Genomic DNA, 144,179 nt, shown 5'->3' with positions numbered 1-144,179 from the left:
CATACTCAGGGCACCTGTAACCTTTCAGGGACCAAATACATACTCAGGCCACCTGTAACCTTTGTCTCAGGGCACCTGTAACCTTTCATAACCTTTCAGGGACAATCTTGTTGGCCTGTTTACAAAAAGTCCTCTAAAGATGATCAATATATGCTTCAGATCAACTTTCCACACAACACAGAGAAGCTGCTTTGTCATTAAAAAACATGAGAACACATGGACACAGGGAGGGGAGCACTACACACTCGGGTCAGTTGGGGGGAAATAGGGGAGGGACCGTGGGGGGTGGGGAGCTGGGGAGAGATAGCAAGGGGAGAGATGCCAGATGTAGGTGATGGGGAGGAAGGCAGCAAATCACACTGCCATGTGTGTACCTATGCAACAATCTTGCATGTTCTTCACATGTACCCCAAAACCTAAAATGCAATAAAATAAATGGGAAAAAAACAAAAACAAAAACAAACAAAAACAAAAACAAAAAACAACCAAAAAAATTCTTGTGATAAACCACAATCTCTAGCTTAAGTGGGCTTGGAAATCATGGAAGGAAATAAAAGCTATTAGTATTTTTGTCTGTCTGTATTTTTGTAAGTTAAGATAAAAGATAAATCTTCCTAGCTTAAATTAGGTCACATCAGAACGAATAAAGCAGATTTTATAGCAAACACTTGCTGCTGACACCTGGAATTTCTAAAAACATTAGGAATATTTTTTATTCAGAGGAAGCACAGCTACAAACAAATACATGACTTTTTGCAAAAGGCCATTTTGTGATAAAGTACATTCATATAGTGTTCATGGTTTCTTTGAAGTGCTAGATTGTCTCTGGCTTGAGAATCTTCTGTTGCTTTAAAAGGTCTTTCAATGCAACTCCAGCACTGTTGTCAGGTAACACTGGCAAAGGTATAAATGTGGGCCAAATATCTGAGATGAGTTTCAAAAGGTGATGTTGGGGCCCACCAGGTCCAAGTACCCAAGTCCAGCTGGGTTAATAAGAGGCACAGTTGCTGAGTGAAGGCCCAAAAACAGATCTACATCTGTTCTTCTACCAGACCTGGATTCTGCTGTATCTTTAAAACTTTATGGTGCATTTGTATCTAGTGTTCTCCTTTCCGGTGAATCTAGAGGTTTCATATCATGAACAGAAAGCTTTGGTGGTGGAAGGGATGAATGAGATTCTGTTTCTAGAAATTTAACAAAAAGTTCTGATAAAGAACTATGAAGTACAGATTGCTGATTTGATTTCAAAGTTGTATTGGGAACACTTTGTGATCCTCCTCCAAGCCACCCGGTTATCCACCTGGTAACACCAACCTGATGCTCATGAAACAACTGCTCCGTCTCCTCCCTTCTGACACCCAGGATGCTCCCCATCAACCATAACACTTGATGACGCTGATTTTTCAGCGTGTGGAAATGACCGATGAAGAGATTTCTCATTAGGACTTTGCCCACTTTTCCTTCTGAACTGTTTGCTGAGTTCATCGATTTCTTTTGTACATCATCCAGCATTTCTGGTTGGAACTCATTTTGTTTTTTAAGTTCTTCAATTTGTTCTTTAAGTCTTGATGCTGAATCCAGTGCAGCATTTGCTACATCCAAATGTTCCTGTAATGCTATCACTTTTCTTTCCAGATCAGCAGAATACATAGCTTTTTCCTCTTGTTGGAAATGCTGTAGTACCATCTGCAGGTTGCCCAGTGACAGAGCATACTGCTTTACTTGTTCCTGAGAGGCAGAAAGCTGCAGCCCAGTTTCATCCCTTTGCTTGGAGACTACATTCAATTGTTCTTGCATTGACTCTACCTGCACACTGGCTTGATGGCTTGCATTTTCCATTGCATTAGAGGGTGAAACTAGCTTTTCCTCCAATACTGTGACTTACTTTCTTAGTTGAGCCTCTCTATCTTCTGTGGCCAAAGCCTCACAAGTATAAGAATCTTCTGATTCTAGAAGATGATTACGCAATCTCTGTAGCTCCTGGTTTGACCGAAATTCATTGTCACATAAACGTTGGACCTCATTCTGTAGGGTAGTGTTTTCCATTTGTTTTTGTTTCAGGGCCAACATGACTTGGTGTCTCTCTTGTTGAAATACAAGTGTCTTCTACGTTGATTTAACTGTATTTACAAGCTGAATGAACTCCCCAGTCTTGTTCTGTTTTTTTTCTTTCAATAGCTCTTCAAAAGCGAAAGACTTCTTCATTGAATGGCACTCAAACTCTTTTTCTTGCAGCATCATAGAAAACTTCATGATAGTCTCTAGTAATGCTTGATAGTCTGTTTCCTTTTCCCTAGATGTTTCTACTATTTTTTTCATTTTCTTCTTTTAGTTTGCCAGTGTCCATCTCTGGGATTAATATTCTGTCCTTCAGGTTTTTTACCTCTTGCCTCAGAAGTTCTATTTCATTTACTTTGTTAGTGAAATTTTCATTGGAAGAACGTAATTGATCATTTTTGGCTTTGATTAAGAAGTCTTCTCCCTTAAGTAACTTTTGCAAAACATATTGTTTCTCCTTTAGCTGCTTAATTTCTGTATCGGTTTTTTCATGTTCTTTTCTTTCTAGCTCTGAGGTGGCAGCAAGTGAATCAGACAATCTGTGATTATTTTTCTGGAGAGTTCTAATCGTTGCATCTTTTTCCTGTAGTGACTTTCTGAGCTCTCCTAGCTCTTGCTGTGGTAATTCAGAAGATTCATTCAGTACATCAGACTCACTTGCTCTAAGAGACTCTGCTGACTGGGGAGTCAGCAATGATACTGAAGACAGCCGGGGTGAAATAATAGCAAGTTTTCCTAAAAGAAGATCGTTGGCATTGCAAAGCTGCCCAGTGCTGTGCTGAACTTGTGCTAATTCCTGCCCCAAATTTTTGAGTTTGGTTTTGTTCTGCTCATAACTTTGGATCAGGCCAGTATAGTCCACTTGTAATTTAGAATTATTATCACCGTCAACCAAAACTTGTACCTGAAGTAGGTGAAGTTCTTCCTGAAGCTGGGCGGACTCATGTTGCATGTTTTGTAATGTGGTCATCACCTGCTGTTTCCACTCCTCCATTCTCTTCACTTGCTATTTTAACTTGTCACGTTCCTGTAAGAGCTCCTCAAATTGATGACCGTTAACACCTCCAACCTCATTACCGGCGCTGGATGTGCGTAAAACTGCCAATAAAGTCTGACATTTCTGGCTTAGTGTATCTGATTCAATGTCTTTCTCTCGAATGACATGTGATAAATTCTGAAGAGTTTCTCTAAACATGTCTTGGTCATTGCTTTCGAATCTTGTGGACAATGTTTTATTTTCATCTTGCAGTTTGATGAGAGCTGCTTCTTTGGCAGCAACTGTGTCCATCATTTTGTGATATTCTGTTTTTAGATGGCTATTTTCCCTAGTCTTCTCATTCAAAACAGCGAATAGCTGTTCTCTCTCCATAGCATAGGCCTGAAGTTGCTGTTGAAGGTAAACAATATCTTGAGTATAGGAAGTTGATGACATTCTAGCATGAAGAACTTGTGTCTCCAAATCTCTGCTGAATAATCTGAGTTGGTTGACCAGCTTCATCTTTGGATAACTGATCAGTCGGTTTAGTTAAAGCTATATCCTTTTCATTTAGAAGTTTAATCTCCAGTTCTCGCTCTTTGATTCCTTTCACTAATCTTTCCGTTTCAGCTTGAGATCTATCGTGCTTTTCACTTCCATTTTCTATATTAAGGCTCCGAACTTTGGTTTCTTGAAAAACATCAGAGTTATCTGTTTGAGTCTCCTGCTTTTCTTCATGAGACTGAGTTTTGATTGGTTCGATTGTTTTTTGCAAACACTGAATTTCCTCATCGTTCTCTAAACAGAGCTGGGTGTGCGTGGCGTTCATTTGCTCATGCTGGTGTCTCAACTCATCCATGTCCTCCTTCTGCTCTTGTAAAGACTGAAATAGTTGCATCTTACTCTGGTTTTGATCCTCAGTTATCTTTGGATGGTGTTCAGTGTCCTCTTTAAGATGATCCTTGATCATGTTCAGTTGAGATACCTCAGATTCTATTCAGTACCATTATCAGGGGTTTTCGGGTCAGCCACAGGTGCAGTTTGACTCTGCTGTTCCCTGAGTCATTGCAGTTCTTCTTGCAGGTGATTATTTTCTTCTTTCATGGATCCAAGACTTCTGTCCTTTTTCTGTATGGTCTGTCTAGAAATTTCATGTTTTCTTAAGGCCTGAGAATATTTATCCAGTTCCTCCTATAGCTTTGAACTTCTTTCTTGAAGTTTTTCAATAAAAATTTCTTTCTCGGTTAAAAGTTGTGTCAATTGCTTCTGCTCTTCTAGACTAGATGACAAAATGTCCTTAGTTTGGTTATCATCAGCATCCATTTGTCCAATACTCGTTTTGAGTTATTAAATGCTCATGTTCTGTCTGCAAGGCAGAGGTATTCAAGGTACATGCATTTGACAGTTCTTCAGTGGTTTTCTCATGCTTGTTTGCTTCTTCCAACAGCCTCTTTTCAGCCTGATGCAATTCTGCCTCTATCTCCCCTTTTTCCACTTTTAGAGTCTCCACAATATCTCTCCAGTAGACAACTTCACACTCAAGTCTTGAAACTTCATTTGAGAGTCTGTTTATTTCTCGTTGGGATGAAATTGTATCATGAAAACCTGTGTCATTGTCATGGAAAGGTGAAGGATGATGACTAATCCCATCAACGAATGAAGATGCAGTGGTTGCTGGTATACTGCTAGCTCCTGAAGGTACTGACTGAGCACCTGACTGCAGTTTCAGCAACTCTTCCTGGAGCGCAGTCTGTCTGGCTTTACGATGGTGGATTTCCACCTCTTTTTGTTGAAGTTGATTTTGGTGACCTGTAGATTGCTGTTTCGTTTGAAGTTGTGATGCTTCATTTTTCTCTTGTAGATCAGTACAAAGTTTCTTAGGACTTTCGTTCTCTGACCTCAAGATTTTATGAATGACTTCAATTTCTTTGTCCTAAAATCAGGTAATTATCCTTCCACTTCCTCCATCAGCATAACCTTTGTAAAGTTTGAAATCTGTCCACCAAGGGAAGCCAGGCTGCCCCTGACTTGACCCAGAGACTGGCCCCATCTGGAGCCGAGGCCCCCAAACCAGGACGCCATCACAGCGAGTTTAGCAAATGACCTGGTCCACATGGGAAAAAAACTTTTAGCACCATCTGACGATCCAACCAAGTATCCTTGAAAGTCTGGCCTGGGACTTTACCAGGGGCTCTCCTCTAGTGAGGCAGTCATCCACGCAGGGCCTTTTGCTCATTCCCACGAATTCCCGCTGTCCAGATTGGGCCAGTTCTACCTCTGTTTTAGTGACTTTCCGCAGTTCCATGGACCCCTCCTACCAACTCACTGGCCACCATGACACCAACCATTTTTTTTTTTTTTTTAATTTAAGTTCTGGGATGCATGTGTAGAATGTGCAGATTTATTACATAGGTTTACATGTGCCATGGTGGTTTTGCTGCACCCATCAACCCGTTATCTAGGTTTTAAGTTCTGCATGCGTTATATATTTGTCCTAATGCTCTCTTTCCCCTTGCCTGCCCCCCAGTCCCCCTCCTCCGGCCCCCACAGGCCTGGGTGTGTGATGTTCTCCTCCCTGTGTCCATGTGTTTTCATTTACAGGTCCAACTTATGAGTGAGGATATGTGGTGTTTGGTTTCCTGTTTCTGTATTAGTTTGTTGAGAATGATGGTTTCCAGCTTCATCCATGTCCCTGCAAGGGACATAAACTCATTCTTTTCTATGGCTGCATAGTATTTCATGGTGTATATGTGCCACATTTTCTTTATCCAGTCTATTATTGATGAGCATTTGGGTTGGGTCCAAGTCTTTGCTATTGTAAATAGTGCTGCAATAAACATAGTTGTGGAATGATTTATAATCCTTTGGGTATATACCAAGTAATGGGATTGCTAGGCCAAATGGTATTTCTGGTTCTAGATCCTTGAGTAATTGCCACATTGTCTCCATGATGATTGAACTAACTGACACTTCCACCAACAGTGTAAAAGCATTCATATTTGTCCACATCCTCTCCAGCATCTGTTGTTTCCCATCTTTTTAATGATATTGCCATTCTAACTTGCGTAAGATGGTATCTCATTGTGATTTTGATCTGCATTTGTCTAGTGACCAGTGATGATGAGCTTTTTCTCATATGTTTGTTGGCCCTATAAATGCCTTATTGTGAGAAGTGTTTGTTCATATTCTTTGTCCAGTTTTTGATAGGGCTGCTTGTTCTTTTCTTGTAAATTTAAGTTCCTTGTAGATTCTGGATATTAGACCTTTGTTGGATGGATAGATTGCAAAAATGTTGTCCCGTTCTGTAGGTTGCCTATTCACTCTGACGATAGTGTCTTTTGCTGTGCAGAAGCTCTTTAGTTTGATTACATCCCATTTGTACAACAATGGGAATGGACTGAATGCCACTGAACTGTACACTAAAAAATGGTTAACATAGCAAATGTTATAAGATTTTACAACAAACAAGTAAAAGCAAATAAGACCAAGGAAGTTATCATAGCAATGTTATTAATAAAATTACTATTATCTTTCTGAAAATAGATCCTGTTTATTTTCTTAATACACTTTTCTTCCCTGAGCCTGGCACGGTGCCAGGGTCTCAATACACGAAAGCTTAAAACAAAATGAAATACACAAACTGAAGAAGCAAAGCCCTGTGGTAGTTATAAGGATCTTCTCCCCTTCCTCTTCTTTGTTGTCCTTCTCCATGCCCCACTTCTTCTAGCAGGCAGGTCCTGTGTCCTTTCACTGTTTTATTTTCAGGACCTAGCACTGTGCCAGTTCACTAAATTTTTCTTCAATAAATACCTTACAAAAGGCCATTTTTGAGGAAGGCTCGTCTCCTACTTACAACAGAGAAATGCACCTTGAGGCTATTGACTTGGGCTATGTAAATACAGCAGGGCATGAAGAAGCCAATAAAAAGGATGCTCCTCTTTCCTGGAGAGCTCAGAAGCTACTCTTAGTTTTTTGAGACAGAGCTCATTAGGTGGTAATGGAAAGCTTTGCCTAGGCAGAGGAGTAAGGACTTGGTGAGAGAACAGGAAGTTTCTCATCCCTTTCTAGAAATGCAGAGTCCTTAATCACTAACCAAAAAAAAAAAAAAAAAAAAATCCCACACATGTGTCCTTTTTAAGATCCATGTCACTTCTGAAGGAACTGGCTTCATTCCCTTTGAATACATAAGAGTCTTTCCTGGCACTTTATTTTGCCTCTTTTTCTTGAGGTGGAGTCTCTCTCTGTTGCCCAGGCTGGAGTGCTGTGGCGTGATCTTGGCACTGCAACCTCCTCCTCCCTAGTTGAAGCAATTCTCCTGCCTCAGCCTCCCAAGTAGCTGGGATTACAGGTGCCCACCACCACACCTGCCTAATTTTTGTGTTTTTAGTAGAGATTGCATTTCGCCATGTTGGCCGGTGTGGTCTTGAACTCCTGACCTCAGGTGATTCTCCTGCCTCGGCCTCCCAAAGTGCTGGGACTACAGGCATGAGCCACTGCATGCAACTGTCATTGAACATTCTCTTGAAAGATTCTAATTCTGAGATACCTGATAGTCACTTCCTGGTAGAGTAAGGTTTATCTTAGGGGTGGAGAGCTGGTGTGTTGAAACCCTTGGAGACTGGAACAAGGGGTCTGTTGCCCTGTCTGACTTATTTTCACCTGATATTTAGACCACCCCTGGTCCTTTCTCATTTTGCAGACCATGTCACTAGTCTTTGGAGTGCGAGCAAAAAGGAAGAGGCAGAACTGGGGTCTTTGGCTTAATTGACAAGGACCACATGTGAACTGGTTGCTGTCTCACTTCTTCATCTTCAAGAGAGTCTGTGTACAGTCACTGCAATTCTTACCACCATCCTTGGGATAACCCGGGTTGACATTGTATTAATTAGCTTTTGCTGGGTAACAAATAGCTCCACAACTTAGTAGGTTATAACAACAGCAATTTGTTTAAGAAACTGTGTTTTGACAGGTTGCTTCTCCCCTCTAGGCAGGGCGGGACTTATGTCTGCTGGGCCCATATGTCTGCATTTAATTGTCAGATGATCCAAGGCCAGGCTGGTCTAGGATGGCCTCAGCTGTGTTGGCTTATCTCTGCTTCACATGGCCTCCCATTCTCCAGTGGGCTGGTCTAGCCCAGGCTTATTCCTGTGGTAGTACCCAGGGCCTCAAGGGAGTGAGCAGAAGTGACAAGGCCCCTTGAGTCCAAGCTTGGAACTGGCTGGACATCACTTCCACTTCATTTTATTGGCCAAAGCAAATCATAAAACCAGCCTAGATTCAAGGAGTCAGGAACTTGATTCATGGGGGTGAATTATTGTGGGGTGTTTTTTTTGCAGTCTACTATTCTAACTTTACAGGTTTTCCATCATCTTGGACAGCATGTGGATTGAAGACTTAATGAAATAGCACTTAGCACAGTGCTTGCCATTAGTCATGCTCAGGTAATATTGAGTGACTAAAGAAAAGCATCTTCTTAGGTTGAGGAGATAAAGTAAGAATAAGATGTATTTCATGTCCTCAAGAATCTCCGAGGCAACTGGGCACGGTGTCTCATGCCTACAATCCCAGCAGTTTGAGAGGCTATGGCAGGAGGATCACTTGAAGTCAGGAGTTCGAGACCTGGGCAACAAAATGAGACTCCCATCTGTACAAAAAATGAAAAAAATTAGCTAGGCACAGTGCTGTGCCCCTTGTAGTCTCAGCTACTTGGGAGGATGAGGCAGAAGGATTGCTTGAGGCCAGGAGTTCCAGGCTATAGTGAGCTATAAGGACGCCCCTACCCTCCAGTGTGGGTGATAGAGCTAGCCCCTATCTCTTAAAAAAAATAAATAAATAAAAGAAAAAAAAGAAAAAGAATCTCAGAGCTAAGGTGAGAAGACAGACTCATAAACAGATTATTCTGTTATAGTGATCAGTGCTGTGATAGGAGTTTGTGTGGTGCGTTGCAGACATCAGTAAGAGAAGGACTCCGCTCATCCAGCCTGGGAGACAGTGTGCAAGGGAGCTAGAAGCAGTAAAGCATAGTGGTTCAGGGCTTGGTTTCCCACCATGTTGCCCAAGTCGGAATCTGGCTCTGATACTAGTTACGTGACTTGACCTCTCTGTGTCTCAGTTCCTTCATCTTTTAATTTGTGGTTGTTAAAAATAGTGCCTACTTTATAGCATTTACATGAGTTTTATTAATTACTATTATGATGATTGAAACAGGGTCTCACTCTGTTGTCCAGGCTGGAGTGCAGTGGCACAGTCATAGCTAACTGTAGCTCAAACTCCTGGGCTCAAGGTATCTTCCCTCCTCAGCCTCCTGAGTAGTGGGGCTATAGGCATGTGCCATTATGCCTGGCTCATTTTTTTTTAGAGGTCTTGCTGTATTGTCCAGGCTGGTCTTGAACTCCTGACTTCGAACAATTCTCCTGCCTCAGCCTCCCAAAGCACTGAGATTACACAGGGAAGTCATCATGCCCAGATTGCATGAGTTTTAAATTAACAAATATTTGAAAACAAAACTTAGTATCTAACACACAGTAAGGATCACATGAGTGTTGTTGTTGTTACTAATTAGTTTTATTACTACTGTTCAAGAACGAGTATATGTTAGCCAGATGGGGCCTGATGGAGGTTAGAACATTCTAAGTATTGGGGGATTGGTGAAACCTTAGTCAGTTCTCCTCCCCTTCATACTATAAACCAACTGAGGAATGGACACAGGAGTCAGGTAGGGGTGAGGGATCAGTTTTATGCTGGTAAAGGTGGATCTTAGCTTGACTCTGTCTGAAGTTGGTGTGGTCTTCCTGATCCTTTGCCCTATTAATAGACTGACTTGCCTTTTGTAGAGGGTTAAGTCCTGCCCTGGTGAACTTATCACAGGGTTCACCTGCGATAAGGAAAGGAAAAAAATAGGCAGGCAGGTTTCTAGGGAGAGACCTTTTGTGGGACAGTCCCCACTTGGATAGCGAGAGATTGTCAAGAGAGAAACAGTCTCTTAATACTGTTCTCTCCTGAATGGTGAACCCATGGAAACGGAAGTGCTGTAGATTGTATTATTGCATTTCAGATACTCGCTGTCCCTCCCACTTTGCAGTGAAAGGAGTACACACTCCTGCCTTATTGGTCTTTGGCTCCCTAATGTGACTTGCCCTGGGCAATGCAACGGAGCAGAGTGTTGACATATACCAGATCTGGTCAGAGGCTTGACATGTGATCTCGTGGTTGGCTTGGGCTCTTGAGCCTCTACCACCTTCATGAAATCAACATGCCCCAGAGAATGGCTTCTCTTCCAGCCTAGGTCCTGCAATTTGTAGACAAAAATCTCACATGTGAACCAGAGCCAAACCCAGCTACATCCAGCAGAGCCACAGAAGACTGGTGAACCCGCACTCGAGAAATAATTTCTTATCATAAACCCCTGACATTTTGGAGGTTGGTTGTTACCACAGGCAAAGATAACTTTTAATGGCAAAGATTATCTTTAGTGGCAAAAAGTGCATTACTTTTACAGCAACCTAATACTAAAGGTGAGTAATTGGCATGTTCCTTGACCGGTAAATGAAAAAAGGGCATGAGTGAAGTCAGAGAGACAAGGAGAGAAGCTGCAAGCTGTCAGGGCTGCTGGGGCATCACCGTGAACTCAAAGGTAGATGCAGAGTAGGCAGTGGACAGGCTAAGTAGGATGCGTCCCGTGGTCAAGGCCTGTGAACTTTTAACACCAAGGAAATGGAAGACATTGAAGGGTTTTAAGCATGGGGGTGACTTGAATAAGATGTGAACTTTAACTCATCCAGAAGTTGTTGTAGTACAAGGCATTACTCACATATTTGTGGTGATGCTGGTGTAAACAAAGCACTGTACTGCCAGTCATTTAGAAGTCCGGCATGTACAAGGGTACACAGTAGATAATGCTTAAGAATGACAATAAATGACCATGTTATGGTGCATGTATTTACTGTACTTTTTGTTGTTATTTTAGAGTATATTCCTTCCACTTAGAAAAAGTTAACTGTAAAACAGGCCCAGGGAGGTCCTTCGGGAGGTATTCCATAAGGACCTTTAATGTAGCATCGTTATCATAGGAGATGATGGCCCCATGTGTGTTATTACTCCTGAAGTCCTTCCAGTGGGGCAAGCTATGGAGGTGGAACATGGTAATATTGATGATCCCAACTGTGTAGGACTAGGCTAATGTGTGTGTTTATATGGTTTTTAGCAAAATAGTTAAAAATAAAGGCTGGGCGTGGTGACTCATGCCTGTAATCACAGCACTTGGGAGGCCGAGGTGGATGAATCGCCTGAGTTCAGAAGTTTGAGACCACCATGGCCAACATGGCGAATCCCCATCTCTATTAAAAATACAAAAATTAGCCAGGTGTAGTGGCGCATACCTCTAGTCCCAGCTACTCGGGAGGCTGAGGCAGGAGAATCGCTTGAACCTGGGAGGCGGAAGTTGCAGTGAGCGGAATTCACGCCATTGCACTCCAGCTTGGGTGACAGAGCCAGATTCTGTCTCAATGATAATAATAAATTATAAAATAGAAAAGATTATAGAACAAGGTTACAAAGAAAATATTTATGTACAGTTGCACAATATTTTTATTTTAAGCTAAGTGTTATTACATGAATCATAAAGTTGAAAAAATTAAAAAGCTTATATAGTAAGCTTTATTATCAAGTATTATTGATTAAAGAAAGAAAAACATTTTAAAAATAGGTAGCTGAAGTGTACCGTTTATAAAGTCTACAGTAGTGTCCAGTACTGTTCCATACCTTCATCATCACTCACCACTCCCCCACTGACTCACCCAAAACAACTTCCCATGCTGCTCACTCATGGGAAGTACCCTATACAGGCGTACCATTTTCTAATCTTATATGCTGTATTTTCCTATACCTTTCCTATGTTTAGATATATTTAGATACAAGAATACTTCCTATTGTGTTACAGTTGCCTACAGTATTCAGTACAGTTATGTGCTATACAGGTTTGTAATCTAGGAGCAACAGGCTTTACACAAGCTTGTCAACCCATGGCCCATGGGCTGCATGTGGGACGGCTTTGAATACTGCCCAACACAAATGTGTAAACTTTCTTAAAACATTATAACATTGTAAGTGTGAGTGTATCGTGTTTTATGTGTGGCCCAAGACAATTCTTCTTCCAGTGCTGCCCAGGGAAGCCGAAAGATTGAATACAACTGCTCTACCAGATAACCTTGGTTTGGAGCAGCCAACACCATCTAGGTTTATGTACGCATACTCTGATGTTCACGCAATGAGATTACCAAATGATGAATTTCTCGGAATGTACCTCTGTCATTAGTTGATGTACGACTGTAATTATAAAAGGTCTGGAGATACATTTGGGCTTTCTGAAAAGAAATGAGTTGGCAGAGACTCAACTCTTAAAAAGTACTAGTTGGAACTTGGGGGACCTAGGTAAGGTTGGAATTTAGAAGCTTGGTGTCCTGAATCCTGTCCCACCAGATGCGTCCATTGAAAAAGAAAAGAGAGAGGTGAGACTGGCTTTTTCAGTCAAGCTATGAAGTAGGTCTACTGAGGGAAGACTAGGGACACAGAATGACAGAAGCTGAGCCTGCATCTTGGTCCTGCCACTTGCTTGGCTTTACTGGGTCTCATGGTATTATTTGCAACTCTGCTTGCAAGTGTAACACCTATTTGAGCTAGGGAAGCTCAACATGGGAGATTTACTGTAAAAATATAGAGATGGTGTGCAGAATTTAAAGAAAGAGATGTACCTGAACCTTTGGCTAAGATTGGGATCAAGATTGTGAAAGCCGCTGCTCACCTGCTTCATTCTCTGTTTATAGACTGACATTTTCTGCTTCTTGGTCCACAGCTTTGGAGCTTACATCACCTCTACTCAAGTCATCAGCCCAGAACAAACTAGAATCACTTAATCCTCATTGCAAGTAGATCTAGAAAAAGGACTTTGACTCATTTTGTGTTAATATTTCACTCTTTTGGCCATCAGGTCAAGGTCAGGGAGCACACATTTTATTATGGGAGCTCCTATTTAGAGGTGAAGTGGGAGGGCACAGGCATTGCTATAGCCGGGGTAGTCACCCCAAATTTTATCTGTGGGTGTCTTAGAACACAGGTTCACTGGTTTAACAGAGACTTCAAATACAGTGGTTACATAGGAAGCATATGCCCCTTGTAACAGTCCAGTGGTAAGAAATGTAAGATTGAGGCCGGGCTCACACCTGTAATCCCAGCACTTTGGGAGGCCGAGGTGGGCAGATCACAAGGTCAGGAGATCAAGACCATCCTGGCTAATATGGTGAAACCTTGTCTCTAAAAATACGCACACACAAAACCAAACCAAAACAAACAAAAAAAACTAGCCAGGCGTAGTGGCACACACCTGTAATCCCAGCTACTCGGGAGGCTGAGGCAGGAGAATCGGATGAACCTGGAAGACAGAGGTTGCAGTGAGTCGAGATCCTGCCACTGCACTCCAGCTTAGGGGACAGGGCAAGACTCCATCTGAAAAAAAAAAAAAGGAACTGTAGGATTGAGAGATTAAAGCCACAATGCCAGTACACTGGGCTGTTCTGATGGTGGAGTCTTATTTTGATGTCCACCCTCCATAGGCTTTCACCCTCATCTCTGATGGTTCTCCATGAGATTCACCTTCCAGGTAGCAAGATTGGGGAAGGGGAAGAGAGAGGAAATGCTTCTCTTTAAGGGCATGACTCAGAAGTTGGCCAGATCTTTTTGTTTATAATAGAATTTAGTTACATGTATAAGAGAACTTAGTTACATATAAGGAAGGCTGGAAAATATAGTCTGTATTCTGGGTGGCCATACACTCAGTTAAAAATTGGGAGTTTTACTCTACTGAAGAAAGGGAGAAGCAGATTAAATGGTGTAGCTAAATGGTGTGGGCCAACTGAAAATCCTGCTGCAGTATAATATTTCCTACAAATTGTTCTGAGGATCAAATGACCTGGTTGGTGAAGGGGAAAATGGAAAGCATAACGTAACTTCACCTCAGCCTCCCTTGGTTATAAGAGCCATGAAGCCTTCTTATAAACAGTTTTCAGTCTATTTTGGTATTAAGAGCCTTCATAATAGAGTTGGTAGGGCTTTACCATTTATTATTTGTGTGCTCTGGGGTGAGTAATTTGACCTTGCTGCTCTCAGTTTCCTCAGAGATAAAATGGGGCTACCAATAGTGGCTACCTCAAGAGTGTTGGGAGGATTAAGACAATATATGCCAAGGACTGATTACAAATCTGGCATATAGTTAGCATTCACATGTTATGATTTATGGTCCCACCGTGAGGTTAGAGCTCAGATTCCAACTGACTTTTGGCTTTTATCAGAAATCAAATCTCCGAGTGCCCTTCTTGGTTGCCTCCCAGCAGCCATCCTCAATCTTCCTTCTCTCCCTGCCTTTGTCTTTGGAGCCTGAATGTGCCAGGTACTCAGCCTGCTTTGTAGCTAAGGGTAGCTAGGTGATGGGGTATTCATGGAGGTATTTACATCTGTCATAAAAGGAGAGAAAGACACACGAAGGGAGCTCCCCTTTTCCCCTGGCTGAGCCTCCACTTTATTCCTTCTTGCTTCCTTCGAAAATAATAATATGAAAGTGTGATAACTGGAACAAAGGCAGCCATCTGTGATCACTGGGTTGTTACCCAGTGGATTTTAGAAAGCCAAGAATGGTAGAGAAGAATAGAAAGAGCCTGGGTCTTTGATGACTTTATTGAACTGCTGAGCCAACCTTGGAACCATTTACCTCAGTCGTCTGTATGAGATAATAACATTTTCATTGTTTTTGTTTGTTTGTTTTGTTGTTGTTGTTATTTTTTGAGATGGAGTCTCGCTCTGTTATTTTTGAGATGGAGGCTCATGTGCAACGGTGCGATCTCAGCTCACTGCAACCTCTGCCTCCTGGGTTCAAGCGATTCTCCTGCCTTAACCTCCTGGGTAGCTGGGATTACAGGTGTATGCCACCATGTCCAGCTAAATTTTGTATTTTTAGTAGAGATAGGGTTTCACCATGTTGGTCAGGCTGGTCTTGAACTCCTGACCTCTGGTGATGAGCCTCGGCCTCCCAAAGTGCTGCGATTACAGGCATAAACCACCATGCCCGACCACATTTTCGTTGTTTAAGGCACTTTTACTTAGTTGTTTTGTTCCTTGTTGCTAAAAGCATTCTCATATAAATCCTTCCATTAGGAGAGGAAGATGCACTCTCACTAAAGCTGTTCGAAAGAATGTGCAACCCACTAAAAAGGCTGTTTCCTCAAAAGGCCACAGCAAGTGCACCCTCTCTTATGGTGACTCCCCTGAAATGGACATCATTCATTTTGTATGTACGCTTTCTGATATATTTACTTTTTATAAAACCAATCTCACTCCTTCATAGTTACGATTCTGGGCTCTGGCTCAGCTTAGTTCTGTATTATCACCAGCTGTATCAAGAACAGTGCCAATGACGCACAATTAAGAAGAGACCCAGATACTACCTTCAAAGAGCTTGTAGTCTAGTGGGGAGAGCAAACAGATAAACAGAGGATCGCAACACACAATGGAAATAGCAATGATGCCATGGAAGGACAAAGAAGAGGAATTCAGCCATAAAGCAGTGGGGAATGTGAGGAGCAAAGCAAACCAGGAAAAAGAATATTGATTGAACATCTACTATGGGGTGTGTAAAGTGTACGAGTATGTGATTTCTAACTAGAAGTCTCATTTCTGGCACCAATATCAGCACAGGAAGTCTGTCTGCTTCCCAGCAAGGACCATCCTCAGCATTTTAAGGCAGCCTGATGTACACATGCATACAAAATAGAAAGATAGGTGAGAAAAATAGTCAGCAGGCAGTAATTAACATATCTAGCATTAACATGTTTAGCCTTGTTTATTTGCATATAGCCAATTAGAGCAAGAGGGCGAACAGCAACACTCCAAAGAAACCAATCACAAAAAGGAGTTCCTCAGGACAAAGCCCAAGAACCCTGAGGGCAGATGGCTAGATGGCAGGGACTGTGCTGTACTTCCTCATTCTGTCCTCCCACTTTCCTCAGTAACTTGTGAAGGTCTTTGGCTGGAGGCTGTGGGTCATGCTCTGGTAAGAACCCTTCTGCTAGATCCAGCCTATGGTGATGGCTGAGACGAAGGCTGAGGTGACACAGCATCCATTCCTACAGGTGAGTGATCCCTACAGGTACATCCTTGGACATTATGGTAAGGCCTTTTGTCACAAAATTTATGTGTGTGTATTAATGGGAAGGTGGAGTTTAGATACTTTTATATTAGATTATTATTTTATAATACCTCAAATTGTGTGTGTGTGTGTGTGTGTGTGTGTGTGTGTAATCTAAAAAGGCTTCCTGTGATGAGTTTCTACCTATGACAGAGCCAGTGGAGTGCATGAAGCACAGTGCACTGTAACCTTAGCCCCCTGAAGCTTTGACAGGTGCACATCAATGGGAACTATGCCAGATGCTTCTGCTGAAGGGAAAAGAATGAATTGTGGAGTATGTCAGTGTCTTCTGCAGCTCTGTAGGTTTCGCTTAGGGGCCAGAGCCACAGTTGAGGCTGGACTCTACAAGTTCAGGATAACACCCTCATAGGACAAGGTCACTCCTGGCCACACCACCATATGGGACTTATTTGCAGTGTGATGGGAAGTTGCCGTTTTATCTGCATTCACACTTGTCAAGCTCATCTGACTATGCCTCAAATTCCATAATTAGAATTTCTTCCTTTTGGCTAAAGCCAAACAGGGAATCTATGTCTTATTAAAGGACATTTCTTCCTGGAGAGTGAGACTTTATGCTTAATAGGCACAAATGTGATGTTCTCACATCCCCTCCTCTCATTGGATGCCTTTGACAGCTCAGTAATATAGGCTTGCTTATTTTACCTGTTTACTTGATGAGCAAATAGAGGCCCAAACAGAAGCTTCTGTTGTAAATTGGACACAAGAATGTGATATCGTGGTTCTCCAGGCGTTATCCGGAAGCCAGAATAAAGCACACTGCTCTTTTGCTTGTTAGTTCATTTGTTTGTTTATTCATTCACATTTAGCAAGTGGTTCTTTGCAGGCCCATCTAAGGGACAAAGGGCTACCAGGATGCCTAAGCAATAATTGCTGCCGCAACTCCCCTTTAACTGAGCCCTTATTATTTTCCAGATACCAGGCATATTTTAATATAATCTTCCCCAAACTACATTTGTTAGGCATTTTTCCCATCTTGTAGATGCAGAAACTGAGACCCAGAGAAGTTAAGCAAGTTGCCTAAAGTCACGCAGCTGGAAATGGAGAGAGATGGAGTTTGACCCAGATCAGACTCCAAGAACTTTAATTCTTAATATTACACAGTTTCTCTCACATTGGAATTTCTCTGTGCTTTATTCCCTTCAACTTTGGCTGGACTTATTTTAGATGGATGTAGTTGGTTACTAAGGGGCTACGCTGGATAGTAAAGTCTGAGCCAGCAGGTAGGCCAATGACCCAACTGTTTTGGTGAGGGCTACTGAGACATTTAGGTAAAAGTGCTTATCTAAATTTTCTCTGGAAAATTGCTCTATCTGTATTGTGGCCAGGTGTGGACTGAGTGGGCTGCTCACTGGCTCCTGCTTCAGTAGTAGGTCTTTGCTTCTCTTCTAGAACTACCCTGGGGACCACTCATCCACTCTTTTTAAAAAAAAATTAAAAAAATTTTTTTTGATGGGAGTCTCGCTCTGTCTCTCAGGTTAGGCTGGAGTGCAGTGGCGCAATCTCCGCTCACTGCAACTTCCGCCTTCTGGGTTCAAGTGATTCTCATGCCTCAGCCTCCCAAATATGTGGTATTCAAGGCACAAGCCACCATACCCAGCTGATTTATTATATTTTTGGTAGAGACAGGGTTTCACTATATTGGCCAGGCTGGTCACAAACTCCTGACCTCAAGTGATCCACCAGCCTCGGCGTCCCAAAATTCTGGAATTACAGGAGTGAGCTACCATACCCAGTGTCTCATCTACTCTGTCAGTACAAAAATTGGTCCCTATGGCTAGAGTCCACTCATCTTCTGCCTGTCTCCTATGAGTGGCTGGTACCACCTCTGAAGAGATCACCAGCTGGTAACCTGAGAAGCCAGGGGTGAGAGCAGAGTGCAAGGCTGAAGGGGACTGCTGGGTGGCTATCCCCAAGGACACATTAATTTCCCTAAATGCCCTTCTAACGTAATGAAGGCACAGAGAATCCAATCAGCTGCCCTTTTAAAAGAACTGTGAGGCAGCTGCTCTTTTTAAAAAAGGAGGACTGCAAGCTTAAGCCAGGCTGGATTTCTTTATTCTATCCTTTCTCTGGCTAACAATCTACTACCTTGGAGGCAGAAAACTCATGGCATTCAGTTTCATTTTAAAAAGGAGATTGAGACCCTGAAACTAAATATCTGCAAATTACTTTAGAAGTGCCTTTCACAAACATGTTCTTTTTTTTTTTTTTTTATGATGTCCCTACATTGGAGGGTATCATTATCCCCATTTTCTAGATGGGGAAACTGAGGCCAGAAGAGACTGTGTGTTGTGAGCAGAAATGTTGGGAAATTGAGACTATAATTTGGCTCTATTCTGATAAATAACTATAGACACAACATGTAGAGCCCCTTGCAGCTGACAGAGTATTTGTGTCTTTTAAACTTTTTAAAACATTCATCCAGCAAACCCAGTAGGACATTTATTGTTATCCCTGGTCTTACAGATCAGTTAGTGACAGACCTGGCCTTCTAACTCCTTCCCATCCTTCTGTTTTCTTTCCATCATATCAATTCTCGGGTTCCTTGAGCTCTTTGAGCCTCTATTCTAGGAGCTGGTAATGTTTTCTGCAAAGAGCCATATAGTAAATATTTTAGGCTTTGATGGCCATATGGTCTCTGTTGAAACTACTCAGTTCTGCCCTTCTAGTTCAAAAGCAGCCATAGATGTACATAAATAAATGGATGTCACTATGTTCCAATTAATCTCTTATATGTGGCCCTGAAATAGAAATTTCATATAATTTTCAGGAATCATGAAATAGTCTCGTTTGATTTTTAAAAGAAACTCGAAGTGTAAAAACCATTCTTAGCTTGTATATGGCATAAAAACAGGCAGGGGACCATAGTGTGCTGGCCCTTGCCCTATCTTCATCTGTAAAATCGGGAAGCAGTAATACCTCCACCTTAGGCTCACATGCATTACATAAGATGATACCAGTAACATGTTTTGCACAGGATCCACCATTGCTCTTGTATCAGATTATGAGAACATGAACATCTCTGGGTTTCAGTTCTCCTATCTATTAGAAGTAAAGCATTGGCTATAACTTCTAGCTCTGAGTCTATACATTTTTGCCAAATTGCCTCTTGCTAAAGAACTTCAACTGCCTTCCTTCTCCCTGCCCTGAGGATATCTGTGCCTCCTGGGTCTCCCCAGAATTTCTCCACCCCACTTCCACTTGGCCAATGTCTTTTTCTCACCCCTAGTCGTCACATATTTGTACCTTGACTTGCGCTGAAGTTAACTAGGTTTCTTCTCCATTTCTTGGAGAAGTTTTTAGTGGGCAGAACCAGCCACTTGGTGGAGCTATGGAAGATTTTTTTTTTTTTTTTTTAAATAAAAGTATCTGATGTTTCCCCTGCAGAACTTCAGGTTTTAAGCTGGGGACACTTTTCCCCCTCTTCTGGGGACAGAGATGTTGTTCATACTTCTGTGCGTGTTCCCAGCATCTGTCCACATCCAGTTAATTTGGGCAGTCAGGGTTTCTGAGTTCAGATGTTTCGAGAGTCCTAAGTGGGGCATCGGTGTGGGAGAGGCCAGGGACAGATAGATCCTAGATCTGGCAAGGTTCTCCATCCAAATTCCTGGAAGTTTTCCAGTTGTCCTTGGTTCTGTCATGGAGGAAATCAGTCTCTCTCCTCACCACGTAAAACATGCAATTTCTTTTTGGAGCCACTAGAGGTACAATTGAATCACCTTTATCTTTCAAGGAGCTGACTTTTTGTGGCTTTTATATAACAACTGCTGGTGAGGTATGATTTCTTCTCTGTTTCTTGGAGAAGTTTTTGGTTGCTTAGATATTAGCTACTGTGTAGCCAAATTACCTGAGTTTGTAAGCTATGAGACCACAGGGTAGTCACTCCAGCTCTTAGCATATCCCATGAAAAATATGGTAAATAAAAATATTGAATCCCAAGTAAAGTATCATTTTGAGAATTAAAAAAGACCACTTCTGGGAAAGTGTTTTGTAAGCATGCTGATGGGAGATGTTAGAAACTTGTTGAGGGCAAAGGACCATCTTATATTACTCTTTATCTATTGAATAACTGCACCATCATAGATGCTCAACATCTGTTGAATGAATGAGTGAACAGGTGAATGAAGAGCATCATGAAGGGGTGGGCAGCTTGGAAATGTGTCTGTTTAAATTAAGGGTTTCAAGGGATGAGGCTGGGAGGAGCAGGAGAAGCAGGCCCTTGAGAGGAATCTAGGGTACACGGCTTGTCTGCCAGAAAGGCAGCTAACGCATTCTTTGCCAGCTAGCTGGCCGCCAGGCAGCCTGGCTCCACTGGGCCAGCTGCCAGGCTCCTGGCCATCTAAGGTTTGTGTGAGCGTCCCAGAGCAGGTGGGCCGGGAGCTTCTGCTGTCATGGATGGGCTGGTGACCTGCCTGGAATGCCTTCCCTCTCGTGCCTGCTTTTGGAGCCTTAGTCCTTGGTGACAGTAAACAGAATGGATGCAGGGCCTGACACTGAGCCACCCTGGGTCTTGGCAGGGTGGGTCTGAGAGACCTGTTTTTCAGAGTTAATACAAAAACACAGCACAGATAAATATAGCCAGTTATATAGGAAATCTAGGTCCCAGGGCTATTTTTTCCTAACCTAGTTTGTTTGTTTGTGACATAGTTACTTAAGAAATGATAATTGTTTTACATGCTTGCTATAGACCTGACAGAATAAATCTAATTATAATATTATTTAAACAATAATAATAGTGGCTATTTTGTCTGTGCTTAACACATGCCTAGGTAGTACTATGTTAAGCACTTCATAGACATTTTCTTAGTTCTACAAGGTAAGCATTAACTCTGTAGAATTGTATCCTGTTAATCCTATGATCTAAGTATTATTACTATACCTATTTTACATATGGAGGGATTGAGGTTCAGCCACTTCCCGGGGTCACAGAGCTGAATGGTGGAAGAGCTGCTGGAACTCAAACCATTCATCCACCCATTCATTCATTACATAATGATTGAGTACCTGCTCTATGGCAGGTACTAGGGATTCATGTGTGAATAATACCAATAAAACTCCTACCATGTGGGGACAAACACAACAAATAAATAAATTACATAATATATGGTGGTAAATGCAATGGTGAAGAATAAAGCATGCAGGGGAGAAAAGCAGCACCAGTAGCAGAATGGGTGGTGGAGAAGGGGGCCGCAGTTGCAGACAGGATGGTGAGGAAAGGTCCCATGGAGAGGGTGACATTTGAGCAGTGTTGGAGGTACTGGGTTGCTGAACTGTGTGGATCAGAAAGGAGGGCTTTGGTTTTTATGAACTTTGCCCAATGGGGCAAACAGGCAAATTGGAGTCCAAGGAAGATTTCTGTAAATTCACTTGGTTTTCTTAAGTTCATTCTCACTCTCTTTCCTAGGCTATGCATTTCCAGGAAAGGAAATTGGATGGTAAACCAGGGAGAAAGTAAAGGTACCAAATAAATTCATCCATCCATCCACACACCCATCCATACATCTGTTCAATGTTTCTAAGGCACCCACTACAAGCCAGACTCAGGCTTCTGTTAGAAGAATAAGATCTAGAGCTATGCTATTGGATATAGTAGCCACAGCCACATGTGGCTACTGAGCACTTGAAATGTGGCTACGCGACTGGAGAACTTAAAATTTTCATTCTCTATAATTAACTATATTTTATTAAAATAAAAATTTAATTTTATAGAATTAACTAAAATAAAATTTTATATAATTAAAATATAGAAAATTTTATATAATCAACTGTAAATATATTTTACACTGCTTCAGATTTTTTAAATTTAAATTTTCAAATGAAAATTTCATTAAATACAACTTTATTGTTTTGCTAGAGTTGCTTTTTAATCATTGAAAACTTAGCTCTGAATTAGAATTACTCTTAAGTGTGAAGTACATAATGCAATTTTCAGATTGAATACAGAAAAATGTAAAATATCTTATCAATGACTTGTTTATATTGATTACATATTGAAATGACACTATTCTGAATATTTTAGGCTAAGTAAAATACATTATTAATTTCTCTTGTTTCTGACTTGTTTTTAACACAGCTGCCAGAAAAGTTAAAATTATATATGTAGCTCACATTGTGTTTCTAATGGATACTGCTGTTCTAGACCTTGCCATTCTGGAGCTTCCAGGCAGCTGCAGGGAGCTGGGTACACAATTGAATAATTGTAATTATAGCACTTACCATGTGGTAAGTGCTATAATAGACCCAGGAACTGAGTGCTCTGGGGACAGAGAACTGAACCTTTAGTTCTGCCCAGCCCAGGATCAGAGGAGAGGTGATGTCCTCAGCTAGGTCTCTGAGATGGTAGAAGATTGTCATCTGGAGGCTGGAAACGAGGTATCTCAGGAATTGGATATAGCATGTGCAGAGGCCAAAAGACACGAAACCCTGAGAAGGGCCCCTGGAATGTCAGGTGCTTGGAAGGAGGAGGTGATGTGGATATGAATCAGGAGAGCTCTGTTAGGGTCAAACCATGAAGGGAGTCTGCATTATTCAGTAAGAGAGAGGACCATTGCTGAGCCAACCAACCTGTGTGCCAACCACCACGGTTGATACTTCTTCCTATTTTAGCTCATTTGCTGACTCCATGAATATTTGTTGAGTGCCTACTGTGTGTGAAGCATTGTTGGAGGCATTATTGCTATATTGACTGCACAGCAGAGGACAAGACAGACAAAGCCCCTGCCCTCACAGGTAACAATATCTAGGACAAGGAGGAAAGAGGACAAACGGAGGTCAGAGAAGTTGAGTGACTCGGGCAAAGTCACACTGCTTGTAAATGGTAAGCTGAATGATTTGGATCTAGGTCTTCCTGATGCCAACACAAATGATCTCACTGTCCTGCCACATTGCTCTCTGTGTTGCACTGAAGAGTCTGGACTTTGTCAACTGGATCTCCTTAGCATTTGTCACAGCTGCCTCCTCCCCACCATGACTCTCCTCCCTCCCTAAGTCTACTTTCAATACAGTGGCTAGAGGGATATTTCCCAACCCCGAGTCTCATTGTGTCACTGCTCTAATTGGAATTGGCCAATAGCTTTCTCCCTAGCTCAGAATAAAATCCAAAATTCTACCGTCATTCTGCAAAACCCTACAGGACCTATCTCCAGACTCACCTCCTACTACTCTGCTCCTCTTTGCCTCCACCCTCAGTGGCCACCTTACTGTCTCTAGCATATGCCAAGGATATTCCTGCTTCAGGGCCTTTGCACATACTTGTTCCTCTGCTTGAAGGCTCTTCCTCTGGATACCCAGATAGTCCTGCAGATATCCAGATCGTACAACTCCTCATTTCCTTGGGGCCTGTGCTCAAATACCACCTCATCAGAAAGTCCTACCCCTGCCACCCTCATCATTCTCTACTCCCTTAGCTTACTTTATTCTTCCTGCTGGCTGCTGCCATGATCTGACACGTAATACTGTCCATTTATTTGTCCATGGCTCATTATCTGTCTGTAAACCTAATAAGGTCAGGGAATGCTTTTTTGTTCACTTCTGTATCCCCAGTACCTAAAATCATGGCCCCATGGTTAATAATTATATATAAATATAGCATATATAATATATATTAATATAGCACATATAGTATACATTAATATAGGTAATATATGCTATATATATAGTATATCAGGTACATTAGCATATGCTAATATAGGCTATATTATAATCCTATAGCTAATAGCATATGTGAATATATGCTATATTAATTATACTAATTAATATATTTATAATTCATTATATTAATATTGTAATAGTTAATATGGTTGATTTCATTGGCTCATTCAATGAGCTAATGAGGAGGAGAGCTCTGTCCTTCCCCACTCTGCCCAGAACCCTGTTTAACCTCAGTGAAACCCTAAGCCTCTTGCATTGTAGCCAATTAGAGTTTTTCTCCCACCTGGCCACAGCACATTCCTGCACATGACATTTTTACTCCTGCACTTTCTGGCAGCCATTCTTTCCAGGGCGGCATGGTGTTGTTTCTGCTCTGGAGTCCTTGCCAGTGCCTTCTCTGTTGACGGGAATTTATCAACTTTCAGTTTCTTTTTTTGATAACAGAAACTTCCAAAGAATCCCTGCTGTTTTATTCCCCAGGAGGAAGTTATCTTATTTTTCAGTACAGGGTTTAGAACAGAGAAAACAAGGCAAATGGGACTGCTGCCAGCTGTCCACTTGCTCCAACCCATTCACACGTGTACGAGGAAGGGGAGAAGGAATGTGTGAACGTAAACCTGACAGCTCCAAAAAGAATCAAGAATGTCAGTGTCAGAGGGTGTCATCGGTCACCTCCTGTTCCATTAGTTATCCCCTGAGGTGGATCCCCAAACTGACACTCTTCCCAGCAGGCTCAATGGGCCCTCTCAATCCCCAAATTCATGAGAGAAATTAAAACTAAAACTCCATATGGGCTATTTCTGTCGACCCTTGTTAAGTATCCAGTGATTCTATTTATACTTCTGTTTCCTGATGTCACCCCTCATAACCCATGGAAAGGCCTTCTCTTATATCCTTTTATACACAGAATAGAATACCAGTGGGCAGGTGGAAAAAAAAAAAAAAAAAAAAAAAAAAAAAAAGCAAGCCTATTGGGTGCTACTACTGGTATCTTGCTGATCTTGTGCCGTTTTCTTTTGCATTAACTCATCCAGTTCTCAACAACAAAAAACCCTTTGAGACAGGTATTACTAATGACCCAATCTTAAAGTTGAGAGAACTGAGAAACAGGAAGTTGACCAAGATAACACAGCTAGAAAGTGGGAGAGTCAGCATTTGTACTCGGGTGGTTCTGATTCTGGAGTCTCTGCCCTTAGTCATCATTCTTATTGTTTCTCTAGCCACTTAGCAGGGGGAAGAAACGTAGCTTTCTGTTGGATTTGTGAGTAAGCTTTGGTTTTATTCTAATTATCTAACCCACATTCAAGTAGCCTGGGTTCTCCCAAGAAGTTTGGTGGCTGGAGGCCAGTGAATGGTATCAACTGTACTTACTACTCGTAGACTGGAAGCTGATAGAAGATGAGACCTGGCTTGTCTTGTCCCAGCAGATTCTGAGCCCCAGGTGCTTGGCATGTAGCGAGGAAATACTGTTGAATGAATAAATTTGTTTCTTTCTGTTTTATGACTGTTGCGTACTACTCTTGTTCAATCTCTGATACAAGCAATGCAGGAAAAATAAAAGCTCAAGGGTCCTAAATAATCTGCTATCTCCTTGAATAAGCAGATAGAAAATAAAAATGGCATTTTTGGGTTCCAACTATTCAGCTACTTGTTATAATCTTCCATTTTGCTTTTTCTGTATAAATACAGATTTGGTGTAAACTGTATGTATTAGGGTAGTAGGAGCTGTTATGACATATAAACTCTCAAATTGCATGGGCTTAACATGATACAGTAAAGTTTATTTTTCACTGATGTACCAGTCCAATGTCCTGGTCAGAGTGACTTTATTTCTCAAGGTGAAGTAGGGACCCAGGTTTCTTTTATCTTGTGGCTACCATTCAAGTCTTCTGGGCTTCCAAGTCCTCTGCTTCCAGCTAGGCAATGTGGAGAAAGCATACCTACTTTTTAAACACCCTGGTTTGGAAGCAAAGCACATCACTTTTGCTCATGTTCCATTAGAGAGACCTAGTCTCATGGCCACAGCTGGATGTATGGGAGACTGGGTAATGTGTCCCTGGCTGAGCAGCTGTCTGTCAGCTCTATGGGTGAAGAAGCATGAATTTTTGGTTGCAATTACCTTCCTTCCACTACAGTGAAGACTAAGCACTTATTTAGCTTGCTATTTAAATTGTCCACTAGACCACATATTTAAGTTAGAAATGTCACAGTCTTAGGTAACTTTTTAAAACTTCATCTAGCAAAGTGGAAGAACAGTTATCAAAGCACAGGGATTAATGGACATGAGCTTGGGATAGAGGTTGGAGCAAAGCCTTAGGGTCAGAGGCTCCTGTTCCAATCCTGACTGTAGTTACTGTTTGATCACGGGTAACTTAGCCTCTAGGAGACTCAGATTTCTCAGTAGGAAAATGGGCATCATAATACCCATGTTGCAGTTTTATGATGATTAGCAGGGCGATATGCATGTGTGAAGGTCCTGGCAGCCAGTAGGTAGTAAATGAATAATGACTGGTATTATGATGTCTTCTGAACAAATAGTTCTTTTTTTCTTTTAACTGACACATCACTGTACATATTTTTGGGGCACAGTGTGATATTTCCATACATGCATACAACATGTAATGATCAAATCAGGGTTATTCACACACCAGACATATATCATTTTGCTGTGTTGTGAACATTCAAAATCTGCTCTTCTAGCTATGTGAATCTATACAATAAATTATTAATTTATACAATAATCTATTGTGTATTTAAAACTACACAATATATTAATTTATTGTATCCTCCAAATTAAATTATTGTAGTCTGTGCTATCAAACATGAGCACTTAATTTTCTTATCTAGCTGTAATTTTTGTAGTCATTAACCAACCTCTAGCTCTCCCCATCCCTTCCCACAACCTCTAGTAACCACCACTCTACTCTCTACTTCAATGAGAATAACTTTTTTAGCTTCCACATATGAGTGAGAACATGTGGTATTTGTCTTGCTGTGCCTGGCTTATTTCACTCAACATAATGTTCTCCAAGCTCATCCATGCTGCCTGAATGACAGGATTCCTGAACAACAATTTCTTGAGAAAGCGAACATATCTTTCTTTTAAACTGCTTTAAAAATAGTGCAGTGAATGAGCCTTATGTAAATAAAAGATATAGGATAGTGTGGATGTCACGCTTCCAAGTGCCAATGTTACTACATCTGTCCTGTATCCAGAACAAAAGCAGAAATCAGAGTCTAATCAAGCAGTATGATTAAACTGCTTAAAATTGCCCCCGGCCAGGTGTGGTAGCTCACGCCTGTAATCCCGGCAATTTGGGAGGCCAAGGCGGGTGGGTCACCTGTGGTCAGGAGTTTGAGACCAGCCTGACCGACATGGTGAAACCCTGTCTTTACTAAAAATACACATACACGCACGTGTGTGCACGTGCGCGCGCACACACACACACACACTAGGCGGGTGTGGTGGCGCATGCCTGTAATTCCAGCTACTTGAGAGGCTGGTGCAGGAGAATTGCTTGAACCAGGGAGGCGGAGGTTGCAGTGAGTCAAGATCACGCCATTGCACTCCAGCCTGGGTGAAAAGAGTGAAAATCCATCTAGGAGCCATGGAAAATGAAAAACATAATAGTCAATTTATTGAGTATATATATTCTAGCCCTTAATCCTCACACCAACCCTGTGGGATGTATTACTGGTGTAATTGGCAATAGTGCATATATTGTTCCCATTGCCACTTTGCAGATCAGAGAATTGAGGCATAGAGGCAGAAAACAGTGATCCAAGATGATCGTAAGTGGTGGAACAGGGATTTGAACCCAGTCACTGCCTCTAGATCTCAAACTCTTAATCGAGGAGTCTGTGCTCTTATTGGAGGAATGCTTTATCGATGTGAAAACATTCACACACACAATGCCTGATAACATTGTGCCGAAGTGTGGTTCCAATTATAAATGTGGTCAGAATTCAGTCTGAAGAGGAACCCCCAGTGCTTGGGCATGACTGTGTGATAGGCATTGTGCTGGGTGTTTTTCATCCTTCCCATTTAAGGAGATGTAGCATGGCATATATGGAAGGAGAAGAGGGGGAGCTTTGGAACTGGACAGGTAGGGTTTAAATCCTGGTGCTGTCAATTACAAACTGTGTGACCTCTGGGAAATTACTTAACCTTTCTGATATTGTTTCCTCAATTGAAAATAGGGATTGTAGCTGCGAACGGTGGTTCACGCCTGTAAACCCAGCACTTTGGAAAGCTGAGGTAGGCAGATCACCTGGGGTCAGGAATTCGAAACCAGCCTGGGCAACTTGGTGAACCCCCCCCACCGCCCACCAGTCTCTACTAAATATACAATTTTAATTTTTTTGTGGTGGCAGGCACCTGTGATCCCAGCAACTTGGGAGGCTGAGACAGGAGAATCACTTGAACCCAGGAGGCAGAGGTTGCAGTGAGCTGAGATGGTGCCATTGCACTCCAGCCTGGGCGACAGAGCGAGACTCTATCTCACCATCAACTGTAAAGTAGCTGTTTATATACATTTTTATATTTATATATATGTATATAAAGAAAATAGGGATTATAAACAGCTACTTTACAGAGGAGGGTTCACTACCATAAAACAGTACCAGATGGTAGATGCTGTTCATTCAGTAGATACTGATGAAGTCTCACATATTTGAGAGTAACACTACCAGCCAGAATAAGCTAGGTTATGCTGATTTAACAAATCCCACTGGCTTAACATAATACAAGTTTAATATTTGCTGGTGCTACTTTTCCAATGCAGATTGGCTGGGACTGTTCTGCCATCTTGGGACTGTCATGGGGCTGTCATGCCATCATGGGACTGTCATGCTAGACTCAGGCTGGCTTGTGGAGGCTTCAACTTTGTACCACCATGATTGTCAAGGCAGCAAAAAGAAGACATGTGAACTTGCTCATGACTCCTAAAGGTTCCACGTGAAAGCAGCACAATCACTTTTGCTTTCATTCCATTGGCCTAGGCAAGTCCTGTAGTCACATCTAATTTCAAGAGGATGGGGTAGTGGATGTCTACTACATCCCAAGGGAGGGGAAAAAGTAGAAAATATTTTAAAATACTACTGTAGACACAACGTGTTTACTTCTATGATAGATCTGCTAATCCATATCTTAAGAAGAGGAAACCTAAGCTCTGAGAGGTTAGGTCATTTGACCAAGGTCACACAGCCCATCCTCTAGGAAGCCAGGATTCAACCTGCATGTCATTCATCCTGACTGTGGAACAACGTCCTGACTATAGGCACAACGTCCACAAACTTTGTATAGAAGCAGAACAGTTTCAGGATGGGTGCAGGGAGGCCCTGCGAATGTGGTGGATAGAACAGTAGTTGAATAGACATGGCCTTTGTGTTTGTGTTCTGTGACTGCTCCTGGGGAAGGGAGGAGGGGCAGGGGAGTTTGTGTCAAACATCACTTGAAGAAAAGTTTGGACAGGTAAGACTATCATGCGTCAGAGTAGAGCAGAGGCACGTGTATGGGGATATGATCAGGGCAGTGTTTCAGGCCATTACTCTGGTAGCAGTTGGGAGGCTCTGGGGAGGGCTGGCTCTTGCAGGAGTCCTGGTAAGGTGATGAGGAGTAGACAGGAATGAAGGCGGCGAGAATGGAGAGGAAGGGTTGGCACCTGAGAGCTGCAGAGGAGGCTCCAGCGAGGTCCACTGGTGGAAAGAATCGCCATGCAATTTGCAGAACACGCCAGACATTCTTCACCCTTCACTCTTCCCAGCCTAGTCGGGTATATTGCACCATGTGTTTTTAAAAAAAAAATTCCCTAAGACCTCTTTTTCTCTAGCTTCTTCCTTATTTTTCGTGGTCTCTTCTTAGAACGGGGGCAGCCATGCTGCGGTGGGAAGCCATTCCTGCCTGACCCTTACCGTATGGGGTACCGTTCCTGTCACCATTGCCAGGATCTGGCCCTTCCAGTGAAAGGAAATCTCCCAAGGTCTAAGGAGGGCAAGAGGCCTGCGAGTCGCCTGCTACCCAGCAAAGGGGTTGCTCAGCAGGCCCGGGACCCTGGTCCACCCCAGGTGCCTGGTTTGCCCACCTCCGATGGCGCCCTTCGCTGGCAGGGTGGGCGCCTCTGGCGAACCAGCTCCGTCCCGCTGCCTTTAGAGCCCCACCTCTTCCAGGTCCCGGGCCTTCCACCCCTTGCAGGCGGCTGTCCCCGCTGGGGTCCAGATGGTGTCGGAGGGCCGGCGGTTCGGCTGCGGGCTCGGGGTTCAGCCTTCCGGCCTCCCTCCGTTCCTGACTCTCCTTTTCTTCGGAGAGGGCGCAGAGGCCAGGACCAAAGCGCCACTCCTGGGGTTCTCCGCGACTCGGAGTTGCCCCAGGAGGGCGCAGCTCTGCCCCGCGGGGTGCAGGCCTCGGTAGGCAGGGGCCTGAGTCACCGCCTGTAACACAACACCAGGTCTCCCCGCCCCCGCCTCCCCCCAGCTCCGGCCGCCAGTCTGCGGCGACACCTACAAGAAAATGAAGGGGCGCTCGGGCCCGAGGCGCCCCCAGCGGGATCGCGAACAGGTCCCGGCGGCCCCCAGCTCGCGGCGATCTCGCTTCCCCGGGCCCGAAGCTCCGCGAGCCGCAAACGCCGCCCCGGCGCGAGCAGGAATCCAGGTCGAGCGGCCGGAGCTGGAGCCCGAGGAGGCACACGGCCCGCGGTAGCTGCGGCTGGCGAGCCCGAGAGCGCCCGGGGACGGGCGCCCGGCTTGGAATTTCCCGGTCCCCTCGGGCCCAGCGAGGACAAAGCCCCGTGGCCTAGGCCGCGCCGCACAAAGAGCGAGTCGCGACACGCTCCCATCCCCCTCCCAGCTAGCCAAGGCTCCAGCCCCGGCCCCGGGAGGCGGCAGGGAGGTGGGGGAAGCCCTGGCCGCCGCCCCTCTCTCCCCCTCCCCTGGGGCCTAGCGAGCGCCGCCCCCGCCCCCGCCCAGTCTGCGCGTCCTCCCGGGGAGGGGTTGGGGGGCGCGGCGCCCCACATAACACTCCCCCTCCTGAGCTGGGAGCCACCCTCTCCCCTCCCTCCTGCAAACACCGCCGCCTCCCCTGCCACCGCCGCCACCTCGCCCGACGCTCCGCAGCTCGTCGCAGCCGGGGGGCGGTGCGCAGACCGTGCGCGCCGCGGGCGCCAGATGTGCAGTACCCGCCGCCGCCAGTGACCTAGCCGCAGCCCAAGCGGGATCGGGCCGCCTCCCTGATGCCGCGGGGGCGACCTTGAGCTTCCCTCGGTGGGGACCCCCGACACCCGAGCGCTGTGCCCAGTCGTGCACTCTGCAGCCCGGCTTTCCGCGCGCTTGGACATGGAAGGGGCCGCTGCGCCCGTGGCGGGGGACCGCCCCGATGCGGGGCCGGGGGCGCTGGGCTCTCCTCGGGAGGCGGTGGCGGGGGCGACTGCAGCCCCCGCGACAGCGGCAGCCCCGGAGCCCAGGAAGCCGCACGGGGTGAAGCGGCATCATCACAAGCACAACTTGAAGCACCGCTACGAGCTGCAGGAGACCCTGGGCAAAGGCACCTACGGCAAAGTCAAGAGGGCCACCGAGAGGTTTTCGGGCCGAGTGGTGAGTGGGGGAATCCTGGGGGCTGCGGGGGGGCGCGGGCTGGAGGCGGCCAGGGCGTGTGAGGTGGGGGTCTGTGAGCCCTGGGGCTCTCTTGACAGAGAAGGGGCTCCTTGGGAAGCCCCGAGGCAGACTCCTCACTCTTTCCCCAGCACCCCGTGACTCAGGCGTGTCTCTGTCCCGAAACACTTGTTACATCCTGTCTGGACGTATGTTCTTTTAATTTTTGGTTTGTTTTCTAAAAATTTATTCCCAGCAGCAAAGGAATGTTTTAGATTTGCAAACACTTTGCAGAGTTGGGACGGCCTGGGTCTCCCTCACGAGCACACCTTCAGACCATGCCCCGAAACGCCTTATTTCCGCAACTCTCCAAAGAACCGCATTCCCAGCTGTGAGCTAGCCCCTCAAATCCCGTGTAGTGTAGATGTTCCTCCCCCTTCCACCCATCTGCCCGCAGCCCGGCTCTGCATCCTTCCACTCAGACTCTGCATCGCTCTGATGCTGCTGTGGCTGCAAGAGAGGCAACTCTTGCCTGTTTTTAAGAGAGAAGGTTAGGGAGCAAAAATAAAGGCTACTGCCAGCCTGAGGATTCTAACAGTTTGGATACTGGCTTTGGGAGGACTGAAATGCCCAGGGCATGGGTAGCCATACAGATAGTTGTGCTTAGTTGCAGCAGGCTCTGCTGCTGTTTCAGCTCCTGGTTGCAGGGCTACCAAACTGCTTAAGGGGTCTGGCGTCGCTGCTGTTGTGACAGCTGACACCCTGCCAGGGTCCTGGCACCATGTGCACAGCTCCAAGGAGTGCTTTGAGTGCCTTGGGGTCTGTCTGCTTTGTCCCAGCCTTGGGTTGTTGTGATTTTCCCTTCTGCAGAACAGGCCCTTGAAATCCACACTGCTTGTGGCTAGAGAGTTGGGTTCAAAGTGACTGACTGTTGCAGAAAGATTTTGTGTGGTGTGTGGCAGAAAATTAACATGGTTCTTTGATTTGAAGCAGATCAGATGTATTCTAATGGATTTAGGGCCAAAGTCAGAAACTAATTATGGGACTCCTTGTGTGCACTTTTGGGGGTGTTTTGGAGGCTCAGGGTTGCTTATAAACAACAAATGACTGCAGGGAAAAAGGAAAATGAGCTGTCAAATAAAATAGCAGGTTAGAATTGACATGTTTCTTTTGCATTTGGGCAGGGACAGGTCTGTGAAAAAAATGGGGGTACCAGTCAGCAAAGTTTAGTCCCCAAATTCTCAAATATTTGAATACCTGGATAAGAGCGCCCCCTCCCCATTTCTCGGATTCTATGTTTGAGGCTATAAAACTTTATCCTATAACGTTATTTTTTGAAAGTGTGTTATCAATTAAGTGGAAATATGAGAGGTCATATATTTCTTTTTAAAGCTGGCTCTGTAATAAGTTCTACAGCAAGCAAGTAGCTGATAATTCACTCTGGGCAGGTGTCATTTTTGTAGGATGAAAATGTTGAAGGGGAGGGTTGTAGGGCTGGCCTCTGATGAAGGCACTTTCAGGTTTGTGGAAGAAGAGGCTGGGCAATGTGCACTTCATTCATGCTTTTCTTCTAAGGTGATATTCCCTAGGCTGGATGTTGAATAAGCAAAAACCAAGCTTAGCTCCCTGCTCATGTTGTCTTAATAGCTTCTGAAGAATCGCACTGGGAAAGTGGAAAGCAGAATAATGAAAAATAGACACGGTTCGAGCTGCAGGTTGAGAATGTGAGACGATGAGGGATTGTTGAAGTGAGTGTCTGGGGTCTGTGAAGGGACCCCAAAGTCTAAATGCTGGGGTACCATTTCAGACCCTTCTAAAGAACCAACCCTTGTCTTATGGCAGACGGCTTTCTGAGCGTCAGTGGGACTTTCTGTCAGGAGTTCGTGAAGCTGCCTGATCCACAGACTAGCTTAGAGTGAAAGGGACTTGCATTAGTAGGCAGGAGTCCGCCTTCCTGTTTTGGGGGATGTCTTTCTCTGTATTTGCAGAAATTGAACATTCCGTAAGGATTTGGTCAAGCGGCCACGAGGGGGCGCCCTGAGAACGAGAGAGGCTTATTTCCCAGCCGCAAGCCTGAAGTCCCGCTGTGTTATTGTTCAGCCCTAGCTCAGTTTCCCATTGTGCTATTAATTTCAGCTAAATCTCTTGTTGTACCCCAAAATTCTGTAAAGATTTTAAATCTGGCAGCAGACCCACGCCAAGAAACTGGCAGTCTCCAAAATGTTTCATTTATTCACGGGGCTGCTTTCTTCTTGATAGCTAAGCTTAGCATGTTAGCCAGATCCCTGGGTGAAAACCTTGCATAAAACAGATGGGAAGACTGAGGTTTAGGGAAGGGAAGTCTTTCTTGCCACAATACCCCCTGACTCCCCCTGCTGAGCACATTGCTCACAGATAATGTAAGAACTTAAGTGAGAAAAAGGAATTGTCAAGTGGAAAATTTCCTGTGCCTGGCTGAACAGAAAATAACACCAAACAAACAAAAAATTGGTCAACAAGTTGTTCTTGCCCGTACAGTGCCTGGTGACTCAGAAACTGTTAAGAGCAGGAAGAAATTTTCATCTAAAACATGAACTTGGAGTTTTCTTTTGGTAGCAATGAGGTGCTAAACATTCACAACTTGCTTTGAAGGTGCGGTTGAGGTTAGCCTTTTTGATCTTTGGGTAGAATTTTGAAGTGATGCTCTATTTTCATTTGCACCAGTGCTTTTTACAGCATCGCTCAAGAGCAGCAGTGGTTGTAACGTGTTTTATCAATGTGAGTGGCCCTAGACAGGTGCCGGGTATGGGGCTGTATGAAATGCTGTGAAATCGACATCCCTGTTGAGAGCAAGGGCCCTTCTCAGAGAGGAGAGAAGTTTCTAAAAAATGAGCATGTAGTGGTTTTTAATTGCATACCTGGAAGGACCTTCTGAATAAAACAAAGCGCAAGACAGCATCATTTTCTACTGCCACGAAAGGCAGTTCTGAAGAGAAGTACAGAGTCAGACGCTTGGAGTCAGCAGGTCCAACCCTCTGCGTGGTCCAGGCATCCTCCTGCGGTCTTGCAGCCTCTGCTAAAGCATGTCCCTGAGACCAGGACTCAGAGTGGCTTGTTCCAGAGATGAACAAGCTCAAAAATGAGGCACTCTTGCAGAAAGGCTAAGAGCCCTGGCTTACATTCAAATCCTTGATCTACCCCTTCCTAGCTTTGTGTCTTTTGGCAAGCTATGCAACTTTTTGAAACCTCAGCTTCTTCATCGGTAAAATGAGCTACTAAGAGTACCAACTTCATGGACTTGTGAGAACTGAATAGAATGATCTATATAAACCCTCAAAAGGGGACATTAATCAATTTAGTGCCTCTGTTTAGCAGATTTTTTTTCTCAACTCATGTTAAGGTTTAATTAGATTTTAAGACCATCAGAGAGACATAATGCATTGTATCATGCAGAGAGAGATGGAAGAAATAATCAAGTTATCAGAGTAATAAAATAAATGCCAAATTAATTAGGGAGGTGTGTCCACAGGAAGGTGAGGTAATCAGCGAAATTCAGATAGGATCTGAATGCATTTCTAAAGTCTCGAATTTGGGCCTCGTTTATTGCACAACTTTTGTTTTGATACAGTTTTGGGCAGGCCTATCGGTTGAGCCTCTGTGTTATAATTCAGCCTGCATTTTCTTTGAGCTAAGCTCCCTGGACCTACAGACCACACAAAGCATCGTCAAAAAACCGAAAACCCAAACCACACACTTTTGGGGGAAGAGGTGTCCTGTGGTCACCTCCATGTCAAGGGCCAAGTTTGACTTTCTTCCTGCGCGAGGTTCTCTCTGGTGAGCAGTAGGTGGTGTGAGCTGGAGGCAAGGTCCCTGGGGGGCAGTTTGGGATGGCAGTGGCAGGACTGGTGGGCAGAGTGTGCCCCTCGCCCACAGTCTGCCACGGTGCCCTTGGCCACCAGAGCATTAGCTTGTGTGATGGGGCATCTTTATCTAACAAGCCAAGTGATTTGACCAAAAATGGGTGTTTTAAGCACCAGCCCAAAGCTATTCATAGCCTCCTGCTGGAAAGCTGCAAATCAGGGAGAAAAATTAGCAAGCAGGCCTGCCAAGCCAGGGGGCATGTTGACGTCACGTGCACGGTGGCTGAAGTGCCATGTTGCAGCTGAGGCCCAAATCCAGTTTGAGAGTATAAGGGACCATGGCAAACATGTGGTTCAAACTTCTCACCTTTGAGGTGGGAACACTAAGGTGCAGAAGTGTGAAGTGACTTTGTCGAGGTTGCACAGCTGTTGAATGACTGAGCTGGATCTTAGAAACCTGATTCTTGGTTTGGTGTTTTTCCATCACTCATTTAATAAATCTTTGCTAGAGAAAGACACGGGCCTCACTCGTAAAGAACTTATAATCTAGTAGCAAAGATGAAATGTACTTACAAACATTGAACTAATTCTGTTCAGTTCAATGAAGATTTATTACCATCTGCCATATGCTACTCACCATGTTAAATGGTGAGACAGAGAAATAAGTAAGACTTAGGGAGCTTCCAGCCCCGTGAAAGAGAAAGCGGAAGTAGTGACTGGGCATGAGCAACTCTTCCATGGAGGATTCAATTGTTTCCGGTGATTTTCAAGTTGGATGACAGCTCATTGAAGCTTAGCTCATCAAACTGAGTTTGACCCTGGACAGAATCATATTTCTACTGCTACCATTATTTACTACCAGCTGATATTTTCGAGAGCTTGTGATGCGTCCCACTGTGCTAACTGCTTTACAGACATTTTCCCTCGCTGAACTTTCACAACAAGCCTGTGAGGTGTAAAATAGTGAGACCCATTTTATAGATGGGGAAGATGACACATAGGGAGGTTAGGTAACTGACCAAGGGTCCAACAGCTGGATGGTGTCAAAGGAGTCTGTTTGGAAACCCATTGCTGCTAAAGGAATTGAGAACCTTCCTTTATGTTGCACAGCTGGTGACCTCTGGATTTGGGTGTGGTTCTTTGCTAACAGTGCCAAAAGAGCAGCCATGGGGTGATTCCCCCCATCCCTTCCCGTCTCTGTCTCCTGTGATTTCTTGTTGCTATTCCGGAAGGGGATCTAGAGGAGGGGCCAGGGCATACTGTGGGATTAGAAAGTGTTCTCCAACTAATGGGAGGACAAGTGCTGTTGAAAATGACCCTTGCTTTGAGTTTCAGAAGATTGAAATGTGGGGCATTCCAGAGCATTCATTAATTTGTGTTTGGGGGAAGCTGAATATTCCAGATGGCTTGGAAGGCAGGGTTTGTGCTGGGACACAATGGGAGGGCAAGATTGGTAAGGTAGGATAAGGGTAATAGTAAGAATTGATGCAAATACAAATAATAGCAACTAATACTTCATGAGTGCTTATAACATGCTAGGTGCATATTAACTGATTTAATCCTCATAACAATACTGCTGTCATACCATTTTCCAGATGAAGAAACTGAGTCACAGAGAGGTGAACTAGCTTGCCCAAGGTCACAGGGAACAGCAGAGCCAGGGTCTGGACTCAGGCAACGTGCATGTAGAGAGACCTTGACCTTAACTCTCCCTCTAGCGGTGTCTGAGCTGAGTTCTGATCACAGTGGGGCTTTGAGCCCATCAGTCTGGTGTGCTGGCTTGGAGCAGGGAGGATTTGCAAGAGGTGAGGTTGGGAAGATTAGAATCAGAGCCAAGTTGGGGAGAAGAGATGTCCCTGCTTCTGGTGAGCCGTCTGTTTGTTGGACTTCAAGGAGTTTGTTTTAATGAATCAGGTCAGGGAGCTCTTCACCTGGGCACACACACAGTTCTTTGTTTCTCAAGCAGCCGCAGACCCTGGGTCCCTAGGGGGCTTTGAGGGCTATGCTGGTCCACTTCCCTGCCTGTGACAAAAATGTCCCCACACCATGCCAGTATGTCTTGATTTTGTTTCCTCCTGGGAAGCAGCAGGAGACAAGGGTTTTAGTCAGGGTATATTGTCTGTCACTGTGTCTGTCTGTCTTGAACCCATTCTGCATAGTAGCTACTTATTGTCAATGCCTTGCATGGTGCCAAGCACATAGTAGGTCCTCAACAGAGGCTTGTAGGATGGAACTGAAGTGAATACATTGAGTGAGGGATTATCTTGGGAGGTGTGGAAGTTGTAGGTTATCTTTCCCGACCTCAAGGAACTTCCAATTTGTAGGGAAGGAAAGACAATGGTTGGAAATGAGTGGCAGGTTACAAAGCAAAGTCTGAAAAGACAGACAGACCCTTCTGTGCACGAGTTCCCCTTCTGTGATGTTTGCACATGCATTTGTTAGGGGGAGATGTGTATCCAGGGCTTGTCAGGTTCCTGGCCATGGCTTCCCGTCCTCAGTGGCTCCAGAGTCAGACAGCAGAAGTCTCATTTGTCTTTCCCATATGAAAGTCCTGGAGCATCTGTAAGTTATGATTTGTGAAGTATCTGCTTTAAAGTAGAATGCATTTATCATCGTACTGGCCCAGACGACATTGTAGAGCACAGGAATGAGAGGCTCCCAGGCCTCAGAATAGGAGGGGCGGGGCCAGATGACCCACTGTGAATGGAGCCTGGCTGAATTGATAAAATTCCCTGGAAACAGCCCAGGAGCAGCCAGATGTTGGCTTTACAGCGAAGCTCTTCGGTAAACTTTTAACTGCATGTGAAAACCAGGGCTGGGCAGTTCCACTTCTAGGTTTACCCGGGAGAAATGCCAACCCATGTTGACACAGAAACTTATACACAAATGTTCATAGAGCATTATTATTAATAAGAGCCCCAAAGTGGAAGCAAGTGATGAATGGATAAATAAACTGTGGCATGTCCATTTTATTTGTGGCATATTATTTATGATCTATTCCATAACTTTATTTTTGGAATATTTTTGGACTGTTATTCAGCAGTAAAAAGAAATGAAGTACTATGCGACAGCATAGATGAACCTTGAAAACATTATGCTCAGTGAATGAAGCCAGCCACAAAAGACCATATATCGTATGATTCCATTTGTATGTAATGTCCAGAAGAGACAGATCCACAGAGACAGAATGTAGATGAGTGGGCCTGGGGGTGGGTTTGGGAGTAAATGGGGAGTAGCTGCTGATGGTTATGGAGTTTTTTGGGGGGTGCTGAAAATGTTCTAAAATTGTGATGATAGTTTCACCACTCTGACCATACTAAAAAGCCCTGAATTGTGCACTTGAAAGGGGTGAATTGGATGATATGTGAATTATATCTCAATAAAGCTGGTAATAACTTAAGAAAGGGGGGCTCAGAGTAGAGAGTGGGAAAGGGGGGAAGCCTGTTTCTCTGAGGCCTCTGAGATTCCAGCCTCAGGTTCCACAGATATCTCACACTCATTTTGTGAAAGAAGCGAAGACAACTTCCTGCTAACCACGGGCAAAGATAGAGAGCCCCAGGGCCAGGCTGCCTGTGCCCGTATGCCAGCCCACCCCTGGACAGCTGTGTGACCGTGGGCTAGTGACTCATTTTTAAGCCCTGGGTTCTTTTCTAGGGCTCACAATAGTTCTCCTTTTATGGATTGTTGAGAGGAAGCACTGAGGTGATGAACTAAACCTTTTGCCTGATGCCTGGCACGTAGTAGGTGCATAATAGATGCAGCCAGGGCCATTGCTAGTCTAAAAGGCACCTTTGTGCAAATTAGAAAAAGGCCTCCTCTAGGTAGATGCATTTGAAAAGGCTTCTGTTCTGGCCAGAAGCAGCCCCTCTCAGACTAGTGGCTCTGGGAGAACGACATGAGCTGGGTCCCATTCACCTGCCCGTGGGCTGGGTGCCCTGCGCGTGTATGATCCGCACATCCCTGCTTGCAGCCCTGGCGGTAGCTTGCCTTCTTCTTCTTAGCTACCACTTGTCAATACTCTGCGGCTGAAGCTTCCCCGTAGGAAAGATGGCACCCCCACATTGTTGCCCCATACACCTGCTTTTCTTTTCAGTCTGGCAGTAAACCAGATAGATGTATTGAATGTGTGCTTACAATACGTCCAGCACTGGGGGGTGTTCAGAGAATATATCAAGTCTTGCCATTGAGATATCGAGAATTTAGTTGGGGCTATTAGAGTCATACATCTGCAATAAGCCGAGAACAATGCAATAATCTGAGTATAGAAATGAGGCGTGGAGGCCGGGCGCAGTGGCTTGCGCCTGCAATCCCAGCCCTTTGGGAGGCCGAGGTGGGTGGATAACTGGAGGTAGGAGTTTGAGACCAGCCTGACCAACATGGTGAAACCCTGCCTCTATCCAAAGTACAAAAATTAGCCAGGCGTGGTGCTGTGCGCTTGTTATCCCAGCTACAGGCTGAGGCAGGAGAATCGTGTGAACCCATGAGGCAGAGGTTTCAGTGAGTTGAGATTGTACCACTGCACTCCACCCTGGGCAGGCAACAGAGGCAGACTTCGTCTCAAAAAAAAAAAAAAGAAGAAAAAGAAAAAAGGGTTGAAATTCTGCCCTGCTACCCCGGAGCTAGATGGTCCCAGGCAGGCTGCTCGTTTTCTCTGGCTTCTGTTTACTCGTCTGGAAAATGCAGCTATGAAATATCCTACCAAGTGAGAAATATCCTACCAAGTGAGATTGCCTTCAGAAGTAGGATTTGGAAGCTTCCAACAGAGAGCCTGGTGCATAGTAGGCTCCTGAAAACTAGAGCTAATATTACTGTTTCAGGGAGAAGTACTAGGGTGGAGTAGCCAGGGGCCTTCTTATCTTGGCTCAAGGCTTTCCATGCTTAACATCCCCCCATGGGTTGCATGGGAACCAACGTCTGAACTTACCATGTCTTTGAAGGCTCCTGCCTGGGTCTTCAGACCACCACTTCCTCACTCCTTTGTTTCAGCCCTGTGTCTGTGTCCTTCTGAGCACGCGGAGAGTGTGGGTAGGGCTATCTGCAGGCTCCATCCTTCCTTGTCTATTAGAAAGGCCGCAGGGCTGCTGTCTGTCTACTTGTCACTGCAGCCCAGCCTGAAGCCCAGTGCTAGGCATCTAGTGGGTGCTCAGTAAGAATGAATGAATGAATGAATGAATGAATGAATGAATGGTCAAATGAACACTTGCGGGAAAAAGCACCAGCAATCCTGAGAAGGGAGAGTTCTGTGAAGGCGTGAGGCAGCAGGGAAGGTCCTGGGGCTCCATCCTCCTCCTTCTCTGGGTCATGCCTCTCCTTAGCACTGTGTACACAGCATTTCCGGGTGCTTCTCAGTGACAGCTCTGCACTGCAGCTGGAGAGGTGTCCCAAGCCCATCCCAAACCCATTTCCCACCTTTGGTGGCTGCTCTAGGATGGCAGTTTTTCAGAGCTCAGCATACTCCTTGGGCTGCTCCCACACTGGCCCGGCTTCCTTCAGAGTCCAGCCCTCCATCTGAGAAGCCTGGGTAGTCAGCTTTGCAGAGCGTGCAAGCTTTAGATGCAAAACGCATCTGCAAGGTTTTCCAAACATTTCTTTCCGGGGTTGTAAATCAAGTACTTTAAGAATTGTATCTGGCTGGGGTGCAGAGTTAATGTGTGTCTTGAAAAAACAGCATAATGATTTGCCTTTTAAATTTGAGAAAAGAATTCCACTTCCTTTACTTTCATTAGGGATATTGAGATTTCCAGCGGGAAGGCGCTGAGAGGGGGCTGTGGTAGGTGTTAGCTTCTTCCCTGGAAGGGTGGGGGATGGTGAATGGCTTAGGGCTCAACTTTCATCTATTTGGCTGAAGGGCAATTTTGATGTTTAAAAAAAGGTAGCTGCTGCTTCTGTTAGTATCTCCAGCGAGACCCCATTCACTTCTGTCTGTGTCAGGCTCCCATTATTCAGGTGGCTTAAGGGCCATAAAGGTGCTTGATCACAGCAGGTTCAAACCAAGCCTTGCTGGCTGCTGCCATTTCACTATGAACTGGGCTCAGCTCACATGTGGTTCACCTTAGCTGCCAAAGGTCATTCAGTGTCCCAGTCTTCTACAGGATCTTGGAAGGGAAGTGGACCATCCAATTTACACACCGAAAAGGGAAGCCGGGCCCAGTGGCTCATTCCTGTAATCCCAGTGTTTTGAGAGGCCGAGGTGGGTGGATTACTTGAGGTCAGGAGTTTGAGATCAACCTGGCCAGCATGGCGAAAACCCATCTCTACTAAAAATACAAAATTAGCCTGGCGTGGTGGCACATACCTGTAATCCCAGCTACTCAGGAGGCTGATGCAGGAGAATTGCTTGAACCTGGGAGGCGGAGGTTGCAGTGAGCCAAGATCGCACCACTGCATTCGAGCCTGGGTGACAGAGAGAGTCTCTGTGGAAAAAAAAAAAAAGAAAAGAAAAGGGGGAATATGGAGCTAGGCTTCCCGGGTTTGAGAGAACATGAACCTCCTGTGTAACCTTGAGATAACTGTGACTCGTTTCTTCATCTGTGAAATGGGAGTTGCAGGGTTAACAAATCATATGTCAAGTTTTTAGAAAAGTGTGTCACCCATAGCGCATGGTCTGTAAATCTAATTTTTGGAAGGAGGCCTCTTGGGAAAGGCAGGATGGGGTCTCAGCCGTGTCTGTCCCTGCAGCGGCCTTGGGCACAGGGCATTGCACACAGTAGGTGCCGCTGTGTCGAACACACTTGCTTCACTTGTACATTGAGGGGCTGAGACAAAAATGTCCTTCAGGGTCCCTTCCAGCTCATAGGAAGAGAATCCTAGGAGTCCCCGAAAGGCTTCATTTCCTATTGCTTGTTTTTTGGCAGAAGGACTCCTTGCTGGGGAAAGCGGAAGTGTCTTCACTTCTCACACCCACTTTGCAAGTGTACGGAGGGTCTCCCTATGTAGATTGTCAGCCTACGGTTAGGGAGGTCTGTTTGCCTTCCCTGCTCTCTGGTTCCGCGGGATGTGAATGCATTCTGTTCTGCTCAAGGCAGCCAAGGCTTTCTTCAACATGTCTGTGAGGTGGCTTCTGAACTAGACTCTATGTGAGATAGAAAATGTTCCCCCACAATGGGTGTGGTTGCTCCTGTCTGTATTCCCACATTTTGGGAGGTCAAGGTTGGGGGAATCGCATGAGGCCAGGAGCTCTAGATCAGCCTGGTCAACATAGTGAGACTCTTCCGTCTCTACAAAAAATTAAAAAATTAACTGGGCATGGTGACCCTCACCTGTAGTTCTGGCTACTTGGGAGGCCGAGATGGGAGGATCGCTTGAGCACAGTAGTTGGAGGCCACAGCGATCTGTGATCACACCACTGCATTCCAGCCTGGGCAACAGAGCAAGAACTTGTCTCAAATAACATAAAGAAAAGAAAAGGAAAGAAAAGAAAAGAAATTGTTCATCCCCTAAGAACCTCTCAGTTTTCTCATCAGTAAAATGGGTTGTAGTAGTAGAACTCGGCTCCTAGGTTGTCACAAGGACTCACGGACCACACACATGCTGAGAACAGTGCCTGACATGGGGCCAGTTCTCAGGCGGTGTTATTTGTTATGATTTGCGATTCAGAGGAGGTAAGCTCATGTTCTGCTGGGCTGCTCGGAGGAATCTTTGCTCATTCCTTAGATGCTTAGACTTTAAAGGGGCTTTGCTTTTGGTCCCAGTGAGGCTAGAGGCTCGTGGATGCCTCTGCTCTCAGGTCTCCCTGTGGACACTGTTTCTTGTTCCCAGGGCTTTGGCAGTGACTGGGTACACTGAGCACCCAGGAGAGCTTGGCTTCTTGATCTTGGGTGACAGGTAGGCTAGAGGCAAGATTCTGGGGATGAGGAAAAGACTTCAGAGGGCCCTGTCCCCGGGGGAAGGGATGTTCTTGCAGTCTCACTTAAGGGGAAGGCTTAACTCATATGTTTACTACTGGTGTATCCTTGAAGATGAACAAATAAAGCTGACCTTTACTGAGCACTTTATTTGCCAGGCCCTGTGAGGAGTGCTTTGCCTGTATCATCTCACTGAACTCGATTCGATGAGATACATGCTGTCACCTGACTTTGCCAGGAGGAAACTGAGGCCCAGGGCCCAGGAAGACAACTCATGTCTGTCTGAGCTCGAAATTATGAGCCTAGACTGCTTCCCAAGAAAGAGTAGAAATATTTCTGTCATTTTTCTTGTGGCACATGCTCCCTTCTGCCTCTCCCAGGGTAGCAGGTTTAAAACCATTTATTCAAATAGCTCTGTGGGAGGCACTGGGGGAGGCAGAGGGAGTCAGATATTGCCCCCAGGAGTTCACCTTCCTCTTGATTCGAGAATGTGCATCTAACCCTCACATTTGAAGATCCTTAGTCTTTGGGGTCCACGTTTATCACTCCTTGCTGGTCCATTTAAGGAGATTGATTTCTTGTTGCATTTTTTTTCTTCTTTAATCTCTCAGAATTTCATTACTTTTTATCAAACACATCCATTAGGCAGCCTCGACTTTCTCCGTATCAATTAAGACAGAAGCCAGCAAACCTTAGAAGCTCTCAGCGGTCCTTGAGGCAAGATAATTACCTTGTGTGATTCTTAGTAGATTTGAAAGTGAACTCTTTCTTCCATTAGCAGAAGCCGTGCAGGGAGGAGGCTAATGGTCTGTTTCTGTGGTGAGCTCAAAGCCTAGCCGTGAACGCGTTTGCCTGGAAAGACAAGGCAGCGATGTGCTTGCTGCCCTGGGGAGAACCTCATTTTGCATCTTCCTCGTGGTTAATGCGTATCTGTTTTTCAGGCAGGACCAAGTGGAGCACCGAGGGAGGGAACAAATAAGTGAGTGGGCATGAAGCAGGTAGTAGAGATCCTGGAGAGGAGAAAAATAAAGTAGAAATCTCCACTTATGTCGTTGTTTAGGAAGGTCCAGAGCAGGGGGAGCATCCTTCCCCCAACAACCCTAATAGCAGGAATCACTGAGTGATTAGTGTGTGCCAGGCACTGTTCTATTTATGTGCTTTCTCGCCTTCGAACCTGTATTATGATCACGTTCATTTCGTAGATGAGGAACAGAGGCTTAGAGTGGGTCCAACGACTCGCCCAAAGTCACAGAGCCGGGATCACAGAATTTAGGGCTGGACTGTTTGATTCAGGGTTCATGATTGCAAGCACTGTTGGAGCTGGAGTTAAAGCTCAGAGAAGTTGCCTCCATGCTTGGGGAAAATAGCAAGGTGAAGAAGTTAATTTCATGACCCCAGTCCTTCTGTGTCTTACTCATTTATATCCTCCCAATGCCTCATTTATATCCTAGTTCAGTGCCTGGCACACAGTCAGAATGCAATAAATATTTGTGGAATGGCTGTGGGGTGTTGCCACAACTTAAGCTGTGTGACCTTGGCAAGATATGGCCCTCCATGGCTTCAGCTAACTTACCTGTAAGATGAGCGCTTTGGACCAGATTTTTGTTTTAAAATTTATTAGTCATTCAACAGATATTTATTTATTTATTTATTTTCTCAGTCAGAGCCTGGCTCTGTCTCCCAGGCTGGAGTGCAGTGGTGCAATCTTGGCTCATTGCAACCTCCACTTCCTGAGTTCAAGTGATTCTCCTGCCTCAGCCTCCCAAGTAGCTGGGACTACAGGCGTGCATTACCACACCTGGCTAATTTTTGTATTTTTAGTAGAGATGGGGTTTTGCTATGTTGGCTAGGCTGGTCTCAAACTCCTGACCTCAGTGATCCACCTGCCTGAGCCTCCTAAAGTGCTGGGGTTACAGGCATGAACCACCACACCCAGCCATTTAACAGATATTTATTGATTGCATTCTCTGTGTGAGATACCACTCTGGATGACACGGAGACAGCGGCAGTGAGACAGATGACAGTCCTGCTCCCTTCCTTGCAGCTTACATTCCGGCACCTTAGTGCTTGACAAGTAAATATTGCTGATGTGCATGCATGCAGGAATGACTGCAATATCTCCGCTGCTAATGAGACCTCAGGATATAAACATTCTGGGGCTGAAGCCTAAGAAAAAAATTAAGGAGCAAAAATAAAAATTTCCAGGAAAATACAATTTTTTAGGAAAAACACTGTCTTTATAAAGGCAAGAACAGCTAAGATTCGGATGGTTTATTTTAATTCCTGCTAGTTGAGGCATTGGGGAGTCAGGCAGGGTTTCTTACTTTTTCATCTGGTGATGCTTTTTGCAAACCACAGAGAAAACAAAACAAAAACAAAAACTCTCCCTTTCCCCCAACCCCTTTGCTTTAAGCGGAAAAAGCACTTGCTTCTTAAAACAGCTCATGAAGGAAAAAATTATAATGAATATTTTGCATTTCTCTGGTGGCGGCACAGTCTGAATTCCTTTCAGTCCCACAATGAGTTCTAATTTTATGAAATGTTTGGATTAGCCACCCATTTTCCGGTGGAATTTAGGAGGCTTGCACTCGTACTTACGCTTGAAGCAAAGCAATCTCATCAAATCCTTGCAGTGTCTTGGGCCCAGTGGGACATTCCAGCCAAGGACAAAATGACCATCAGCAGAATGATGGGGAGGAAAGAGATGTCTTTGGCAGCTGTGGCCTGGCTTTGCAGATGATGGTGTGATCCTGAGCTGTGGTCTCTGGGGCTTGGCCGGGCTGCATACCATTTTCAACTGATCACGGGCTATAAAAATTCCAGCCCAAGCACAATGCCTGGTACCTGACCTTGTTCTTTCAGTCCCCAGAGGCAGAGAACATTAGGGCATCTGGTAATTGGGCGAGAGGCATTTGATAGCACATGGTGCTCTGTCTTCCCCTCCTCATAGCTCATGTTGCCTGGTGTTGTAATTTCCAGCTCATATATCTCTCTCTTTGCCTCTCGACCTGCACTGTCTAATAAGGGCACATATGGCTATGAAAGTTAAAATTAATTATATGAAAGAAAATTCAGTTATTCGGTGGCACCAGCCACATTTTAAGCACCCAGTAGCCCTGTGTGGCTAGTGTCTATCATGGCATGTTGCAGACTAGATTATTTCCATTATCATAGAAAGTTCTGCGGGGCAGGACTAGTGCTGCTCTAGACACTGGGTTAAATGAGGACGGGGCACGCACTTGGCTGCGTACCTTGCTTTATTAGCTCCATAGCACGTATTATGATCTATAAGGTATTATATCTCTGAGCAACCTCATTCATCACGTTTGTTGTATCTCCAGTGTCTAGAACAGTTTCTGGTAGGTAGTAAGCAACCAATAGCGATTTTTAGAGTAAATGAAGTTGCCTGAATCAGCATTGCTTTGCATGGGCCTGACACATAGCGGGCCTTCAAACACACGGAACCAATACTTCTAGAGCTGAAACCATGGAATGGATTCTTCTCATATCTGTCGGGCATGGACCACAGATTGGGTGTTATGCGAGGCTCTGGGTATACAGTGATGAACAAACAGACATAGATCCTCTAGGTAAGGAGCTTATTCAATCCAGTGGCTCTTACATTTTCAGGGATATGGGAATCTCCTAGGTGCACCTGTTCAAATATACCATCCTTGGCACTGACACCTCAGAAGTCGAATTCTGATTCAACAGGGATGGGGTGGGACTTGGGACACCTGTCTTCTGCATTTTAACCAAGCAACTCAAGTGAATGTGACAGGCAAGTCCATGGTCTTTATTTTGAGAACACAGTTCTGGACAATGGGAAGCTCGTTGCTGTATTCATTTGGGGATTCACCACAGCATTTTCTGTAGTCTACGCCTTTTCTTGTGATAAATGAAGGGCTCTTATTTGGGCCTGAAACTTGAGGTTTGTTTTCTTGTTATCCAATCATGGAGTAATAATAATGGCAAACAATGGCATAGCAGCAATTATGTGCCAGGTGATATTCTAAGCATGTCCGTCACTGACCTGAATTCATCCCCATGGTAACCCTAAGAGGTGCACACCTTATGGTCCCCCCATTTTTCAAGTGGATAAACAGGCCCAGAAAACTAAGTCACTTGCCCATGTTTATACTCATAAGATTTGAAAATCCTAAACTGCTGTGATGCTGCTGCTCGTGGCCACTGGGCTTGGGGCAGCTGCCTCCTGAATGCCCAGTGTGCTTTTTGTCCTTTTCTGCTAGTTGCTTCAAAGTTCCGGTATACTTAGAAAATGCCTGCTTAGGGGATTACCACGTGTAGATGCTATGAGCACCGTTGATCTACAGATGCCCAGCCCTGCCCTCAAGGAGCTTAACTGTCCAATGGACATTCCCTTGGACCTACCATACACCAACCCTATGCAGGACACCCAGGCGTAAGACCTGCACCTGATCTGATGGAGGAGACAGAGGCACAGGCAAAGACTTCCTGAGAAAGTGCCACATGCAAGACAGGTTTCCTTCTAGATGGGAAAAGCAAAACAAATCTTAAAGATTGGGTTTTCCTCACTTTTGCTGCTTGTGACTCAGTTTTTACATAATTTTGCTGTTTCATCCTACAGGGGTTCTATGTGCGTGTCTTGTGTGTTTGTAGGAATACACCAACCTGTTCTGTCAGTACTCTTGTTCATGCTTGCTTTTCAGAAAAGATGTACCTCCTTCCCCACCTTTTTTTCCCCTAAGACAGGGTCTCGCTCTGTACCCCAGGCTGGAATGTAATGGCACAATCTTGGCTCACTGTAACTTCTGCTTCCTAGGTTCAAGTGATTCTAGTGCCTCAGCCAACCAAGTGGCTGGGATTGCAGGTGCCCACCACCATGCCGGCTATTTTTGTATTTTTAGTAGAGATGGGGTTTTGCCATGTTGGCCTGGCTGGTCTCGAATGCCTGGCCTCAAGTGATCTGCTGGGCTTGACCTCCCAAAGTGTTGGGATTACAGGTGTGGGTTACCATGCCCAGCCTCCCACCCTTTTTAAAACGCTTAGAAAGGCAGGAGACCCCTTAGAACTGAGAGCTGCCGAGACCTCCTGACCCATGTGGGAGAACCTTGAAAGGAGAAGAACGAAAGGAAGAGGGATTAACATTTAGAAACCACCTGGTGTGTGCCTTCTGCAAGATCCACTAAATGAGGCAGTTTACATACATTATCTTGTATGGTCTTCACAGCAGCTCTGTGACGGGGAGTGACAATCATTTCTCTCTTTAGGGTTAAAGAAACTGATACTCAGAGTGGCTGATCTGCTCAAGTAAGCAGGAGAGCATTGGACTTAAAAACTCAGGTCTGCCTGACTCTGCTGTGGGTTCTTTCCACTGTGCCGCTAGTTCTCAGGCCTGGCTGAGCATGAGAATCACCTGGGATCTTTTCATAACACTGATATCTGGACTTTTACCCCAGGCTAACTAAAGGAGGCTGTCTGCGGAGGGAGCCCAGGTATCAGTATTTGTAAGCAGACTCGTAGGTCACTGTAATGCACTGCGAGGCTTGAGAGCCGCAGGCTGGAGCGTGGTTCCAGGGTCTGCACTCCAGAAGGTGTCCCCATCCATGCCTGGTCAGGCTGGGACCTTGCTCACAGGAAGGTGAGCCCCGGCCTCCATCCTCGCTCCCCACGGGACTGGTGTGTCGGAAGCCATTCCACTGGACCTGCGCCGAGACCTCGTGCTGTCTTGCATCATAAGCTGCCTGCAAATCGGCAGCTGGCTTGTTTTCTTTATAGGCCCCAGTTGTGGTGACCTTTGACTGTCTGTTTATTTCAGGGAAATAATTCCATCCTGCGAAATCAATTCCCTGGGGGCTACAGAAGTACATTTGGAGGGACTTCTGTTAGTGGGGTGACCTGAAATGGCTTCTCTGAAGAGGTGACAGCTGCTCCTTTTCTCCCAGCCCCCTTCTCACTTTGCCCCCGACAGCATCCTGTCAGTCCCAGATTTTGAAGTTTTTACTGTGGCGCTGCACACATCTTTGCACAAGGTCTCTTTTTTTAACATTATGATAATAAAAATGATAAGAACAGCCAGCGTTTTTGGAGCATATACTGTATGTCGGGCACAATATCAGGCATTTTCTGTATGCCATCTCATTGCACTTTGCCTTTTCTTGGCAATGATGAGGGCAAACCTAAGTCTGAAATTGGGCTTCTTATCCTTAGCAGAGGGGCAGTTGCTGTGGTGCCTCAAGTTTCTGGTCCTGTTGGAGGCCGTGGTGTGTAGAGGCTGCCATATTGGAAGCAGTAGACTTGGCTGAGATGAAGGTGGGTAGTTGGCTAATTGTGTGGACCGGTGTGGGAAAAGCAGAGAGTAGCCCGCAGCCTCTAGTGTTCAGTCTGCCGGGAGCCTCAGTCAAGGGAATGGAGAACACTGGTTAATCGAATGCTTTGGTTAAGTGGAAATAGTAATAAGTTATAATAGAGAGCTCTAAATATATTTTTACAGATAATTGAAGCTCATCCATTTAAGAGCCAATCCTCTTCAACGTTGCCAGCATTTCTTAAGGAATTCTTTCTCAATTGGATGCACACTTTCTTGCCTTCTTAAAACAAAGTTCCTTGAAGGTAGTGAAAACTTTTTCTTGATGAGTTTGAGAAAATTCTCCTCAATGGGCCTTGGTACTGTGTTTTGGAGATCTCGTGTCTGCTATTTATAGTTTGTCTATCATCTCCCTCATTAACTTTCATTCCTTTTTGTGACCTTTTTAAAAAATAAAATTCTTCTCCTTCCTTAGCGAAAATAGCGCATGCTCAATACTGAAAACTTACCAGATACAGAAAAGTTAAAGATGAGAGGGAAAGTGAGTTGTCATGTCTTGCTTCTGTCAATGAGGCTGTGCCTAGCAGCTTTCTAGTTGCATTTTTCCAGCTTCCCTACAGATCTTCTGTGGCTGAGCTTTCCTCCTAATTGTGTTAGGGAAAACTATGGGTGACCATCTGCAGGGGTTCTGTGCATGGAATCCGTGGCATTTCGTTGAGTGGTGTTTCTAAGGGCTTATTTCCCTTCTCCAAAGTCTTCAGGGCTGAATGGTGCCCCAAGAGTGAAGTTGTGTTTTCTGGGTAACAGGATGAGCTGCCTTAAGGGAAATAGGGCTGATTTGAGTCACTCAGAATGTGGCTGAGCTGGGTCTCCTGATTCAAGGTCAAGTGCATTTCTAATTTTGCTGCCTCTTACATATGTTTTATACTACACGTTAAAGGATAGTAGTTCTGGCATAGAGGAGCTATTGCTATATTTGGATAATTAAAACCAGGAAAAACCTACCTCTATCTCAATCATCTATGTTGCTCAAGTGACAGATTTTTAGATTTCTTTTTTGAGGTAGTAAGAGGTAGAATTTAGTCCCCTCGTTAGCATACCAGAGCCAGTCTCTATTGGAACATCAGTCTTAGATTAATACCGAGATGGACTCAGAAACACACTTGAAAGCAACTTGCATTATTATCCTTGCATAGCTTACATTTTATGACCTGCATAAAGATGCAGGGAGCATAAATCTTGGGAAAGACAATGTTATTTACTTGTTGGTCTTTTCTGCAGATGGGATGCTCACATTAGAGCCGGGCTGGCTTCAGATGTCTGCTCCAGGATATTTTAGCTGAACTGTATGAGTCCATTAAACAAATGTAAGAGTTTTTGGGAAAGAGGAGCAGTGTCTCCAACCAAATGTTTTACATGGAGAACATCTGGGGAATATTGGTATTTGTGTGTACAGTACATCAGAAAGCAGCTTGGCGGGGTTCCGCAGGGATGTTTCTGGCCTGCGGTTGCTGGATTTGACAGTTTTGTTGTAAGGGAATGGTTCTTATAAAGCGTTGCCATCAAAGCGACGCATGATCCAGGAAGGCGCGTCCTTGCTGAGCTGCACATTCAAATTGTTCTGATTAGCTCCCCGACCAGACCTTCCACAACATTTGAACAATCCGCTATCTGAGCCAGTTTCGCCCCAAGGCTTTAAACTCAAGAGAAAGGAAGCATCACGATGCCAGGGCTAAGCGTGTTTTCTTCCTTATTAGTTTCCATAGATTTGACAAATGTGCAAACAGGTGTGGTCCAGTGGCCACAGGATCCTAGTACCTGCGTTGAAACTTGGGTGTGGCTTTTGTGACCTTTGGAAACTTGGGGAGTTCTTCTTTTCAGTTTTCCTCTTCTGCAAAATGTCTAGCCTGTCTCATGGGGTGGTGGGGGGAGGAGTTTAATAAAGTGGGATGACATTGTATCCACTGGTGAGAGGTCATTCATACAGCATGGTATTGCCTCCATGGATTAGTGGTCTTAGCCACAGGGACAGTGGCAACTTGGAGCAGAGTGGAATCTGGGTAGATTGCCTGACTTCAGCAACTTGTAGATACTGGGCCAGGTTGGTGGTCGTGGGTGAATGGGTAAGAAAGGAATAATTCCTGTACAAATTAAGACTTATGCTATTCATCATTTTTGATGAAATGAAGCTCAGCAACTATTTACTGGAAATCCACTATAGTGCCAGACTCTCCTAGATGTTGAGGACACAGAGGGGAACACGGCAGTTCCTGGCTTGCTGCTCTGCTTGCTATATCTGAGGCATTGACAACGGATGACCTTCCCTTTTGTTAGGCTCTATACTGACCGTGATTAGGTAGCATGCACAGTGACAGGTAAATATTTTGTATGTGTGACCAATATTTGGCAGCATGTGGCTGGACTTTTTGTACCTTTGTGCAGAGTAGGCCAATGTTACAGTTACTGAATCCCTCTCCGCAGATGGGACAAAGCTCCACAATAATTTAATATTGCACTTTTGTGGTGTTCAAGGAAGTTATTATAAAGATGACATCTATGTGGGTCCTCAAGACTGTGCTTCAGCTAGTACTGGCCAAGTGAAATAGACATAGGCCCATTTTATGGAGGAGGTGGCTGAGTGTAAGGCATGCAGTAGATAAAGGGACAGCGGTGACAATACCTTGACCCTTTTTGGAAATGGGAAAATGAACAGCTGAGCAAAATGAGACTCGCTTTTCTGGTTTGAATTGACTCATTTAGGAGCATGAAAGACACAGGGATGGAAATGGGGGCGCGATGCGTGGCAGGACTTCTCAGGAGGCCCCATCTTTGCGCATGCGCATCCGTGCGCCTGTGTGCTCCCGAAAGAACACTTTGCTGGGAAGTTTCTTGAAACCTTAGAAAGAGCGTCTCCAGGGCTAGCTCTAGAGTCATGTGCCAGCTTGTTGGCACAGGAGAGGTTGAAGTATCTTGGTCTCTTTCAAAAGGCATCTGGGGGATAGGAGTGGTCCTCACAGTGAAGTCAGGGTGCTCCCCTGAGAGAAAGGGTGAACAGGTGCTGGGCAGGGAGGGGCCCCTGTGTCCACCGCCCTTTCCAGATGGCTGGTAGGGAACTTGAAGGGTAGCTCTAGGCAAGTTCTCTAGGACTGGATCAATGCCTTATCGAGAATAGATTTTCCAAAATTGCTTGCTGGGAAACTGACTTATTCCCACATCGTTTTAGGGGCGCACCTCCCAGCTGCTCCCATACAGTTCTGACTTTTGCCCACCTGGTCTTACAGAAGGCAGCAGGAACACTGATTGATAGATGTAGTTTTGAAGATGGAAGTGGTTTAAATATTAGCTTACGAAAAGACTTCTGGTGGGGACAAGGCAGTGTGGCCTTGATGGGCCCTTCATGTCCAGAGGTTCTGATTCAGCTCGTATTTATGTAACACCTACTATGTGCCAGGCACTGTGCTGATTGCTTCGTCAGTATACTTCCAAGGTGGCATATGGAGACCTAGATCTTCTATTTATTTATGTGCCTTAGGGCATGTTACTTAACATCCCTGAGACTCAGTTTATATTCATTGAGAAAGCAGAAATAATAATGTTTTTGTAAGAATAAATGAGTAAGAGGTTGACAGACTTAACAGAAAGGTACTGAGGGCCTGGCACATAGTGAGGGCTTGATAACTGGTAATCATTATGACCGTTAGCTGCTACTGTGAGTCATCCGCAACCCCTCTGGAGTGGACACTGTTATCGTCTCCATTTGCAAGATGAGGAAGTTCAGGCTCAGTGATTGTGGGATAAGAAGGGAGTCCTTCTTTTACAAGCAAGTAAAAGAAGGCTCAGCGGCAGGTGGCTGAGGTTTAGGTTGGCTGGAATGATTAGACGTCCCACTGTGGTTTTCTGTTTGTGAAGGGTCCTTCTTAATACTTGGGCTCCATTTTAGCAACAGCTTTTCTGTGCATATACTACACATTAGGTGCATGCTCAGTACTGGAGATAGAACAGAAATTGTCGCGGTGCAAATGAAGCTTACAAGCAATGGTAAGCAAGGCTATAAAAGGGGACCCATATCTGCAAAGGGGTCCTTGCAGGGGATTGGCCATGACTGCGGCAGATGGGTGCAGAGGAGTTGGTCAACTGGAAATGTTCGTGGTGAGGATAGGGTGTGGGGGATCATGGCAGAGAAAATGGCAGGTACGAACGTCTAGGGGCATGAGCACACTGCCCAACCCAGGCCACTCCTTGGGTCTCTGAGATGACCACAGACCCGTGCACCAGCCTCCTTGAGGGTAGGAACTGAGAATTGAGTACTGGGTGAGGCTCACCCCCATGACTGGATGGTAAGAAATGCTCGCCTGGGGCCTAGCACACTCCTGGGAGCTCAGCCTGTGGGTGCTTGGGCCTGTGCATTTGCAGCCAGAGGTGCTGCTGCTATGAGCAAGAGCATCCCAGCAGGCAGGCTTGTGAGGTGCTAATGAGGGAGCTGACAGCCCACCCAATGGGTCTTGCAATGGGCTGGGGAGCAGGAACCAGCCTGTTAACTGGGAATAATAGACAATGAGAGCTTCTCTTGGAAGGAAAAATATGCTTGCGAGGAGATGATGAGAGAGGACTCGGGTGCTCCTGAGTGCTCTCCAGAGGCTTTGGGGGACGGACTGCAGCCCGCACCTTAGCTCTTACCCTGATAGGTCTTGCACTTAAATAAGTTTTCTAAACAGAAGGGATTCTGTCTGGATAAAAATAACTTCTGCAGAATCTTCTCTTTCACTTATTTATAAAACCATTGAGGATTAAAATATAAAATAAAATAGAAAGTCATGCCTTTTTTTGCTTGTTATATTTTACCACATTAAGAAATCAAGAAAAGTTTTTTTTTGGTTCTCCTTACGTGGATTAGCTAACCTCAATAGACTAATTTCCTTTTTGTTTGGGAAACTAGTTTTGCTTCTTAGGTCTTTGTGTTCCTAGCTCATTTTTCTCCAAAGATAGTGGTTCAGTAGTGGCCTAAAGGTAACATTTAAAAGCAATGTTTGCAATGAATTAAGAAATTGTGGGATAAAAACTTCCCAAATATGCATATTCATGGGTGATATTAAATCGGCCTTCAAAAATTGGGGGAAGGTTTGGATTGAACTGAACTGAAAACAGTGTCTCTGGCATAGCAATGTGAGGACAGTCCAGGCATTAGATGGAGGTGAAATACACCATGCTGCAGCACAAGTCATGATTCATCAGCACCCTGAAGGGTACCTGCCACTCCCCAGCTCAGTTTATTAATGATGCAACTATTCTGGGGACTTGGCTGTGACTGGGGCAGCCCCCCATGTAAATGTGGAATTTTCTGTGGCAGTGTCAGCCCTGCTGCTCAGTGTGGCTTAGTATTTGGTGAGGAAGGACCCCTTGCTCAGAGTGTTTATCCGTCCTGGAGTGGGAATCAGGACTCTTGTTTCAATTCCAGTGCTGCCGATAACTTTGTGAACTTGGGCCTGTATGTACTTTAACTTCTCTGGGACTCAGTTTCCTCACCTGTAACATGAGGAGATTGGCATAGAACATTCTAAGTCCTTACAGCTCTAACATCTACTGATAATGGTGCTCATTTTGGCTTCTGCCATAGCTGCTATTTGCCTTCTCCACCTTCTGTCACATACGCAGTCTGCCGTGTTGTCACAGCAACCTTGTGAGGTTGGTACCATCCTCCTCCTCATTTGTAGGTGAGGAAACTGAGCCTGTGGCATGATTATCTGAGTCCCTCTCCTTACTGGAGTTGCCTCCGCCTGCAGGAGTTGCTGTGACTGATGACAAGCTCAAGGTACAGATGCTGGATTTCTTAGCAGTACTGGCTTGGGTTCTTCTGGGTTTGGAGGTCGATAAATAAAAGTTGCACAACCTTAAGCTTATCCAAGCCTTATTATAAACAGTGTCAGAGTGATTAGATGCTACCAATTGAGGCTGTCCAAGTCATAAGTAACCTCAGCCTTCTGGCCCAGCCCTTTTTCTCCCTCCCCAGAGCAATTGTAACCTGGAAGAGAAACAGTTGCACTTTAAAATTCTGATTTGGTGTTGCATTTGGCTTCAGAGATGTGAAAGTCCAAAAATAAACAGCTGCTTGGCAACTCCAGTCCCAGCTAAATAGCCTGGCATTTTCAGTCTTTCTTTTAATCTGATACTGCCTGTGTTAGCGTCTCTTGTGTTACCAGAGGCTTTTTCATGCTCTGGATTGTGTGTGTGGACTGTGAAGTTACATTTCTGCAGCCAGCTCCCCTGGCCTCACTTCATCCACAGGCCTGCCTTGGGCTGGGATTAGGGAGATATCCTTTGGAAGCAAACTTTCCATTTATGGGAGGTACATTAATTCAAGTCACTAAGCCTCCTCCAGGAAGCCTGTGTTTTATTCTGCTCTGTATTAATGGGCGGTTCATTAATTTTCATCAGTCGTCTAGTGTGTAATATAACTGCTTCCTATTTTAGCTACAGAATAATAGATGTTGTCAGGGCCACATTTACCCTGCTCTAAGATGACTCAAACCTCAGAGTGCAGCAGAATCACCTGAGAGGCTGTAAAGAATGCTGATACCGGCCGGGCACGGTGGCTCACGCCTGTAATCCCAGCACTTTGGGAGGCCAAGGCGGGCAGATCACAAGGTCAGGAGATCGAGACCTTCCCGGCTAACACAGTGAAACCCCATCTCTACTAAAAGTACAAAAATTTAGCTGGGCGTGGTGGCACGCACTTGTATGTAGTCCCAACTACTCGGGAAGTTGAGGCAGGAGAATCCCTTGATTCGGGAGGCAGAGGTTGCAATGAGCCAAGATTGCACCACTGAACTCTAGCCTGGGTGACACAGTGAGACTCCGTCTCAAAAAAAAAAAAAAAAAAAAAAGAATGCTAATACCAGGTCTGCCCCCACCCCCACCTTCATTCACTAGCTCTGGGCTGGGCCCAGGAATCTGCATTTTTGCAATCGGTTTCCCTTTTCCCCCTAACCAGGGGATTGGAGGCAGTTGATCTGCTTACCACCCTTGGACAGATAGTGCTCTAGAGCCTCTAATTGTCCTTTTCAGGCTTTTTTATGGCTCACTTTTGGCATGGCCACCCCTCAGGAACTTTCCAGTGGCCTTTTCACTATTTCTTTGGTTCTTGCCTCATCAGTCATGGTTTGTATCTTATGTTTACAAACCCCAACAGGGAGTGTAAATCTGCCGATGGTTTCTGAGGCACTAATTTCACTTCCCTGTGGTATCACCACTTGCAATAATGACATTCTTAGCTCAGTCATTGAAGGGGAGAGGGGTGGGGTGAGTCTTAGAGACCAAGGAATGACTTTCTTGGTAGATAAAAATGTCCTAGCCCTCTGAGGTCCTCCGGAGCTGGCCCAGGCCCAGTCAACCACCCATCTGCTTTGTTGTTTATGTTCTGAAAATAGAATGCATTTTTCATGGCAGGAGAGAAATCAATATCATCACAGGAATCATCCTCTCTTTTATGGGGAATTTTGAGAAATAGAGATTTGAGAACCAAGTTACAGAGGATTAAATTTTCAGAACCTCTTATAAGATTAAAGGACTGATGGGGGCCAATGGAGGGATGCCACTCTTCCAAGGAAAAGCTCCTAGCTACACGTGCCATGCTCCCTGGCTTTGGTGCCTCGCCTCAAAGCCTGTGGATACAACTCTTGGCTTCCAGTCCACTTCTTTCTGAAATACATTCATGTAAGGCAGGAACCAACAGGCCAAAGAGGAAGTGAAGAAGAGGCCTGTGGGCCCCCAGGCAGAGCTGGCTTGGTTCCCGTGGGGCCATTGCATCAGGGCAACTTGCTGGGTGTTGTTCTGAGTTGGCCAGGCCCCTCCATAAGGAGCCGGGGGTCATTTAATTAATTAGCAGCTTTGTTTGCAAGATGGGTGGCATCACCGTGGTGATTGTCGTGGGGCAAAGCCTTTCTGAGTGAAAGCTACTTGGTGATCCTGGGAGCTTTGGACTGATGCAGCCTTAGTGGGGCTATGCCTTGCCCCACACTCTGTCCATCTCCCAGGCGAGCAGCCCTGCAGCTCCCGTGGAACGTGCCTGGGTATAAGATCACACCTTGTGAATGGCAGGGCAGTTGTCAGCTTGTGTTGCTGGGATTAGGATGGAAACTTGTTCTCACTAAGTGATGCTAATGCCATATTTATGACTGTGTTTCTTCCCTGCTGCTCAGTCCTCCATTCCCTCCTTTTGGGACCTCACATATGACACTGTAAAACTTCATCTGCTTGGAGGGGAGGTCCATCTCACTGGGCTTTAGGAAACCTTTGGGATCCTCCAGGAAATTCTGTGACCCGTGATGTTTGCTATTCATCCCAGCTTTATTAATACCCTGAAAAATAAGCAGCCTCTGGGCTCAAATTCTAGCTCCACTGTTTTTTGCAAGCTGTGTAACTTTGGGAAATATTTATCTTTCCTGGCCTCTATGTTTTCATCTGTAAAATGGAATTGTAGGTAGGCTTAAATGAGATAAGGTCTGCTGGCACCTGGTTAACACTGAAGGAATGTTAGTTATTGTTATTATTAAGAATATTGCCACTCATTTAAAAATGTTGAGACGTCAGGGCCAAAGACAAAGCATTAAGAACTGGCCACTCAAAGTGTGGTCCCCGGAGCAGGCATCACCTGGGACCTTGCTGGAAAGGCAGAATTTTTGGCTGGATCCACCCCAGACCTATGGATTCAGAATCTGCACTTTTATAAGATACACAGGTGACTCCTGTGTGAGAGGCACTTTTTTTTTTTTATAAGAATGTTCCTAGAAGGCCAGCTTATGTCAATGAATGAGCATGCAGGCAGTGGCTGCAGAAGGCAACATACGGTGGCTGCAGAAGGCAACATACGGCCTGCCCCTACTCTCCACCATGCCCCCAAGGCTGGTCCTGTGCTACACAGGTGTCCTCTCCATCAGACACCAGGACACCCTGGGGCTGGCCAGATATTAATTTTAACCTGCTTTTATTTACCACTGTGCAAATGTGGGGAGGGGAAGGATGCGTGTGGGGGTGGAGGGGAGTGGAGAGACCTCTGACATGACTTGCTGTGGGCTCATTACCCTTTAAGTGTGCTTTATAATCACTACCATTCAGCAAATACTGTGTGCTGGGGCCTTTACTTACCTCATTTCCACTCCTCACAACAACCCCAAGAAACAGAATTTTTTCTAACCCCATTTTACAGATGAGGAAACTGAGCCCTGGGAAGTTCGGGCTTGCCTGAGGTCACCCAGTCGGTGACAGTCTGAGCTTTTACTCTTCCACACTGCATCCCCAACCCTGCCTAGGTCACCGGGCTCTGAACACCCACAGCAGCCACTGTGGGAGAGGACGCCCAGCAGACCACAGAGCAGGTGGTTTTTGGTGATGATTCAAAAAAGGAAAAACCTCCAACTCCCAGGAGGAGGCTGTGCCTGTTGCATGTTACAGAGATGGGAATCGGCTGGGCAAACAGGCAGGCACTGCAGGGCAGGATTCACAGGTTTTCCACCAAACCCGCTGCTGCAGAAGGTTTCAACATTAAGCCATAGCGTGGCCTTACTTAAAAGCAGATTGTTTATGAGGCACACGGTGCCGTCTAGACCTGGGAACGTTTATGAGTATGGCTGTACTGTGAGTCGGGCTTAAACACCTGAGTTCCCTACTCCTGGCAGGCTCTCTGACTTGTGCAGGAACAAATGGGATTTTTGGGGGTGGAGGGCGTGTGATTTCAGACATTTGGTAATCCCTTCCTGTTGGGCCCCTTCCTTACCTCTGTGTTTCTTTGTAGATGCGGGAATTGAGGAAAACTGGAGAGGAGGTTTCCTCTGCAATGCCGGGCATGTCTGTACATTTCTTCAGTAGCCCTGGCCATGAGGGCAATTATGTAATTACTGGTGTGAGTTTTGCTCATTGCCCGTACCTTCCCCACCCCACCACCCACCTTGAGGGCTAGGGCAGTCATGCGGCCTTCCTCCTTTGTAGCCTGGTACATGGTAGGTTTTCAAAAAGAACAAGTGGATGAAAAGTCACATTTCATACAGGCTGAAGTGTGGATATCTTGAGGCAGACTTTTGATTCTAAGTAGAAACATGTTTGTGTCCGTTCAGCTGAATGGTCAAAGGAGATGGTGAGGGAGCAGATGGAGAAACGGTCCTGGGGTTGCTTTTTGGGTTCAAGTTATTAATCATCCTGTCTCAGGGGCCCTGCTGATAATGGTGTGTGCCCAGCTGGTCTTCCTGATTTCAGACGAGGTTGCAATGTAAAGACCCGGGATGGAGATGTTCTTGTCCTTTATGTACTTTGGAAGCATGTCCCCAAGACCTCCACTTACTGTCCCTTGAGGAGCCAGGAGGAATTCAAGTTTGCTCTGAAGAAGAAAGGAAAAAGGAAGGTTCTACTTTCAGGACACTCACTCTGGGTTAAAAAAGACTGACGCTTATTGAGCAGTTACCCCCGGCCCAGGCGTATTCTTGAACACCTGACACGTACTCCTCACCAGGACCTGTGAGGCAGATGTTATTTCTCTACTAGATGAATGAGAAAACTGGCACACAGAGAGGTTATATAACTTGCCAATGTCACACACCTAGAGAGTGGTATTAGCCTGGACTTAAGCCTTGTTTCTAAGCATTATGCAATACTGTCTGTGGACTGGCTCAGCGTATTCTTCAACTTCCTGAAGCAGACACTCTTATAAATGCAGACAGAAGCTGCATTTCAGAGTTCCTTGTTTTTTTCTTAACAAACCTCAATGTGACAACCATTCTTAGCTCCCTGGGTGCTACAAAAACAGGCTGAATATGCAGCTAATAAAGTATTTGGTGTGAAACACCCCAAAGAAGATAAAATGGGAAGGGTATAGAGAGAGGGAGGTGGCCATAAGGGTGGCCTTATCAGCTAGAGGGGTCAGGAAGGGTCTTCCTGAGAGGGTGGTATGAAGCTGAGGCTTGAATGGGAAGGGTGCAAAGAACCCTGGTAAAGCATTCAGCACGGTGTCTGCTCCATGTATTAAGTGGCTAATGAAGGCTGGCCATTATTATTAGCAGTAGTGTTGTTTTTGTGTTTTGTCATTAACTGGCTGTCTGAACCTCGGCTGGGTCCCACCACTCTGCAGTAGAGCAGAATGTCTTTTCTCCAGGCTTGGCAGGTGCACAGATGAAAATGATTTGTAGCATTCTCTCCTCCTGACTTCCTGTCACTCCTTTGAAATAGAGAAGCAGAATGCGCCCTCTTTTACATTTTCAGTGTAAGATTCATTGTAGGAAAAGGGAAATTTTTGTGGAGAGACAGCCACCATGCTTATTAACATTTATGGAGCCCTTTTAGTTTCCTCAGCGCTGAGCAAGGCTTGATGCGAATGTGGGCACTTTCCTTTTCACACCCAGCTGGAAGCATCCCCTGGCGATGGCACCGTGGGACCCTCTGCCTCACTGGGCTGTTAGTCGGGAATCGGCAAGTGGACTTATTTTCTTACGCCTTAGAATGTTGCTACCCTCCTCTGACCCTGCATGGTGAAGAATTTATGCCTATTGTAACTTGACAATAGAGCCTCCTTGAGGTCAAGTTCAGCTTGCCACATAATCAAAGGGGTGGTTTCTACCCTCGCCCATCTTTAGCTTATGGAGGAATGTAGGAGTTGTTCCAGCAGCCACCCACATCCTCCACGGCCTGTGTGTGCTCACTGTCTGCTTTCTCCCAGAACAAGCTCCCAGGATTGTAGCCCTTCCTCAGATAAAATAAAGCCATCCAGTCGTATCTTTACATTTGACGTAAGCGAAGGGAAGTTTTTCTTGCTAGGTACTGAATAGGGCTGTTGTGAGGCCCTGGGGTAGTTCTGAGTCTGGCTCTCTGCTGAAAAGGGGCCTTTAAGCTGGAAGGCTCATTCATCTCCATGCAGCCTCCTTCTATCCAGCTATGGGTCCAGCCACGGTTGAAGGGAGGTGGAGCCTTCCCCTGGATTTACAGCAGGGCATCCCACGTTTCATATTTGTTTATCTGTTCCTCCGTTGCCTGTGTAGATAGATGTTAAAGAAATTCTTGATCATCTTACTATTATGCTTGTCTGGGCAGTATTATGTGTCTGGGGTGGTTTCTCCTTTTTTGCCCCAGTTCTGCTACCACTTCTCTGGTCTGGGCTTGCATCACTTAATAACATCAAGCCTCCCCTCCCTCCAGCTTGCCTCCTTTCCTCCTTCCCTTCCTTTTTTGTCTACCTGCCTACACTGAATGTTTTCTCAGGTCTACCATATGCCAGGCATGATGTTAAGGTTTGGAGGTTTAAAAAAACAGTGAATAAGATCCCTGTATGTGTAGAGTCAGGTAAAGACACAAAGGCTCATTTAATCACCACTTGGGTAAGGCCTGCAAAGGAGAAATCCAGAGAGCTGTTAGTCAGATGAACCTGTCTTTTGAGAGGTCAGCACATAGCAAAAACAATCATAACAGCTTCCCAGTTCTTGTTGAGTCATAGAAGAACTGATGTATTTTAGAAATGTTTCCGTTTGCAGTGCTTGGTTGAGAGCTGGTGCAAGTCAGAGGTAGCACGTGCTCCCAAAAGTGAATATATCCCTGCTGAGGCTGGCTGGGGTTGACTGTGAGACAGGCAAGGTGTGGCCGTGGGCTGCTGGTGACGAGGGCTCTCTTTCCTCCAGATAACTCTACGCCTTTATAATCTAGAAGGATGGTTTGGCTGCCTTTCCTCTAGGAAAGGTTACCTGACCTCAACAGGTGAGAGTTGAGGTCACAAAAGGACCAGCCTGGAAGAGAACTAGGCAGGCTTTCTGATCCGGCAGCAAATCGATTGGTGGGCTTCTGTGTTACCTGTGGATACTTACTTCCTCCAGTGGTTTTTGGCCCCCTGAGAGCCAATCTGATTGTTACCAGTCAGCTTGTTTATGAGCAAAGATGAATCTGTTGGCAAACACGCTTTTCCTTATTAGGTTCCTATTGCCATTCATGCCTTTTTCTTGATGTGTTTCTTTTGAGTAATTGTTCTGTGTGTTGGCCCTGGCAGGTCTCTGCAGTTTGGTTTTGTAACACTGGTGCTGAGCTTTGGGAATTGACAGGGGCTGGGCAGAGAGATGAGCTGTCAGTCCCTTTGTTTTACCCTGACTGGTCCAGCAGAGCCCTCTTGTCATACCATGTGCTATTGAAGGTGCCTTGGACAAGAGGAAGGATAGAGGAAGAAATTGGTTTCCGAGCTCTTGCGTAAACACAGCATAGCTTGGAGTCTTAAAAGCCAAGGCTTGAGGTAGAGCTGGCCTCGAGGTTGGCCAGGCAGTAATGATTTCTATAGCCACTGCTGTGGCAGCCGCACAGTGGAGCTGAGTGGGACCAAGTTCACCTAACCAACGTTTCATCATCAATGCCCTGTAAACTGAACTTGCCTTTTTTTTTTTTTTTTTCAAAGGATCAGGGTTCATGGAGTAAATGACTCTGGCTGTGTTAAGCAGCCTCTACTTTATGAAACAAACAAACAAACAAACTAAAAACAAACCATCAGAAATCCCAGGCTGTTAAAACCTGATGTTTTCTGTTGCTAGGAAAAGGGTGTTTTTGCTACATATGAAAGACATGACGGGGGCATTTTCAAGCTTTGTTCTGGTTATTGTCAGTTCTGCCAACAAGTCACATCTGTATTTATTTTCCAAACTCCCCCAATGGTTGATTTGCATCTGTTTAGTTCTCTGAATAACATTTCATTTCCTGACTTTATAGGTTGCTATAAAATCCATTCGTAAGGACAAAATTAAGGATGAACAAGACATGGTTCACATCAGACGAGAGATTGAGATCATGTCATCTCTCAACCATCCTCATATCATCAGTATTTATGAAGGTCAGTGGTTTTTTTCTTCACCCCCGTATCAGTTACCATTTCTCATACCATGGGGCTTGCCAAGACTGTGAGATAATTGCCCTTCTGGGCAGAAGCCAAGTATTTTTCCTCATGATGCAAAAATAGCTGGGTGCTATCTCTTACTTGGTTACCTTGAACACAGCCAGACACATGAGTGCAGCTTGTTTTGGTCGTAAAATGTCCCTGGCGGATGCCTTATTCTGCCTTCTTACTTCCTTGGCTGTTGCTAAGCAACCCACCTTATTGAAAACCAGTCTGTGAGACAGCCCTGGTTTCTGAAAAATGACGGTTTGCTGGGTGACCACGTAACAATGGATGCGTTGTAAATGTCATTCCCCAAAGCCACTCACTTTGGTGGTGCTATGGAGTTATTCAAGGTTAGGCTCTTTGAGTTCGAAATTAACCCTGATCAGGTCCAGTAAGCACCAAGAAAGGGGGTTGGCGCAGCAGACGCCTTATAAATGGAGCCCAAATTGTGTTGGTGTTTGCAAAAGAGCAGGGTGGGGAAAAGCTTATACAAATACTCAGGCTTCAGTTCAACTCTTTGGTCCTTCATGAGAAGAAATGGGAAGAATAAACCTCCCACGGACTATCATTTATTTTTTAAGACCGTGTAAATAAGTTACATAGCAGTCTGTGTTTATTGTAGAAATGATTGAAATAGAAATGTTAAAATTAAAAACTAATTTCTGTTCTGACTCCCAGTTTGCTAAATAGTTCTCCATCCTTATCTCTGTTTTTGTCTATTTCTCTGTATCTATTTGTGGCTTTTGTCCAAAGTTAGATGGTGCTGTGTAAACCGTTTTTTAGCTTGTTTCGCTTTTCATTTGTTGTCTCGTGCATCTTTTCTGTGTCAATACATATTCCCCTGTAAGACACTTGAAAAGGTCTTATAGCATTCTGTTTATGGACATATCATCATTTATTGAATCTAATTTCTTTTGCCAAACATTTAAGTTGTTCCAAATTTCTGGTTAATATAAACAGGGCTTCACGACTCTCTTTGTGCATCATTTTGACACTCATTTCTAATGATTTTCTTATGAAAATTTCCCAGTTTTGGTTTTATTGAGTCAGTGTTTCCCTAGAATATTTAAAAATATATGACTGAGTCAGAAAAATGAACCTATTGCCAGGTGCGGTGGCTTATAGCTTTGATCCTGGTACTTTGGGAGTCCGAGGCAGGCAGATGGCTTGAGGTTAGGAGTTCAATACCTGCGTTGCCAACATGGCGAAACCCATCTCTACTAAAAATACAAAAATTAGCCAGTTATAGTGATGTGCACCTGTAGTCCCAGCTACTCAGGAGGCTGAGGCATGAGAATCACTTGTGCTAAGGATACAGAGGTTACAGTGAGGTGAGATCATGCCACTGCACTCCAGCCTGGGTGACAGAGTGAGACTATGTCTCAAAAAAAAAAAAAGAAAAATGAACTTATTTTTAATTTCTGGTCTGATCATAAGAAGTTATCAGGCAGGGCTAAAAGGAAAACAACCAGTGGTGACCCTAAAATTTTTCTGATATGTTTTTTCATCTGGTTCCCTGATCTCTTTTGTCATTCTTTTTTTCTGCTGCTTCTATTTTTGCTTCTTATTTAGAAGTAAATGTTGGTAATATACATCTTTTATCCTGATCTTTTGAAGACTCATTTTTGTAGCCCTTGGTGATAGGATTTTTTCAGGGAAATGTTTATCCATTCCATCTTTTATTTATTCCACAAACACCTCTTAAAATGCTTCTTAAAGTCCCTAGGCCAGCAGTGTCAGCGTCACTTGAGATTATTAGAAATGCAGATTCTCAGGCTTTACCCAGGTCCTGCTCAATTGGAAACTCTCTGGGTGGGGCTCAGCAATCTGTGTTTTAACAAGTTTGAGAACCACTAGTCTACTGAGTGTCTACTCCTCGTTAAGCACTCTGTTGAATGAGACTGGAAATTTAAAAGCAGAATGTGTTATCGACCCCACATTCAAGAAGCAATATGGACCCCGCACTCAAAAAACAATACAGGCCGGGCACAGTGGCTCACGCCTGTAATCCCAGCATTTTGGGAGGCTGAGGCGGGAGGATCACTTGAGGTCAGGAGTTTGAGACCAGCCTGGCCAACATGGTGAAACTCTGTCTCTACTAAAAACACAGAACTTACCTGGGTCTGGTAACATGTGCCTTTAATCCCAGCTATTTGGGAGGCTGAAGAAGGAGAATAGCTTGAACCTGGGAGGGTAGAGGTTGCTGTGAGCTGAGATCCTGCCATTGCACTCCAGCCTGGGCGACTGAGTGAGACTTTGTCTCAAAAAGGAAAAGAAGCAATACAAGGCAGTAATGGAATAAGTACTATGTGGATGTATTAGTCTGTTCTCACCCTGCTATAAAGAACTGCCCAGCTGGGCGAGGTGGCTCAGGCCTATAATTCCAGCACTTTGGTTGCCAAGGCAGGTGTATCACCTGAGGTTGGGAATTTGAGAGCTGCCTGACCAACATGGAGAAACTCCATTTCTGCTAAAAATATAAAAAATTAACTGGGTGTGGTGGTACATTCCTGTAATCCCAGCTAGTCGGGAGGGAGGAAGGACAACTGCTTGAATCTGGGATATGGAGGTTGCGATGAGCTGAAATTGTGCCATTGCACTCCAGCCTGGGCAACAAGAGTAAAACTGTGTCGGAAAAAAAAAAAAAAGAACTGCTCAAGACTGGGTAATATAGAAAGGATATTGACTCACAGTTCCGCATGGGTGGGGAGGACTCAGGAAACTTACAGTCATTGTGGAAGGGGAAGCAAACATGTCCTTCTTCACATGGTGGCAGGAAGGGTAAGTGCCAAGCAAAAGGGGGAAAAGGCCCTTATAAAACCATAGCTCTCATGAGAACTCAGTTACTATCATGAGAACAGCATGAGAGTAATGGTCCCCATGATTAAATTACCCCCCACTGGGTCCCTCCCACAACACATAGGGATTATGGGAACCACAATTCAAGATGAGATTTGGGTGGGGAGACAGCCAAACCATATCAGTAGACATGTAAACAGCATATTCTGGGACCATGTTCTAGAAGCTTGGGAGTTGGAATTTTTCATGGAGGTGTATGGCATTTGGGCTGGTCCTTGAAGGAATTTTTTTGTTGGGGAAGAATTGTGGAAAATAGAATTCCAGGCTGATAAGATACAATCTGAATATGCCTAGTGACTGAGGGGAATTTCTAGAAGTTAGAAGTGAGTAGAGATACAAATGCAGTGTGGGAGTGAGTTTCGTTAAGTTATCAGGGTTTTTCCTCTATTGGCCATGGTGAAGGATTGGCCTGTAGGGTGCGGACACATACAGTCCGGTGCCCTGTGAACACTATTGTGTTTTGGGGTTTCTTGGCCCAGAGCATGAGCCTTCTTTATCAGGAAGGCAAAGAGTACATTCCTAGCATGAAGGTTGCAGGTTCTTTATTCGAGAGGCAGTCTGTGGTCCCTGGTGTCCCACCTGGAGAAACCCAATTTCTTCACCAGCACCATGTCCTTTGTGGCCTTGGGAATCAGACAGGACAAACGGAGAACAGGAAACCATCCCCCTGCCAAAGGGAAGGTTAGAGACAAACCATAATGGAAGAATATTTTATTACCAATGTGAAGTTGGCCTCAGTAGAGACCGAGCTGGAGGTTTCAAGGAGAAGAGAAGTCCCGGAAGCTCTTGCTTCTCACTTTATGGATGCATAGCAGTGTGAATGGAAGTTCTTTAGGTTACTTGATGGAAAGAATTTCTATCAAGATCTCAGGAGGGAACTTGGGCTTCAGTTGGTGAAACCCTTAGGGCAGGTGTTAGGGAGTTAGGGAAGCCTTGAGGTCTCATGTCAGGAGGCCTTGAGTTTCAGTCCCCAGTCCTCCTCTGTGACCTAGACACCAGACTTGGGGGAAGATGCTAGGCTTCTCAGTGCCTCAGTAATCACATCTAAGAAATGAGGTTGACCATTCTAGCTGTCATGGGGTTTTCAATAGGATTAAATGACATGATACATATATCTGCTAAGCTCAAAAAAGATAGTTATTATGAGGACACTGTAGTCATCACAAATAGTTCATAACATGGGGCCCACTGACAAGAGTATGTCATGGATGAGATGCAAGGATCTTTGGATCCCTTGGAATAGTATGTCACTATGCTATCCAACACAGAAGCCACTAGCCACGGGTGGATATTTAAAGAATTAAAACAAAATAATTTATAATGTAGTTCCTCAGTCACACTAGCTTTGTTTCATGTGCTCAGTAGTCACATGAGGCTAGTGGCTACCATATGGGACAGTGTAGCAACAGAACATTTTTGTCCTCATGGAAAGTTCTGCTGAACAGTGCGGCTGTATAATGTTGTATGTATTGTGTGCATGGTACATAGCTTTCATCAGACTCTCAAAGACATTCCTGACCTCAAATAGGATAACGAGAACCCAGTGCCTCCAAGTGTTTTGTGACCTGCAGAGTATCATACAAGTAAAAGCTATTGTTTTTATCCAGAAAACTCTCAGGGTCTTACGTGTGTCCTTTTTTTTTCTTTTAATTTCTTAGAGCTCTCCAGTTTCTGTTCTGTTCCCTTTCCCTTCTCCCACGCAAGTTCTGTTTCTCCCACATCTACTAAATAACTGTGGAGGAGGGCAGCTCCCCTCCCTTCCCTGGGGTGTTGGGAGCAGGAGATTGCCAAGGCTGTATTCCAGCTCCTACACCTCTCACTGGGACCTACCGTCCAAGGATCCCATGACTTTCTTTGCTTTCCTGCCCAGCAGGACCCAAAGATCCAGTTCTGAAAGTGAAGCTAGACATCCTGTCATCTGTAGAACTCTTCAGAGTTTACAGAGGTCTCCCATATCTGGTCTCATTTTATCCCCACAGCAAACTCGTGAGGTGGGCAGGCCAGGGATTCACATTTTGTAGTTGTGGAAACGGATGCTCTAGATTTAATGACTTGCTGAGTGTATTAGTTAGTTAGTGCTGCCATAAGAAAGTACCATAGACTGGTGAGTTAGCAACAGAAATGTGTTTTCTCACAATTCTGGAGTCTGGAAGCCTGAGATCAAAGTCAGTTCTTTTTGAGAGTTTGCGGGAAGGATCTGTTTAAGGCTTCTCTGCTTGGCTTATAGATGGCCGACTTCTAACTATGTCCTCACACGTCTTCCCATTGCATGTGTTTTTGTCCAAATTTCCTCTTCTCATGAGAACACCAGTGATACTGGATTAGGGCCCATGCTAAGGACCTCATTTTAACATATCTCTGTAAAGACCGTATCTCCAAATAGGGCTACATTCTGAAGTACTTGGTGTTAGGGCTTCAATGCCTGAGTTTTTTTGGGGATGCAGTTCAGCTTGTCATGCTGGGTGTCACGGCTATGCAGTGACTCTGACATATGGGTCTCCTGGTTTCCTTTGTTTTCTTGCCCTGCTGTGCCTCATCTCTGTATTTCTGATCCTGTGTCTCATCTTGCAGCCCACCTCAGCCTGGCTATTTCGATCCTGCCCCTGCTGCAACCTGAGGGCATGGCGGGGGCAAGGAGGGTGACAGCAGTGGTGGTGGACCCAAGTCTAGGAGCCCATCTGCCGGTCTCCCTGCTACTTACATAATGAGAAGGGGAACCTTCTATCTGGAAGCCAGTTGGTTGACAGGCCAATCAAGAGCCTTAGCTTGGTGCAGCAATGCATTAATTTGCTTAAGGAGAAATCAATGCCAAGGCACCGAAGTGGCCGTTTGGACACTAGTCAGATGAGTAGAAGCTATTAAAGAACTTGACAATGTCTTCTTCAGCAAAGATCTTTATGATTAAAATAAAGAGCCAGATATGCACACACATAGTGACAGCAACAACAGCAACAGCAACAGGGCAGTGCCATGATGTGCCTAACCCTGTATGTTTAGCAAGTCTGTGTTTTCATGAAAGGAAGGCATCATCTTGAGCTGTACTAACCAGTGATATTGAAAGGCTAGTTCTGGAGAAAAAGCGATTTATTCGTGAACAGAAATGCTAATGAAGTGCTTACTATGTGCCAGGCGCTATTCTAGACACTAGGAATTCCCAGGATATTGAAGGGCTTAGTCTCTGCTTCACTGAGGTTTTCATTCAGTAACCCCTTACTCAAAAGTCATTTAGCTCAAGGCTCAGTCCGAAAGGGGCCGCCTAATCTGTTCACTTTGTTGACTCTCTGTCTCCTCTCCTTGAATGGCAGCTCCAAGGGGGACAGGAGCTTGTTTCCTTGGCCCTCTTTTTGGTAGACCATTTGGCCTCAGTTGAGCTCAGGAGTTCAAGAGCAGCCTGGGCAACGTGGTGAAACCCCGTCTCTACCAACAATACAAAAAATTATTTGGATGTGGCGGTGTGTGCCTGTGGTCCCAGCTACTCAGGAGGCTGAGGTGGGAGAATCACTTGAACCTGGGAGGCAGAGGTTGCCACAAGCCAAGTTTGTGACACTGTCGTCCAGCCTGAGTGATAGAGTGAGACCTCATCTCACAAAAATAAATAAAATACAATAAAATAGTACTAATAATAGCTAGGAGTTATTGAGTGTTTACCTTGAGCTAGGAGGTGTGCATGCATTATCTCATTTAATCCTTATATCTGGGAAATAGGAAATGTTAAGATTCCTATTTATGCAGCTTTAGGGGCAAAGTCCATTTTCTAAGGTTACCAAATAATAAGTGGTGGATCCGATGGTTGAACCCAGGCAGTGACACGTGGAACTTGATGCTTCCGGTGTGAACCAGGTCACTTGGTGGCCTGCAGAGACCCCTAATTAACGGGAAGTATTGTTGTAGACCTTGTGATGTGGAGAATTCTGCCTTCATAGAGGTTGCTGTCTTACATATCTGACAGCATTAAGTCCTAGCTTTGTAGTTATTTTGGAAAATACTTCTGCCAGCATCTGAGGAAGAAGGTTGGGATTCAAATCTGTTAAACTCATAGGTCAAGTGTTTTCTAAACTGCAGAACACTGTGAAAATTTGATTTATATATAATCGCCATATCCACTGGCCCATAAAATCTGTGACTTCACTGGAGCGACTCCGCTGTTTGCTAAATCTCAAAAATAATTCCTTTCAAATGTGTCTTTCTTGAAGCAAACCCTGGGGTTAACTCTCCTATTGACCTGTGGGTGAAGGTGATTAACCCTCAAATTTGTCAACTCTGTGTAAATACAAACATAACTGGCTTCTAATGCTAAGTAAATAAAAGAGGATAGATGTACACTTTTCAGTGTGTGATACTAAGGAGAGCCTAATCAAGAGAAAAGAAAGAAATCTCTGGCACCATCTCAGAGAGGGACCCCTGTTTCCAGTCAAAGGAATTCCATTCTCTCAGCAGGGAGATAATTGACAATATGGAAAAAACAGCTGAAAAGGAAGTGCCCACTGGAGCTTTCAACTGGGTTGCCTAGGATGGAAGAGATAAAAACAGTTTTTGCCTGAGGTTCTGATTTCAGGACCCAAGTTCAAATATCAAAGGCATGCTGTCTCACCCCCATTTCCCCTTTGAAAGCCTAGGAGACCTGATCTGCAAAACCACTGAGAACAAACATCTTTAGCATCCCATCTGGCAACAGTCCCACATGTAAAATTGAAGAGGTGGGTGGGGGATGGGGGAGATTCAGCCTGTGACTTTCCTTTTACACCCTTGGTTTGGTTTCTGGAAATCTGTTCTCTTGGCCATGCAAGATTGCATCTCTTTATGGGCCCTTTGCGTTGTGATATGCTGGAACGGGCCAACCCCTTCATCACTCTCCTATTTCAGGTAAGGGTGATCCTGGCTTTCTGAGACAAAGTAGGAAGCTCTTTGGCATTTGTTGACTGTGATCTCTCATCCATTGCAAATGTTTCTCAAACCTGAAAACAAATGAAATAGACAAACACTTCCTTTGATAAGCATTTGAATCTCATGCCCCCACGCTGTGAGCCTTAAGCCTGCTGCCCACAAGAAGGTAAGTTATAATAAGCCTGTATTCTCAAACATTCTCTCAATTCCCACCATGAAGACACTTTGGATGAGTGCACTATCAGTTAAAAGCTACTCCTGTCTTCCTAGAGACATGGCACCACTATGTGCTTTTGTAAGCTACCTGTGCTTCCTGAGATTTGGATAGGTCTTTCTCGGAGGGGATATCACTCCTGGTGAAAATCACTGCTCTAAAAATCCGGAGAAGCAGAAGAGAAATCAAGAGACGGGGCTCCTCATTATATACTGCATCACTCCCTCAAGCCAGCCGCCACCCCGACCCCCAGCTTGTGGCCGGGGCAGTGGGGCTTGTGTAAGACCTTTCTGCAAAACCCAGCAGAAGTCCTGGAATCAGAAAATGTTGCTGCTCCATCCTGTGCCCCTGGAAAAATCACCTCTTGAGAATGGCAGGACTCTGGTAAACAGCAATTCTCAAAGGGCTGTCCAGGACCAGCAGCATCAGCATCAGCTGGAGTCTGCCCCAGACCTGCTGAATTGGATACTCCAGGGGTGGGTTTTTAGCACCAGAGGAATCATGATCCCTCCAGGCAGCTCCGATGCACACCCAGATTTAACAGCCCCACTGTACTAGAAAAACTCCTCCTTAGAAGGTTAGAAACAAAACCTCCCAAATAATTGATTCTTATTTCCTTAGAAACAAAAGCAGGGCTGTATTTCTAGCATCAGTTATTTGGAAATACCTATAGGCAGTTTATGTTTCTCTTCTCAGACACAACTGTGCTAATCCAGGGTTCTCAGGCAGGAAGATTTGCAAGCAGTCCTGATTTAGGTTCTTTTGAAGGCAGAGAATGGCTAAATTGATCTAAGATCAGTGGTCCTTAGCATTACCCACTGTTCTCAGTCATTCATTTGCTTATTTAGCCATTGAATCATTCATGTGTTTTACAATTTATTGAGCACTTTTATTCCGGGTACTGTTCTATTAGCACTTTTGTTTCAGGTACCATTCATTAAAGTAATAGTGAAAACTGCAGTTACTTTTGCACCAGCCTAATAGTAGGGCACGAATATAATTTGTCATCCATGAAGGATTAGATTTGAATGAGCCAATTGCACTGCCAGTTACTGCTGTGTGACCCTGGGCTGACTAAGCTCTCTGTGGCTCAGTTTCCCTGTCTATAAAATGGGGCCAGTAGCTAGCTACTTTATAGATAATGTAGGATTAAATGAGCTAATGAATAAAATTGCTAAGCACAGTGCCAGGACCACACTCGAGAAATGGAATTGATTATTCCTGATGTGATGTCTAGGGATCAGTGAGATGTTCTTTCTGGCCGGAGTAGAAACTTCTGTTGGGAGGTTGGAGAAAAGAAGATTGAGGCCAGCTTGCCTATCAGCGATTCTGAATGATGGATGCACATTAAAATCTCATGAGGAGTTTGTAAAAAATGCTGATGCCTGGGTCTCACCCCCAAAGATTCCAGTTTAATTGACCAGGCTGAAAAATACAGGCTTAATCCTGCAACAAAGAGGAAAGGAGCCTGCTCTAGAAACTTGTCTTGGTCTGATCATTTATCATCAGTGAATTCCAGGGAAGAACGTGTGTCTGGCGGCAGTCACCAGTGAGCCGTGAGCGATACCTTTGGGCTTGTGTTTACTTAGTTAGCTGTTGGGTTGCTGCCCTCATCAGAGACTTGGAGCCCCATGAAACAGTTTGTTGTACTTGGCAAAGCAGTGTATTATGCTTGTGTTTACTCTTTTGAACCCATGGCAAATTGTTGAACATTTTAACACACTCCTTCTGCCGCTAGATTCACGAGTTTCACATGAAGTCCCTGCAGACTGGATCCAAATTGAGGACTCACCCCTGTTCGCAACACAGCACGGGAGAGTTCTCTTCACTTGTAATCATGTGAACGAGCTCTTCAGCTGTGAGCCTGTCCAGCCACGTTTCTAATGAGTTTCCTATTAAGTTAGCTGTTTGACCTTCAAGTTATTATTTTCATTGTTTTTTTTTTTTTGATTACACCCAAGTCATTTTTCTAGAGGCTGGAGATCAGAAGCAAAACAACTATACACTAATGCTACTCCCAGGCTGTCCTGCCTCTCCCTCCTGGGTTTCCTGGAATTCAATATTTTCTAGTGCCTTAAATAATGCTATTTATACCTGATACTAACTTTTAAAGGATATTTATACATGACATTAACTTTTAAAGGAAAAGAAAAGACTCTATTGCCCTTTGGCCTGGGATCTTTTGGAATGAACTGGGATAACTTTCTTACTTTGCACAGGCAGTCACCAGCATGCATTTGGGAAGGCTCACAGAACACAGAAAGGGGCCTCCGCAATGGCCGTGTACAACAGCGGGGATTTGGATATTGAAAGGGGGGTCAGATTAGATGGACTGTAACTTTTAACCTGTGGAATCTGGGAATTTTTGATTTGGGGAATTAGTGCTCCCCACCATGACTTCTGACAGCAGGCGTGGCTGGTAGGTATGACTCAGAGATTGACACCCATGCTTGGAACAGCCCTGGGGACCAAAGAATGGAAGAGAGCTAGGCTTGCCCTCACCTCAGCCTTAACTGGGGGCCACTCAAGTCCTCTGAGGTCTTTGAGTGTTCGTTCACTATATCTACTATTCTCCCACCTCCAACCCGTCACACATATACCCCAAGGGCATGAATGTAACCTTGGGTGTGGATTCTGCCAGTGCATACCCATAATTCTGCATTTGATGTCTTCCTTTGATTCCCTTTGCTGCTGAATAGGAACTGCTAACACTTCTGCTTACTCTTGCTGCCTTGTGCTGTGATAATACAATGTGACCTAAGGTAGAGGCTTCACTTTAGCAGAGGAAGATCCTGTGGGGCAGAAAGGCTAAGTAACTTGCCAAGGTCACCCAGCTGGGATGTGGCTGGAGCCAGAGGTGTGATGACTACGGGCCTGGCCTTTCCACCCTGGTGAGGTGGTGAGGGTGAGATGAGCCCCTGAACCAAAGCCCTCTGCTGGGGTTCCAGGGGTGGAAGACTAAGCCTGTCTTCACAGAAGGATTTCTACCCCTGTCACTGCCAGAACTGGGAACATGTTTTTTCAGAAGTTCATGGCATCAAGTATAAGAGCCCTTGCTTCTGCCTGGGGTAGTTGTGAGAGGTTCTGATCAATTGCCAGGGCTTTCTTACATTCTGGATTGTGTGAATGTGTTTTTGTGTGTGTATGTGAGAGAGTGTGTGTGTGTTGTGTATGACACAAAGGCTGAGACAGAGGAATAGAGGGAATCATCAGGGAGGTTGTGAAGTGTGTGTGTGATGTGGAGTGTGTATCATGAGCCTGTGGTGATGGCTGATAGAGCCCATTGCCACCTTAGGGCCCTGCTTCGTTTCTAGAAATGCTCCCCCCACGGATGGTTGTGGAAGGAGGGTGGAGCCCAGTGGCTCGTCCCGCGTGGTGTTGTCAAGTCTCCTCTCCCACACAACTCCTCTCTCTATTCTGGCCATGTCCCCTGCCTTCCTAGGATTGGATATTGGGTCCCCAATGTCACTATTAATCCTAGCAGGTACGGATGTGTTTTGGCAAGGCTTCTGCATACCCACTTGTGCAGGTGGCTTTACATTTTCTTAACCATTTCTCCTGCCTTCCGTGGAGTCCATTGCTGGCAGTGGGTGGCCTTGTTGGCTATGGTTCTCTTCGAGCATGCCAGCCAACATCCAAAAAGAGTTTTGGTTCAAGAAAAGACAGTGAGTGAACCAAAAAGCCCTTTGTTGTGCAAACCAGGAACCACACTGAATCAACTTGGACCGATTTATTGACAGCCAGGGAGATGCCAGTTTAAATTTCTCCTCCTCACTGCCCTGGGCTTTCAGATTCAAGAGATCAGAGGACCATTTAGTGAAGCCATGAGCCCACAAGGTGTTTGAAATTGAGTTCTAGGGAGGAAAGTTTTGAAGAATGAATCTGTATTGACTAAATGACTCAATTGGTTTATAGACAGTTCTTTCAAAGGAAAGATCACTTCATTTTTGAAGTGAAAAGTAAGCTACTTTCTGTGAGGATTGTACTGACCTTTAATAAAAGAGCACCCTCGAGGAGTGGGAAGGTCCTTCAGTCTGAGATTTTGGGAAAGTGACAAAAATGATGCTGCCTAGGGAGGCAATGCTGGGGAAGGAATGGCAACACCCTGGATGTCACCTAGGAGATGGAGCTGATAGAAGGCAAAGGTGTGGAGAGAATTCTCACGGGGCTACTCCTAGGCCCCAGGCCTTTTTTATTAAAACCAACAGATGGGCTGGGTACCGGGGCTCACGCCTATAATCCCTGCACTTTGGGAGGCCAAGGCAGGTGGATGGCTTGAGTTCAGAAGTTGAGGCCAGCCTGGGCAACATGGCGAAACCCTGTCTCTACAAAAAAAAAAAAATTACAAAGATTAGCCAGGAGTGGTGGCACATGCCTATAGTCCCGCTACTTGGGAGGCTGAGGCAAGAGGATCACTTAAGCCTGGGAGGCAGAGGTTGCAGTGAGCCAAGATCATGCCACTGCACTCCTGCCTGTGTGACAGAGTAAGACCCTATCTCAACAAACAAACAAACAAAAAACTCAGCAAATGACACTTCCTCCTTGGAGGTTACAGAAAGAAATCTTCCCTTTTTAAAATTGGTCCTCAATGTCTCCACTTTCAAGATCTCTTTCTTCCTAAATGGCCCGGTGTAGGTGTACTTGGCTCTCACGTGACCAGTGGAAACTTAAAATCCCAGGATCTCCTCTCTCCTCAGCGTTTCCCTCAGGCCAGAGTCCTGTTTTTATAATACACATTTTCTCAAGGTCTACAAGTTGTGTTATTAACCTCGAGAGCTGCAGGAGGCAATCGCTGGGAGCTGGGTCATTGCCTGGTTATGAAAGCCAGATGATCAGAGCGCAGAATGAGACTGTCAAACCGAACATCTCATGAAATTCAGGATTAATGTGGAGAAGTAGCTGTTGCTATAGCAACCAATCCCTGCTTTCCTTTGAAATGGAAAATAAACAGCAAACAAGAAAAATAATTCAAGTCGGTGTCTGGGAAGAAGGAAGGCCTGCCTGTGGAACAGTCGAAGAAAAAGGAGAGTTCGGGTATTCTAGGATATGTTGAAACAATGGTGAAATCATCTCAAAGGCAAAACCCAAGTCATTTTGGGTGGTTCAGTTCCATGCCTGCTTTCTCTAGAAATCTTTTCAGGTCCCTTCTGGCTGACCTTACTGATATTTCTGTCTGATTGTCCAGGTACTTAAAGTCTCTACCATACAGGTTAGCTCTTGAATTATTTTATGAGTACTGGTCATTTCCCACTCAAAAGCAACTCCTTAGGGGTAATGACTGTGCCTTCTTCTCTTTTGTATTCCCTTTAACTTGTAGCAAAATGCTCAGATAAATGCCTCAAATAGGCTGATAATAAAGCTATTTCAGAAAAAATCAGTGAGGTTGGCTCCATTTAATGAAGGAGAACCTTTATTGCATATAATGTGAAAAGCAGAAATGGATGATGAAGGAAGGTGGTGGAGAGTCACGGCAAGCACATGCGCTTTTGAGTGGCACAAATTTGCTAGCCAATCTTACTGGGTATCTACCCAACAAAAATGCGTCCAGATATGCATCAAAAGACTTGCACAAGGATGTCCACAGCAATACTGTCCATAACAGCCCTTGACTGGAAACAGCCCAAGTGCCTATCAACAGTAGAATGGATAAATAAACCGTGATACATTCATATCATGGAGTACTCTAGAGCAATGAGAATGAACAGGCTTTGACTCTGGCTCTCACGTGGCCAGTGGATGCTTTGAGCATTGAGCAACGTAGATTATTCTCACAAACATTATTCATGACAGAAGAAGGTATACTACAAGATTCCATTTTTTAAAACTTCAAAACTCATCTATGATTTTGGTTTCATATTCCTCGTATTTATAATATTGATGTATCTGTATATTTCAGGAGATGATTAATAACAGAAAGAGGACATGGCAGGGCTGCTTGCAGGGGGCTAGCAGTGCTGTTTCTTGATGTGAGTGCTGGTGCCTTATTTATTTATTTATTTATTTATTAGAGATGCGGTCTCTCTGTGTTGACCAGGCTGGTCTCAAACTCTTGACCTCAAGCGATCCTCCCGTCTCGACCTCTGAAAGTGCTGGGATTACAGGTGTGAGCCACTGTCCTCAGCCCTGGTTCCCTGTTTATAAAGCAGGGATAACATGGATCCCTATCACATAAGCTTGTTGTGAGGAATAAATGTCTTAATCTGTGACACGTAGTAACTGTTCCATAAATGTTAACTATTCTTATTACAAGCTTTCTAGGGAAGGAGAGATCCCTGTCTGGGAAGTCTCCTGGAAAAATCGAGCCCCAAACAGTTGCTTAGGTCCAGGAGCCCAGATGCTATCCTGTAACTTGCTTCTGTCGCTTGTATTGTTCTCGGCGATGTTGGTTGCCTGTCTGACTCACCTGCAGCTCCTTGTGGGCCTTCAAGGTCTTGTGTTTTATTCATCACCCTTTTCTTTCTCTCCTCCTATTCCCAGGCCCTGCCAGCTGCTGGTAGTTCTGTTTCTGGCCTGTTTCCTTCCTCGTGCTGACCCTTCTACCTGGCCTGCCTTTCCTCCCCCTCCGAACCAGGAAACGTCTTCTTTTGGGATCCCCCAATGCCATCTGCATAGTAGGTGCTTTCTGCTGTGCTAAAATCCAGGCTCTGCACCACATGGCTGTGGCTCCAGTGCTGTGGGCTGACTCAGGCTGAGCTAAGTTTCTATTCAGGGATTTAATTTTCCTGGTAGGCCTGGCATGTCAAGGGCCATGGTTTTCCTTACCATTCTGGAGCCACCAGGCTTCTGGGTAAAACTGTCTGGCCAAGAGACACAGGCTTTCATTTTTCAGAAAGGAAACCCTTCCCAACTGGTGGAAAATAAGCTTTTGCTTAGTGACTAATAACATAAACACAGACAAGATTTCTGGGCTTATAAATAACCAGTTGTAAAAGTGCCCAAGGGAAGCAGCCCTTTTTTTGCTAGAAGAATGGCCAAGAATATTCCTGTCACCTTGAGCATGGGCAAAGGAGCATTGGGCTGAGGGTGCGGAAGCTGCTCATTCTTCAGTATTAATTCCCAAGGCCTTGCTGTTATACATTATAAATCCTGGACTGTTCTGGAAAAATAACACCTGATTTCTTAGGTCCTTTCCTGCTAAAAAATCCTGTGATTCTGCGGCAGCCACAACATGTTTTAAAGACTGATGCCAGCAGGGAGAGGAAAGTCTTAGGGTTTTGTTTTGCCTGAGCTGCCTAAGTGGCAGATGAAATAATTATGAGAACAGCTTCCATTTGTTGAGCACTGGCAGAGGCACTGTGCTGAGGGTGATAGACCTGTGAGGCTATTACTAGTCTCATTGGACTGATGAGGAGACCGAGGGTCAGAGAGGTTCGTATGTATAAGTAGTAATGGAGCGGCTGAGAGCTTGAGGGCAGCGAGCAGTCAGACTGCTGGGCCCAGGGCTGACTGTGCCTTGTGCTCTCTGTAGTTATGGGAATTATATTCACCTTGTCCCCAGGTATTCTCATCTGTAAAACAAGGATCCTCATAGTACCAAATCTATTGATGTAATTCATGCAGAATGCTTATTAGCATGGGGCTTGCACATAGTAAGCCTACAGCAAATTTCACTGTTATTAAGAAAGGCTTCTAGGAGCTTCATCTGTAACATGCCTGGCCTCCTTGATGAAACACTGATGCTTGAAGTCTAGAAAACTTGTTTGCTCTCAATTAATTTAAGGTGACAGGGCCTTGACCATGAGATTTGGGCTGCTCCCTATGGGGAATGAGGGGATGGTGTCCCAGAGCCAGGCCTGGCTGCTTGGACAGTTTTCTGATCAGGCGGCTCATTGGCCCTGCCCGAGAGAGTGAGGGCCCTGCCCGATAGAGTGAGTTTTGTCGCTTGGATATCATCTCATTCATCCAGTGTTTTCCACACTGGCTCCATATGAGTTCTTCAGGATGCCAATAGGAGGATTGAAATGGCCCGATCAACTCGCAGAACTCCGAGTTAAGGAAACCAGGCTCTCAGAGACAATCAAGTATCAACATTTGACTTGTGTTTGACCGTGGAATCCTTTCTTTCTTCAGGATATCTTGCAGAACGATTACTCCGTGGAATATGCATTTGGAGCTATTTCTTGACCCCTCCAAATGCAGTCAGCAGGGAGGCAAGTGTGAAAGGCTGGCCAGCAGTAAGGATGGGGGTAAGGGGTGAAGGGGTGTCCTTGGAAGTGAGGCAGGTGGATAGATCTGGGATATATTTTACTTTATTTTTATTTATTTATTTTTTTGAGATAGAGTCTTGCTCAGTTGCCCAGGCTGGAGTGCAGTGGTGTGATCTCGGCTCACTGCAACCTCCACCTCCTGAGTTCAAGCTATTCTCCTGCCTCAGCCTCCCCAGTAACTGGGATTACAGGTGCCTGCCACCACACCCGGCTAATTTCTTGTATTTTTGGTAGAGGTGGGGTTTCACCATGTTGGCCAGTCTGGTAACTTCTGGCCTCAAATGATCCACCTGCCTTAGCTTCGCAAAGTGCTGGGATTTCAGACATGAGCCACCGTGCCCGGCCAGACTCGGGATATATTGTAGAGAAAGAATCAGTAGGACTTACTGATGGAAGCTTTTTAGTAAACTATTTGGTGTATTGGACTGTAATTGAACTGAACTGTGTATATGTCTCCTTGATACCAAGTCAGCCAGTTGGAGAGGGAAGAATCCAGTCACTGAAACAGCCCTTCTGTCTGTGTGAGGCAAGTGGTCCACACCTTCCAACAGTCACTGAAGGGCCAGAGGCTTTGGCCTCTTTAATGATGCACCAGACTCTTTGGGGTGTGAGGCTTCATGTTTATTTACCTGTCAAAGTACTTTCCGTCTTCCTACATCCTCCTTTTTAAAATTAGAAAATCCGCTGCCCTCTCCAGGGCCGATTCACTCTTTCATTTTTGGGGCCTGAGCCATGCATCCCGAGGCAGTCGGGATGTTTCCAGTTTCCAGAGTTTATTGTTAATGAAAAGTGCACAACAGGCTGAAATCTCTGGCAGGAGCCAAAGCTGCAGGGTACACCAAGGCCAGCAGACACTGGAGCAGCCAATTTTATCTGGATGTTCTCTCCTCCTTCTCCTCCCTACCCTCCTCCTTCTCCTTTCATTTTATCAGGGAGGTTTGGCTGAACTGGAAGGAGCCAAAAAGGAACTGGGGGGGGGGTCTGAGCTTCTAGCAGCCAGTGACAAGGTGTGGGAGGACTGGGGACCCAGGCCTGGGGTAGGTTCCAGGTTGACTCAGTTCTTCACTGGATGCGTGTCTGCCTTGGCGCTAGGCTCTGGGATGAAATAGTATTGAAAGCAACAATAATTGCTAACGTTCTTTTTTTTTGGACGGAGTCTTGCTGTGTCTCCAGGTTGGAGTGCAGTGGCATGATCTTGGCTTACTGCAACCTCTGCATCCCGGATTCAAGTGATTCTCCTTCCTCAGCCTCCTGAGTAGCTGGGACTACAGGCGCCCACCACCATGCCCAGCTAATCTTTGTATGTTTAGTAGAGACAGGCTTTCACCATGTTGGCCAGGATGGTCTTGATCTCTTGACCTCATGATCCACCCTCCTCGGCCTCCCAAAGTGCTAGGATTACAGGCATGAGCCACTGTGCCCAGCCCCAGCAGTTCTAAGTACTTGCTAATATTATTCATGTTTTATAGTTGACTGAACTGAGGCCCAGAGAGGGCAAGGAACATCCCTAGAATCACACAGCCCTTAAGAGGCATATCCAGGGATCCTACTTAGGAATATCTGATTCCAAAACTATAGTTTTTTTTTTAGTTCTGTCAGTCTAGGCAGAGGACATGGATATGTAAACCAGGAAATAAACCTACACAGTGTGTGCATGCTATGAGGCAAGTATTGACTAGCACAGTAAGAGGGAGAAATGGGGCATTGTGGAAACCATGTCTGAGCACAGTCTTGGCTAGTGAATGAGAGTGCTGGGCATCAGGGGCCTGATGGCAATGGGAGGAAAGTAGATGAGATCGAGGAGGGTAGGCAGGGGACCCCCACGGAGGGTATTGGGTACCCTACAAAGCTTTTTGTACCATATCCCTTAGGAGCGATGATGGATTTCAAAATAAATATTGCTTATTTTGTCTTTGCTCAAAGGACATCTTATGTAAAAGCCCAAAGTATGAAACAGGTGGCAATGGAGTGGTTTTGGACAGCCCGTCATTCATGGCCACCGTTCTCCCTGCCTCATGCATGGGCCCCTGGCCATCTGCCTGGAACCCTGAGTTTGAACATCACTGCTGGAGAGCATCAGAGTTGGGGAGATAGAAGCATTTACAAGCATTTGAGAAGACTGTTTCCTTGGTGATGTGGAGGTTGAGTGAGAAGGGGCTGGACCTGGTGGCAGGGAACCCGCTGGAGATGATAGCGGCAGCAGCAGCAGCCCTGACAAACAGCAGGCTGCAGCATTACAGTTCCCCATCCACGCTGGGGCCAGAGCCCTGCGGATTCCAGCCAGCTCTTTGGGAGGCCGTCTGGTCTAGTGGTTCTGCACTTGATCTTTGAAGCCAAAGTGCCTGATTGCAGACTGTGCCAGTTTCTTAACCTCCCTTAGCCTCAGTGTCTTCATGTTTCAAATGGTAAAATTACAGATATTTCCTTGATCATTTGTTGTTAAGGTTTAAATGAGTCAGTACATGTGAGGTACTTAAAACCTTACATACAAGCTTGGTGCATAGTAAGTGCTATATTATTATTTAGTATTGATGTTCAAAAATGCATTTGTGTAGTTTGAGTTTACTCATTTTATAAATATTACCTGAGCTCCTACTGTGTTACTATGTGCCAAATACTGTCCTGGGTGTTAAGGATACACCAGTGAGTTGAAATAGGACAACCTCCTTTTACATTTGACTGGGGGAGACAGAATAAATACATGGAATGGAGGTATAGCAGGGCTGAGAAGGGCCCATGTGATCATGCATGACTTGGTGGGCCACATTAGCAGCTGTGGGTTTTGTTTGCCTGCGATGGGAAGAAGTAAAGAGATAATAAGATTGAGCACCTATTTTGGGGTCAGAGTGGCTCTGTCAGGGCTGGGTACCTGGTCTATATCCAATGGTTAATAAATTATTAGTCATGTTTGTTGTTACCCATTATCCTGTCTACAGGAGAGCCGTTCTGGGAGAGGGTTGTGAGAAATGATCTTGACAGGGAAAGTGGGGTCCTCAGAGAAGAGAACCACATCTCCCTTAGCATGACAAAGGCACGTCCAGGAACAATGGCGTGACACACACCATTGCCCACCTGGTGGGACAGTGTGTCCAGTGCCTCGTGATGCTGAATTGGCTCATTTGTGTTCTGACCGGTCAGTGAGTCCTCTGCTTGGCGACGTCTCCGTTGTCCTCTCTCTCATTCTCTGTAGCATAAGTGAGCTTGTTGGCTAAACAGGGTGTTTGTGTATTGCTGTTTTCCCTCTGCAGTGTTTGAGAACAAAGATAAGATTGTGATCATCATGGAATATGCAAGCAAAGGGGAGCTGTATGATTACATCAGTGAGCGGCGGCGCCTCAGCGAGAGGGAGACCCGGCACTTCTTCCGGCAGATCGTCTCGGCCGTGCACTATTGTCATAAGGTACGGTTGGGCCTGGCCCGCAGCTTCAGGCGTAGTTTTTATGGCACTGCATGATGTTTTTCCTCTTATAAAAGTGGTATCTGTTCGTGGTAGCGTGTATGAAGAATTTATAAACTGGAAAGAAGAAAATCACCGTCACCCACAATTCTGGAACCCAGGGCTAACCCATTGTTGACATTTTTGCTTGCTTGTTTCCTTTCAGTCGCTTCCTCCTCCTTCTCACATTTATTTTTTGTGTCAACTTTTAATTTTGAATAATTTTAGATTTACAGGGAAGTTTCAAAGGTAGTACAGAGAGTTCCTATCTATGCCTCACTCAGTTTACCCTAATATTAACATCTTGCGTTTCTGTGGTACGTTTGTCAAAATGGAGACACCAATGACCTTTTTCTGTTCCAGCGTCCGATCTACGGTACCACACCGGATTCATTTTTGCATCATTTGTGTCATGCTTTTTACTTAATATGTTAATCTAAATATTTTTCTATATTATTAACAATTCCCTATAATTCTTCGTTGTTGGATATTGAGGCTGTTTCTAATTTCTGGTTATTACAAATAGTGATCAATATCTTTATATATGAATATTTTCCTGTCCTGTGAATAATTTACTTAAGAGAGATTCCAGAAGTGGAATTACTGGGAGAAATGTTCTTGAAACCTCTCTACACCCTGGGTACCTTTTCTTGCATAGGTTACCTACATTTGCATACCTCTTACTGCAGTGCACCTCAACAGGATGTGCTCCAAAGATAGCCACAGCCAGGCTCATGCCTATAATCCAAGCTAGTTGGGAGGCAGAGGTGGGAGGATTGCCTGAGCCCAGGAATTCAAGACCAGCCAAGGCGACACAGCGAGATCCATCTTTGAAAAAATTTTTAGGCCAGGCACAGTGGCTCATGCCTGTAATCCCAGCACTTTGGGAGGCTAAGGTGGGCAGATCACCTGAGGTCAGGAGTTAGAAACCAGCCTGCCAATGTGGCGAAACCCCGTCTCTACTAAAAATACAAAAATTAGCTGGGTGCAGTGGTGGGCGCCTATAATCCCAGCTACTCGGGAGGCTGAGGCAGGAGAATCACTTGAACCCAGGAAGCAGAGGCTGCAGTGAGCTGAGATCATGCCAATCCACTCTAGCCTGGGTGACAGAGTAAGATTCCATCTCAAAAAAAAAAAAAAAATTATCCAGGCATGAGGCTGCACACCTGTTGTCCCAGCTGTTTTGGAGGCTGAGACAGGAGGTTCCCTTGAGCACAGCAGCTTAGGGCTGTAGTGAGCTATAGTGCTGCCCCGGATCTCCAGCCTGGGTGACAAAGTGAGACCCCATCTCCAAAATAATAATAATAATAATAATAATAATAATAATAATAATAAAGCCACAGTAGGCCACTCTTGGTTTCTGGAAAAGGAATGAAGTACACAGATAATTATAAGCCATGTTTCAGCCATTATTCTTCTTAATCATTTTGGCCGTGATTTTCATCTCATTCAGACTTTCTCCAGATCTGTCACACCCTAAACAGTCATTTGCTTTGAGGATAATGTGACTTGAGTCCAATAGGCTATCTAAAACAGAGTCAACTTCTTCATACAAGTGATCGCAACATGGGGCCTCCTGGTTTGTTAAATATTGTGTTTCATTGAGAGTGGCTCTGTAAGTAATCAGAAGACAGCTTCTCAAATCTAAAGCCCTTAACCCATGTGAACATTATTTGACCTCTCTTTGTTGACTCAAAAGGTGCTCATGATTTGAATTATATAATATTTTGTATTTCATCATCAGGTATCATTGTAAATCACCATAGAGATGGTGTTTTCATTATCTGAAGTGTGTGAACACTTGGATTCTGTATGAATGAGCCTTTATTAGACTCATTAGACTCATTCCATCTTATTATGAAAACCAGGAATGCAGCAATGTAAACCAAACTGCTCCTGATACTTAAAACTGAACAGAATCAGGTACCTTGTAGTCCACATCTTTCTTCCAGAAGATTTGGTTTTGTTCATTTCTGCATTCAGAAGTCCTCCTTGTAGGCTTGAATTAGAAAAAGAGTAGTAGAAATACATGTTTTCATCTCTCCCTCTGGGCAGTGCTTTTGGAGATATTAAGAATGGTCAAATGAAAAGGAAAATAAGAAAGAACCAGCTGTAAACATGCCTGTTGGTTTGCTCAAAAGAGCAGCATCGATTGTAGATGTCCTTTATGCTGAATGCTGTTCAGAATCATTCAAGGCCCCCGCTACTTGTCCACTCAGCCTGAAATAGCCAGTTCTTTCAGGCCCACTGCCCTTCCCATGCTCATCCATCCCCTAAAAAGATAATCAGGTCTTAAAAAAGAATTGAGAAGGCTAGAGGTTATTGCTGTGTAGACCGACAGCCTATTGGTAGATGACTGCTTTTCATATTTCAGCTGGCTGGCTGCTGGTCATTGAAGTTCAGGCTCCAGCCTTGCCAGAGTTTGCCTGAATGGAAAGGTCAGGCAGGATGGCAGCCACCTGCTTTGGTCAGGCCAGTGGTCACGGTCTCATTGGTCTGCTCTCACGCTCCACCTTTCACCCAGCACTGAATCCAGCTGAGTAGAAAGCAGAGTCTTCTCTCCAGGCTGCTTAGGAAATGTTATCCTCAGGACAGATCAGGATGGGTTGAAATAGATTGGCCCATTTGTCTTTCCAGCATTGGGTAGGTAGGCAGGCACACAGACAGACAGGGAAGGCCTGTGAGCCCCACACTCTGAGTCCCCGGCAGAGAAATCTGCTTCTTCCCTGGGAATCCCATCCCAGACAGACATTGTTTGCCACTGCCTGGGATTATATTGCTTTCACACAGTGGAATTACATTCCGACAAAGAATCCCCCTGCTGTTTTACAGGCTCTGGGGGAGAACAGATTCCAGTCATTTTTCCCTTAACCACACAGCAAGTGACTAATGCTCTCCTGTCGCTGGTCGGTCACTGGCGGGGGAACGTCAAGACAGGGAGAGCAGCCTGAAGGATGAAGGCGAAGACCACCGGGCTGGTGCATTTCTTTAATCTGTCAGACATTTCCCTTTGCGCACCCTCCTCCTTCCTTTTTCTCTCTTGTTCTCATCCCAGCCGCTCCCATTCAGTTCCCTCTTTATGTCTTCTCATTTCAGAACGGTGTGGTCCACCGGGACTTGAAGCTGGAAAATATACTGCTCGATGACAACTGCAATATTAAGGTAAAGCTCTTGCCTCGTTGATTGATATGCAGAGCCTGGGCTTTGCAGCCTTGTGGAGGCTTAACCCACTCCAAGCCGCAGCCTGGAAATAAGGCAGCCACTTCCTACCCTGGCAGGCCGAGTCTCTTTGCTTGAGCTCTAAGTCCAGTTCAAACAATTAAATTCAACAAGCAGTTATTGATCTCCTGCAATATGCTGAACGTTATTCTTCCTCCCTGGGTGGAATGAGATGACTAGGATACAGTGCCTATCCTCAGGAAGCTCATAGTCTAAAATCATCACCATAGCAATTTCATATATATTTCATATTTTTGCCTGATATCACTAAAATTCAATCTTTACAACAACTCTGCAAGAGAAGCACGGTTATTTACATCATTTCACACAGGGAAACCGAGGCACAGAAAAACTCAGTAATTTGCCCGAGGTAATCCAGTGGTAAGGAGTGGAGTTGGGATTTGAACCCATGTCTGTCTGATTCGTGAGCCTAAATTCAAGTCACTTTGCTTTATTTGCTAGCAGGACCCTAAATTATTTTAGAGTTGGAATGCTTTTCCTGGCCTCTTCTTTGTCACTCTCCACCCTGTCTCTTACTTCTCCCTCTCCACCTTCCCACCCCCAAAACCAGCCATGGCCCTGGGAAGCTGACCGAAATGGGGATGGCGCTTGCTGTTGGGAAATAGCAAGTGCTGGAGTTTACTCACACGGAGAGTATTATTGCTGGCTGCTGCTGGAGCTGGAGAAAGCTCTCCTGGCCTACAGGGTTCAAGTGCCTCCCAGGGAGCCCTCTGAATGTCCTTTTGACTATGTCTACAAAATAAGCAAATACAGTTTCAAAATAAACGGAGCTCGCCGCATGGGTTTCATTATGAAATGGCCTTAGTACTCCCAGCACCAGCAGGAGCCCTCCAATTGGCCACTGGTGACGTTAGTGGCTTATCCCTGGTCCCTGGACAAAGCATGGGAATGATTTTTTGTTGTTGCTGCTATCAGTGGAGGAGCGTGTAATGAGACTTGTTTCCTTGCTTGGAAGGATGGAGTTGCTCTGGTGTTAGGATTCTGGGTACAGATCATGGTGGCAACCATGAGTCACCATGATCCTTTGAGAGGCCCCTGGAAGCCATGACCCAGTGACCTCTTGCTCTGGTTGATTATAGTTATATGTAGTTAATAGAATAAGAAGGAAATAGTTGGTCAAAGCAGTTCTGCATAGGAATAGGAAGTGGAATCTCAGGGTCTATTTCTGGCAAAGTGGTTGGATTATTCTAGAAGGAACACCAGTTGTAGAGTTAGGAAATTCTGGGCTGTGTGGCTTACTCGCTTCTTGACACTGGGAAAACCACTTAACCCTGTTTCCTCAACTGTAAAATAGGGTAGCACTTCTACCCACAGGCCTGCTTAGAGTACGGAATGAGACTTAGAGTACTCTCTGTGTTTAGTTTTGTAAACTGCTAAGCACTTGTGTGCAAATGAGTGAAAGTTAAAAGTGGTGGCTTTGGAGTTAGATATTGCAACACTGTCCCTTAGTAATGGGAGTATTTGGGTAAGTTTCTTGATGATTTAGGCTTTAGTTTCCTCATCTGTCAAGTAGGGATGCCAGTTCCTGTCTCTGGAGATTATTGTTTATTTGTTCATTGTTTTTCAATGAGTATTTTCTGAACAGTTACTGTGTGCAATGCCCTGTGTCGAGTCCTGGGGAGTCAATAACAAACGTGAAGATTTTAGACAATGCTACAGTCAAAGCAATTCATACTTAACTGTTACTTACCAGGAGCCTGCTTAAATGGCTGGCCCCTGGAGAGGGAATTGAACTGGAAGTCAGCTGCTCTGAAGGCGCCTAGGTCCTGGGGAGTGGTGGTCAGGCCATGGCTGAAAAATTGGTCCTGGTTTGAGGGCCACATTTTTCTAAGGGTTTGTGTCAACCTTATTGACTTCCTGTCCAGATTCTTCCTGTCACCTGCCCCCAGAGCTCTCGAAATGAAATGTCGTCTTTACAAGGCCTGGAATGTGAGCCTCTTGCCTAGGGATTGGGTTCCATGGTGCAGTGTGACCTCTTGGTCTCATGATGTATTCCCAGAAGTGATAAGACACATAGCTTTCTATGAAATCATAGAATTCCCTAATGGAGGAGAAAAATGATTAGAATTTGAAAGCAGTTGTGTAGGGAAACAGTGAGGTAGGAGCCTAGAAGAATGGCTTCATTTGTGTAAGCAAAAGAGCACTCATGTTGGGGCTGACAGTTCCCCTGCACCAAGTTCTTCAACCTAGGGTCCCTATGCATGATGGAGGGAAAGAGCACACACACCAAACAGTATTAGCAATTCAGGCTTACACACTTACTTTTGCTTAGGAATTTCTAATCCTGGCCTTTCCCAAGGTAAAGCACGGGTGTGCATACACACACATATACCAAAGAGAAACCAGATAGTCCCATGATTAACACTTTTAAATTCCTTTCCTCCTTGTTCAAGGAATCCTACTCAGATCTGACAATCCTAGATCTTCAAAAAACGTTGGGGGTCATTTTCCAACCCCTTGTTTTAGTGATTATGACTCAGAAAGTCTAGATGATAATGTCTACAATCACACAGTGGATCAGTCTACACTAAATTATTGTCTTTGCTTCCTCAAAGTGTAGGCTGGTGCTTGGCACACAGTAGGAACTTCAAAACGGTTTGACTTTGGAATAAAGGAATGACGAGCCAGGATTAGAACTTATGAGTTTGACTTCCAGGCACATTACTTTTCATCATCTCCCACCCACTCCCAAGGTTTTAAAAAATGTGATTCAGCTGGTGTTGATTTGTCTTCTGGCTGTATATTCGCAACGCTTCCTGACTCAGCATTTTGTTGAGACACATTTAGAAAGGGTACTTGCTGACAAAGGCAGGCAGACATGGCCACAAGCTGGCCTCTGTGCTCAAGAGAGTCCCTGTCATCCGTGTCTGGACCTGGAAACAGATGAGCCACCAACCAACGGGACATGAGCAGCAAGTTCCTCTCTTGGAGCCCCCTCTGGTGCCTCTCTAAATGTGGATTGGTTGTCCATGTTTCAAGGGTGGAGGACTTTGGCCTAGGAAGCCTGTATAAACGCTACTGGTTTAAACTTGTCACATGTCGCTGCAATGGTAGGGAGAGCCATGTAGCTCATTCCTCTCCCCTTCCCTGCCTGATGTTGATTTGCAAAGAGCACATCTGGCATTGGAAATTATTTATCTGGCCACTGCGAGAGGGTGTGGCTTCTAAAAATACTCACACAGTCGGTCAGCAGAAAGAATGAGAGCAATGTGCTGCTTTGGGTTGCATTCCGTACTCTGGAAGCATGTCTACTAAAATAGACACCCAGCACAGCATTAATTTGCAATTAATAAAAAACGGGCCAGATTCACAGCCCACTCTCTGGGAGAATGGAATGCCGACAATTCCCATAGAAGGCTCCTGTAAAAATGTCTTACAATGAGAAGAGGTTCAGGCACCAGGGTCAGCCGACCTCCTCCAAGAGTGCTGGGAATCTGGTGAGCTCCCAGGGCTCAGAGTAGAGGGGCATAGGGGAAATGGCCTGCTGCCCCTTATGACAATGGAAAGGCGGCTGCTGTGGATAAGAAAAGAAGATTTGAATGGCCAGGGCCAAAATGAGATAGAAACCTCTGAAGCTTAACAAGGCCAAGTAGGGCAGCTCAGAGTCGGCTTCTGGGCTTTGATAATATGAATGTGAGAGCTCTGGATCCATGCATGAATTAATCAGTTCATGTGTTGTGTGTATATACCCATGCATACCTGCATTCACTCATCCACTCCTGCATTGGAATTGAACATCTCTTCTGGACAGTATTTATTTGATCAGAAATAAGTTCCTACTGTGTAGTTGGCTCTGTGCTGAGGATTTAATAGTGAACTAGATGGCCAAATATCTGTCTTGGAACCCAGGATCTAACAGTTGTTGAACTAGCAGTAATATTGAGCTGTGAGGAGGATATAGCAGTCAGTGAAGAAGAGAAGGTACCTGCTGTAGTGGGCTTAAAATTCCAGTTGGGGACAGAGCAATAAACAAGTAAACACATAACGTAATTGGCTGGTAGTGAAGAAAATCTGTGAAGGGTGAGAATGAAGAATAGAGTTGCTCTTTTAGCTAGGGTGGTCAGGGAAGGCCCTTGGTATAGGACTTGAATTCCTCTGATCCACCAAGCCGTCTCAGGCTTCTTGACCTTGGCATACGTGGTTCACACTGTCTGGAATGCTCTGCTCATTCCTTTTTGCCTGCTACTTCTTTGGGGCTCTGCTTGAATGCCTCTTCTTCCACGAAGACTTCCCTGATCCTCCTCCCTTGGCAGGGCCAAATGACCCTGTGTAATGTGTTGTGGAAGTGCTGAGTGGGAAGTAGTGGGTTTGTCCAGCTGGATGGACCAGAAAGCCTTCATAGAGGAAGAGGGATTGAATTGGGTTTTGAGGAATGGGTAGGAGTTTGATAGTAAGGAATATGATGATGGCTTTTCAAGAGGAAGGAACAGCAAGCACAGGAACACAGCATGAAGACTAGAAAAAGAAAGTAATGCTGACTGGGCCCCTGCTGGAAGCTAGAGCCCCATGCCAGACCTTCTGCACCTTATTTCCTTTGGTTCTCAGAATGCCTCCCCAGGGCTGGGTGTGATCACATCCATTTTACAGACAAGGAGGCTCTTGCAGATAATAAGTGATGGAACTGGCTATAAACCTATGGCTATTCGGCTGCAAAGGCCAAACACGTGATTAATTCTACCCTCTACTCTTACTATCCAAATTTGCCCTCTATCTAAAAGTGTATCACATGAGGGCACTGTTTTGGTCCATGCTTTTGTCAGCCTTACCTTGCCTGCAGGCAGGCTTGTAGACAGCTGTCCCTGCGAGAGACTCTCCAAGCGCGATTGGTGGCTGATGGCCAGGCTGAGTCGCAGTGGCCAGAGCAGCCATGCGGGGGTGCCAGGGCTGTGTGTTGTGAGCTGGCTCTGGCTGCTCGTTGGCATCCATGCAAGCTGCTGCTTGGATGCGCCTTCCATTAAGAGCCTTCTCGCATTGTTTTTGGGTGGGAATTTTCTTTTAAGAGAGGCAGTGTGAGCTTAGATCCTCTGAAGATGAAAGCCAGCCACACTCACTTCTGCTTCTTGTTCCACTCCCCGCTTTCACTTCCTGGCTACTCAGGAGTGAGGCTGTTGTGGGTACAGCCACAGCAATCAACTCCAAGGCCGGAAAGGAGCTAATAGAGTGTGTCTTCCTGGATGGAATTGCTGTCTTCCCGAAGAGTTACGCAGAAAGTGCATTTCCTTGTCAGCCACCTGAGAGCAATAACTCCCCTTTATATAGCACTTTACAGCCAAGGCAACTCTTCACCAATGTCTCAGGCAAGCCACTTTACCGCCCTGTGCCTCAGTTTTCTTATTTGCAAAATAAGGATAAATTTGGCATTCGCTATCTGGAATCCTCCAGATAAGGTTGTTGTGAGAATTTACTACATTAATAAATGTAGCACTTACAGAACCGTGCCTGGCACATAGCAATGCTGCTACTGTTATTTTTATTTTTAGAGACAGGGTCTTGCTCTGTCACATAGACAGGAGTGCAGTGGCACCATCATAGCTTACTGCAGCCTAGAACTCCTGGCCTCCAGCAGTCCTCCTGCCTTAACCTCGAAAAAAGCTGGGATTGCAAGCATGAGCCACCACACCTGGCCTATTTTAATTCTTACCTTGTTTAATCTGACTGATTTTCACAGTGCCATGTGATTGGTTGTATTACAGTTCCATTTTCCCACAAATAAATCTGAGACTTAAGAGATGTTAAGTGAAGTAGTCAGAGCTAACATTTATTGAAGGCCTATTGTGTGCTAGGTAGGCATGGTGTAAACATTTCCATGGGTCAATTTATTTGGTTTGATACCAGCACTTCCAGGTAGGTGACGTGATTATCATCAACCCCATTTTATAGGTGAAGAAATGTAGACTCAGAACGGCTGATGTGCAAGTGTGTATTATACACTGGGGCTCTTGTTAAAATGCAGTTTTAGTGAATACGGGGCGGGGCTTGAGTGTCTCAGTTTCAGAAATGTTCCCAGGTGATGCTGATGCTGCTGGTCCGTGGGCCAGATTGGAGTGGGTTGGGATTAACTAAAGTGCCTTGGGTTGGATGTGGCTAAGAGGTGAGGCTGAGATTTGAACTCAAGTATTCAAACCCTGAATCCTTTACTTTTCCTATCCTATGATGCAGCATCTCACTGTGGACATGCCTGTTATATGTTATAAATGACTGATAAGATCTCCTGGCCCTTTAGTGGGCAGTGGCTTTAGTACTCTCGGTTCTCTGTTTGCCTTGTCTAGCAAACAGTTGTTAAGTCAACCAAACCATCAGCCTTACCGTAATGGCTGTAATTTATAGAGTCAGCTGATCCCAGGACTGGCTTTCCAGGAGCTTTACATATATATTCTCTACTCTTCTTACCTATGTGAGGTGGGCTCTAGTCTGAGTCCTGATTTGCAGATGAGGAACTCCAGTGACTTGGCAGGTCCCACCCATCACAGCCAAAGTTAGCCCCAGGTTCTCCTGGCCCCAAAATGTCTGATCTGTGGAGTGCCCCACACTTCCTGTTAAACACTGCAGGTGACTGCCAGACCATCACTAATTATTAACATTGCCATCAGCCTCCTTTCCTATCAGTTAATGTCAGCAAGGTAACACTTCATTTTTCACCAGATGAGCTCATTATTAACAGTGTTCTGGGGTTAATCCTTTTATGGTGGTAAAATACATATAACATAAAACTTGCTGGTTTTAGGTATACAGTTCAGTGGCATTAAGTATAATCGTATTGTTGTGTAAGCATTATCATCATCCTTCTAAATATTTTCATCTTCCCCAGCTGCAACTCTGTCCCCACTAAACAGAAACTCCTTACCCGCTCCTCTCAGCCCCTGGAGACCTCCATTCGATTTTCCATCTCTGTGAATTTGACTACTCCAGGGACCTCATATACATGGAATCATAGAATATGTGTCCTTCTGTGTCTGGCTGATTTCACTTAGCATAATATCTTCAGGGGTCATCCATGTTGTAGTGAGGGTAATCCTTTTGAAATGTGAATGAATAATCACTTCCTCATGTATCTTTCAAACCCCAATTTTCATGTAGCAGGGAATACCTCTAGAAAGGATTTAACAATAAAAACTCCAAATATTAAGGACCTGAGCTTTGAGTTTAAGGGCTCGAGAATCAAGGCTGAACTGAATAGCGGAGGGCAGGGGCAGAAGATGGTTCTGAATCAGTACAGGGCAGGGGAACAGTCAAAACAACAAGCCAAAATGCCGGCTAGGTACCTATCTCCAAAGCTTGCTTGCTAGTGTGTCAGCAAAATACTACAGCCCAGTGGCCTCCTTTCTGGAGAGTCATCCTCTCCATTTACAGCTGATGTCCTTTTGGAGAAACTGTATGGCTTGGGAAGACCTACGTGCTCCTTCATGCACTTGCTGCTGTTCTTTACAACCTTCAGCAAAACTTCTTATGCCCTGAAAACTTCAGCTGCTTCACTTTTAGAGCCAGGGGCAGGATTAACATCTTTTAGGGCTCTTTCAGGTCAAAGTAGTTCTGACACGTGATTATTTTTGTTTTATGATGTTTAAAATCAATATTTCTCAAATTTCAGTTTTTCATCCTTTTCAAGGATTTTGCCTTTCCGCGGTATCCTCACTGCTATTTTACTTAATATTTTTGTTGAGTTCAGTTCACTTTTTAAAGTTCTGTTTGAAAAAGAAGCCCTAAATAATTACCTTAAATGGCAAGCCAGTATCACTTACGATGAATAGAAGGTAAGCTCAAAACTAAGCATAATGGAAACTAAATAGCATTATGAAATTTCAGCTTAATGTTGGTTGCTGCTGCAGGCTAGCCCTGAAGCCTGTTCTCTTTGATAAATACTAAAGAGATACTGAAGACACACTAGTGCCCAGTTGAGACCTTCTCCTTGACTTAATCTGGAGAACTGAAGGAGAATCCAGACAGGAATAAATTTTTTATTTTATGATTCAAAGTTATTTGATTATTATTTGGCATCTAAAATATCTTTATTTCTTTACTGTCAAGAGTCCCTGGCATTGGAATAAACTCTGCTTCTAGTATAATGAAGGTAATTAACTCTCTGGATTTCAAGTTGGGAAGCAAATATTTATTGAGTTCCAACTCTGGGCCAATTACCGTTGTAAGCACTTTACATACTTTATGTCATTTAATCTTCACCATGACACAGTAGGGATAGATACTCTTCCTAACGCTATTTTACAGATGAGAAAACCGAAGCTTCAGAGAGGTTTCATAGCCAGTGGCCATTTCCCCTCTTATCAATAGTTGATATAAATTTCATGTGGCATTAAATCTTAGAGCTGAAGCCCAAGTTTGAATGGCTCAAGGTTTGAGAAGCCTCTCTCTCTCTCTCTCTCTCTCTCTGTGTGTGTGTGTGTGTGTGTCGATTAATACTGCTTTTCCATCCAAGTGCCAAGAACACAGGCTAATCTAGATTTCTATTAATCTTGTGTCAGCAGCAATGACAGTTTTACTGGGAGAGGCTGATAAACATCAGTCTGTGAGGATGGGAGTGGGCCGTAACATAAACACACTTCTCCAGAACGGCTGCAAAGCAAACAAGGCTGCCCAGGCTCGGAGTGAAAACTCCCAGCGTGAGTGTGTGCATGTGCAGTGGTTACTTCTCACACGCACGTGTATTTGGAAGCTCATATGGTGCCTCAGGCACTGCCAGGCAGGAAGGGAATGCATTTTCCCATGTGTAGCCATTCCATGCCTCTTCTGATTGACAGGGCACACTTCATAAAGCTTCCAGCCAACTTTCTGCAAGCAAGTCAGGGGCTTTGATAAGAAAGTGGAATTCAGGGCAATTTAGTGCAATCTGAGCCCGGAGAATGCATTTTCTGAGGATGATTATACACCAGCTGCTTTCAATGACATTCCATTCATTCAGGGATGACTTTTATAAAATAGGCTTCTTTGAGGGGCTGTGACCACAACAGAACCTTGGTGGTATTCAGACTGGGCTCTCTCTGGGCATGCGAATCACACAGCCCATTTCCAAGCCTCACATGGAAATCAGCTTGGAGAATGATGGCAACCTACAGGGGCTCAGCTTGCAAGGCTGTCTCAGACTGGAGTGGAATCTCCAGGTGACCCAGGGGCAGGGAGGCACTGTCGTTTGGAGCTTTAGAGGCACAGGGGTTTATATTGCTGTGTATGGGTTACTCATCTCTTTAAATAAGTAACCTTATCTCCTTAAACCTCAATTTCCTCATCTTTTAAATGAGTTTTTCAGAAAAATTTGTGGTAAAATGGACGTAACATAAAACTGTTTTAACCTTTTTAAGTCATGAACTACATTCACATTGCTTTTTAAATCAGGTTTTTGTTAAGATTAAAGAATTTAAAGTGTTTGGAGCAGTACCTGATAATTGGAAGTTGTTCAAAAAGTGGTAACTAAGTTAGTCGTTATTATTATTTTGCATTATATATTAATTTCTTGAGCTTTTCAAAATATGCCTATTCTAGCAACAGGTGTTTCATGGATATGGGCAGGTGCTAAGTGGTGGGTGATACAAAGATAAGGGAAGGATGTGGAATCTGCCAGCTGCCTCAGGAAATCCAGAGTCTGATAGGGAAAGCAAATCTATATATATATGTATGTATATAGGTACATATTCATATATATGTAAAAGTGCTGTCATAAATGATAACACATAAAACATTTCAAGAAACCAAAGGAGAAGAGAATGATTCCAAGGAGTGTGGAGTACAATGGAAACAAGGCTAGGCGAAATATCTGCATGAAACTTGAAGGTTATGAAACACTTTTACATTCACGGTCTGATATATATATATCATATATATATATATGTTTTTGACATGGAGTCTCGCTCCGTTGCACACGTTGGAGTGCAGGGGTGCAATCTCGGCTCACTGCAACCTCCACCTCTCAGGTTCAAGCAATTCTCATACCTCAGCCTCCCAAGTAGCTGGGACTACAGGCACGCACCACCATGCACAGCTAATTTTTATATTTTTAGTAGAGACAGGGTTTCTCCATGTTGGCCAGGCTCGTCTCTAACTCCTGACTTCAAGTGATCTGCCTGGCCAACGTCTCATCTCAATTGATTTCTTTTTCTTATTATTCTCGTGATAATCCTATGAGCTAGAACAGGAAAGGGATCATGGATTCCCATTATCTGATGTGTAAACTGAAGCTCAAGGTCACTAAGTAACAGATGGATAGGAGCAGAGTTGGTCTGAAATGTGATGACTGAAAACCCAGTGCTCTGAGTCCATTAGTCCATTTCATCTTGGGTCACAAGACAGGCAAAGTACAATTCTAATCAGGGTGTGAGTGGATAAAGAGGTGGTATTCCCAGGTGTGTAGGTCAGGGGTTTTCCGCAGCGTGATATTCACACCACTGCAAATACAATATGATTGGGTAGACCACAGAGGGACAATTCTTAAATTAATAGTTACACACTTTAATGTTCATCAGAAACGTCAAGCCATGATTTTATAAATGCGATTTCTCAGAGCTAGTCTAAATTAAAGTTTAAATAGAGTGTCCATTTAAAGAGTAATTCTAAGTAAGTTGCAGAGCTTGTAGTCTGAAGATCTGGTAGAACTTGTGATGGATGCCAAGGACTGCAGCTAGGAAAGACTGACCCTGTTGGGCTGAGTGGTCCTTTATGAAAACTCAGGACTTGAGAGAAAACGGCGATCCAGCTGGCAGACCCACCCAGGTGCCCCTCATCCATTCCGTGTGATGTGAACTGATCCAACACAGACGTAGTCTGGAATGCTAACAAGTCTCCCTGGATCTTGCTTCTCTTTGTAGATTGCTGACTTTGGGCTTTCCAACCTGTACCAGAAGGATAAGTTCTTGCAAACATTTTGTGGGAGTCCACTCTATGCATCTCCTGAGATTGTCAATGGGAGACCTTACCGAGGGCCAGAGGTGAGCAGCTTGCCCGATGTGTATGGGGCTGGGGAGGGGAGGGAGAAGAAGGAAGAAGGGCATTGGATTTGAGAAATGCTTAGAAAAACAGAGCGTAAAAAAGCAAGCAAGGAAGACTTTTCCTTATATGATTATAAAAGCAATAATACATACTCCTGGAAGGAAATTTTGAAAATCTAGAAAAGCCTAAAGGGGAAAATAAAGGTATCTGCAATTCCCCCACAAAACCTAATCACTTAATACTTTTGTGACTTTTAAACTTTTTCCAATGTAGATCTCTGCATTTCAAAAATAATTGAGACCAATTTTTGCCCTTTTTATACATATGTGACACATATATATACATCTTGCCTTTTACTATAAAAACTATCTTGTGCCACTTTCCAAATTCATTTTAAAAACATGATTTTAATGACATTTTATTGATGAATATACCATAATTTATTTAGTGACATCTAGATGTGAACATTTAGTTCTTTCCCTGCTATATCAAAACAGACAGACAAAAAATTCCCTCACTCTGGAGTGAATATCTTTTTTGTATATATTTTTGTCAGCATATATATCTAACTAAGGACATACATTTTAACGACCTCTTCTAATTCCTGAGAAATACATTTCTCTACATGCCTAGAGCTTTCAAGGGCCACTGTAAGATTTGGGTATGTGGAAATTTTATTTTGAAAAAAAAGTGAGTTGTGAGTGGTGATTCTTTTTGAAAGATGGTTCTCTTTTCAGAGAGATTCATCCACTCAGTATCCTTTAAATAGCAGCTGCTCAGTGTGTTGAAATGTTTTCTTTCAAATATTTATCTGTTTGAGAGTGTTTGGGGGCAGGGCTGAAGGGTAAAGAGAAGGATGCCAAGACCATCTATCAACTGCAATGAAGAGAAAGTCTTTCTAAAATAAGAATGCGAGGGAGGAGCATAGAACTCAATTTACGAGCTTGTAGAAACTCAACACTAAATTTCTCGTAGTTCATGAATATTTTGGTCTTTGATGACCTGTTTTTGAGGTTACAAGCTGGCAGCTCTTGATCTGGTCAACAAACTCCTTTATTTGGCCATCTTAGTTTTGATTTTAAAAATTGAACAAACATGTAATAATTGGAGATTTCATATAAAAGTTTGGTTTTTGACTCTTCTTGAAAAACCAAAGAATCTAGCAGTGCTGGGTCCACATTGCTACCTGGCAGCAGTTAGCATAGGCGAGGTTGTCTGCCTGGATGGGTGAATCTGCTGTCCCCAGCACTCTATGTCATAACCCCAGTCCTTTCTTGCTTTGTGTATATCTGTTGTTTGCTTGGCTCTAACACCATTTCGGTTTGTAATTCCTGATTCATTTGAACAAAGTGCAGGAAGGAATTGATTCCTGGATTAGAAATGAAGAGCCCCACATCCCAGTTTTACCTCCAGGGGCAGGGCCTCTGGAGAAACCATTTAAGTTCTTGTGGCCTCAGTATTCCCATCCCCATCTGTCAAATGGGGCTGAAAATAGTCCCGGCTCTGATGCTTCACAAAATTGTAGTGAGGATTTAAAAAGATAATCTATATAAGAAAGCTCTTTACTAGTTGGGACCATTGGCTTCTGTTCAGAATGGAAAGGTAAGGCTCTGAAGCAGGTCCCAGCTGCATTGCTGTCAGGTGTCAGGCTGCTGTGGGAACCTGTCTTTCAGGTGCTAAATTCAGTTCCTGGGGGCGTTGCGGGTGACTGCTCACAGGCTGTGATGCTAATGGTTTGGGAGGCATCTTGGGATGTGTTTCCCAGCTCCTATATGTGCTGTCTCTCTGCTCCAGGTGGACAGCTGGGCCCTGGGCGTATTGCTTTACACTCTCGTTTATGGAACAATGCCCTTCGATGGTTTCGATCACAAAAACCTCATTCGGCAGATCAGCAGCGGAGAATACCGGGAGCCCACGCAGCCCTCAGGTGCGTGCCTTGCGGAAGGAGGGTCAGAGGTGGAGGGGAGAGAGATCTGTTTACCCTACTCTCATTTTCTGCTTTTGTTTTAATATGTCTGTCTGGAGTCTCCTGGTTTTCCCCTTCTTCGGAGTCTCCTGGTTTTCCTCTTCTTCCCAGAAGCATCATCCTTGGCAAAGCTGGCTTGTTAGGCTGCTTTCCATAAATGTTCCCAAAGGAAATTTTCAGGGCACACGTTCTAGAAGTCCAGTTTGCTTGCTGTGTGAATCTGGGCAAGTCGCTTAATCTCTTTGGATTCAGATTCTCCACCATAAATTAAGATTTTGGGAAAGGTATTAGATGGGATCCCTCCCAGTCCAAGTAGACATAGAAACCACCCACCCGGGAATGTAAGTCCTGTGAGAGTGGCCACTGCTCTGTCTCTCTCTACAGTGCCACTGGCATGAGGTATGGCTCATGGGCACTGTCTAGTTGATTGCTGCATAACAACTCTATCCCATCTGACCCCACAAAACCAAATTCAGTGGCTTCCACAACTGTGAAATAATCTCTGTCACTCCTGGGGGTTGGGAAGGGCTCTTCTCGTCTGCTTTGGGGTTTCTCCTACAGTTGTAAGCAGATGGCAGCTGGAGCCACTGCTGGGGCTAAATGGTGGACCTTCCTTGGTGCCCTCTGAGGTGCCACCCTACAGTGGCAGCTTGGGGCTCTAAGAAGGAGGAACCAGAAGCTGCTGAGCTTCCTTTCTGTTTAAAAAATTTGTTTTTCTTGAGATGGTGTCTTGCTCTGTTGCCCAGGCCAGATTGCCAGTGCTATGTCCGTGCTTGTGCCCAGATTGTGTCACATCTTCTGTGTTCTATTGGTCAAGACAACCATGGTCATGAGCTCTGTCTCTTGATGGGGAGCATCATGCTTGTGCAGAGACTGTGTACAGCTGGCCACTGTTGGTCATTTTGTTAGCAAATGAAGTTAACATTGGCACTTCATTTGCATACATACTATATATATGCATATCTATATATCGGCACATACACAATTGATTCTCATTATTCACAGTAGTTTTGTTCTAAAAAGTTGCTGCAAATGCTGAATTTGTGATTACTGAACCATTGCTCCTAGGGGAAATAGAGGGTTAGGTTCCTGAGAGCCTCTGCTCACAATATTTTTGTCAACTGATTGATATATAACCTGGGCTTATGTGTGTCTCTTTTAAAAAACACCTTATTTAATCTACATTATTAATTCGTTAATAATCAAACTCAATGGCCAACAGCACTGTAACTCATGCCTGAACAAAGCTGATCTAACACACTTATCTTCTCCGTGAGGCACATCACAGCCTTCTCGAGCTTAGGAACACCAAACAGTGCTTCAGCACTTTTTTGGGGGGCCATTTAAAATAGCAGAATCACCAATAAAAATTCCAAAAAAATGTGAGAAACACAACACTAAATAGACTGAGAAAAGGACACTTTGTATAACAGTATGAAAGCTGAAGATTTTTTGCTGCTCTGTGTATATGCAAAAATGATTGCAAAAGAGCTGTGAGTATTGATTTTGAGGTTACAAATAAATTGTAGTGAGTAGGAAAATTTGTAAATACAGACTGTGGATACTGAGGCTAGCCTGTTGTTTGTGTATATATAGATATAGATACAGATATGCATGATCTCTCTGTATATATAATTTTTTCAATAAGCCAGTCTGTTCTTTTTGGAAAAATTCAGAATGACCACTTCTTCTTTGCCTTACCAGCTAACGGATGCCAGTGGGGTTCCTGGCACATTGTAGGGGTTCAAGAAATATTTATTGTATGACTGAGGATGATCATCTTGGTATTTTCAGGGGTGTTTCTTGCCCCAGTCCCTATTACTGGGCCTTTGCCAGCTTCTCATTTGCCTACATAAGCAGCTGAGGGGAAGTGGCAGCTTCCCAGAATATAATTCATCCCAATTGGGGGAACACAGTTTGATCCCAAAAGTCAGTTTGTAAGCTGTGAGAGTCAGTTGGTCCCTGTGGTCTTCTTAGTATCCCTTTAAGGGATGTCATGTACGTACCTTTGAGCCACGCTCCATCTTCTGTCTCTGGCATGCTTTCCCAGTGACTGCAGGTGCTGTGTGTTTATACAAGCCCACCTTTGGAGGAATAAAGAAAGCCATGATGATCCACACCTGTTTTTCCTTCTGGCAAAATGATATTCACCAAAGGAATGGTGGGGCGCCTCTCAGGGTCAAGTCTGGATTCTTTCTTGGTTACCTGACCTTCCACATTTTCTAAAGATTTGAGATGATGAAAAGCTTAGTAGCTCTATGACATTTCCTTACTCATAGGAAAACATGCCAGGATGTGATGGCACCCTGGCCCGTGGTTCCGAGTCTTGATTACGCTTTTGATGGATGGTCTGAAAGGCTGGGGCTTCGTGCTCCATAGTGTGGCTGGACCAGGCCTTCAGATGGATTTTTCCTAAAGGGAGTGTGTGTCTTTTTCCACTCCTGGAGGGTCCCACTATCACAAAGCCAGAAGCTCCTACATAATGCCTGATTCCTTTTGTCCCTTGTTCCTTAGATGCTCGAGGACTCATTCGATGGATGCTGATGGTGAACCCTGATCGCCGGGCCACTATTGAGGACATTGCCAACCACTGGTGGGTGAACTGGGGCTATAAGAGCAGCGTGTGTGACTGCGATGCCCTCCATGACTCTGAGTCCCCACTCCTGGCTCGGATCATTGACTGGCACCACCGTTCCACAGGGCTGCAGGCTGACGCTGATGCCAAAATGAAGGGCCTGGCCAAGCCCGCGACATCTGAGGTCATGCTAGAGCGGCAGCGGTCGCTGAAGAAATCCAAGAAAGAGAATGACTTTGCCCAGTCTGGTCAGGATGCAGTGCCTGAAAGCCCATCCAAGTTGAGTTCAAAGAGGCCCAAGGGGATCCTGAAGAAGCGAAGTAACAGTGAGCATCGCTCTCACAGCACCGGCTTCATTGAAGGAGTGGTTGGTCCTACCTTACCCTCTACTTTCAAGATGGAGCAGGACTTGTGCAGGACTGGTGTGCTCCTCCCAAGCTCACCAGAGGCAGAGGTGCCTGGAAAACTCAGCCCCAAGCAGTCAGCCACAATGCCCAAGAAAGGCATCTTGAAAAAGACCCAGCAGAGAGAATCGGGTTACTACTCTTCTCCAGAGCGCAGCGAGTCTTCAGAGCTATTGGACAGCAATGATGTGATGGGCAGCGGCATCCCTTCCCCCAGCCCCCCGGACCCAGCCAGGGTAACCTCCCATAGTCTCTCCTGCCGGAGGAAGGGAATCTTGAAACACAGCAGCAAGTACTCAGCGGGTGTCATGGACCCTGCCCTGGTCAGCCCTGAAATGCCCACACTGGAATCCCTGTCGGAGGCTGGCGTCCCTGCTGAGGGCCTCTCCCGGAGCTATAGCCGTCCTTCCAGTGTCATCAGCGATGACAGTGTGCTGTCTAGTGACTCTTTCGACTTGCTGGATTTGCAGGAGAATCGCCCTGCCCGCCAGTGCATCCGCAGCTGCGTCTCTGCAGAAAATTTCCTCCAGATCCAGGACTTTGAGGGGCTCCAGAACCGGCCCCGGCCCCAGTACCTGAAGCGGTACCGGAACCGGGGGGCAGACAGCAGCTTCTCCCTCCTCACAGACATGGATGATGTGACTCAGGTCTACAAGCAAGCGCTGGAGATCTGCAGCAAGCTCAACTAGCACTCCAGGGCGCCGGGGACAGGCAGGGGTACGAGGGAGGAAGGGGAGCAAGATGGGCTCATAGGCTGGTTACCTCTTTGCTGGCCATGACAACAGACTGAAAAAGGATTGGCACTGTCTCATTTGGCCAAGTTTGCAGCCTTGAGCCAACACCTAAAGGGGAGAAGTGGGCTCTTCTGCCGGTTCTGCCAACTGTCAGTCAGAATTTGGGCCCTATTTGGCATTTGCTTTATGGCACCTCCTAGAGGACCAGCTGTCCAGGGGAGGTGGTGTTGACCGGCTTAGTGGGTGGAGTGGAAGCACATGGGGAGGGAGGATTTCCTTAGAAGTTATCCAAATGCTTCTGAGGAGGGGCAGGAGACACTTGGGCTGTCTGCTTTGGGTGAGCCCAAAGAACTTGCCCCTTTTCTCCTTGCATTAGCAAGCTGGGTCTGACTGCATGGAGCTGGCAAGTAGATTTCAGCAACTTGAGCTTGAGGTGATGATCAATTAATAATGGCTGCCAGTTGTGCTGGTGTGAGTGGCCAACACCATGGGGAGGGAGTGCTGTGATTGACTAGTCATGGCTACCGTGGACAAGGGAAGGGAAGCAGTAGCACTAATGCTATGTAGCTGTCATCTTTGATCTGGCTAAACCCTGGGAATTGGGTTAAGGCATTCTGTGGGATTTGTGTTAACTCCTTTGTGCCACTGGCGAGGCATTTATTAATTTGCCACTCAACTTTGATGACAGGGCCTTGGTCAGAGAGAGAATGCTTTGAACTCTGCTAAGGACATAGAGTCAACCCATGGTGATTTAGCTTCTTTCTATTCACCTCCTCTTTTCTGATGTCTGCCTTGCTGTATAGCACAACCTCTCAAGGGTGGACAGGGAAAAAGATGGTGGTGTCAGAGGTCAAAACTATTGTAATGATAGGGCACAAGATGGTCTGTGATCTTTGCACAGATGAATGGAAGTTGATGCACACCAAGGGGCACCTTGTCATTGTCTTTCTCAGTATTAACTGGAATGCTGCCTCTTGGGTTCTCACCTGCATGGATGTTTTGAGTTGGATGTGATACTGTCTACAGTCTCCAGAGGATAACCTGAATCAACTATTGGCTCTGTTCACCAAAGACAAATGGTTTCCCCATCCACTGAGTGTAGCATCTTCAGAGGTAGACGAGTTTGCTTCTAGGGAGTTAGCGTGTAGGCGGGTTATTGGGATGAGAAAAGGAAAATCAGGTAGAAGGTGCTTCCCCCCCAAATCTAAGTATTCTGTCATGGTTTTAAACTTTGACATGAACTCCTGGCTTTGGGGGAAAAGAAAGTTCCATTTATTTAAATGAAAAAGGTATTGAAAGAGTGCAGGGGGTTGGGAGGAAGCATGTCAGAGAGGGAACATTTTCCTAGATGTCACCCAGATGGTTCTGGAGGAGGCAGAAAAGAGGTGCGGCAGGACTCTTAAAGAGTAAAAAAAAAAAAACAACAAAAAAAACTAGATATATAATTTCTAAACACCCAGATCACAAGTGACAAGATGCCACTCCAACCATGGGACACCTTCAGGATACTAGGTTTGGACTGCCTGGTCTCTTTGGGATGACTTCAGATTCTGCTGGCCAAGAGAAACTGAACTCATTTCAAGATGGCCACCTCTGGTAGCCGTGTAGATAGGAGGACTGGTCTTGGGAACATCTTTGGAAAAACCTACAAACAGTCATTCATAGGGAGATGAGAGAGAATTCACCTTACAGCACTAGGACAGTGCGTTAGAATGGAATTGCCCTTTCCTTAAGGAGACAGTTCAGTTTCTCCCCTTGCCACCGGCTCTGGCGTTTTGACTTGTGCATTCCTTCAGGTTGAGCTGAGCAGTGTTATGGGAAGCTGCTCAGTTTCCTTTCATTCAATTCCATCTCCTTCCTGAACTCTAATAGAGGTTAAAAGGGAAAAAAAAAATCTGTAGATAGCAAATTGTATGTGTTTGTGGGGGTGGGGTGTGGGTGCATGGAGGGCTACCTGCAACTCTGAGCTCCCTAATTCCTGCCTCATTTCATGCAGTCTTTTCTGAACAGCCTATGCTGCTGCCCTGCTGGCCCCTTGCATATGGCAGCTGGCCATGTCTGTAGCTGTCAGTATGACTTAGATCTAGCACCTACCTACTGGTTGATGTGTTCTTTCCTTTTGCCAAGTGATTGAGTCTGTTTAGTATTTTCCATCATTCTAGTCTTTAAGTAAAAATGACACTATTGAGGAAAGTCAGTCTACCCCTTTCTTCCTCCCCCAAAGGCTTGTTCTCTTTTGTCAGGAAATTCAGCCAGAGGACTGTGGCAGAGAAAGTCCTCCACTCAGAGGCAGAGACTCTGAGTTAAGTCACAGGTGGCCTTAGGCATCTGCATTATTTGGGGGGCTTAAGTTTTCCTTCCAGTGAGGGCTTGGAGGGATAAATTAGCTCGTCCCTGAGGCCCTGCTTAGCTCTGACACTCTGCAAACATCCTCTAATTCTAGGTGTAATGTCGACTGTCCTTTCAAGGAAAAACTTGCAATAGAGGGAAAGGCCGTTAAAAGCAGCTCCCTGCTTCATCATTAAGTCCTGTCATCTCTGCCAGCCAATCCAAGTCAAAGAAGTTACGCTTTATTCGATTCTGTGGAATTACAAGTGAGAGACACTTTTATGACCTAGTGGACAAAGCAGGAGATTGGCTGTCAGCTCTCCTGGTCCTTTCCTTGCTTCTGTGGGCCTTGCACCGTCTTAGTTTACGCATCTGCCAAAGGGGTAGAATTATTCTTCTTTTTACAGGTAAATTTCAAGGCACGATCAGTTTTCAGGAAGTGCTTCAAGACCCCAGGTGAAATGAAAATGCTAAGTACCCTCTGAATTGCTATCCCTGTTACCAGGTGCTGCTTATTCAGATGATGGGGAGCACTTTTCAGGGTGAAATTCAGGCGAGTTTTGCCCAGGCCTGCTGTCTTGAGTACAAATGTGAATGATCGACTGACTGCTTGTTGCCAAACTGGAAATGTTCTGTAGGGATTTACTGGCATGGTATCATTCCTAGAAGAAAAAAAAAAAAAGAGAGAGAAACTTGACTGCACATTAAAAAAAAATCCGTGTTGTGACTTTTATTTAATTTCTATTTTGTTTTGGTAATAAAAAGTTGACTTTTTTATTTGAATTTGTCTTTTTTATTTATTGGTCTGAAAGGCATTTCAAAGGTATTATAATAATATATTGGTGTAATTTAATTGGTGCAACATGGTTTATGGCTCCCGTCAAAATTGGTTTTTACTCATTTGATTGGTTTGAGCCCAGAACAGCCTACAGGGGAAAAAAAGCTGGATAACCACCCAAAGTGTTTGTATTTTCATTGCACACTGATTTTTGTTTCATTTTGGTTTTTGTTTCTGTTTTTATTTTTAAATTAAATAAATTGCAATGAACTGAACCGAATGGAGACCTTGCTTCTTTATTTGGTGGTTTTTCTTAGTCAAGTAAGTGATAGAATCAATATAAGTAACAGAGACCTATTCAAGTGAACTTAAGCACAAAAGAGAATTTATTTGACATTTTTAGAGGAGGAAATGCAGCTTGCAGTGCAGCTGGAATTAAGAACTGGAGCGGTGGATTGAAGAGGACAGTGTACCCTCTTTTCTGCCTCTCTTTGCATATCAGCTTTCTTCTTCCCCTTTATAGCCTGGCCTTCTCCTCCCTGACTGTGGAGCCCACCTTGGCTTACCCCATAGCTTCCAAATTTACATGTTCTCAGTCTTGGTTTCCAAAAGAAACTACTCACCAGGTTCCTTAGTTCTGAAATGGAGACGTCATCAAAGGCTAACAGCCACGCTGTCTCCCCACATTTCAGTTTCCTGTGCCTGCCCTTTCCCTAGGCACTCCTCTATATCCCAAGGGCAGGAAGTTGCTAATCTGATTGGGATTAATCAGAGTCCAACATCAGTGGGTCATGATTTCCTAACGGGGAAGGCCACTCACTGCTCTGCCTAGAATGACATAGTATCTTGAGTCCCATTTTGCCATTGTTTCTTGTGCAAACAGACCCTCCAGAAAGCTCTTGGAAGGAGAGGTGCATCGTAGAGCAATATTGAAAAGTTCCTGGATCCTGGCCATAATATCAAATGACATCAAACCCTACCCTAGTATCAAACATTAGGGAGTCATGCTGTGCACAGAATAGTAGTAGTGTAAGATCCATGCAAGAAAAGTGACTTTCCAAAGAAATTCCAAGGTGCACCCCTTTTCTAGTCTACTGGAAGAACCTCTGATGTTGCATTGTCACATTTAGCAAATAAAACTATGGAATGCCTAGTTGCATTTGAACTTCACATATGCTATGAATAATTTTTTAGAGTAAGTGTGTTCCACTGTAATATTTGGGTCATGCTTATACTAAAAAAAAAATTATTTGTCTGAAATTCAAATTTAACTGGGCATACTCTATATTATCTGGCAACCTAATCTGGTAGGGCTTAGTTGTCCAAATTGACCAGGTGTGGGGTACAGTAGGAGGTTGGGGAATGAATGCTTATAATTGTGGCTTGCCAAATTAGAACATGTTGGGGACTCTCAAGTTGGGCTCAGGTGGGAAGAATTCCAAGTTCAGCCTGGACTTGATGATAATTGCAACTGAGTCAAGTTGCTACACCATTTTGGAACTCAGCTTTCTCATTTGTCTAATGGGCATATTAATTGCTCTCTTACCCAACTCTAACAGGGCTGCAAAGAAGAAGGAAGGAGAGAGATTCTATGAAGTTACCTTGAGTATAAAACTCAACATGAATGAGAAACAATTCTTTGCAGGGCAATATTCACTGACTTAAAATAGGACATTTAAAGGCCTGTGGGCTTTTAATTCTTGCTTCAGCACCTGCCACCACTAGCAAATGGGTAGTCATTTGCAGTTAGAAGGGATGTCTGTCATTTGTGGAGTACATTTGCTTAAAAATGTGGCCCTTGGAAAAGATACAATTCTGTATCCGGGTAGAAAGAATAGCCTGTGCATGGCCTAGAGGCTGGACCAAATGTGACACAGTAAGGGCAGTGAAAAAATAGGGGTTCCTGGAGTGGCAGCAGTTGACATGCTGTCAATTGTTGTGGGGTTAATGGGCAGTACTCACTTTAAGGAGGAAAGTTGAGAGAACTAACATGCATTAAGCTTCTACATGATGCCCACTCCATCTTTATTCAGTAGCAAATGGCAGAAATCCACTCAGACCATGTTTACTGCTTCATGAAACCGAGAAGCCCAAGTGTGTGTCTCAGGCACAGTTGGATCCAGGAGTTCAATGGATCTCATTGGCCTCTTTTTCACTCACTTTTCCTGGATGAGGCTTTATTCTTAGGCAGGTGCTGTCTACATGGCAGCAAGATAGCTCATGGCCAAAGCAGGGTTATGATGTTATTTTAGTGTGTGATCTTGGAGCCAGAGAGGTTCTTAATGTCCTAGCATTTATGTGACAAGGAAGGACTGTGACTGGCTTTTTTGGGTCATGTGTCTCCTTTTGGCTTATCACGAAGTCCGGGTGGAGAAGTGTTGTGATTGGCCAGCCTGGATCATGTACCCACCTCATGGTATATTTGAATGACATGGAATCACACAGCATGTGGGAGGACAGCTCCCCAAAGGAAGGAATGCAGAGCCAACGATATTAGTTAGTTACACATTTTGGGCTTCAATTTCCCATCCATATAATAGCATTCAATAATAGCTAATTTTTAGAGTTATTGTGAAGATTAAATGAAATCAAATACCTAAAATGGTGCCTGGCACATAGTAGATTTTAAATTTATACAGATAATATCAGAGAAGACAACAGTAGTAATACAATAGAGTGGAGATATATTTGTTAGGAAGATTTTAGCTGTAAAATCAGCTATAATATTAAAAAATTCATCTGAAATTGACTTAAACACTATAAGGGCTTTATAAGTACATATACCTGGAACTCTAGAGTTTGGGTGAGTTTCACAGTTACTTGGGTCTAGTGAAAGAACCTACATATACGATCTCCCCAAAATTACATATAGTAAGTTCTATGGAGGAAATGGATATGGGCAGAGATAGCGAAGTAAGAGTGGGAGCTACCTCCTGTAGAAAGAGCATTCAGGGAAGGCATCTCTGAAGAGATGACTTTTGGGCAGAGATCTGAAGATAAAGAACTAGCCATATGAAAAGTGAACATTCTGGGCAGAGAGAACAGTATCAGCAAAGGCCCTGGGGTCTTCAAGCTGAAGCTTTACAGGATTAATTTCTGATTCTACTGGCATAGGACAGCCATGATCCAGGAAGCATGATGTTTTGTTAAACATGTGTGGCCACGTTCTAACATGGACTGGATGTGATCATTTATGACTTTGTGTACAGATGGCTGCTCCCTTCAACAGGTGGTTCCCAGACGAAGATACATGCCATGATGTGCAGTTTTAAATGAGAATATGTTTCCGCTGCAGAAATTCACTGCCAATTTATTGAAATTTATGGAAAGGATGTTCTTAATCTACAGAATCATGTGAAGTTTGGGGTGTGGAAGTGGAATAGTGTTGCTATACGAAGACCAGAAAATGCAGACAAAGGGGCTTTCACATCACAAGCCATGTCTCCCTCTGGCTCAACTGTCTGGTTCCAGTGGGAAGTTGCATGGGAAATTTGCCATCAACTTTCTTGTGAAATCGTGAGTTATCCTCCTCCTGATGAAAAACTTATACTGCCTTTCTCTACCTGGCTGTGAATTTCCATTGTATCTTGACCATCTGGTTCTCCATCCACTCCCTGTACTAGTTTTTGTTTGTGAATTAATTTGGACAAGCTGTTATGCTGAAGTAACAAACCCTGAAATGTCAATGGCTCAATGTAATAAACAACAATTGCTCACTCCCACCAAGTCCAGTTAGAGCTGGGCTGTTCTCTTTCCGTGTCACCTCTAAGCAGGTACTCAAACACCTGAGCTGCTTCTATCCTGTAGTTCTGACATCTCTGGGTTCTTCATTTCTAGCTGTGCAAATGAAGGAGAGAGCAGAAGTCAGAACCTTTTGAAGATAAGGCCTAGATGTAGTGTGCCTCATTTGTGCCCACTTCCCACTGGACAGAACTCAGCCATCTGATCTCAACTTAATCACAGATAGTCCTCAAGTCTATAGTACTTAAAAAGTGAAAACTAAAATGGAATCAGATGAACACTTAGCATTGTTTCTGCCACAGCTTATTTTTGCTTCCCGGGGCGAACACTTACCATTAAGAAAAGTAACTATTGTTAGTATTAACCAAGTGCTTCCTGGCAGCAGTCTGTGTGCCTACCCTTTGCATATTATTATCTCTTTGAAGGTTCCTCATGTTCCCTTATCTCCATTTTTACAGATGAGCAAAGACTTTTGGAAAAGTACAGTAACTTGCCCAAGTCGACCAACTGTTAAATGTGCATCTGGATTCAAATATGGGCCTGGGTGACTAATTTTTAAGCCCAAGCTCTTAGTTGCTCTGTTAGGAATCAGGAATGATCCTTCTACAACTCAGTCTCCTTGACAGTAAGCCCCAGTCTGTTGCCATCTCTGTTGATATAAATAGCATTTTCCTGCAGGAGCTTGGCAGATATCAGGAACAAAGACAGTTGTCCAAATCAATGCATTCTCCAAACAAACGTGGAGAAGAGAGCAACTGTTCCCAATACCCCATTGATGTGAAGTTCTAGAAGCTCCAGTCTCAGCAGATGGAATTAATAGAATGATTCATATTTCTCAACTACTCTACTGTGGGATGGGATGGAGGACTCTTCATCCTGAGCACATGCAGTGGCTCAGAGTTCAGTGAAGGAGACAGCCAGCCTTCACTGGCGGTCCAAAGCTGTGCATACACATATTCCAACAGGGCTCAATATGGTCTCTCCTGTGCTGCGGTGCCTCAGGGGACCCTGCTTCTAGAGGACTGAGACCTCAAGCAACCTGGTCTCTCAAGGAGAGAGACATGGATGGCTGGGGAGTAGTTGCATCCCATTGAATGGACCTGCCTGGGGTCAGTCACTGCAACAGCAACTTTGTCACATAAAAATCAGTGGGTCATCATGTCTTCAAAGCCCAGTACAGGGCGATGACACCGGCATGGCCCCCAACAAGACTTCCAGAGAAATACCTCACTGTCAGTGAAATTCAGGGCTGGGGACAGTTCATTTTGGAGACAGCTGGAGAAAAGGGACTCCAAAAAATAGCTAGCTTGAGAATGTTCTGCAAGTTGGAAGTTGTGAATCACTGAGGCTGAAAAACATCTGATTCAGCAGTGCCTAGGGCGTTCCAGAAGTTTCAGCTGTCAGGCTTTGGAGTCCAGACAAAGCACGTGTGCAGAGCAGAAAGCCAGATGCAGACCTCTTACCCAGCCCTGCTGGTCATCTCCAAAGTCATGCTTGTGGGTTCAATTGCTAGGAAGTACAGATGGTCCCTGGAAATGGGCTCTGCTTAGACTGGCTTCTCATAAACACGTGTAGCTGAACACTATTTTGATGAAGGAGAGAGACATGGATGGCTGGGGAGAAGTTGCATCCCATTTTAGAGAAGCAACTTATAATCATGCTCAGGTCCTTTAGGGATCTAGAATGGTGGGTTCATGTTGCCCATGAAGCTACGTCGGAGCTAATAGGAGTACTCCCTGTTGAGAAGGGGATTTCAAAGTGAAGGAAAAGATTGAAAGAGGTAAGCTATCCTTCAAGTTTGCAGTGCAGTCGTGGCATGTCAGTGCTTTAACTAGTTTCGTTTGAGATCTTTCCTATTCTTGCACCAGAAGAGTGAGAAATACATTCATTTTTGTTGTAAGTTACCCAGTCTCAAATATTCAATTATAGCAACAGAAAATGAACTAAGATAGTCAGCTTCATATTATTGAGTTGTAAGTGTTCTTTATACATACTAGACACAAGGATTTTGTGATATATATGTTTATAACTATTACCACAGTTGTTGAATTTGCTTTTTTGTTTTTGATTAATAGAGTGATTTGAAAAGCAGAGGTTTGGGATTTTGATAGTCTATTTTATAAAATTTTTAATGGCTGAGGTTTCTGTATCCTATCTCAGAAATTTTTGCCTACATTGATGTTGCAAATATTTTCTTTATGTTGTCTTTTAGAAGCTTTATATTTAAGTTTATGCATTTAGGTGTATGATCCATTTTAAAGTAATTTTTGTTTACTATGTGGGGAAAGATTGAGTTTTACTTATTTTTTTTTCTATATGAGACATTAGTTGTTGTAGTGCTATTCATTGAAAAGACCATTCTTTCTCTGTTAAACTGACATAGCACCCTTGTAAAAAAATTAATTATGGATGTGTGGGTCTATTTCTGACCTTGTATTCTTTCCCATTAATTGATCAATTCTTTTGCCAAAATCACAGTGTCTTGATTATAATAGCTTTTAGTAACTTTTGAAATAATACAACTTTGTTCTTATTTTTAAAATTATTTTGGATATTTTGGGTCTTTTACATTTCCAAATAAATTTTAGAATCAGTTTGTCCATTTCAACAAAGCAGATTGTTAAGATTTTGATTGCAATTACAATAAATCTGTAAATCATCTGGGGAGAATTGACATGTTAACAATACTAAGTCTCCCAATTCATGGATTGGGTGTATGTATTTATTTAGGCCTTCTTTTATTTCTCTCAGCACTATTTTTTATTTTCAGTATACATGCATTACACAGCTTTTGTTAAACTTATTTTTATGTATGTTATACTTCCAATACTAGTATAAATGAAATTCTTTACAAATTTGTTTTCTAATTTTCTTGTGGTAGTATATAGAAATATAGGTAAATTTTATGAATTGACTAAATTCACTTAGTAGTCCTACCTAGTAGTTTTTTTTTTTGAAAGATCCAGTAGGATTTTCCATGTGCATGGATTTTCCATTTTAGGCTCTCTGTGTATAAAACCTGTTCTATTTCTTCCTTTTTACTTTGTATGTTTGTATATCTTTTCCTTGCCTCATTGCAATACAATAAAACATACCTCATACTAGGATTTCTAGTATGATGTTGACTAAACATAGACTGAGCAAATATCTTTCCTCATTGTTCTGAACTTAGTGAAAAATATTCAGTCAGTCTTTCATGATTATGTATAATGTTATTATAAATGTCTTTTACCAAGTTGAGGAAGTTTCTTTCTTTCTTTTTTTTTTTTTTTTTGAGATGGAGTCTGGCTCTGTTACCCAGGCTAGAGTGCATTGGTGAGATCTTGGCTCACTGCAACCTCCGCCTCTTGGGTTCAAGCGATTCTCTTGCCTCAACCTCCCAAGCAGCTGGGATTATAGGTGCCCACCAACACGCCTGGATAACTTTTGTATTTTTAGTAGAGATAGGGTTTCATCATGTTGGCCAGGCTAGTCTCGAACTCCTGACCTTAGGCATTCTGCTCACCTTAGCCTCCCAAAGTGCTGGGATTATAGGCATGAGCCACCGTGCCTGGCCAGAAGTTTCTTTACATTTCTAGTTTGCTGAGAAATTTCTTTAAAGTTATAAATGGATAAAGAAATTTGTTAAATACTTTTCTGAAATTTGTTAATTATGTTTTTTCTTCTTTGTTAAATGATGATCGCATTGCATGAGTTTTGAATATTAAACCAACCTTGCCTTCTTGGGATAATTTTCCTCATGTTGTATTGTTCTTTTAGCATATTGTCAAACTCATTTTGCTGATATTTTGTAAAATATTTTCTTTTCATGCAAGACATTGGTTTATAGTTTTTCTCTCTCTCTCTTTAATGTCTTTGTCTGGTTTTGTCATCAGAGCAATGGTGACCTAAAACTCTGTTAGAAAATCTTGACTTCCTTTGTATTGTCTGAAAGTGTTTGTGTACAATTGGCATTATTATTTCTTCATTAAATATTTGATTCACTATACCATTGAAGCTATTTGGATCTGGAATTTGCTTTATGGAAAGGTTTAATGTCATTATTTTTAATCCTTTCTTCTTTTCAAATATAAGCATTGAAAGCTGTATGTTTTTGTCTAATAATTGCTGAAGCATCCTACAAATATTGACATGCTGTGTGTTTTCATTTTCATTTGGTTCAAAATATTTTCTGATTTCTTTGTTGATTTCTCCTTTCTCTATGGGTTATTTAAAATTGTGTGGTCTAATTTTATTTGATTTTATTTTTTACTGGTTTATAAGTTAATTGTATTGTAGTCAGAAAATATATTTTGTTTAATTTCAATCAGTTTAACTTTATGAAATGAGTTTTATGCTCACTATCTAGTTTAACTTGGTGAATCTTCTATGTATAGATGGAAACATGTATATTCAGATGTTGCATTGATTGCTCTGTTAAATGTCAGTTAAGAAGTCTAACAGTGTTGTTCATCTTCTATATCCTTATTGAATTTTGATCTGTCTCTTCTCTCAATTGTAAAGAAAAAAAGTATTGAAACATGTATCTGTTATTGTGGAATTATCTGTTTCTCCTTTTGTTATGCCAGCTTCTTCTTCATGTATTTTGAAGCTCAGTTATTAGGTGCAAACATTGATAATAGTCACTTTTTTTTTTGATAAATTGAGTGCATTAACATTATAAACTGTCCTTCTTTCTCTTAGTAATACTACTTTTAATAAAGTTTGATAATAAAATAGCCATTCTAGCACATGCATGATTCATGTTTGCACAGTTTTAGCCTTTCTGCTCTTTTAGTTGTACCTAATCTGTATTTCTTTATTTAAAGTGTGCTTCCAATAGGTGGACACAGTTGGCAATCAAAAACTCTGCCTTAATTGTCATGTTAAAATCATTTACACTTAATATCATTATTGATATTACCAAATTAAAATTTCTCATCTGGATATTTATTTTCTATTTGTCCCATTTGTTTTCCTGCTCTTTAACCCCATTTTTCTTTGTCTTCTTTTAGATTAATTATTTTCCAGTAGTTTACTTTATTTCTACTATATTGGATATTAACTATTCCTCATTGCTTTATTTATTTATTTTAAAATTGGTGGCTCTAGGATTTACAAACTCATTTTTAACTAATCACAGTCTACCTTCAAGTAATATTGTGCCACTTCATGAATAATGTAAAAGTATCCTAACAGGTTATTTTCTCCTACTGTTGTTTATGCAATTGTTTTCCCACATTTTATTTTTTATTACTGTTTTTGTTTTAAATTATTTACTTTAGAATTATTTAAATAAATAAATAGAATTATCTTTAAAAATTTAAATCAAAAATATATTTCATGTATTAGTCTGTTCTCACACTGCTAATAAAAACATATGTGAGACTTGGTAATTTATAAAGAAAAAGAAGTTTGATGGACTCACAGTTCCACATGGAGGAACAGGGACAGCCTCACAATCATGGTGGAAGGTAAAGGAGGAGCAAAGTCACGTCTTACATGGTGGCAGACAGAGGGTGTACAGGGGAACTGCCCTTTATAAAACCATCAGATCTCATGAAAACTCACTCACTGTCACGAGAACAACATGGCGGTAACTGCCCCATGACTCAATTACCTTCCACTGGATCACTCCCACAACATGTGGGGATTATGGGAACTACAATTCAAGATGAGATTTGGATGAGGACACAGCCAATTCATATGATTTCATATTTATTCATAATCTTATGTTTGTTGTGTTTTCACTCTTGTGTTCCAAGTTTCCCTTTGGTATCATTTTTCTTTTTCATGAAGAACTTCCATGAATGTTTCTTCTTATGAAGATCAGTTAGTGACAACTTCTCTGAGATATTGTTTGTCTGAAAAAAAAATGTTTTTATTTCAACTCTAATTTTGAAAGATGTTTTTTCTGGTTATCAAAATTTACATGACATTTAACATCTTTCTCCCTTAAAGATATCAGTCCCCTGTTTTCTAGTTTGCATAGTTTCTGATGAAACATCTGAGATAATTTTTCTTCTTGTTCTTTGTGTCTATTATGTCTGTTTTTCTGTGCAGCTTTGCATATTTTCTATTTATTACTTATTTCTTTAGCAATTGATTGTGATTTCTCTTGGCGTTGTTTTCTTTGTGTTTATCTTTCCTTGAGTTCATTGACCTTCTTGCAGCTGTAAGTTAATAGTTGCCATCAAAAATTTAGATTTTAAATTGCCATTATAAATTTAATATTTTTTTCTGTTTACCTTTCTCCTTCTGGAACTCCAGTAATATATATGTTATACCATTTGATATTGTCCTACAGCTCAGTGAGGCTCTGTTTGTATTTTTCAGTTATTTTCTTTTTCTCTGTGGTTCCCTTGAATTTTTTTCATCCCTAAAAGTTCCTTTTAGCATGTGTGTGTATATAGCATGTGTCACACACCCCCCCACACTATTTTCACCATAGATAGATCTATCTCCCTCTCTCTATATGCACATACTACATATATATAGTGTATATATATTCCTTTGTATATATATATATATATATATATTCTTTTATTATACTCATGTTTTTCTTTAAATACTTGAGCTTGCAATTCATTCATCTTTAAAATTTATAGGTATTTCTGTTGATTGGTTTTCCTTATATGAATCATATTCTCTTGTCATAATTACTAATTTTTTAAATTGAAAGCTGGGCATTGTGCATTTTATATTGGTTATTGTTGGATTTTATTATATCCCTTTAAAGAATGTTATTATGCTTTGTATTGGTGGGTTAAGTAACTTGCAATTCAGCTTGATTCTTTCGAGGCTCAATTTTGATATTTTTAAATGGCTAATTTAATCCCTTTATTCAAGGGCTTATTTAGCCCCATTACTAAGGCATAAACCTTCTGCAGCATTACTAAATTTCCTGTGCATTTAGCAACGTCTCTGTGCTCTGGCTGGTGGGAAGTTGAATAGTTTCAGTCCTGGGTGAGCTTTGAGAATTGTTTGGCTTGCAGCTCTCTAGTGATTTTTTTTTTGTTAATTTTCTTTGCACAGCCTTATTTGCATATAGAGATTAGTGTGTACCTAAAGACCCAGAATGGTCCTGTGCAGATTTCTGGAGCTCTTTATTTTGTAGTTCCCTTCACTCCAGAACTCTGTGCTTCCCAAACCTGTCTACCCTGGCCTCCCTGATCTCTGTGACTAGCTCTGTTTGGGTTCATCCTCCTGGTGATTCAGTCCAGAAATTACTTCCAGATTAAGCTGGTGCAATTGTTGGGTTTACTTTAGTTTTTCCTTTTATTGGTGATTATGGTCCTGTGTTGCTTGTTTAATGTCTGAAAACACTTCTTGAATATATTTTGTTCTGTTTGTAGATTTTTTTTAGTGGATCAGAAACTCTTATAGGAGTTTCTTCTTCATGGGTAAAAGCAAAAGTTGAGAGTAAGTCTGTTGCCCAATCACAAATAGATGCTGGCAGAACTGGGTATAAAACCCAAAAATGATAGACTTCAAAGCCTGCGCCTTTCATCATTATTGAGTTCCCATTCTCCCCCTTTTTTGGACCACATTCCAGAAAGAAAGCAGGTAAGAACCCAGTCAGTAAAAAGCAAACTGGCTATTCTTATTGCTACAATTCCAGTAAAAAGGATTAGGCAAGGAGTTTGCTGTTATATTTGGCGACTTCTCAGAAGTGCCCTGCCAAAGTTAGCTTTTATTTATTTTCTTCCTTGTGAGTGAAAGGAGAAAGTATGGGGCAGTTTTTCATTTATTTGTTTACTGGTTTATTAATTCTATCATTTACTCATCCATTTAAGATTATTAATGAAACACCTACTGTATACCAGGCACTAGGATTTTTTTGTTGTTTGAGAGGGAAATGTAGCTTCAAGTGGGTTTTCCTTTGCTGTCTTCCTCTTCATTCTTTTACTCTCTCCCAAACTTTTAATATGATTATGTGGGAAAGGCCCAGATGGTGACATTTTAGGGATGTCTCTTTGGACCCTAGTGGAGTTTTTGGGTGGTTACGGGAGAAGTTAGGGTCTCCTTTCAAATGGAAATAAATGTCAACACCCCTGGGACATATCATACATTAAGGAATTGTCAGCTAAACCTTGGCCAGCTATTAATGTTTCAGGAGAGATTTATTCAGTGTTAATTAAGAGTAAGAATGGAGAACAACAGAGGCCCCTTGGGAAATGGGACAGGATGAGAAGGCAAAGGAATTATCACAGGAAAGGTGGCAAGGGTAAACTCTGAAATTTCGCCTGAAGCAGAGCCATGCATGTCCCTTGTCTTTTTTGGTCTGAGTGTCATAATAACAAAGTTAAATGACACTTTGTAGGTTACAGCCCCACTCCCCCATTTGTTTTTCTTGATGCAACCTCTCAATGGTCTTTGGAGGTAAACATTAGTGCTGCTGATGGAATGGAAACTGGATGAAGGAAAGTCACCGGCTCAAGTTGCCCAGCTAAGTGTTATGATCTGAGTTTGAACCCAGGCCATCAAAATCCAGTGCTTCTGGTCCTAATTCTGCTTTGTCATCTAAGCTTGCAAAGCTGCTTGCTATGACCAAATAACCTCTGTCTTCATTACTGGTTCTATCGTTCAGCATTTTCCTGTGCAACTCCTCCACAGAGCACCAAATTTGGTATTCAAGGTGATTTGGGCTTTTTGCATGCATCCAGATGCCAACCTCAGTGACTCTTTCTTTCCCTTTGTGCCTAGTTGATTAGAATGGGAGCAAAAAAGCAAATCTGGCTAGCTACTTCCTGGAAGACCAAGAAATGACAAAGGACACAAGGATGTTCTTCGTTAAAGCCCTGTATAACATGTGGCCAACTAGAAGGGAATGAAAGGGCTTTTGAGGAGAAATAGGAATGAAACATTCGTCTATCATCAGGTTTACTGCTGTTGGAAAATAGAATGCAAGTGTATTTGCAGGCTGAGACTCTAAAGCTATTCTTAAGAGAGTCACCAGCAGGCATTCAATGAAGGCTAGATGGGTTAATGAAATAAACGTATTTCCTGCTTCTCCATGATTTATATTTCTAAGGCTGCACTACATAGTAATTCAATAAAGCTGAAATGGTAGGAATGTCTGGCAGATTTTTTTGGAATATGATACTTGGCTCATTATGGTGGTTCAATTTCAGTATCTGGATAAGGGTGAGATACAAAGGGACATCAGGAACAACCTTTTCTTCCCTCAGCCACTACCACTTCAGCATAGCCTACTCCACCTCAACTTTATTCATGTCAGTATAATAGGTTATTTATTAAAGGCTTCCTGAAGCTTATGGTCTATTTGAGAATGATGAGATATTCATCGTCTGCCAATCATGGTCTTCACAATTAGGAAGTTTATGCCTCGGTTAATGGTTTTTCTTTTCCTCTTGATGTAACCAGAGACTTTATGCTGTGAGTAATACTGGAATTCATTCTTATGGCCATTTTCCTCTGTTAGTGCCCCAGGGACTATTTGAAACCACTTCTTTGTGTGTCATGTGAATATATATGTGAGACAGAGAGACTCGGGGGAGAGGGAGAGAGAGAGAGAGATGGGAGTGAGAGGACAGAGAGAGGAGAATGCATTAATCTCAAAGAACTCTTAGTTTCCATTCTGATAGCATTTATTGAATATATAGTCTGTCCCCCTTATGGCCCTATAGTGGAAATCTATATGGTCCCATATGGAAATCTGCTTTGCATCAGTTCTACATCATTTCTTTTGGGATTCTGTGTCTCCCAAGGCAATGTGATTCAGTGGGACCTCACTTGGCTGTAATTACCTTTTACACTACAGAAACAAGCTCTTCACTTACTCTAACTACTTCAATTTTTTTTTCTTCTGGATCTAATAGCTGGTCCACTGTTCATCCTAAAGCCCAAACAAGACCAATCAGTGCCATTTGGGTGGTCAAATATGGATATTGAGGGGAGGGATTTGTGATGATTGATGTCATTGTCTTTTCTTTTTTTTTTCTGGAATTACCATGAGGATGATGTGAACTTAGAGATACGACTGGTGGCCAATTTTATCACCACATGATAACAGAAATGGCCTGAGAACAAAGCCAAAAAGAGTACCACAGAACTAAGAGAGTAAGTGAAATGTGTATCGTGGCATCATTTGATCTTCGGAGTCAGCCTGCCCCCAAAGCAAACACTAACCTGAGACTTCATAGTGATGAGAGTTATTCTCCTTTTTTGGGCTGAATTAGTTTGATTTGGGGTTCTGTCATTTGCAACTGAAGGATAGCTTCTGGATACCTGAACATGTGCAGGTTCCTGGAGGGTGGCACCCAGGAACCTCTACATGTTCCAAGCAATAGAAAGCATGGAAACTCTGCACCTCTTCCCCTCATACCTCACCCTATGCATCTCTTCATCTGTAGCCTTTGCAATATCTTTATAATAAATAAGTCAACTTAAGTTGTTTCCCTGAGTTCTGGAAGCTGCTTTAACAAATTAATTAAACCCAAAAAGGGGGTCATGGGAACCCCAACTTGAAGCCGGTTGGTCCAAAGTTCTAGAGCCCCAGACTTGTGACTGGTGTCTTGGTGCAGGGGAGAAAGGGAGTCTTGGGGACTGACCCTATTTCCAGGTAGGTGTTGTTGGAATTGAGTTGTAGAATGACCAGCTGGTGTCTGCTGCTTGGTGTGTGGAGACAACCCTCCACATATTTGTTACAAAAGTCTTGTGTGTTGATGATTGTTGTGGTGGTGTGAAAGCAGAAGAAAAACACCTTTCGAGGCCGGGCACAGTGGCTCACGCCTGTAATCCCAGCACTTTGGGAGGCCGAGGCAGGTGGATCACCTGAGGACAGGAGTTCGAGACCAGCCTGGCCAACAAGGTGAAACCTTGTTTCTATTAAAAATACAAAAATTAGCCAGGCATGATGGTGGGCACCTGTAATCCCAGCTACTCAGGGGGCTGAGACAGGAGAATCACTTGAACCTGGGAGGTGGAGGTTGCAGTGAGCCATGACTGAGCCACTGCACTGCAGCTTAGGCAACAAAGAACGAAACTCCGTCTAAAAAAAAAACACAGTTTGAGAGAGTTTTTCCCTACACACACAGTAATGACAGTGTGAGGAAGGCAGCAGCTGCTGGACTCTAGAAGGAGAGAGCTGAGTCCTTGACAGGAGCTGTCATCAGGGAAAGCAGCCAGCCAGAGGTGACCTTGCAGGGAGGGAGCGTGGGAAATGACTGCTGAAGCTCTGCTAAAGCCAGAGGGCAAATATCCCTTCCTGTAGTTGACACAGGTGAGCTTCCAAGGCTCAGAGCAGGTGGAGAAGGGTGGAGAATGCACCTGAAGGGGCATGACATGGTTTGGCCGTGTCTCCACCCAAATCTCATCTTGAATTGTAGTTCCCATAACTCCCACATGTCGTGGGAGGAACTTGGTGGGAGGTAATTGAATAATGGGGGCAGGTCTTTCCTGTGCTGTTTTGGTGCTAGTAAGTCTCACGAGATCTGATAGTTCCATAAAGGGGAGTTCGCCTGCGCATGCTCTCTTCTTGCCCGCCACCACGTGACACAAGACTTCACTCCTCTCTGCTTCCGCTATGATTGTGAGACCTCCCCAGCCATGTGGAACTGTGAGTCAATCAAACCTCTTTCCTTTATAAATTAACCAGTTTCGGGTATGTCTTTATTAGCAGCATGAGAACAGACTAATAAAGGGCAAATAAGAGATCCTCAGTGGAGGTGCATGCTTTCACTGTCCCTATTTTATAGCTGAGGAAATCAGGGCTCAGAGAGGCCACAGTGATAACGGGCCAAAGATTATATCAGTGGCAAAGATCGATGGCAACTCAGTCCCCTTGACCATAAAGCTTGTGCTCACTGCAGTCATCCTGGCCCCGGGGCTTTTGGCTGGACCCGTTTGTCTCTGAAGAGACCCACAGGCCTGTGTGCTAGGCTGGAGGATGGGGACGGACATTGATTGGGCTTCTCCTTGCCAGGCACCATGCTAGGCATTTTACCCACAACAGGCCTATTGAGATAGGTGTTGCTGATTCCATTCAATAGGTGAATAATCTGAGCCTCAGAGAGGCTAAGTAACTTGCGTAATGCTACACAGCTGGTGAAGATACTGACCTAGGTTACAGAGGTCAGATTTCAGAGCCCATGGTCTTTCCACTATATCCCAGGGCAGAGACCTAAGGAGCAGAAAGGAGAAAGGAGAGGGAGACAAGGGAGAGGCTCTTGTGCCAGTCGTTTGGAGATGGTAGGGGGAGAATTCAGGTGGCAGCGCCTTTCTTGGGCCCAGGAAGCATAAGGCACGTAGGCAGAATCCCAGAGTGCCATCTGGAGTTCCAGAACAACCCTAAGCAAACTTTCTATCTGCAGGCCTGTGCCGACCCGCAGACTCTCATGGAAGCATAAAAGCATTCTGTAGCAGATGGGAATTTGAAATCATGTGTTGTGAGCAGGCAGAGCCAGGAGCTCTGACTCCCAGGCGGTGCTGTCAGTATGTCTGATACACCGCTTCTCGGCCTTCCTCCCCTGCCTGTCCTTTCCAGTCTGGGTTTCTCCTGCCTCTCTCTCCTTTGCTTTCACTATTAAAATTTTATTTTCTTTTTAGCTTGAGTTTTCTCAATTTCCTCTGCCTCCTCCCTGGACAAGGAGACACATCTTCACTTGGTTCTTCAGGCCTCTCAAATTAAACGTGTTCAAGTAAAAATCCCTTTCTTCTCACTTAGCAAATCTGCCTCTCCTCCTCATTGGCTTTGCATCTTGCTTTCTGGCACTGGATGGCTGGGCTGGAAAGCTGGGAGGAGCCAGATTTGCTTCCAGCCTCACCTCTCCTTCCCTCCCTCCACCCCAGCTGGTTTCCCCATCCCTCTTGGTGCTTCTTCCTCTGCCTGGTTTTCGCCCTCTTCATCTTTCACCAAAGCTCTTCAGATATTTTCGGAGCTGAGTTGCTGACTGTTTTCTCTTCTGTGCTTCGTCCAGCACACTGCCACAGATATCACTTGAAAACATTGCCCAGGTGATACCAACAGTTTTAGCAAGTAGAGACAATGGAGGCATTTTCCAGGTGCCTTTGGGAAACAGGGTGTAGTGTGCAGACCCACAACCCCCACAAGACTCTAGCACTAATGCTGGGGAGAGTGAGTGTTACTTCCATGGCAAAAGGGACTTTGCAGAGGAAATCTAGGTTAGCAATGAGTTGACTTAAGATAGGGAGATTATCCTGGATTAGCCAGATGGGCTCAGTGTAACCACACAAGCCCTTAAGTGCAGAAGGGAAAAAGTCAGAGAAATTTTAAGAATGGGAAGGATTCAAAGCTCTGTTGCTGGCTTGAAGATAGAGACTTTCCCAAGTCAAAGAAATGGGAACCTCAGTCCTACGGCTGGAAGGAGTTGCATTCTTTCAGTAACTCAAGTGAGCTTGGAAGTAGCTTCAGCCTAGAGCCTCTGTAAGAGAATGCAGCTCTGCAGGCACCTTTTCAGCCTCGTGAGATCCCAAGCAGAGTTCAGCCATGCCGTGCCAGATGTCTGAGCTACAGAACCCTGATATAATGAATGGTTTTTGTTTGTAAGCCCCTAAATTTGTAGCACTTTGTTATGGTAGCCCCAATAAAAACGAATACAAATGGAAAACTAGCACACAGAGAAATCAGCATACACTGAACACTTGCTGTGGACCAGACACTATGCCAAGTCCTTTGGCTGCTATACCAGACCGGGATTTGAGCTGCAAGAAATAGAAAGGCACTTTGGCTGATCTAAGCCAGAAAGAAATTTATGAAAGAATAAAAGGTATCTCCCAGAATCTCCAAGAAGGCTAGAATACAAGGCTTGGGAAATAGTTGGGAATATAAAGGAAGCAAGGTGGCCAGAACCCAGCTAAAACTGAACCATAGAGTCAGCATGTTGGGTAGACCGCAGGTACCCTGGCTGTCCCCTGGAATCATGGCTGCTTTGCTACCACAGCCAGGTCTGGCCTTTGGCCATTGGTCATTGCTGGCGGTACCACTGCCCTAGAAAATAGGATGGCTCTGGTGAGTACAGCTTTACCAAAATGGATTCTGCCTCGTCCCTGCTTCTGTGGATTGTTACTTGGAGATTTAAAACCCTCAGCACCTGTGTCTGGCTGGGTCACAGGCCCAGAAGGTTCAACTGCTGAGCAGCCAAAAAATGACTCACAGCAAATGGCAAATCACCCTACACCATGTCATTCAATCCACATGACAACTCAGCAGGGAACTACTATTATCCCCACTTAATAGATGAGAAAACCGAGGCTGCCAGGGAGGTGAAGCTCCTCTCCCAAGATTCTGAGCTTGTACAGGGCAGAGCTAAAACTTGAACTCGTCATCTAAGCCTTATGTATGTCCTGTGGCCTCTTCTTGTAGTGACAGTCAAGGTTCAGATTGCTTCTGAGGAAAGAAGAGGTGGATTCCATCTGGTGTGTGGTTCAGAGAACTCTGGGGAGACAGGTTGATTGGGAGCAGTGGCTGGCCAGACACCTCTGACCCATTTGCTCTTGAGGCTTGGGCATGACAGAACTTTAATTTTTTTTCCTATTTAGTGAAACATCTGTTCTGAGTTGGTCCCCTTTTGTTAGGATATTTTGTGTGGCATGGCCTACTGTCTTTCAACCTGAAATTTAGACAAGGGACATTGAGGCTCTGCTGATGAGACCGCCACTGGGGAACCTCATCTTCTCTCTTGCCTCTCCTTGACCCCTTTGCTGTCCTTCTCCACCATGCATTGCAAAGGAAATGAGACTAAATCCACCCTCAACCTGGGATTCTGCCTGGGTACAATGGACGCTAATTACAGAGGCCAGTCTGTGCGGCAGGGGCTCCACCCAGTGCACTCAGTACTCTGAGCTCCATCGAACATCCTTGACAGCTCTCTTCTCCCGCCTCATTATCCTCCCAGCTCTGAGCCAGGGCAATGACAGAAAGAACAAAAAGAAGGCCTCATTTGTCATCTGTTTCCTGATTTGAGATTTCTGGAGCAGGTCCAGTCATAGGCCACTGATTAAAAGAGGTTTAGTTACTATCACTGGTGTAAGGACCAGGCTAAAGGGAAAGAAGCCAAGCTCAGGCTCCACAGAGAGGAAACCCCAATTCAAAAGTTCCCTGGGATGACCTCCAATAAAAACCATCTGTGAGGGTGACTTATGATCACTGACAAGAATTGGTTCATTTAGGCATTATTTATGATAAATATGCAGTATATATATATATGTTCAATATAGATATATGCATTCAATATTCAAATAAAGAAAATAAATACTCAATACATAAATATTCACTATTTGTTGCACACATGTAGGCCTATGCAGGAAAATTTAGGAATTAAGCACATGAGCTTTCGATCACCTACTGTGTGCTAGGCGTCTGATACACATGATCTCAGTGTTCACATCTATCTTTGAAGAGTGTGAATATCACTGATATTTTACAGACAATAAAATGGAAAATGATAGCAGAGATAATGTAAGGGAGATTGCTTTCATACATTGTAAAGTGCAGTGGGATCGTTGACAATAATTACTGCCATTATGATTAACCATCATTATTCGTTTTAATAATCACTGAAATATGGAGGGTTGATGTTAGCCCACATTACTAGGCCACAGTCAAATCGAGTGTCAGGAGCGATTGCAAGTTGAAGGACAGGATCATTTGTTCAAAACTCACTTCCTATATCTATTTAGACACATTCAGTCCTGGGTATTTTGCTCATATAACTCATCTGATCCTACAACTGCCCTAAGAGATAGAGACAATTCTTCTTCTTTTACAATGGAAGAAATTGACATGGAGGAAAAGACTAAGCAATTGTTCAAGTTCATATACTCAATGGAGGTTTGCACCCTGGAAGACTCCAGAACCCGCTGGCTTTACCACTAAGCCAGTGAGCTCATTGCTGTACCGCCAGCCTTGGTCACATTTCAGTAAGTGTGTAGGATTGCTAGACTTCACTCATAAAAGTATAGAATGCCTGGTTAAACTTGAATTTACAAAAATGACAAGTAATTTTTTAGTATAAGTGTCTCCCACGAGACACGGCCATGTGATAATGCTTGTAGACTCTGTTAAATACCAGGCACATAGCTGGTGTTCAAAAAGCCTCATTTCCTTCTCTTATGTCAGACCTCTAATTCCTTCCTGATATCTATTGCTCTTCAGTATCAAATCCTAATTTCTAACCAGGCACATCCTCCAATTACATTTCCCAGCCTTCCTTATTGCTTTCTTATAACTAGGTGCAACCAAGTGTCTAAGTTATTTCAAATGAAATGCAATCGCAAGTGTGACTTAGATTTTCAGCAAGTTTAGAAAGCTTTTAGGAAGTTTCCTTAAAAGGGAAAGGACAAATGTGTCTTCCTTCTTTTGGTCTTTCACATTTCTCCCTTTATCTGGCCTGTAATGCACATGGAATGATTGGCATCTGGCCAGTCATCCCAGACCACAAGGTGACCTTGAGGATGAAGCCATTGCATGAGGTCAGTGAAGCTGAAAGACAGATGCCCGTGGCCCTTCCCAATGACTGTGGATCCACTATACTTGCCCAGGACTGCCTATCTCTAGACATCTTTTGTGCATGACAGAAAGGCTTCTTCTTAGAAGTTTGATCTCTGTTAGTAGCAGTCAAATGTAATTCATAACTGATATGCATGTGTCCAGTAAACATTTCATGTGTACCTATTATAAGCCAGACGTTGTGCTGGATTCTGGAAGTAAAAGAATGCCATTATGTAGCTCAAGTTCTTTTCAAAGCTTTTTTATTTAAAATTTAGACTAGAGCCAGGAGCAACCTCAGCAACTTCTCAAGTCAATCCATTCATTTTATATATTTAATATCTGTACTGCTTTTTGCCTCAGAAATTTCATGTCATTTTTCTCAGCTCATAGTACATTCATCATTAGTCCCTGTAAAGAATCCCTCTCTTTTTATTTTTTCCCTTTTTTCTGACTTCCATATCTCTCTCTTCCTACAGTAAGTACTCACCCTAGAGTTTTCTATATATATATATCTAAAAACACACACATATATACATATATGTATATAAACAAATAAGACTGTGTTCTTGTAAAATATTGCCAGTCTATGTGTCTGTAATTTTCACAAATGATAATATGCTATAATCCTTATTCTTTCAATTTTTTCTCACTTAATACTATTTGTCTAATATAAATATATTACTAACAATACAATTACTGAATGAGGCTTAAGATTTCTCTTCAAAATTCTTTTGTTGTGGTGGTTTGTAGAGTGTATCCTACTAAGGATGAATAGTTAGGATATTGTGTTCAAACATTTGTTTTCAATTTTGGAGTTCGTCTTTTCTCCCCTCTTTCTGATTTAATTGATTTTTGAATGTGTAAAACACATAGTTCAGAAGACAAAAACTAAATTAAAAATTCTACTTACATCAGAGATGTCTCCTTCCCATCCCTACTCCTCCTTCCTATTCTTGTCCCTTCCCTCATAACCATAAAGATAATCATCATTATTGGTTTCTGGTTTATCTTCCAGCTTCTGTTTTAAGCAAAAGTAAACACATACATACACATACATACACATGTATTCTCATCTTGCTTTCTTATTTCGTGAAATGTAGTGCACATATAAACAGTGTTCTATACCTGGGTGTATATGTACTGGTATTATTCTAAATATATATGATGAAATTATTTCCAAGAAAATATGCTGGAGTTATTACAAATCAGTATATAGAATTTTTTAAATTCTTTTTACGTTTGCATGGTACTCCATTGTGACAATGTACAATAGTTTCTCCAACTAATTTCCTATTGTTTGAAATTTAGGTTGCTTCCATTCTTTTATTACAGACAATGCTACTGTGGATGACCCTGGATGCATGTTGTATTGTAGAGATGCATTTCCAGGGTGGATTCCTAGTAATGGACCTGTAGGGTTAAAGCCCAAGTGCTACATCTCTTTAAGAAATTGATATGGTTTTGCTGTGTCCCCATACAAATCTCACCTTGAATTGTAATCCCTATAATCCCCACGTGTTGTGGGAGGGACATGGTGGGAGGTAATTTAATCATGGTGTGTTTTCCCCATGGTTTTCTCATGATAGTGAGTGAATTTTCACAAGATCTGATGGTTTTATAGGCATCTGGCATTTCCCCTGCTGGCAATTATTCTCTCTCCTGTTGCCCTATGAAGAGGTGCCTTCCACCATGACTGTAAGTTTCCTGAGGCCTCCCCAGCTATGTGGAACTGTGAGTCAATTAAACCTCTTTTCTTTATAAATTATCCAGTCTTGGATATTTCTTTATAGCAGCATGAGAATAGATTAATACAGAGATATTTCCAAATATCTAAAGGGGATGTATCATTTGCATCTCCTCAGCAACGTATGAGATGCCTGTTAATCCAAAATCCTGCCAATAGTGAAGTTGAACTTTTATATTTTTAACAATTGAATAGGTGAAAAATAGTATTACAGTACAGATTTAATTTGCATTTTTTTCTTGTTCTAAGACAGATTGTACATCTTTTCATGTGTTTCTGGATTGCTTTCTTGTTTTGCATGTTAATACTGCACCTTTGAAATCTATCCACATTGCTCTGTGGATATATGGTGTGTTGCGCCGTTTTGCTCCATTGCATTCCATAGACCACATTCCTTACATATAACTTTAAGTCTGTTATTTTTCCTAGCATCTTCCATTACCGTAAGCCATTACCATAAAACCTGGGGAGAGATAATTTCTCTGGGATATGTATCTAGGAGGACATATGAACTCAGGGCTGACAGATTTTTCTGAAATGTCTGTAACCATCTACCTCTCCACCAACATGGCATAAGAATTTTTACTTCAAATTTACTCATGTTACAGACAAGGCAGTATGGCCTAGATGGATCATAAAATTAGCCAGTAAGAGCCAGGATTTGAACCTTGGTCCTTTAGTTCTACATTAATCATTGTTGACTAATGTCATATTCAATAAAAATGAATTCAACAAACATTTGTGGAGTGATCATTGTATGGCAAGAAAAGTGCTGGGTACTGGATCTATAAACAGGAGATTATAGTCTTAAGGTGTAGGGAGGGAGATCAGTAAATAATCAAACAGCTACAGTCAAGATTTGTGTATTTCCATGTGCAAGTGTGCCCATGTCATGTGAGTGGTCTGTGTAAAGTGGCCAAGCCAGCCTTTCTTCTGACTCTTGGCCAAGTCTGAACAGGATGAAGAAGGCTGGTAATTTTGCTCTTTTGCTTCACCAGATCTCTCTGCTGGTCACAGGCTCATTTTGAACAGCTTTGTGGGAACGTTTCCATATCTAAAAATGTTGGCTAAGTAGTCTACCATATTAATAAGTTCTTTGGAAAGCTCAATCCGCATACAGTTAGAGAAAAAGACATACATTTGTATGGGTACATCATCCTCTGGTATTGTCCTCTTGAATTTATGATGAGAATTTAGAGAAATCAAGTTTCTCCTTTTGTGGTTTTATCGAATTTGGCTTTCATCATTTCCCAGCTCCATTAAAAGCAACTAGGTTGGAGTGGAGCAGTGTTCCACACTTTTCAATGCCTGGGCCTTTTTTTCTTATTCTTTTACACTTTTCTTTTTAGAGACAGAATCTTGCTCTGCTGCTTAGGCTGAGTACAGTGGTGTAATCATACTCACTATAACCTCAGACTCCTGGGCTCAGGCAATAATCCTCCTGCCTCAGCCTTCCAAGTAGGCAGGAATACAGGCATGCACCACCATGCTGGGCTAATCTAAAAATTTTTTATCTTTTATTTTTAGTAGAGATGAGGTTTTGCTATGTTGCCCAGGGTGGTCTCAAACTCTTGGCCTCAAGTGATCCTCCTGCCTTGGTCTCCCAAAGTACTGGGATTACAAGCATGAGCCAGCATGCCTGACCTCTTATTCTTTTTCTATCCACGTTTTCAAAGACATTATCTTCCAAATAAATCATTTGGTAGATAATAACTACTTCTATTTTTCTGCTATTTATGAGTCAGATATTTTTGATTATGTAATAAAATCACATGTTAGGATTTCTTATGATCTCCCCGATAACCAATCAGAGCTTCTAATCGGCACGTGGTCGTATGGTTTGACTCTGGGTCCCCACCCAAATGCCATCTTAAATTGTAATCCCTATGTGTTGAGGAAGAGACCTGGTGGGAGGTAACTGGATCATAGAGGTGGTTCCTCCATGCTGTTTTCGTGATAGTGAGGGAGTTCTCATGAGATCTGATAGTTTTAAAGGGGCAGTTTCCCCTGCATGCGCTCTCTCTCCTGCTGCATTGTGAAGAAGGTGCTTGTTTCTCCTTCACCTTCCACCATGATTATAAATTTCCTGAAGCCTCCCCAGCCATGTGAAACTGTGAGTCAATTAAACCTCTTTTCTTTTTAAATTGCCCCATCTTGGGTAATTCTTTATAGCAGTGTGGAAATGGACAACTACAGACTTCAATAATATTTAAGACTTTCCGGGCTCCATATCTCGATGATCTCTCTTGATATATATGTGTGTGTTTGTGTGTGAATACATATGGAGAGAGAAAGAATTGCATCTCAGGAATTTCTCTCATGTCGCTTATGATTATCATCTAATGAATTCAGCACTCCATTGATGGAATCTCAGAAAAAAATCTTGTGTTGTATTAAATGTATGGGCTGTGAGATCAGATTGCCTATGTTCTATCCCAGATATGGCCCTTGCTTTCAGGTATCAAGTAACTACTGTGTTCCAGGCGTGCCTCTAAAGTGATGGCAGCAGTGGCCTATCTGTAGTAGCCATTGTGAAGACACCAGCTGTAGCAGGGGAGGCACCACTGGGACTGTTTACTCTGTGGAGCCAACAGGGTCTGGGAACTGGTGGGAGCCCTGCCTCCTGACAAGTTGGTGGGGTGGGAGCCCAGTGCTCCCTGGGTGTATGCTGCCTATGTTCAATCCCAGATATGGGCATCGCTGCGCTTTTGGGGGCTCAGGAATCTTCTTGCCCCCACAGGCTTGAAAGTGTCTATTCCCACTGCTTGGCTTCTTCTAGCTCCTGGTGCCCACTTTGGGGCAAAGCAAAGTTGTGGCCAATCCTGGGTGCTATCACAACCCTGCTGGTTTGTGCATGCTTGGGGTGGTGCTGATATGCCAGCCCCCTGCTGCCTCAGTCCTTTGTGGACTTTGGGCACTGATGAGCATGGGAAGGAGGCTGTTGGGGGTGGGGGCTGAGGGCAACTCCACATAGGCCTGCAGGTGCCCCTCAGCAGAAACAGCCTGGGTGCCTTGGACAGCTTGTTGATGGCAGGAGGCAGACAGGTTTCTGGGCAGAAAGAGGTGAGTTTTGGTGAAGCACTACCTTCAAGCCATGCAGGTCCTGAAGTCTGCAGCTGGGTTTCCAACTCTGGGTTGAGTCTGTGGCCCGGAATGAGAACTTATGGCGCCTTTTCTGGACCTGCCCTTGGCGGCCCAAGGACCAATCAGCATGCACTTCCTCCCTTCTAAGCCCATAAAAAACCCAGATTCAGCCAGACTCACACAGGTTGGGATGATCTGCCTGCAGATAGAGGCTACCTACTCCAAGTTTCCTCTCTGCTGAGGGTTGCATGTTCATTGGGATGATCTGCCTGTAGATAGGAGCTACCTACTTTGGGTCTCCTGAGAGTTGTACTGTTGTTCAATAAAGCACCTCTTTGCCTTGCTCACCCTTTAGTTATCCACATACCTCATTCTTCCTGGATGTGGGACAAGAGCTAAGGACCTGCTGAATGGTGGGGCTGAAAGACCTGTTACACAAACAGGGCTGAAGCACATCCTCCTGCTCGTCACATTGCAAGTGACAAGAAGGAGAGTAGAGCTCCATCCCTTCAGGGAGCTTAGACCTAGGGGCTCCCCAAGCCAGAGGCTTTTTGGGGCTCTGTGGTTTCTGTTATCTTTGAGCTTTCAGGCACTATCACGTTTCCCCTGCCCATGCACTGATGCCTGCAGCAGAAGCCACTTGTGGTATGTCTAGTCCAGCTGCAGCCTTGCACGGAGGCGGTGCCTGTGCCAGTGCCTGGAGCTGCCTGCCCTGCTGCAGCAGTTGGTGTACCTGGCTGTGTGCAGTGGCTAGACTCTGCAGTCACTTGCTCACACACCTCTTGCTCTCTGTGCCTGGCTCAGCCTTGGCAGATATGGAATCTGAGCCAGTAGTGAAGTCCAAGAGCAGCCTGCTGGACCCAGTGGGTGGAATAAGTCCAGCAGATGCAAACAATATTTGGGCAGAAGGCACTGCTGGCCACAGAGGTTTCCTGCTGGTGAAGTGACACCCCAAGGATCCCATGACATAAGCACTTGGCATTTATTGTTAGATTAAATGCTCTATTACTTTTGTTTACAGGTGGTACCTTAAATTGGCTTCATGAAAATTAAAGTAACTCATTTACTTATATATGAAAAGTCAAGGACTTCAGGTCTGGCTGGATCCAGGGTTAGGAAAATATCAAGTCCTAGTCCTATCTTCATGTATTTCCTCCTCAACCAGGCTGTCTGTTGTGGCAACTTTTCTTCTGGCAGCTCCAGTTTTATAATTTACTCACTTCATAATCTAAACAGAAGAGATTCTCTCTTCCTGAGAGTTTCAATAGAAGTGTTGAAATGAGGATAGGCTTACCTGTCCATTTCAGAACAACCCACTGTGGCTGTGGGAATTTGATGCCCAAACTGCACAGATCTGTGTCAAATGCCCATGCTGGACTTGGGGAGGGGTCTGCTTCACCACATCACCTGAGAGTGGGGGAAGGCGGCTCCTCAAGGAAACCTGGGAGGCTATGGCCAGAAGAGGGGCATGGATGCTGGCGTGCAGAGGAGCAGATGCCCTGTCCATTTCACAGATGGGGAAACTGAGGTGAACTTAGGCCCAAAACCTAGGAACTGGCTCATATAGCAGCTAGTAAATGGGGCTGCCAAGATTCTGATCCAGTTCTCTCTAACTCCAAAGGCCTGTACCTCTTCTGCTGTGTACTGCTGAGGGCGGGCTGTGCCTCGTGCCCCTTTCTGTACCCTCACATTCTCTGGTTAGTACTGGTTCTGAGATCCCACTTGTACTCCCAGGGTGTCTAGATCTCTGTCTTAATCATGTCCTCCACCCTCCACCCTACTTAACAGGATTCTGTGGTTTATGGGCCGACCACCTTGTCATTCACTGCCTTATCTCAGGTGGTTCTCATAGTAATCTAGTGCAGCACACTGGGCCAAGATTATTGCCTGTTAGTAATGTAAAAGCTACAGCTTTATGGTGGTATGCAGTTGGTGCCTAATAATGGCATCACACCCTTGAACTTGAATTATTCCCCTACAGTTGTTTCTCCAACTGTTAGCTCCTCAGTAAACAGCAGGAGGTGAGTTAGCTGTGGATCAGCTTGTGGGCTAGTGGATGTATTAATACTAACCATGGAACAGATGGACTTGTTGACTGGGCTGCAGGCAGCTCTGGACCTCCTGTGCCAGCGAGGTCAGAGCCTGCCCCTGGGACACCTCAGTGTGATATAGGAGAGCAGAGCAGAGCATGTGGTGTCAAGAGAAAGGAAAAGGAAAGAAAGGGGAGGGGAGGGACAGGAAAGGAAAGGGGAGGAGGGGAAGGGAGGGGAGGAGAATGAAGGGGAAGGGAGGAGAAGGAAGAGAAGAAGAGGGGAGGAAAGGGAAGAGATGGGAGGGGAGAGGAAGGAAAGAAAGAGAAGGGAAGGAGAGAGGAGGGGAAAGGAGGGAAAAGAAAAGAAAAAGGTGAGGGGAAGAGGGGAAAGGAGGGAAGAGAAGGAGAGGGGAGGGAAAGGAAGAGAAAAGAAGGGAAGAGGTGAGGAAGAGAGAGGAGGGAAAGGAAGAGAAGGAGAGGGGAGGAAAGGGGAGGGGAGAAGACTGGAGGGAAGGAAAAGAAAGAAAGAGAAAGGAAAAGCAGGGGAGGGGAGGGAAAGAAAGAGGATGGGACAGAAGGGGTGGGGAGGAGAGGGGACAGGAAGGAAGGAAAGGCAAAAGGACTTTCTTTTCAACTTCACCAATCAGGTTAAGTCTCCCCTCTTATCTGGGGAATGATGTGGTTAAGCTGGAGGTGATTGAATCACGGGGGCGGTTCCCCATGCTGTTTTTGTGATAGTGAGTGAGTTCTCAAGAGATCTGATGGTTTTATAAGGGGCTCTTCCCCCCTTTTCTCGGTAATTCTCCTTCCTGCTGCCTTGTGAAGAAGGTTCCTTGCTTCCCCTTCGCCTTCCACCATGATTGTAAGTTTCCTGAGGCCTCCTCAGCCATGCTGATGTGAGTTAATTAAACCTCTTTCCGTTGTAAATTACTTAGTCTTCAGCAATTCTTTATAGCAGTATGAAAATGGACTAATACAGGGGGCACGAAAGGGGGCAGAAAGAAGCTAGGAGTGTCACTCAAGCAGAGCTCCTGCCACTGCATGAAAGGGCACTTCGAGAGAACAAAGTTCCCCCTCCAACGTTGCTTGTTGATGCAGAGTCCTGGGCTCTGAGACTCATGTAAGGTTCTAGGAGGCTGTCTTGCCCTGAACCTCAGATTGTTCACAGACCACAGTTGTTTGAGAGAAACAGCAGAGCAAATGAGGAGGCACAAGCAGTTGGGGGTGTACAGAGGAAAAGGGAGAGGGGACCACGCAGAGTCACTATAACTGCTAAACCCCTAGCCTTTCACCAAGTGTGCTGTCATGGTGAGGTGCATGGCTTTGGAGTTGGATGTACATGGCTGCAAATTCCAGCTCTGCCATTTACTGTGGGACGTAAACACATCCTAGAACCTCTCTATGTGTTACTGTTCTTCTGTATAAAATGGCAGTCATTATATCAACCTTGTGTGGTTATCAAGGTAATTTAAAGACTGTCTGTAAAATGCCTGGAACATAATAGGTGCTCAATAAATCAAAGCTATGAGCAAAATCCCATCTCCTCCTCAGGGTCTGCAAGCCCCTCCTCTCTCTCCCACCCCAACTGCCACCGTCTGCCTGCTGTTCTTTGCACACAGCACAAATGCACTCATCTTCTTTGAGCGACTCAAACACGCCAAGCCTATTCCCATGTCAGGACCTTGACCTGTGCTGTTCCCTCTGCCTGGAGAACTCTCCTCACGAATCTCCAGCCTCACAGCTCTTCCTCATCTCACTTGCAATGGTGCTTCCTCTCATTTCCTTATCTCATCTCCTTAATTCATCCAAGTTCCTCCCTACCACAGCACCCTGCTGCATCTCTTAAAACGTGTATCATTGTCTGAAATGGCCTGGAGTTTTTTGATGGTCTCTCTCCCACTAGGATGGAACTTCCAGGAGGATAGAAACTTCCAGTGTTTCTCATGCTATGTATTCCACTGTGTATCTGGGGCCTAGTAGATGCTCAATAAACTTCTGAAGGAGACAATGGCCATGATAATGGCAATAGTGATGTTGGTTATGTGGACTGAATAACCTCCTCTCTCCCAGCCTTCAGAACATTTTACTTTTCTGACCTGCTTCAGCTTCAGAGCTTCTCCCTGTGTCTCACAGGAGTTTTGTGGGTCACAGGTGTGCTGGTTGTAAAGAACACAGCCCATGGGGTGAGGAGACGACACAGCCTTTGGGAGGAAGACAGGGCCCATGGAAGACAGCGACGTGAAACAGCAGAGTTTCCTTGGCCTGAGGCCCGAGACGCTGCAGTGAATTTATAGAATGCTATCCAGTTATGATTGCTTGTTATGGAATATTTGCATATCACTCAGTGTTGGTCAGGGCCTTTCACAGTCCCTTTAATCAAATTTACAAAGAGCTTTACAAACTTTTTAAAAAATTAGCTATTAGTTATTAAAGTGGCAGAAATATATCTGTATCAAAAAAAGGGAATGCTTGAGTTTTGTGTGACTGGAATTACTTTTCATCGTCAGATGCCTGGCTTCATCTCAGCTGGTTGTACTCACGGTTAGGTCTTTAACATAATTTCTTTTGAGGGAGGACAAAAGGCAAACCATAACAGTTTGTAATCATGATCAAAAGAACCTTAGAAATATCCACACTAAAATTAGAAATAGCATTTGATTCAGCAATTCCACTACTGGGTATCTACCCAGAGGAAAAAAGTCATTAATATGAAAAAGATACTTGTACACGCATGTATATAGCAGCACAATTGGCAATTGCAAAAGTATGGAACCAGCCCAAATGCCAATCAATCAGTGAGTGGAGAAAGAAACGGTGGTGTGTGTATATATATATATATATATACACCATGGAATACTACTTAGCCACTAAAAGGAATGAATTAATGGCATTCACAGCAACCTGGATGGAACTGGAGACTATTATTCTAAGTGAAGTAACTCAGGAATAGAAAACCACATCGTATGTTCTCACTTATAAGTGGGAGCTAAGCTATGAATATGCAAGTCATAAGAATGATACAATGGACTTTGGGGACTCAGAGGAAAGGGTGGGAGGGGGGTGATGAATAAAAGACTACAAATTTGATTCAGTGTATACTGCTTAGGTGATGGGTGCACCAAAATTCCACAAATCACTGAAGAACTTGCTCATAAAACCAAGTACCACCTGTTCTCCCAAAACCTATGGAAATAAATAAAACCTTTTTTTTTTTTTTTTAAAAAAAGGACATTAGTCCACATAATTTGTTTTTGATTTTATTTTGTGTGTGTGTGTGTTCCTGTTGTCTTTTTTTTTTTTCATACGCTCTCATTCTGTCACCCAGGCTGGAGTGCAGTGGTACGATCTTGGCTTACTACAACCTCTGCCTACCGGGTTCAAGTGATTCTAATCCTCAGCCACCAGAATAGCTGGGATTACAGGCACAGGCCACTATACCCTGGTAATTTTTGTATTTTTGTAGAAATGGAGTATCACCATGTTGCCCAGGCTGTTCTTGAACTCCTGACCTCAAAGTGATCCACCTGCCTTCGCCTCCCATAGTGTTGTTGAGGTTATAGGAGTGAGCCACTACACCTGGCTTGTTATTTGTTTTGATAGAAGAACTGATGTTTTGCCATTGTAGCCTGCTCTGCAAAAAAAAAAAAAAAAAAATGATGTTAGGAACTGACAAAATTAGCTAATATATCAGAAAGACACATGCAGTGGAATTTCTAGGCCAAAAAATAAGAACATTTTTAAGGATTTTGATTTTCATCACCTCATTTCCTCCAGAAAAACTGAACTGTAATGCTCACAGTTAGGGCAATGGTAGGGATTCCTCAAGGGCTGACGCTTATTATCTTTGTTTACTGGGCCATACCTAGCACCTATTAGGTGTGAAATACGTATTTCAATGTAAAACACCATTTCTTCATTGTATTTCATTTCTCCATGCTTCATTTTCAAGCATTATTTTGTGTCAAATGTTGCATGGCATATACTTGAACTGAAAGATTATCTATTGTTTGAAATTCAGATTTAAGTAGGCATTTTGTGTTTTTATTTGCTCAACTGGGCAAAATCCATTTGTACAATGGGAATAAAAGCAATCCCTTTCTCATGATCACAATATGATCCCCACAATCACTCAAGACAGTCCCTAGCCCAGTGGCTGGCCTGGAGTAGGCCCTCATCAAAAGATATTTAAACAGAGACAGACGTTTGTTTCTCTGTGCACCACTTTGCAAGCAGCTGCCATTTATTTAAGCACTTAAGAACTCTCAGGTATTTTAGGGACATTATTTCAATCTTGTCCTTGTTCACTTAGTACCAGTCACACTGGTCTCCTTTCTGTCACTTAGACAAAAGCCAGCCTGTCCTGGCCTCAGGCTCATTGCACAAAGTTCCCTCTGCCTGGACTGCTCTTGCCTCAACCCCTTTGCATGGCTGCCTTGTCTCACTGTTCAGATCTTAGCTCAAATCTTATTCCTCAGAGAAGACATCATGCTCAGTCCACCAAATCTTCCCTCCTCTTGCCCTAAAGCCACATGCGTGTCGTCTCCGTGTCTCGTCATCTGCCTAGCACTGCTTACTGTCCAAGGCGGAGACCCAGAAAGAAGTGATGGTCACAAAATAGGCGGGAAAGCCAAGGGAACTCACTGTCAATGACTCTTGTCAGGCAGCTCAGCTCTGTAGCATTTCAGAGGGGCTGGAATGAAGACTGAGTCAAACCATGAGCTGACCAAACCCGGACAGGACATGAGGAGGGCAGGAGCTGTCACCACTGGGACAGGAGAGAAATGCAGCAGCTCCTGCTACCTGTTGGCTGGGAGGGGACATTGGTGGGTATGCTTGAGCCCCTGGCACCCCTGGACTCCTCGAGCTCATTGGGAGGGATGTGATGGGAGTTTGAGCTTCCCTGACTGTGTGTGGATGAAGCCGGAGAAATTCTGTTTGTTGAGACACTAGGTAGTAGGGACAATGTGGCTAAAATTATAACTCTTCTTCTTTAAGGGAGGAGGGCCATGGCTAGCTGGACTAAGGCGGAGAGAGAGGTAAAGAATGCTGGTTTCACTCAGCCCTCCATAGCGGCCCCACACAACATTTTTGTGGGCAAAGGGTGATCTTAGCCAGTGAAAGACTTTTGGTCTTATCAGTCTTCTGGCTGCGTCAGTCCTGAGAGCATTTGGTGGTGGTGCTGGTGGTGGCGGTGGGGTGGGGATCTTGGGTATGCTGTGATGTGGAAAGGAATCTTCCCTCCAGCCAAATAGTAGCAGGGTGCTTTGACCCAGATAGTTCTTTAGGAGAAATTCCTTCCCCTATTCCCATGTTCTCATGAGGAATATTTGCCCCACTTTCCAAGAGGTAGAGAATTTGGAAATAATGTGCTTCCTACTTTTTTCTTGCTGAATATTCCCTTAAGGGTGAAGAGAGCTTAATCTGATTGGTGTTCACCTCCTCCTCTCTTCCTCCTTTCCTAATGGTCTGTCTGCAGGATACAGGCTTTTTCCCAGAGCTCCCATCGACAGTTGCTCAGGTAGTGCCCTGCAAAACTCCATGGGCTGCCATCTGCATACAGGGACTGCAGAGTGCACGCGTTGTATTCTCCTGCAACCCCAGCCTCCTGTCAAGGGGTAAACACCTCCAGATTAGATATAGGATATTTTCATCATCACAGAAATTTCCACTGAAGAGCTTTGGGCTAGATTTAGGGAGAAGCTGCAGGAACCTATTTAACCAGGGAAAAGCGGCTGTGTTCTCTAATTAGGCAGCACCAACATTATAGCTGATAGTACGTCCTCCAACAGACTTCTGTAGTAATAGTTCTAGATGTATTTTGCCCTGGGGGCAGTGAGGCAGAGGTGAGTTTAATCCCTTTAAATCCCAACACAACCAAGTTAGAACAAAGGTATAGTAGAACTGAGCCCTAAAAGAGGCACTGAAGGGGAGGAGCCCAGCTGCCAAGGGACTTGAGGATGCCCTACCCAGCACACATTAGGACTGACCACCAAGAGAGATCTGAGGGAGGGAAAGTGGTAAAGTCTTTCAGAAACATAAGCCAGACTACAGCTCCACAGCCCTTGAGATCCAGATCAGATTGGCTTAAAACTTCATTCCATCCCCTCAGCAGTTCAACCCCCTTCTCCAGATTTCTTTCCTTCCTTTTCTTTTCTTCCTTCCTTCCCTCCTTCCCTCCCACCTTCCTTCCTTTCCTTCCTTCCCTTCCCTTTCCCTCCCTTCCCTTCCCTTCTCTTCCTTTCCCTCCCTCCCTCCCCCTTCCCCTCCCTTCCCTTCCTTTTCCTCCTCCCTCCCTCCCTTCCTTCCTTCCTTCCTTTCTTCTTTCCTTTCTTTTCCTTCCTTCCTTCCTTCCTTCCTTCCTTCCTTCCTTCCCTCCCTTCCTCCCTCCTCCTTTCTCTCTTTCTTTCTTTCTTTCTTTCTTTCCTTTCTTTCTTTCTTTCTTTCTTTCTTTCTTTCTTTCTTTCTTTCTTCTTTCTCTCTTTCTTTCTTTCTCTTTCTCTCTTTCTTTCTTCTTTCTCTCTCTTTCTTTCTCTCTCTCTCTCCTTCCTTCCTTCCTTCCTTCCTTCCTTCCTTCCTTCCTTCCTTTCTTTCCTTTCTTTCTTTCTTTCAGTCTTGCTCTGTTGCGCAGGCTGCAGTGTAGCGGTGTGATCTCAGCTCACTGCAACCTCCACCTCCAGGATTCAAGTGATTCTCCTGCCTCGGCCTCCCAGGTAGCTAGGACTATAGGTGCGTGCCACCTGCCCAGCTAATTTTTGTATTCTTTTAGTAGAGCCAGTGTTTCACCATGTTGGCCAGGTTGGTCTTGAACTCGTGACCTCAGGTGATCCACCCTCCTTGGCCTCCCAAAGTGCTGGGATTACAGGCGTGAGCCACTGCGCCAGACCTCTTCTCCAGATTTCTGAGTATTCTTGACATTCTCAGGGTCCTTTTCTGCTTGAGACTAACCTCTCTGCATTACACAAACCCAGACCTGACTTTCAGCCCCTTCTTTGATTTTGATGCACCCCCTCCTATCCCCATGCCAAGTATTTGAGAGGAAATATGGAATGATGGTGAACAGTGAGGACTCTGAAGTCACACTGCCTGGGCCTGTCACTTACTACTAGCTCTGGGACCTTGGGAAACTTACCAAACTTCTCTGTGCCTCAGTTTCCTCCTCTGGGAAATTGGAATAATAGTTGAGTTATTGTAAGAATTAGATGGATTAATTTGTGGACATTCCTAGAACATTTCCTAGCACATAATAAGCCTTCGAAAATGGTTAGTCAATCTTTGCAGGTATATCAGATTTTACTGAAAATTTGAAGTCGACAGAAATCAGACTGTGTATGCTGCTCTAAACAATTCAAAATATGCAGTTAGCCATTCCTGGTGTTAAACGTCTGTTCAGCTTCCGGCAAGGAAAGTTCTGATTAGTCTCCCACTGTATGTGGTACTGATCGCTCCTCTGCCTCCCTTTCTTCTTCTCCCTTCCTTGGCTGGGCGTCTCCGGAATGGTGGTCCCAGCTGGCTAGAGCAGGGTCTGGGGTTTTATCATGCAAATCCCTGACTGCTATTTTTACAATGAGTTTTTATCAGTCCAGATTTATGAGTTTTCGTGTGTTTATGCCAGTGGCATTTCAGGCTAAAATAGCTGTTGTTATCTATTTCAGAGGAAGTGGGAGATGGGAGCTTGCAGACATCGTCTGTGAGTAATCGGCTGCGGCTTTGAGTCAGTAATTCCTGGTCCCCTTTCTGCAGGGTCTCGGCTGGGGGCTGTAGTGCAGCTGATCTGAGGTTTATTCTAGGGTGTTGCCTAAGCCCAGTGTAAGCACCACTCCTCTTAGAAGAAAAAAAGTGAAAGGACCTTGAGTGGTGAACGTGGGAGGAACTGGCACTGGTCTTAGAGCAGAAGAGACCAGGTCTCATGCCAGCTCTGCTACTTACCAGCTCTGTGACCTTGGGCAATTTACTTCACCTCTCTGGGTCTCAGTTTCCTGACATGCAAAATGCCATGCTACCTTATGAGGCTTTTACTACGCTGTAAGTCAGTAGGCTAGTGTATTTAAAAGGCAATAGTGCATTTTAAAAACCTGGTATACAGTGGGTGCTCAATAAGCAGTAGTGTAGTACTGCTTATAATTTCCTTTATTCATTGCTCATAACATGTTTGTGAGGTAGGTGTTCTTATTTTGATAGGCAAATTGCTGTAGGTTAGGAAGCTAATAAACACTTGAACCGGGATGGCAGCTGAACTAATTCCACATGTTATGATTTTGCTTTTTATATATCACACAAAAATCCATGAGTACATTCTCTTTGTCAAAACTCAATGATTCATAAGTGTATAGAATGAAAAATTAAATCCATCCCTCATCTATTGACCCCATTCTCCTACTTAGAGATAATCACCATGAACAGTTCACTATGAGTATAGTCCATTTTCTATGAAGCTTCACAATCATTTTCAAACACTTTTTAAAAATGAATGAGATCTATTGTCTGTCTTTCTCTCTGCCTACATATCCATCTATCTACCTATCTGATCTATTCACCTACCTACCTATTTAGCCAGTTTTGTGACTCGTTTTTGACACCTAGCTCTATGTCATGGAGACTTTTTCATACCAGAACGTGTAAGTTTGCAATATTCTTTGTAACCACCATTTAAGAGTCTGTAAAATGGTTGTATGATAAATTATGTCATCCAGTTTAATTATTGTAATCGAGTGTTAATGTAATCAAGTATTAATGGTTTAGCTATTGAAAAATGTTTGGATTGTGTGTAGTGCTTTGCTTTTTAACTTCACTTGTTGGTTTTAAATTTGAAAGGGTATGAAACTCTGATATAGTCACATCTGTCAGTCTTTCCTGTTACAACTACTGCGTTTTGTGTCTTGCTTAAGAAAGCCTTCTCCCCATCTCCAGGTTGTAAAAACCCTCTCCTATGTTTTCTTCTAGAATGCTAAAAATCCCACCATAATGCTAGAAGTGAAACCCAAAACGTATTTTGTCACTTAAAGCATGGGGTCAGTGTTACGAAGCTGTCGAAGATGAGAACTAACTGCCAGCCACTGGTCAAGTGGTGTCTAAATCCATTTGTTATGGAGTGTACTTTGTAGTTTTGGTTTCTATGTTGAACTCTAGTGCATCTGGGATGTATTGTTTTGAATGGTGTGGAGTAGGATCTAATTATATTTTTTCCTTTGTAAGAGAGCAGTTTTGTCAATACCACGTATGGGATAGTCTTTCCTTTCTCTTCTAATTTAAATGGTCACCGTTATCATGAAAGTATATTCCTATTTATGGTTCTACTTCTGAAATCGCCTCTTCCATTAATATATATATATATATAGGCTTAGTTATATTCATCATTTATTCTGTTCCGTTGCTCTGTACTTGAGTCAATATTACATTGTCAAAAAGTAAGTATTCAAGTAATACTAAATATTGTTAACTAAATTAATATAGTGAATTATATAGATGCCTTCCTTCATGTTTCTTGGATTATGCTCCTGAATCTGATCCGTTTATGTTTATTTGGAATTTTCATTAGTTTGGTGAAGATGGACTATGGTTTCTGAAATCTGATCTATGAATATTTATTTGGAATTTTGCACTAGTTTGATTAAAATGGTCTATAGTTTTCTAAATCTGCCCTGTCAATATTTATTTGGAGTTTTGTATTGGTTTGGTGAAATTAGACTATGTTTTTTTTTTTTATTTGCGTGCTCTCCTTGTCTGGCTTTGGTAGCAGTGAATGAGTCCCACGGTCTTTCACTGGATCGCACCCTCCTCTTCATTGAATTTCTACTTATGTTAGTGACAGGCTTTAGTCTGGCTATTATGAAAGTACTATAGCTCTGGAGCATCCATGAGAGAATGTAACTAAAGAAAAACTCAGATCTTTATCTTGGACAAGATTGCTGGAATCTGGGGGGTGTTGCAGGCTGAGTAGCTCAGCTCAGTGGAGGAATTCAGGCACCAGTTCTAGGAGTATTGTGAACTTACCTAAGGAGGGTAACAAGGTATTAACTCCACCGTGTGTGTGTGTGTGTGTGTGTGTGTGTGTGTGTGTGTGTGTCTTCATGCTGTGCATATGCATGAGTATTTGCATATATGTTTGTGTTAAACCTATATGCATGAATGTATAGCATATACATGCATATATAATGTGAACACGTGAATGAGTCTACATGGCTGTGAATAGGTGTATGTGTATATAAATACATGTGTGTTGGGGTGGGTTGCTTGTGTGTGTGTATTGATGAAATTCCTGCCTCATTCCCGGGCTGGGAAAGATAATGCAGGAATTGCTTTGGCTTTCATGGATTTTGGGAGTGGGTGGATCAGATGGCCAAGGTGAGGTACAACTGAGAAAAGCCAAAGCAGGGGGAGTAAGGCCTAGGGCTGCCCATGTGGCTTTGCAAAAGAGACTTAATCTTCTTAACTTTGGTCTCCTCACATAAAACATGGGAGAGACTCACCCCAGCCCTCTCCCCTTTTTCTGCTCTCATGCTCAGTGTGAGACTCAGATGAGTTGACATCTGTGAAAGCCCCTCACAGGTCAAAGCGGAAGGAAATGCCATTAAGGTCTGTTTTTTTTTGTTTCCCAGATGTACTGTCACTAACAAGGCTGGGGTGGTGACACGGGGGCCCTAGAGTGGCTCTGTTTCTTGGTGCTGGGCTGTCAGACAAACATGTAGGAATGTGCATTCCCTCAGGAGCCAGTGCCCTCAGTGGCATGTCACAGGGCTTGAGCATTTCAAATGCAAGCCAGCTTCACTTCTCTGTGTCTGTCAATATTGGGGTTTCTTCCTCCTCCCCAACCTTCCCCACGACATACACATGAGCCAAGACAGACAATCTGCATCTCTCTCTGGAGCAAATGCTGGACATGCAGAGCCAGCTATGGAAGCTGCCTGCCAGGGCAACAGGAAAACTTCAGCTGCTCCCTCTTGCTGAACCTGCTCAGCAGTATCCACTCACTCTCCCTTGGATAACTGTATTTGCCAGTTTAAAGGTACCTGAGCTAGACTTCAGCAAAGTGGCCCCAACTATGCTTATCCTGCTTTAAACACTATGGTGTGGGCACTGTGCTCTGCAGGGGTCTGCAGGAGTGATGTCACCCATGCTGTTTGGCAGCTGAGGGTTGGGTAGCCAGAAGACAAGGGCAGCAAGAAAGACTTGCCACATGTGAGTGTGGGGTAAT

General features: G+C 44.1%; 2 protein-coding genes, 1 long non-coding RNA gene and 1 pseudogene across 5 annotated transcripts in view; 2 read left to right on the top strand and 2 right to left on the bottom strand.

Moving 5' to 3' along the window:
• Window positions 1–21,952, top strand: part of LOC116566107 — a 27,481-nt gene extending 5,529 nt beyond the window's left edge. The window contains exons 2-3 of one of the 2 annotated variants that reach the window (XR_004275740.1): window positions 16,087–16,534; window positions 21,691–21,952. The gene's annotated coding sequence lies outside the window, so the exon portion shown is untranslated. Of the gene's footprint in view, window positions 1–4,535; window positions 5,503–16,086; window positions 16,535–21,690 lie in introns of those variants that run through there. The other variant, XR_004275744.1, reaches the window with a different exon arrangement.
• LOC116554937 lies at window positions 815–5,339 on the bottom strand (annotated as a pseudogene).
• Window positions 21,953–29,906: 7,954 nt separating the features above from the next.
• Window positions 29,907–106,092, top strand: NUAK1 (NUAK family kinase 1). Of its 2 annotated transcripts, XM_032300081.1 has the most exons (7): window positions 29,907–31,523; window positions 63,209–63,329; window positions 82,790–82,941; window positions 86,074–86,139; window positions 97,029–97,148; window positions 98,944–99,076; window positions 101,630–106,092. In XM_032300081.1, the coding sequence occupies exons 1-7, from the start codon at window positions 31,266–31,268 to the stop codon at window positions 102,781–102,783; spliced, it is 2,004 nt and encodes a 667-aa protein (XP_032155972.1). In that variant the 5' UTR covers window positions 29,907–31,265; the 3' UTR covers window positions 102,784–106,092. The 2 variants fall into 2 exon arrangements, with proteins under 2 accessions (XP_032155972.1, XP_032155980.1); XM_032300089.1 differs by lacking the exon at window positions 63,209–63,329 and having other exon boundaries at window positions 31,446–31,523.
• On the bottom strand, window positions 73,270–73,682 carry LOC116566102. Its single transcript, XR_004275734.1, has 2 exons — window positions 73,459–73,682; window positions 73,270–73,428 (listed from the first exon to the last, which is right to left on the bottom strand). It is a non-coding gene; the product is annotated as an uncharacterized LOC116566102 (long non-coding RNA).
• Window positions 106,093–144,179: the final 38,087 nt, after the last annotated feature.

The sequence above is a fragment of the Sapajus apella genome, unplaced genomic scaffold (genome assembly GCF_009761245.1).
Source record: "Sapajus apella isolate SASKATOON/1434 unplaced genomic scaffold, GSC_monkey_1.0 scaffold2, whole genome shotgun sequence".
Lineage (NCBI taxonomy): Eukaryota > Metazoa > Chordata > Mammalia > Primates > Cebidae > Sapajus > Sapajus apella.
The sequence above is the reverse complement of the archived record's forward strand: the minus strand, read 5'-3'. Positions and strand labels throughout refer to the sequence as shown.

Bases quoted from the DNA above. Each gene is read 5' to 3' on its own strand.
- NUAK1 (XM_032300081.1), top strand. From the start codon at position 31,266: ATGGAAGGGGCCGCTGCGCCCGTGGCGGGGGACCGCCCCGATGCGGGG. The intron at 63,330-82,789 runs GTCAGTGGTTTT...TTCCCTCTGCAG, and splicing joins TATCATCAGTATTTATGAAG to TGTTTGAGAACAAAGATAAG. The intron at 99,077-101,629 runs GTGCGTGCCTTG...CTTGTTCCTTAG, and splicing joins GGAGCCCACGCAGCCCTCAG to ATGCTCGAGGACTCATTCGA.